Source organism: Carex rostrata, chromosome 14 (genome assembly GCF_964058835.1).
Source record: "Carex rostrata chromosome 14, lpCarRost1.2, whole genome shotgun sequence".
Taxonomy (NCBI): domain Eukaryota; kingdom Viridiplantae; phylum Streptophyta; class Magnoliopsida; order Poales; family Cyperaceae; genus Carex; species Carex rostrata.
The window spans coordinates 95,330-207,416 of record NC_135931.1 but is presented as its reverse complement, the minus strand read 5'-3'; the positions used below and the strand labels follow the sequence as shown (position 1 = coordinate 207,416).

The following is a 112,087-nucleotide window of genomic DNA, read 5'->3' as shown; positions in this document are numbered from 1 at the left end:
TGTTTATTTTTTGTAGTAATCTTCTTATTTTTGTTCAACTGAGGTGAGTTGTTCAGTTGGTATTATCGGAGGTTTTGGAGGTAGAAAGTGTTTTTTTTTACTTTTCAAAAGATTCCTTTTTGAGTTAATGCAGAGGATACGTTGTACCGCACAGGCGCACATCACACACAACCACAAGGCATACTATCTAATCACAAATAATAATAGAAGCGAAAGATCGTACAAATCTTTTCACCCAAAAAATATACATGAATGAGTTTTAAAAGTTTTCTTTTGGGAAAGGAAAATAATTACATGTAATTTAATGAACAAGTCAGAGATGGCCAGGTAGCAGCTACACGGGTTTCTTTACAAGTCTGAAGTCTGAACCATGCCATGCTGACAACACAGTCATGAGGCATTTAATGCACATGCGGTTAAGACTTAGAAATCGCACAAGTGGGGTCGTTGGGTCAATTCATCAATTGTATATGTAAGCTTTTTCAGTAAAAAAATAATAATGCTATGTTACTTATATATGTCTACTTAAATTAGCAAATGCTGTACAATTATAAGATTGATTCTGAGGGAGTAATTATATTAAATTAAGCACACTTAAATGCCAGTCATGAATTAATTCTTCATGGTTTACAGATTACAACAAAGCAAGGTAAAAGAGCCCTTGGATTAAGCAAATAAAGCTCCTCTATGTTAGCATACAATCCAACCTTTCCAGCCAAGGAATCAAATCCGGATTGTCCAGTAATTTCTTCTAAATTCTCCAGTGGTTTGTGTACCCTCCCAGCAATAACTCTACACACCAACAATGCCTTCTTTTCTGTTATATCATCGCTGTAAATTTCAATGGATTCAAAAGCTCTCCCGCTCGTCGAAGTAGTGAAAACCCCGATCCCGTCTTTAGTTTCATTCTTTGCAGAGAAACCGTGCCTTATTATGTGGCAAATGTTGCACTTATCTGAAGAACAAAGGTTTGAGGAATTGTTGGTACCGAGCAAGCATGATACCGTGGTACCATAGAAGCGCAAGAGTTCATTACCATCAGCCAGACAACGAGGATGCTTTTTTGGGAGCTTGCTTGCTCTTAGTTTTACTGTTTCTCGGTATTCTTCAAAACGAGCGAGAGTTCTTTGCGTGTTGTGAACTTTCAAGACTCTCTCAATTCGGCAGAAGTTATTTTCGGCTTTTAGCCAGCTTGTTCGACATATGAGCTCAACGATTTTCCTCGATGAGTCTCCTTCGGCAAGCTCAGTAACTACATATAAGAAAGAAAAGGTAAAGCAGAGTTGGTACAAGGAAACATTAGGCAAGAGAATATGATAATAATTTAAAAAAAATAATTTCAACAATAAGATTAAATTATCTATCTTTTATGTAAGAAAATATGTTTTACGATCTTATTAATGAGTGTACACACTTTAATTTTTGATTCTCTTTTCTTGAACCAAAACGGAAAATTATTGTATTTCTCAAATTTAATTTTTGAATATATGTTAAATATAGCGTACTGTAAAAATTAAATGTATGCTTGAATCACACATAATGCAAATTCATGAGCTGATCTTAAATGATTATATATGTAAGTTCAAACTGAAAAAAAGTGGCCTGTTTTGTAGTACAACAAGACTACAATTAAGTTCCATTTGCCGACACCGCGACCGCGACAGACAACTAATTTATAATTAAATTAACTGGACACGGAATCATATAAATATAATATAACACAGAATTGATGGGTAATTAAGCTTCCTCGTGTGAAATACCCATTTAATGTAATTAATTGTACCTAGAAGTTAGAACTAGAAGACCTAGCCAAAGTTAAGGATTTTAGATTAGAGACCAAAAGCAACAGTCCATTGAGAGCTTGAGATATAATTAAGAATTGACTTAACCCAGGCTCAGGCTCAGGCTCAGCTGCCTCGGCCTCCTATGAAAATTAAATACCATTTAATTTTATCACCTGTACCTAGAAGACCTAGCCTAGCTAGTTAGCCAAAATATTTTTAGATTTGTGGTGAGCTAGCTGTTCAGTCCATTAAGAGCTTGAAATGTAAGAATATATACTTCTTTAATGTATTTCTAAATTAATGTAATCTAGAAGTAGAATATATATATATATATATATATAACACCCAATCTTTACCTTAATTTTGTTATATGAAAATTAAACTTCAATATAACCGCACATTATATACATGTGGATGTGGCGTCATTAATTCTACATCATTTCTATTTCTATTTTATAACAATAGCGAACACGACCAAAAATCACAGATTTAGGATTTCAGGAATTATATTCATCTCAATAAAATTAAGTTTCAAACAAACAACATGCTATTACCATGCAAAGGATTAATTGAAAACAATCAGAAATATATATATATATATCTCTGTTATTTTTAATTAGTACCTGCATGCTTGGAGAGATGGTGCGATTCTAGAGCTTCCCACTTGCTGAACTGCTCGCCGCACCTATGGCAACTCATACCACCACCACCTCCTCTGATCTGTGCATCATGCGAAACCCTATGCCTCAACGAAGCATGGTTCAAAGAAGAAATCCCCGATACATTCTCTTCCCTCTCGCTCAGTACATTCGGTGATCTCGGTGGTGTCGACCTGACTCCTCTAAACGATGCATTATGTGCCAGCCCATGCTGCCAGGTGGGACCCGGTGTACCAGGCGCAACTGTACCGACATAGGACGAGTCATGATTCCCACCATATGCAGTGATCTTCAGCTCACACCTCGAGTTACTGCACAGAATCACCTCATGCGTAATCGGGTTCAAGAACTCGCTACTGCCGATGGATCTTGGACTACAGCTCGGCGGCTTCTCGAGATGTCTCTTGCTTCCATGGATGACATCTTTCAAATTGGCGATCGACCGGGAACAACCAGATCTGCCTCCGGTTTTCTTGGTCAGAATGCTGCTTAGTTGGCCTTTGGATTTCGGGTCATAGACATCGGACGGCTCAGATTTGCACTGGAGAGATCTCTTAAATGCAAACCACATTGTTGGTGGTTTTTCTTCTTTCTCTCTTTTGGTTGTTCCTTCTCCCTGCTTTCTCCCTCTCCTCTGTTTTGAATCCGCTTGGGATTTCACTTGTGCCATTATTTTTTTTCTAAATTTTTTGGAGGGAGAGGTCAGGAGTGCACAGTAGCAATAACACTTCAATGATAGTTATGCACAGAGTCGAAGCAGAGCTCAAGTCGCGTCAGAAATTAAATTCATCAACTGCAGCTAGCGATTAGATATATATATATATAGATTACGAATTAATTAAAGAGAAATATGACATTGATATTGATGACTGAACAAGCAATTAATGGGGCCTTCATGCATGTATGATGTATGTATATATGGGAATAAAACAAACTTAACAAACAAAAGACAACTTTTTTATATATAATTTATTCACAACTTGAAAATTTTAATACATGGCCACGGGCACTGCATGAATATATATAATTGGAGTAATTGAATCAAATTAAGACAAGACGAGAAATATTTATATATATATATGCACAGCACGTGTGAAAGTGAAACATATATATAGTAAACTTTGAACCTGACAATGAGCATTAATTAGCTTGGTATATGCATAATGCATGTAGATTGCGCTAGAATATATACTTTGCTAGATTCGTAGGTGGGTAGAAATGGCATTTGGAAAACACTTGTTGTGTTCGATAATTCCAAGTCAATATCATTATAAATATCACATACAATTACAAACACGGAATTCAGAAATCGCTTCCAATTCCAAGTCTTTGAATGGCATTAAATGCTCTTTAATTTGTTGTGGAAATTAAATGCACCAGTCCAGCCAGCGGTAGCTAGCTAGGTAATTTTATAAGATTTGTCTCCTCTGATCCTCTCCAACTCCATGACCACATCTTTTGTTCGTTCACTATAATATCTGATCAGTTCTCAGATCGAAAATCCAACGGTCTATGCCGCTAGAGATAGTATAAATATTTAATTTATGGGTCCCCCTCCCCCCAACTTTAATTAAAATCTTTCTTATGAGTACTGTACATATAACATATAACATATAACATATAACATATAACATTTCCATGTTAGTTTAATAACTTTAAATTTGGCCACCGCCGATGTAGTTTGCGCATTCAAGCTGCTTCACACTTTGCATTGTTAGATTTGAAATGGGACCACATGACAGTAACATATATATATAGCACCTTAATTCATATATATATGTTGATTCCATGTCTTTGCATAAAACCAAAATCATATGCTGACTGATGACTTGCAATATAAGTATATATACGACTCCTTACCGGAATTTTGATGAGCTTGCATAGCTTAATTAGAATATTAATTAATTCATTCATTCATTCATTCAACTTGTACAAAAACAAAACAAAGACCAATGGGCTAAATGCATGTAAACGGGCCTCAGGTCAGGTTTATTCAAAATGCAATTTGTAGCCTGTAAAGATATGCCACATTTATCAGAATCTATATCCATCACGACTCAGACTCACGACCGAAAGCTGCATAGTAAGACGCATAAAGCGTTTCGCGCAATTCAAAGGGAATCAGTTCTCTCCTCTGCTTTTTCCCAAAGCATGCCATGCCAATTAACCTCACTATAAAGAAGAAAGCGTAGCCACCTCTGTTTCCACTGCTTAGGCAGTAACAATGCCGCCCAAGAGGGCGCTTGAGATCCGGCCGGGTAACCTTAACTCGAGAAAATGGCACATGTCACTCACTGAAGACACCTTCATTTCTTTCCTTACTCACGGTGGAGATGCGGCTAAGGCAGTCTTCGGCGAGGGATCGCTCTTCAGCCCGTTTTTGTTCGGAAAGTTTTTCGACCCAGCTGATGCGTTCCCCTTGTGGGATTTTGATTCTGATGCACTTCTTTCCGGGCTACGGAATGCAAAGAAAACCACTGTGAATTGGGCTGAAACTGATTCAGAATATGCTCTTCGCGCTGATCTGCCAGGTACACCTTACGTTGCCTTGCAAATTAATTTAAAAAATCATGTGTTTTACTTGCAAATAGCAGTAGGAATGGAGGATATTCAAAATACTTGTTCTGAATTTTGTTGTCCATAGACAATCTTGTAAGTTGTAAGAGACAAGTATTGAACTGTTTTTGCTTTTAAGCTTTGCTGTTGGTTTAGGTGCTTTTCTGCTGTTTTCGTTTCTTGTTCCCGGTTATTCCTAGTTGTTACAATTTTTCAATGATTCCTTGTTTATTCTTTTATTGTTGACGCTTAAATTAAATTTTGCTGATTCCACCTCTTAATTTGTATATATAGTTATATACCCACACTCGAAGGCTCTAGGGGAAATTTTGTGACAAAGGGGTTGATTTAATTACTTTTGACACACACACACACAAAGACACATTCATTTCATCATGAATTAAAGTCTGATTCATTTAGGACATGTTAATGAAATCCAATGGTTGAATTTTTTGTTAAATTTTTTTCTTCGAACATGACTGAAATTTTATGGAGCATCTATTTCGAACAATAAACTCTTAATTCAAACAATAACTAACTGGATATATAATGTTTTAGTTTGACATATCGTAAATTTAACTTCTGATTTCACTTAAATATTTTATTTGCATATCTTTGTGTCTATTGCTAAGCAAAGAGTTCACAAATTGAAACTCCAAATATGATAGAGTGTAACCATTAATATCCCTTGTAGCTCTTTTTGTGCACAGTAACAACAAAAATTAATTAATTCTCATTTGGTACTGCAGGTGGAAAAAAATGTGAAGTTGAGATTAATGGAGACAAAGTTAAGGTGATAGAAATAAGTGGTCAATGGAGGGCCCTACCGGCATCAGGGCAGAGGGACTGGAGAGCTGAGCGGTGGTGGGAGCATGGTTTCGTCAGGCGGCTGGAGCTTCCGGAGGACGCAAATTGGAAGAAAGCAGAGGCATATTTCTACGATGATGGCTTTCTTGAGATAAAGATACCAAAGAATAATATATCTGCTGAGTGCAGCACCCACCACCTTCTAGAATCTGATACTGAATAATAAAATTGATTGAAGAAATTAAATATATACAATTTGTGCAATAATTGAATTGGATGTTCGGATGAGGATGAGGATGAGCGGTGGGGGAATGAGGTGTTGTGGCTTGATTTTTGGTCTAACACAAGGGATTGGATTCCTGTATAGAGAGATACATATCAGTAAATATAATATGGCAAACATTCTATGATATGAAATATCATTAATATATTAATTATATGGGATATATGTAGATCTTATCTAGATTCCTGCACCTAAAGATGGTAAAAACCAAAAGCAACATTTGAGGATGGGGTTGATTACAGAAATATATATATAAATTTAGGGATCAAACATTATATGTAGTTCCTAATTTCTCACCTCCTAAACAATCTTCAACTATTTTTGATCAAGTTTTTTTTTCCAGAAAGAAAAAAACACACTGAAAACGTACGTTAGTGTGCAATTAAGGACTTGGAGTTTCTTCATTTTTAGGAGAGAGCGTTTAGAAGTTGTTGCAAAAGCCTAATATCAAGGATTATCAATAACTAAGTTACTCATGCAGAAACATCTCTTTGTTGCTTCTTAATAATCTCATGGTATAATGCATTAATTATTGTTCAAAACATGGCCCAGATAGAACAAGTGCTTATAAGACTTATTTTTAAGTTTATGCGGGCCTAATTGCACCAAATCAGGCCCATTTTCTGGACTGTATAGCAGGCCATATGAAACGAAGCAGAGAAACAAAGGATGTTAACATATATAATAGAGCTTCTCCTGTTCTAAACTTTCTACAGGGGAACCTTGTGAGTTGTGACTTGTGAGTTTGAGAGATTAGAGTATCTTCACTAAGATATTTAATCTTGAGAGAGTGAACAGAGTGTTCTAAATCTTGTAATCAAATTAACTTTGTACCCAAATCATATTTATGATCGTGAATTTGTTTAATGGAGCCTCTGCCAAAATGGATGTACGTACAGAGAACCCGAACCACGCAAATCCATGTTGTCTATTGCTTATTTGTTTGTTTCTCTTTGTTGATTGCTGTTGTGCATTGTCCAGTTGTGCACCTAATTGACACATTACAGGTACTGATATTTTTCCGCACTCAACTTGTTTGATAATGTGGATCAAAGATTCCCTTGTGTTATGACAATTAACCTAGCTCTGGTACTAGTGCTTAATTGAACCTTCATCAACTACCCCAATTCGGGTGCCATACTAATTATATCCTTGAATAATAACAAAGGAGTAAACATCGATCATAATTGTTACCACAAAACATGTATAGAATTAGTTAAAATATTAAAGATTTTGTAAAGCCAATAAAATAATATTTATCTTTGCATGCACTGATCTAGTGATTGAGCATGTTTTTTCCAATATATCTTAAGATGGCTCTGTGCATAAGAATCCAACAACATGACCTGAATTTTAATATCAGACTTTGACATAATTAGAAAAGAAGTACTAGACAAAATAACAATGTCAAATAAGAGTACATGTTATAAAAAACCATTCAAACAAACAAACAAACGACACAAGTTCAAAACACAAAATAATAGCATGGCAAATTTGCAATAAAAAAAAATGTTGGTGTTATAAATAGAAATCTGCTAAAAACTAAACATTACACACCAGTGCAACTTTAACAGAGATACTTGAGTGAGCCATTCATGGTCTCAGAAAGAACAGATACAATCAATGTAGGCGAAAGCTTTTTGATAGAGCGAATGCCACTTCTAACCGCTCTTCTTATCGGTTGCTCCAGTTTGCAATATAAGTTGATATTCAGTCTTCTCAATTGGGGGCAACAACCTACAAGTCTCTCGACAAGCCTCATTTCAACTTCTGAGCCGGTGAATGAGTCCATCTCTATATGTTTTAAGTGAAGATGGACTTCACCATCTAAGAGTTCCATAGCATCAATGCGAGTTACCTATAAACATTAGAAACAATATGAAATTAGTATGAAAAACGAAAAAAAAATAGACTGCTTATATATACAAACAAAATAATAAGTGAAATAATTACCAAGCAAGTTTTTGTATGCAAGCTTTGTAGGTTTGGTGAGCATTTGATAATATGGAGCACCACATTTGCATGATACTCATTAGGCCAAAATTCTATTTCTAAGCTCGTCAGGTTTCCAAATGTTGGAAGATTGACCACCTTTGAGAGAATGTTTGAAAGATGCTGTGTGACCAAAAATTAAGAGCAAAACTTGTAAATATATAAACTATTAAAGACATGACCAACAAGTACAAACTCTAAACCCTAAAAAATTACAAGACGGGGGCCATATATATATTTAAATATTCTTAATGTAGGTGCAATGCCATGTACTTCCATCAACACATAAGCAATATATAGTAGTGTCATCTCATGCAAGGCAAACAAAACCACCATATAATCTGTAGATTTTTTGATCTGATATAATAAATGATTTTGCTATCTTTATATTCCGTTACTAGTGGTGGTTGGCAAATTATTTCACACCACTGAACTTATTGGTAATAGTAACAAACTCTTTAAGAAATTAGAGATGATAAAACTTACCTCAGTGCACCATTCCCCCAACAATATCTTTTCCGCCATCTTCAAGGAGGATACGGTCTTAAGCATCTTATTTGCGGTTTCCTTTGTTCGTTTCCGTTTATTAAATATCCGGTAGTTGTTCAACCACTGAAACTCATCAATCCTCACATCCTTCAAGAAAGAGAAATGAACAACTTCAGACATTGTCAGATTTCTCCCTCTGAATTGAAACTTCTTGAGGTTCATTGCAGCTACATGCACATGGATGTAATCACTGCCGCTATTGAAAATAAACTCTCTAAGCTCAAGCAAATTTATTCTTAACTCCATATCATATAATGGATTTCCGCTACAGTTTTGGAATTCCAACTTATTCAGAGTGCTGCAACTATCTAGTAATCTCTGGGCATCTTTTGACTCTGCAAAGTTGGCATTTTCTAAGCATAGTTCCTTGAGGCTTGTTAGTTTTATTTCTGCTGGAATCTTGACCCGTGCATCGTGCAGCGTAAGCCTCAATATAACCAAGGAAGTGCAAGAAAAGAGCAAGACTGGTGGAACAAATGGACCGATATTGAGATCCAATTCAGTGATAGGATGGTTTGATGCTAAGTAGTTGATCCACATCACTGCTGGCCAGTGAAAATCACCATGAGGTTCTAGGTTAATTGACATTTTTTCTATGTGAGGACGCCCCTTATGGAAGAAAATCACATCATTAATAAACTCTACAAATTTTTTTGTCGCTTCAGGTTTTCTCCGGGGATAGTCAGAGGATGTGAATCTCCAGTTCACATTGGATCGCCAGAAACACTTCCATTGCTTAGACAGAACAGAAGAACGCACAACATCACGTGCAGTAAGCAGCGATATAATGTGCTCAATGACTTCACTTGGTAAATTGCTTGTGTTTGATTCACTCATTTCAGCTGTAAGATAAAAATAATATCAGTGCATGTTAAATGTCTTACCTAGATCAAAAGACCAAAGTAGGATGTACATTTTATTTTGTTAATTTAATTATTTTATTGCCTCAGCTGAGATGCTTAATTTTCTTGCAAGATGAAAAGTCATATGCATACAGAATCGGGTTAAACTGGGCAAGAGAACAAAAAGTGTAATTTCCATATATATGTAACAACAAGCTGTTAGGAATCCAAAGAAAGAAAGAAAGTTTATAAGATATACGAACAGGACAGAGTCATTATATATCCAGACATCGATTGCCTTTGAAAACACATATAATTATTATTTGATTGTAGATAGAGTAGAAAAGAGGTTTGCCTAGAGGTTCTTCTCTGATAAGATAATACATATACTGTGTTTATTTAGCAAATAACTACCAAAGTTTATACTATCCAATTTTAGACAATAGATTTGATTTGTTGACAGATTGACTTAATTAAAATTATAAGTTAATATGCACTATTTTCGCTCTTGTTCTTTTTTCACACTTTTGCATTTACTTACCATAGGGCTTGAACAATTCCTCAAAGATCATTTAGATAGCCAATTAACAATATGTTAGCAAGTTAAATGAATTTAACAAAGACGCCTATAATATTTTCTATCATTTTTCGAAAACATTATTTACATCATATATATATATATATATATATATATATATATATATATATATAGTAATTGTCATGTTAAATACCGGTAGAACTACATAAAGAGAGTTATGAAACTTTTTTGATCCTCTATTTACCACAGTTTCATATTAGCCTTGATGAAACACACTGAAGATGTAATGTTCTTTGTTTACTCCAAAATTAAATTCAAAATAACTAATTAACATTCGCAGTTATTTCCAAGAAAGTATATCACTTATAAGTTCTAAGCTAGGTCCAAAACATAATTGCGCAAACACCTATTGCGGGACCCATTAGTAACATAATTGCGCAAACATATATATATTGCGGGAGTCTTTAGTAAGTTATCTTAAATATCTGACACAATACCCGCTTTATTTTTCAATAGATGTTAGTTGTAAAATAGGTTGAAAACATAATTGTGCAGGCATCTATTGCGGGAGTCGTAAGTAAGTTAATTTAAATATCTGACATATATAATACCCTCTTACATTCAATAGATGTCAGTGTAACTGTTCATACTCCAAAATGAATTTAGCAATATTATTCCCCTAATTGCTAAATTTTTTAAGAATGCAGAAAATTTACATACAACTAGATGAAGTAAAATTTTATCAGAGTATATCAAAATACTTAAAAGCTGGAACCAATGAACTGTGTTTAATAAAAATTATTAATTATCCTAAATTGGTAACTATTAAATTAGAAAACTCTACAAAAATAAAAATTATATAATGAATTGTTTCTCTTGCAATATATTTTTTAATTGTGCGTATCAGAGAATTACTTAGATGTTAGAACATACTGTCAAGGAAAAGGATTAATCTTAAATCAATTTTGCTATTTTCTTTTTGAACCAGTATTGGTACATTAATCTGGCAAAGCTGACCTATTCATTTGGCACAGACTGTACAGACTGATTGCTAAAACTGCAAACAAGGGCATGATTTACTTCCAAGAGAGCTGCAAACAAAGCCTCGATTTTTTTTTTAATATAAAATTTTCTGTTGGGAGGTACAACTGGAAAGACTTTTAGCCATTGAATTAGATTTTCTCATATGTGGTATATATTTGATCACAAAGTCGTTTCCAACTTAGTATTATGTTTTGACTACAACGATCTACACAAACAGGCTTGATTTTTTTTTTTTTTTGGTGTGTGAGAAGTAGTAAGAACCTTTGATCACAAAAAAAAAAAGGATTTCTAATCTTTGATACAACTGAAATAGATCTTTGCAGAATGATCTACACAACGATTCACAGAAACAGGCTTGATATATATATATATATATATTTGACAAGTATTATTAAGAACCTATGATCACAAAAAAAAAAAAAAGATTTTAATCTTTACAACTTGTTGGATTTAATTAATGGTACGCCCGTTATGGGAAACCCAAATTCAATATCCGACCCGTTATGAAAAGATGCCAACCCTTTATGAATAGGTGCATTGGTTTTATATAAACCATTCATATCTCTCTCTCTAATAATAATCAGAAAAACGTGTGAATAGTAACAGCCAAAATTAGAGAGAAAAGATAGAGAGCACCAAGAAGTATTCTGTTAAGGATTGAAGGTTTTAGGTCGTGGAAAACGCAGGGCTTCCGGCTTCGGCTTGTGATTCCTTGCAGAACCAGTGATACTGCTACGCTCGCAAGATCCGCTTCCGCACGAAGATTAACGGAGTTATTTGTAAGTTTTGTCCGTTGATTAACATTGGTATCAGAGCTTTTATAGCATGTATTCTGGTTTTAATATATAACACGGATTGTTCCGAAAATTCGCCTAATTTGAAATTATAAAATTTCGAAATTATTTTTCTGAAAATTTTGTATAGCAATTTTCAGATTTTTTTTTTCAAGAATTTCCAAAAATTAATTTCATGTTTCAGGAAAAACGAAATAATTTGAAATTATAATTTTGTTTAAAAATTATAACGAATTTTCAGATTTAATTTACAATTATTTTTTTTGTAAATTTGATCAATTTAAATACGAATTTTATTTTTTTAAAAAAACGTATTTAATTGTATTCACTGTTTTTGGAGATTTTTTAAATGTATCTTTTGGAGATGCATTGCAAAACAGTGATGTTGTATAGTGGAAATGGGAGATGCAAAGCAAAACCATGCATTTTTAGTTGTTTATGGATCTTATACAACTGGTTGGACAATTTTTTGGTCCAAATGAATCACAACCGTCCAAAGAACCATTTTTTCTCAAGAATTTTCGGATCTTGCCGAATTTTATTTTTTTCTGATTTGATGGTTCATGATCGGTGTGTACAATTTTTATACTTCTGGATTGTACAGTATCCATTTCTGGTTCAAGCAGCGCCAATGGATGAGTCCATTACTGTTTGAAATGGAGAGGTTGTATGCATCGGTTCAAACTAAATAGACTTGGTCCATTCCGGGATGGTGAACCGCGAAAAAATAAAAGTTTTTCTTGAAGCCGCTGGGGCTAGAACCCATGTCTATTGGGTGGGAGCCAAGTACCCTAACCACTATGCTAGAACAACTTTCTTGTTACCATCTTGATTCTATAAATTAAATATACTACAAAATAGTATAATTCACACTATGGTTTCATTTCCAATGATTATAATCTGAATTTTTTTTTAATTATGCATTATTCATTACAAATGATGTTTAATCCAATTATTTTTTTTAATCCAGTACGGATTTTTTGATAACTAACCCACTACGGTTTCCAAATGCATTATTTATTATGCATCTATTTTTTTTTTAATTTATGCATCTATTTTTTTTATGAAATTATGCATTATTCTGTATCAATTTTTTGTGAATATAATTTAAAATTATATAATTAAATGTATAATTTTCAGTGGGAGTTTTACACAGTGAATAATTAATAGTAATAAAATTTATAGAATTAAATGATGATTGTGAAACTTAGTGATCTTTCGATTTTAATCTATAAGTATTATTATTATTAAATTATTTCACAGTTGTTGTAAAACTAGAATTGTTATGCTAGGTATTAAATAATTTGTATTAAGCCATCAAAACTGTGATATGTCCTAACTTAGTTTAATTGTAAATTCTTAGTGAAATGGCATCTGCATCTAGGAATATTGTGGCAGAACTCAATAAGGGTGAAAAACTGAATGGCGATAATTATGAAATTTGGGCCATGAAAATTCAGTATGTCCTGGAAGAACAAGAGGTTCTTTCGGTCCTGGATCATATTCTAACCGAACCAGAAAAAGGTACAACTGCAAAGCACATTGCTGATAGTGCTGCATATGAGTCCTGGAAAAAGAAGAACTCCATTGCTCGTATTACGTTGCTGAGCAGTATGGATAATGATGTGATGCGTGAGTTTAGGCAACATGAGATTGCAAAAGAGATGTGGCTTGCTTTGAAGCAGAAGTTTGGTGGAACTTCTGTTACAAAACTGAGACAACTCACCATCAAGTTTGACACTTACAAGAAGCGTCCTAATCATAGCATGCGGCAACATCTGAGGGAGATGTCAAATATGATTAGTGAATTGAAGGACGCTGGCCATGTTTTGACTGAAGAGCAACAACTTCAAGCAGTGATTCGTTCACTTCCTCATACTTGGGAACACATGAAGGTGAATCTGACCCACAATGAGAGTATTAAAACTCTCAACGATGCAGCCAGGCATCTGGAACTTGAGGAAGATCGTATTGAGGCATCCAAGCCTCAAGAAACTGAATCTGCTGTGCATTTGGCTGGTTCAAGCTCTCATGGAGGGCAAGGCCAGAAGCGTAAGTCAAATTATGGTCAGAAGGGCAAACAAGAGAAAAAGCATAAGGGGCAAGATCGTGGCAAGGGAAAGGCTTCTCAGAATTTTAAGAAGCATAATAAGGCCAAGATCAAGTGTTTCAATTGTGGCAAGAAGGGTCACTATGCTCGTGAATGCAAAGAGCCCCGCAAGGTACAAATTATAGAAAAACTTTCATATTTTTCATATGTTTCCAGTTCTGTTTTTATTGCTGATTCTCATCCTTTGTGGACTGTAGACTCAGGGGCAACAGACCATGTAGCCAAAGACCGTGATTTGTTTGTGGATTTTCGTCGAATTCCGCAAGGTTCAAAATGGCTTTATGTAGGAAACAACTCTCGTGTACCAGTCAAGGGTATAGGCACATGCAAGTTGGATATGCGTGATGGTCGAACCCTCCTCTTACATGATGTTCTCTTTGCACCTGACATTCGACGAAATCTTGTATCTGTAGTAGTTCTTCTTAGATTTGGATTTACTTTGAACATGTGTGATACTAGTATTAAGTTGTATCTGGATGATGTGTGTTATGGTTATGGATATGTATCGAATGGTTTTATTATTCTGGATGTTATTAATGTGATGACTTCTTATAATACCCATTTTTCTTTATTTACATCATATGCTGATGAAAATGTTGATGTGAATGTATGGCACATGAGATTAGGCCATATTGGACAGCAACGAATGGATAGATTAGCCAAGGAAGGCATGTTAGGCCAAATTGAAAGGGTTAGTCTACCAACATGTGAAAATTGTTTAAAAGGAAAAATGGCAAGAAAACCATTTGGAACAGGAACCAGGTCTGAATTTCCATTGCAATTAATTAATTCTGACATTTGTGGACCAATGAATGTGAGGGCACGACATGGAGGTAGATACTTTATCACCTTCATTGATGATTATACGCGATATGGTCACGTCTATTTGATATCTCATAAATCTGACGCTCTTGCTTGTTTCACGAAATTTATAACTTTATGTGAAAATCAATTAGACAGAAAGGTTAAGGCCTTAAGAACGGATCGCGGTCGCGAATATTTGTCTGATGAGTTCAAACAAATGTGCGAAGAAAAAGGAATACTAAGGCAACTAACCATGCCATATACTCCACAGCAAAACGGAGTGGCTGAAAGGAGAAATCGGACTCTTTTGGAAATGGTTAGGTCAATGATGGCTCAAGCAAATCTGCCAATTAATTTTTGGGGTGATGCATTATTGACTGCTGCCTATATTCTAAATCGTGTACCTTCTAAATCTGTTTCTTCAACTCCTTACGAACTTTGGACTAATAGAAAACCAGATCTTAGTAATCTGAGACCTTGGGGATGCGCTGCCTTTGTTCATGATTCGTCTCATCAACATGGTAAATTGGGTCCAAGAGGTAAAAAGAGTATATTTATACGATACTCTGAACATTCCAAAGGTTATGTGTTCATTGGTGAACAATCCAGTGGGAGTGTAACCGAATTTGAGTCCCGAGATGTCATTTTCTTAGAAAATGAATTTCCAAGAAAGGGTGAGATAGGTCAGGAATTTTCTCTCTATGAAGTAGAGGAGGAGCAAGATGATTTGATTGTTGCAAATCGTTTGGTGCATATTCCTGAACCTCCAACAGTATCTCATCCAAGTGGGAGCAAGTCTGTAGATGATGCTGAGCCAAGTTCAGCACAATCAAAAATTAGGCATAGCAATCGTGCTAGAGTCCCTAAACGTCATTTTCCAATCGAAAATGAATCTTACATGATTGTCATGCAAGATGAAGAAGAGCCAAGAAATATTCGAGAGGCTCTCACTTGTCCTGCTAAAGAGAAATGGATGAAAGCAATGGAAGAAGAAATGGAGTCAATGAGATCAAATAGTGTTTGGGAATTAGTTGATCTCCCTGAAGGACGCAAGGCAATTGGGAACAAATGGGTTCTCAAGATTAAACGTCTAGCTGACGGCTCAATTGAGAGGTATAAGGCACGTCTTGTTGCTAAGGGGTATACACAGCAAGAAGGGATAGACTACGAAGAGACTTTCTCTCCTGTTGTAAGATTTACTTCCATACGGTTGATACTAGCTATCGTTGCCAGTTTAGATTTGGAATTGCATCAGATGGATGTTAAAACTGCATTTCTAAATGGCAATCTGGAAGAAGAAATATATATGGAACAACCTGTCGGTTTTGTTGCCGAAGGACAAGAGCACAAAGTGTGCAAATTGTTGAGATCCATTTATGGTCTCAAGCAATCTTCCAGACAATGGTACATTCGGTTTCATCAAGCAATCATATCATTTGATTTCGAAATGATTGATGAAGACCATTGTGTGTATGTCAAAAGATCCAAAGACAAATTTGTGATTCTATCACTTTATGTGGATGACATACTGTTGGCTAGTAACAATAAAGAGTATGTACAAATCATTAAAGAATGGTTATCCTCCAATTTTGATATGAAGGATATGGGTGAAGCAGCATACATTCTTGGAGTGAAGATTGAAAGAGATCGTTCCAAGAAGATGTTAGCTCTATCACAAGAGCATTACATCAAGAAAGTACTTGAAAAGTTTCATATGCAAGACTGTAAACCCATTGATACTCCTATAGCAAAAGGCGAAGGTCTTAGTTTAAGAATGTGTCCAAAGACTCCAGATGAAAAAGCACAAATGGAAAAAGTTCCTTACTCAAGTGCTGTTGGCAGCCTCATGTATGCTATGATGTGTACTAGGCCAGATATCAGTTTCGCCGTTGGGATGGTGAGTAGATATCAAGCCAATCCAGGACAGTCCCATTGGAAAGCAGTAAAAAGAATACTTAGATATCTGAAAGGTACTGCGGATTATTCATTGTGTTTTCAAGGAGAAAATCTGCAACTCATGGGTTACGCAGATGCTGATTGGGGAGGAGATTTAGATGAAAGAAAATCTACCTCAGGCTATGTTTTCTTACTTAGTAATGGAGCTATCTCTTGGAGTAGTAAGAAACAGAGTTGCATATCCTTATCCACAATGGAAGCTGAATTTGTAGCATTTTCAGCAGCAGTACAAGAAGCAGTTTGGCTTAAAAGATTTTTGAATCACTTGGGTTTTGGTGAGAATGAAACTAACTCAGTGTTGGTATACAGCGATAGCCAAGCAGCAATCGCTTATACAAAAGATCCCAAGTATCACTCAAAGACCAAACACATTGATACTAAGTATAACTTCGTTAGAGACATGGTGGCGAGAAAGCAAGTTTGCATGCAGTACATATCTACACACAAAATGGTGGCAGATCCTTTTACAAAGGCAATACCTAGAGATGTGTTTATTGGCCATGTGAAATCTCTAGGGTTACGTAGATTGTAGTTATATATATATTTTGATTGAACAGTATATATTATGTATATTTGTATTTGTGGGATAAATGCAATGAATGCTATTTACTTATACATTTATGTTATAATTGTTACAAATTATTTAATACCAATATATTTAGCATAACACATGAGATATAAAATGAAAGGTATGTCAGACAGTTGATTGGCCTTCTCACACAGGCAATCACTTCTATGTCTTGGTAGGACATAGAAATAAGATTGATTTTAAGCTAGACATGATACAAAATGTGAGAGCAAGTGCTTAAAATATACATCGCCTTGATAAAGAATCAAGATGAGGTCATATGAATATATTATTATGACCGAAGGTGAAATACCCACTATTCACCTTAACTGTCTTATGCCAAGTGGGAGTCCTGTTAGTGAATTTATATGATAAGTAGAGTTGTGGACTCAAGTTAGATATTATGTATATCTGAACTATCACTTGTACGGTATTGGATTTTAAATTAGACATACGCTCCATAAGAAATGGAGAATAATACCGTAACATATGTTTCATACCATATGTGCAATTGACCAAGAGGGTAACAGAAGATATGATCTCTTCTTCTTTGTTGTGTGAGACCCGCGAGATAAAAAAGATCTCATAGTACTCTTCGATTTTTTACTAAATACTTGAAGTTTCTTTTCAATTAGTTATTTTGGAATGTTACCAATGATCATGTATGATGCGATCTAGTGGAACATATCTGAATAGCAAATTGATTTGGAATTAAGAGATTCTAGATAAAAGAAAAAGATCATTTGAGTGTTACATTAGGTTATATTCACTGGTGCACCAATTATGTTTATGTAACATAATTGTGAATATATAAGTATGGTTGTATCAATAAATAAAAGAGATCCTGTAATACTTAAAAATGTAATTTAATGATCTGGGGTACTGCATATTTGCTCTACTTAGATGTTGTTATACATACCTAACAGTTGGATAACAACATAGACTCTCAAATTAAGATATGCTGGTCACGGCCTATTTCCTTGTATGAATTTTAACAGAGATTAGAGATTACGTTCTCTTAGTTTATAGCGGGTATCCCATTTTGTGCGAGTGGGAGATGTTGGATTTAATTAATGGTACGCCCGTTATGGGAAACCCAAATTCAATATCCGACCCGTTATGAAAAGATGCCAACCCTTTATGAATAGGTGCATTGGTTTTATATAAACCATTCATATCTCTCTCTCTAATAATAATCAGAAAAACGTGTGAATAGTAACAGCCAAAATTAGAGAGAAAAGATAGAGAGCACCAAGAAGTATTCTGTTAAGGATTGAAGGTTTTAGGTCGTGGAAAACGCAGGGCTTCCGGCTTCGGCTTGTGATTCCTTGCAGAACCAGTGATACTGCTACGCTCGCAAGATCCGCTTCCGCACGAAGATTAACGGAGTTATTTGTAAGTTTTGTCCGTTGATTAACACAACTGAATAAGAACTCTACAGACGATCTACACAAACAGGCTTGATTTTATATTTGTTAGAAGTAATAAGACCCTTTTGATCACAAAATATAAAAGATTTTTTAAATCTTTGATACAACTGAATAGATCTTTGCAGAACGATCTACACAACACAAACAGGCTTGATTATTTTTTTTGTGAGAAGTATAAAGAACCTTTGATCACAAAAAAAGAAAATAATTTTTAATCTTTGAACAACTGAAATAGATCTTTTCAGAGTAAACAAAGCATGCAAATCAATTGTAGTTTCCCTTTTGCACATGATCTTCAATTGTGAAAGTCAGAAAACAAAATTTAAAACAAGAGAATCATAGATCTGAAAGTTCCTCATGGAAATCAAAATAAAAAAAAAATCAATTATTCTGCGAGGAACAAGCTCATAAGTATATAAGCACGTAATAATCACCTAAAATCAACAAATAATAAAGACTTACCTATGAACTTTCCCTTCTGTGTGGTGGTGCTCAATGTCTATAGCAGTTTGCTTGTGTGGCTGGCGCAATAGTTTTCGAAGGATTAGGAAAGAGGAGATTGATCAGATGGAACTGGATTTGGGATTGGGGGGGGGGGGGGGGGGGGGGGGGGGGTGTGGAAGGGCAAGCAAATTGAGGAATAGTTTGTAGCACCCATCGAAACGTAACGTGTCCGTTTAAAAAGTTGTCTTATTCTCATACTGCGGTTGCTTTAAATGCAGGTGCACGAACCCCAAAATTGATTCATTGAAAAATATTTCCTCCAATATAACATAATAGTAAGGTAATTCTAGTGAATTTATTATATACATGCATCCAGTAATTTTGTAGATGCAAATATTGTAATTTATAAAGATTCATGTACTATATTAATTGAAGGCAATTGTTTGGAGGATAAATGTATACAGCCAACCTAAAAATGATCCACTCAATATTGATTTTGCACAGTGGATATGCAATGTTAGCTAGAAAAATAATTACTTCAAATTTTGAATTTGAGAAACATGCACGTGGGAACGCACAAATTTTGAATTTGAGATACATTTTCCTTGCTTTACCTTCTATCTTTGCCTGATTCTTACTTTCCACTTTTATGTTTTTGATGGTCATAGTTCTCACTATGTTGCAGCACCATCCGTAAGTTGCTGCTCTTAAATGATTTTTTTTTCAAAATGGACAATTTAAAGAATACTTTTTCTGAATATGGTCATGTCGTATGAACAAAAGCCCTCAAAGTAATACATGATGGAAAATTACGGAAATTACTTTTTTGTTCTATGTAAATAAGTAAATGATATGCTTTAAATTCACATTTTTTTTTCCATAGCAAGTAATATTTGATCTACAGTTAATTTATCAATGTCACGCACTTTGTTCATTATCACCACAGAATTACCTTCACTTTTTCTTTTAAAAAAATTATCAACATATTTTATGGTAGTTTTTAGTTATCTATCAATGAGAACAGGGTTCTAAACAAGTTTCATTGACTTAATCTTTGATTGATTTGTTGTATGAAAGCCTCAAGATGAAAAAAAAAACTCTGCACATGCTCCTTGATCCTATGACCAAAGTACATAATTTTTCCCCTGCAATTGAATGGCCGAATTAAGCTAGTTTCCTCTCACGTACAGATCTAATTAGCTCGACTGAGTTGGTCGTCGTTGGTGGTTGTACGCTTACATGAACTAAATCTTAAATAAGGATGATCAGCGCATAATGAAAACCACAACAACATTTGGTGCACATTCGTACAAGTAATTTGTGGGATGAGGAAGCTCGGTAGACATGCCATCTAGTTAGGTGACAAAGAAACTTCATGCAAGAACTTTCGAATAATAACAGATTGATATTTTTTTACGGCAATGTTCACAGGGATCAGACCATACAAACAAAAGTAAGTACAAATTAATGAGGACAATAATTAGATTGCAGACCAAAATATAGCTGCTGGATATTTCATATAGATGAACTTTGATTGCATGAAATACTTGACAAACAAATTGTAATCTGATACAACAATTGTCATGAACCTACCAACCTGTGAATTGGACTAAAAATGGTACAATTTACAACTCATATTTTCCACTAGATTTTCCTAAGAAGGTCACTAGACGCAACTTTGATGAAGGACAGGGTTGCTCTCTCTGCTCTAATTGAAATGGTTTCATTCCTTGGAATGATAATTGAGAAGGTGGATTAACACGTGGTACATGAAACACTGAAGTAATATGAAACATTCAACCAAACAAAACATCAAGGAGTATAGAACTCGGAGCAGTGGAAAGCCCATGTAGATAGAAATTAGTTGTGGTATGTCTGTCTTGTAAATGACCTCCAAACCTTAATTTATAGGAATTAATTTAGTCCTTGATTAGTGATACTTTTTGTGCTTGTGCTACTTGCTTTTAGTCTGTGTTATTGGCTGAAATTGATACTGTTTTAACCCAGTACCAGCACTTGGTAAAGTTAAAGTTTTTCTGCTGCATACAGGTGATTGGTTTGCTTAAGTGAGGTAATTTTCCGGTAAAGTGAAGTTTAACGGCTGGTATGGGTCTGATCTGAACTGGTACAGATCTAATCTGTTTCGATCATTTCAAAAGATTCTCATCAGTTGTGCATCTTGTTGTACTCCAAAATTTGTGTATAAGATTAATTAAGATTGACTAACGCACCCAACAAGTTGAGTAAGTAATGAATAAAATTAAACAACACTTGAACAAAAAGTAGCAAAACAAGCCAAATTAGAGATGAAATGACACTCCCAAGTCCCAACCAGCATGAGAAGCAATTAAAGTGGTAGAACATCTGGTTCTGTAATCCTTGCTCATAATTTACTCATTTAAATTTACTCTTTTAAATGGATCACAAGTCTAGCTAGCCGGCACTTATTATCCAGACATTAGATGCCGATGACAAAATCATGTGAAGTTGGACGGCATTGTAACTCTTGTTAATGTACTTTTGATGGCTTCTGAGTATCTGAGGCTCCTTTCTTTTCAAGAAATTATATCTTCTTTTGATCAGAATCCGACCTCATTGACCACCTGTGTTGATATTTTGAGGCTTTTGAGCAATATAAAGATAGAACATTTATGCAGAACTTTACTGCTAACAGTAACTGTTCACGGTCAATAACTCAATATATAGGAAATAATACAAAAAGCCTTGAATAAAAGAATTACAACAGATCACATCTTATTAAAGAAATCCTCTCCGAAGCATACCAATGAACGAACTGAGCATCTCAACAATAACTACCCCTCACTCTCAGATTGTCAAAACTAGAAACAACCCAAAACCAAGACCCAAAGCGATGTGAGCCCAGCTCGTGCTTTGTACAGCTCCTGACATTGGCACCGGGGAAGGAGCAGGTGTTGATACAATTGGCAAGTCAGACACAGTTGAATCAGCTGTAGGTCCTACCACCGGGGCAAGAGATGGCGCAGTGCTCTTCGGTGCTGGGGCAGCGGGAGAAGGAGCAGGAGCGGTTGTTGCGGTGGTGGAAGTGACATCAACTTCAAGTTTCATGCCTGCGGCACAGTGTCCTGGTGTGGTGCAGATGAAGTACCTCTTTCCTGCTGTGGTGAGCTTGATGGTGGTGCTTCCTCCTGTGTATGAGCCGAGTGGGTTGCTTCCAGAGCATGTGTCATAGTCAGCCTTTGTGACTTGGACCACATCGTGGGATGATGGATATTTGAACGCTGAAAACGGCACCAGATATTAATTAGCTAGCTAGGATATTTTTCTTTCAATTTCAATTTTATGTTTGTAAAGGCAATGTGTATATATATATATATATAGAACAAGAATGAATGAATGAATTAATTAAGTCGAGAGGCAATTGAAATTAATTAAGGTTGAAAAAGACTTACTCAAGCTGTCACCAGGCACAAACGTTTGGCCGGTGGCCCAATTGTAGTGAGATCAGTGTTTGTATCCCATCCTCCTCCTGTTCCTCCTACAGGGTAATCTACCCCCATTGCAATTTCAACAAGAAATGCCATTGATAAAATACACACAAATGTTTTCCTTGAAGCCATCCTTTAATTTTCAGGCAAGTTAAAAGTACAATGCAAATGTTGCAATTTCAGAGGTGTACGTGGATACTTTGTGTTGTGGTGAACTATATATATATGTTGATATGCATAGAGTGACAAGCTATATATATATATATATATATAAAACAATTAATTAGGTGCTTTCAGTCGAAGTGTTTGAAAGAATCGCCATGCCAGATGAGTGGAACAATTAAAAGAGTTGGTAAGAGACTAACAACGCGGGATAAGGTGTCATATAATATATATTTTTAATTTATTTAGTTCAAATTTGTTGGTTGGCTCCATGTGCCGTTTCGAAAAAATTACGAAGAAATAGCCCAGAATTATTCATTCCTCCAGGTATAGACATATGAAATAGCCTGGAAACATTTCGAAAGCCATTATTTATCATTAAAATATTATGATATACGGCTGGTTTTGATTTGTATAATCAACGCCGCATTTGGAGTGGTTATATATGTCCAGCAGTAGTAGTCTGACTTCTTTTTTTTTGAGTTTGTTAATTAGCATGTGAAGTAGTAGTTAGTTAACTGGCTACTAGTCATGCATACTAGCCTTGCGCTTGCACCTGTTTAAAATTTCACCTAATAAATTAATTAAGATACTAATAAACTATCCAATAAACGAAATTGACATCACCTGTTTAAATAGATCTGGACCATTGGATCTGCATTGGCCACCTAATATTATAGCAGAGCTGTACGAGGTTATAAATGTTTATTGGGCCTGAACGGGAGTGAGCCCAAACTCTTTCCCACCTCCAGTCTCCAGTTCTCCACTTGCTCAGTCTAGGATTGGGCATTGGGCATTGGCCAGAGCCCAGAGCCCAGAGGAGGATTATCAAATCTCCTAATCTCCTATTCTCCTCCTCTTTAGTCTTAGCGGCTTAGGCCTTAGGATCTGAGGAGTTAGGTCAAATGGGATTACTCTTCTGGAGGAAGGGGAAGAACGCCGTGCCTTCCGATAAGGGCCCCGCCGACGCTTCCTCTCCAGGCACGGCGGAAGGAAAGGAGGTGGCGGGGATGCACGGGGCGGTAGAGGTGCGGCGTCCGACCGAGGTGACGGTGTTCGAGTTCGGTTCGACCAAGGTTTCCGGCGAGAGAATCACCTTAGCTGGGTACTGTCCTGTTTCTGATGAGCTGGAGCCGTGTCGCTGGGAAATTGTGCCTGCTCTTCAGGATAACGCGCCTCAGTTCAGGATTGTGTTCTAATGATCATTGCTTTGTCTGTCTCATCTTGTTGTGTGCGTTCATGTCATGTCATGTCATGTCATGTCTTCACAAATAATAATTAGCATTTTGGATGAGAGATGGATTCAACAGAGAACTTAAATTCTGGTCTTAAATGGATTGAATATTGTTCTGAGAACTGAGTGCAAAGAGTTTGGGTCAATAAAATTAGGGACATGTAATAAGGTCTTAGTTAATACGAATTTCAAAAGTTGTCAAATTTTATTGCTTATTTTGTGCATGGATGTTGTTGGTTTTTGAATCCATGTTACTGCTTTCTAGCAATTCGATTTTTTCATTCTTCTTTGTAAAATTACAAAGGGAACACAACATAGGAGTAGGTTTCCTTCTTGCAGTTCAGTTCAGTTCAGTTCACCTTTATATTGAATATCCATATAAATCCTCACATGCTGTCCACCCTGATTACTGTGATTTGTTTTTTTATTGAAATTAATCACCTTCAAAACACATTAACCCTGATGAGTACAAGGTATGTATGTGTTCAGGATTTTAATCATTGTTCTTCAACCAGAATGTTTAGCAAATTAATTTTAGAACAATTTTCATATTCTTTAAATTGTCTACCCACAAAGTTTATGAAATCAAGTCCTACACTATCCACAGTTGTTTGGATTACTGCTGGTGCGGAATAGTCACTGATTCATATGTTACAAGTATAATGTAGGGTTTGAAACTTTGCAATCAAGCTCAAAATGGTTTGGATTGGCATCTTAAAATGATATGCACTATCGGACTTGTGGCAATAACCGGAAACCTTCGGAAATTACTATTCTATATTGGCATAAAATCTTAACATAGTGTGCCAATCATAGCATTTATTTTTTGCCAATCATGAATTATTTGCTATTGGGCTTGCTATGTCAGCTTAAGAAAAAGTAACGGGCCGGGCCCATTTGCCCCAGAAAAGAGAAGAAGATAGCAAAGCAAAGCATGTCTGGAGAACTCCACCACCACAAAACGAAACGCCAGTGTGACAGATAGCAAAGCATGGCGTTCCATCTCTTCCTGCCCCATTCCTCAAAACCACCACCACTTCCAATCCCTAAACTCACATCCGTCCTCGGATTAAGATCCTCTGCAGCGCTCCACAAGTTGCAGCACGGAACAAACGGCCTTACTTCCCTTGAGATTCGCGCTTTACCGCCATCAAAGAGCCGCTTACAAATCCTCAAGTCAGGCACGCGGCCTCCAAGGTACCGCGCAGTAGAGGATGTGGTAAACCCTCCTAAATTTGTTAAATCAAGCAAAGGTAGCAGCTATTCTTCCAAACCAGATTCTGATTCTGATTCTGTCTCTCTCTCCTCACCGCCTTCCTCAAGAGAAGAAGCCATATCCCAAGCCAAAACATGCCTTGCGGCCACCTTGCAAAAATCTCTCAAGACCACATTTCCTTTCTCCACTAAAAATAAAAAAATTAAAAAGCAGAAGCAACCACGGTACCGAGTCGAGATACCGGTCATTGACGATTCCCCAAATTCAGTAGTCCAGCTTGCTTTTGAGGTATTCTCAGACTTGAACATCAACATCAACATCAACAGGAAAGATTCAAAACCTAGAATGTTATTAGTATGGCCTTCTCCTACATTGGAGGAACTAGCTAACCAGACTTCTTCTGGTGAATCTCCTAATGCCATAACAAACTCGAAATTGGGTTCAATCACTCCTGATTTGCTGGAATCTTCTGATTTGGCTGTGGTTTTGGCGCCGGAAGAATCCCAATTGGAGGAAATTAGCACAGTAGCTGAAGAATTAAACCCGAAACCCATCATCCTGTTCAACCCGAGATGGGCATTTGAAGATGAAAAGGATTTAAATAGACGAGTAGTGAGTTTTGTGGAGTCTTTTCATGTAGTGTATTCTTTTACTGGGTTAGAGGTGCAAGGGATTTTGAGTAGTAGAAGAGGTGCAGTTATGAGGTGCGTGAGAGATGGTAAAGCTGGCGGTGAACCTTGGTTGGTAATGGTGCAAGAAGGGGATAGGGATAGGGATAGAGGGGAGATGAAGGTGGTAACGAGGTTTACAAAGAGGCCATCTATTGTGGAGGTTGAGACTGTTTTGTATAATCTCATGGCTGCTAATTCTCCTCTCACTAAATCAATCAAGTCGGTCTCCGATTTTGTTAGAAATGTTACTCAAAAATTTACTCCGATCAAGAAAGTAAGATGAGTTGTTAATTTTAATTCGTTTAGGCTCTATATTGTGAGCTGATCTGATGCTGATGGTGAATCTGTATTGTGTATTGAATTTACACAGATAACTTTAAACTTTATAGATATTAATTAAGGAGTTGGAGTTAGAACCAAATTTAATTTAACGCAAATGGAACAATTAATTATGATGAAATATAGGAGTTAGAACCAATTTAATCCGGTGCCAATCAGAATCAGAATCAGATTCCCCCCCCCCCCCCCCCCCCCCCCACTTCAATAAAATAGCTGTAGCCTGTAGGTAGGAATACAACGAAACCACCACACCCTCAGCCTCAGCGCCATTGCTTTGCCCATTCGATACTCTATGGCCACAAATCGCACACTCCCAATCCTCTATGGCCACAAATGTTGTTAACTTGGTAATTCATGCTTTGTGAAAATTTATGTTTCTCTGTCTCTTTAACAATTTTTTTGCTGATTCTATAATTAATAATATTTAACAATTTTTTGTTATAGATTGCAACCAATCTTGTTTTAGTTAACAACTACAAGAATAGAAGAGTATCCGCAAGGAATATTGTCGGTATACCGTCGCAGATACTATCATTGCTAATAAAAAAATATATATATATATATATATATTTATGTTGGTATACCCTTACAGATATAAGTACATACAATAAATACATATACAATTGCTTGTCACATTTTACCGTAAATTCTTCCGAGTAACCACTATGTTGTACGAAAGATTAAGTGGTTTTCGTAATATGCATGCATTTGCTGCAATTAATAATTATGCAGACTTGTTTATTACAAAATGTTGCACGACGGGATTTTGATTAAAGTCTTAGGGCCTGTTCGGCCGACAAATAGGAATGGGCGCGGGCACGGGATTTGAACTGAAAAACACTGTTCCCGTGGGAAAAAAAAAATTCAGTTGAACTGAATTTTTTTTTTCCCACGTGAATAGTGATTCGGCCGAAGAGGCCCTTATAGTTGTAGAGGGAATAATTAAGGATTGCTCCAATTGGACATTAAAGAGTGTTGAAATGTTTTGTTTCCGTACCCAGCCCTTCATTAATATTTCGGAACCAATCATTTTATACACTAATTTTTTTTACTTGTGTTTTTCCTGAATTTTTTTAAAAATAAATATGAAAATCAAGCAATCCTAATTTATTTTTTTACAAGATTTTTTTGTTCTAAGATATATGATTTAGACTCAATATATGATTTCGAATTATTCGTAAATTATACCCGAATTATTTCCAAAATCACTAATTTTTTACTGAACCGAACCTTTCCCAAGAATCAATAAACTGTTCGGTACACCCTCATGTTACAATTTTTCATGATATTTTGTGACACAAAAGTATGAAATTGGAACGTACCGAATAGGCTTTGGGTTCAAAGAAAGACACAAAAAAAAAAAAAAAAAAAATTGTAAAGTAGCAAGCTAGACTGAGGTGGGAGTTCCCTAGTCTGGATCCTATAAGGTAACTCCAATTTTGAGTTTTGATCCAGACCATTTGATCTAAATTCTGACTAATTTGATTTGAAGTGAAATGTACGGATACTCTTAATGTTCACGCCAAAAAGATTCGATGGCTTGGATTTAAATTCAAAATTTAAGTTACCTTAGATAATATGAATTCGGAGTTCCTCAATTTTTTTTTTGAAACCATAATTAAAAAAAATTGAATTTTATTCGGAATTATATATTGAGTTTGGACCAGAGATCTTAATCTCACAAAATAGTCAATATATATAGAGATGGGCTATGGTGCATTGCAATGCATAGGCTCCTTGTACATTGGACCATAAATCATCGATTTAAAGTCCAAATAACCGATCCAAGCTGTTCATCTTGTTCTCCATATTAATATGTGCTTGGAGACCAAATTTTACATTTTTTGGAATTTTTTTACTATTTTTTTTAGATTTATTGAAAATCTGAAAATCCGGGTGAACAGTAAAAATTTCTGAACCACCGGATCAGTGATTTTCAAAGTGGCTTAATAAATAGTAAAAAAATTTCAAAAAATATAAAATTTGGTCTCCAAACACATATTAATATGGAGAACAAGATGAATGGTTCGAATCGACAGTTAGGATTTTGAAAACTTAAATATTGAGTCGTAGCACCGTAGCCCTCTATGCAACCCACAGCATCCTAGCCAAATTCATATGTGTATATATATATATATAGAGAGAGAGAGAGAGAGGGGCTAATGTGTTTTCAGTAGCATATGGTCCGAAATACACACGGTCCAAATTTGAAATTTCAAAATTCAAAAAGTCGATCTGAACCGTTCATCTTGTTCTCCATATTAATATGTGCTTGGAGACCAAATTTTACATTTTTCTGAATTTTTTACTATTTATTAAGCCACTTTGAAAATTGCTAATCCAACGGTTTTACTGTTTTGTTAAGCCACCGTTGGATCAGCAATTTTCAAATTGGCTTAATAAATAGTAAAAAAATTCAGAAAAAATGTAAAATTTGGTCTCCAAGCACATATTAATATGGAGAACAAGATGAACGGTTCAGATCGACTTTTTGAATTTTGAAATTTCAAATTTGGACCGTGTGTATTTCGGCCCATATGCTACCAAAAGCACATTAGCCTATCTCTCTCTCTCTCTATATATATATATAGAGAGAGCTCTCTATATATATAGAGAGAGAGAGAGAGATGGGCTCTGGTGCATTGCAATGCATGTGCACCCTTGTGCATTGTACCATAAATCACCGATTCAAAGTTCAAATGACCGATCCAAACCGTTCATCTTGTTCTCCATATTAATATGTGCTTGGAGACCAAATTTTATATTTTTTGGAATTTTTTTTACTATTTATTAAGCCACTTTGAAAATCTGGATGAAAAGTAAAAAAGTAAAAATTTCTGGACTGCCGGATCAGCGATTTTCAAAGTGGCTTAATAAATAGTAAAAGAATTCCAAAAAAATGTAAAATTTGGTCTCCAAGCACATATTAATATGGAGAACAATATGAATGGTTTGGATCGGTCATTTGGACTTTGAATCGGTGGTTTATGGTCCAATGCACATGGGTGCCCATGCATTACAATGCACCATAACTCATCTCTCTCTCTATATATATTATGAAGTTTTTTGTCTAGGAAATAATTTGCGTATAATTCGTAAAATTCATGAATAATTCATAAAATTCACTAATCTTGTTACTATGCTCGTACTAATGGTTTTTGTAAAAAGCCAACCAATCATATTGGTTTAACAAATTTAATTTTTTTTTATAATTATGGTTATTAAAACAAATTCTTCCTTTTTCCAAGATTTGAGATCCCAAAAATATGCGGGGCGGATGCGGATTGTGCAGAGATTTAGGAATTTGTACTCGCCCAGTGTTTGCGTTCAAGCAGTTTTAGCTAGGGGTGAAAACAGATCGAATACGGATCGGATAGTGATAAAACCATATTCGTATCCGTTTTTATTTTCCGGATACAGATACGAATCAGATATTAATCGGATATGAATATGGATCAGATATTAATCGGATACGAATACGAATCGAATATTAGTCGAATACAAATACGAATACAGATATAAATTGAATTTTTAATTCGGATTATATATATTACAACAAGATTGTATAACATCAATGGAGTGAATTAAAATTTTTAATTGTAAAACAACAAGTATCCACATTTGAAATCAGAACAAAACTAATTAACTAATGTGTTATTTAATAAAAATAAAATGACCCATCATAAACAATAAATTACATCAAAACTCAATTAATTAAATGAGAAAATAATTAAAAAAATGATTATTAGTATTTTTGAAAATTTATTATGGATTTTTAAACCTAAGATTTAACTTAATGAGAGAAATAAAAATTCAATATGTTGTTTGAATGACGATGGGGTCTCATGGCAGGACTTCTCACTCACGGATGGCCACACAAATCCCACCTCTTAATTCTCATCTCTCTATTTCTATTACAGGCGGACCCCACCTGTATCAGAATATCCGAAAAATTATCCGATTATCCGAAAATTGAAAAATTCGGATATCCGAAAAATCAACGTATCCGGATTCTGATAATTATCCGAATCCGTATCTGTATTCGCTTCTAAAATTAAAACCGAATTCGTATCCGTATCCGGATAAATCATATCCATATCCGTATTCGTATCCACAAATTATCCGTATCCGACTATCCGAATCCGAAAAATTCGAATACGAATCCGAATTCGGTCGGATAATATTCGACCCGTTTTCACCCCTAGTTTTAGCATACTTATAATTTTGTTTACACTTGGGCAGCGGTTTTTGTGCAACTAGTTGTTGCAATTGGCAATTGCCATGGGATTTGTCATCTATATATTTTGTCTCTTTTTGTCAAACTTGTACTTAATTATTCAATGAATGTTTGTGGGTTGGATCGAAATAAAGATTTAAAAGGGATTCAAAATCAATTAAAATTTGAGATAAAATAATGCATTAAGTTTCGATATCCTGCTTTCCAATTAATCCCACAATATAAACATTTTTTTATCTCTATATTTAAAGTACAAGTTGTACCTTTTTAATTATTTTCATACCAAATATCCGCTTAGCCCGGCATATAATTTTATGCAAATTTTTTTATTACCATATATAGTCATAGCCTGCTTGCTCATATACAATATATATATATAGGGTCTGTCTAAATTGCTGCTGGCAGCATTTCAGCAGAGGTGCTGCCGGGGCTATATTTAGCCATGTGATGTCCAAACAACAAATCCAAACCGTTAGATGTTTAATCTATATTATAATCTACTTGGAGACCAAATTTTACATTTTTTGGAATTTTTTTACTATATATTAAGCTGGTTTGAAAACCGCTGATTTCAGTAAATTTCTGCAGCATTGAAATCAGCGGTTTTCAAACAAGCTTAATATATAGTAAAAAAATTCCAAAAAATGTAAAATTTGATCTCCAAGTAGATTATAATATAGATTAAACATCTAACGGTTTGGATTTGTTGTTTGGACATCACAAAATAAAAAAAACAGCGGCAGCACTGCCGGCAGAAATGCTGCCGGCAGCAAATTAGCCACAGCCATATATATATATATATATATATATATATATATATATATATATATTTTGTATATAAAGTATATTATTGTTCTATTTTTCTATCTGGGAAACAAAGTGTAGAAGAAAAAGCGTCTGGTTCTCGGCCAATAAATAAATTCCATGTGGAAAGAAAATAAATTTATAAATCACAAATAGTAAATAGTGGCCCCGGCCATTATCCTTTAATTAACAGTAAGAACTAAGAAGAGGTAAAGTTAAAAATTAATAATATATGAAACAACTTTGAAACGAATGGAAGGAAGGTAGAAGGCTCCAACACCAACACCAACACCAACACCAACTGGGTCAGGTCAACAATGAAATGCAACGTGTTATATTATATACCGTGAGTAAGAACCTTCTGACCCATTGATTGATTGCTCAACATAAATAATTATATTTATTTTATTAAAATAATACGGAGGAGTTAGAGTTAGTCGCTCGACTGCTCCAGTTCCAGCCTGTCCTGTCCCGTGTATTAGAATTAGATAGATAAGACCTCTTCAAATCTTCCTCAAAAAAGCATTATATACTGCCACTGGTATGGTATCTACCATTGGACATGTTCAATGCTATAACATCTGTTATTAACCCATATGCAATTCACTAATGCTAAATGTCAAATAGAAGACATCAAAAAGGATATAAAAAACAAAACGCTAAATGTCAAATAAAACTAAATTATATATGAGGGGGTTCAAATGCTCTTTTTTTTTTTTTATAACTTCAAGTTATTGTCGTTCTTGAAAAACTCAAAGTAAGAAAGTCAATTTTGTACTGCATTTTCCAAATAATTAGTAATAGCGCAGGGAATTGCAGACGCATACAATAATACCATTGCAGCAGGGGGGTGGACTGAATGGTTCTTTACACTATGTAATCACTGGCCAGTCTCAACCTTCATAAAAGAAAAGGAAAAAAAAAAAAAAAAAAAAGTCAAAATCTTCTCCCTCCCAAGTCCCACCGTCCGAAAGGCCGTCTAATTAGTAATTACTCTCCAAATCAATTCTTCCCCTCTTCTCCACATTCTTCATCTTCACACTATATATAATCACTACATATACATAATCTCAATCTTTATTTCCAACAATAGAGAGAAAAACAAAAAACAAAAAACAAAAAAGGTCAATCCTTTCCCTCCCAAAATGCTGTCTATATTACTCTCTATTCTCCTATTCTTCCCTCTTCTCCACAGTGCCACCTCCAAGCCCCTGGCCGCCAAATGTGATACTGTCGAAAAATTCAATTTTGGTGACCGATTTGATGACAATCTGATACAATTGATGTTTCTTCTCGCAGTCAAAGCCCCAAAAATTGGCTTTGAAATAGCTTCAGTGGGCTCTGACTCTGATCATGGTAGAGTACACGGGCTTGCGATGTGCCGAGGTGACATCGGGAGTAAATGGTGCTTCAGATGCCTTAACAAAGCAATCTTTCATGTCCAAACCGTCTGCCAGCGTAAGAAAGATGCCGTAATTTGGCTTGACAATTGCATGTTGCGATACTCCGACAAGGAGTTCTTTGGCGAAATTGATCACAATCACACCGTGCTTTTGCGGGAAACTCATAATGTGACCAACCCCAACGAGTTTGACAGTAAAGTGATGGAGCTGATGAACAAGCTGATGAGTAAAGCTTATATCTCGCCGCTGCTGTTCGCCACTGGACAAATGAAAATTGAAAGAGTTGGAAGATTGTATGGATTGGTTCAGTGCACAAAAGATTTGTCAGGCGGGGATTGCAAGACTTGCTTGAAATCGGCAATTAGTCAGATTTCGACATCTGGTGGTGGGAAAACAGGGGAAAGAATACTAGGAGGGAGTTGTCAGGTTAGATATGAGCTGTACCAGTTCTTTGATTATTAGAATAGTATTAATTACCAATGCCTTATGCCTATGATCGCCACTTGTAGACCTAATTGCAAAATGTTAACTTAATTTGTGCTTTTTTTTAGAAGAATGTTTAATTTATTTATTTATTGGTCCACGGAATTCTTCAGGACTCATGTAAAGAGGTTGAGTTCCTTGTAGCTGAAGCAAAAGTGATTTTCCTTTTATTTGCCAAAAAGGAAATTATTCAAACTTTTTTTTTTTTTTTTCTTTCTATACATCCTCCATAGCTAGGGTGAAAACGTTTTGAATAATATCCGATCTGAATTTGATCCGCATTCGAAAAATTAGATGTGGATATCCGATATTCAAATATTCTTGTGAATTTGAATACATATATGGTTTCAATTATTTCTATTCGAATCGTAGATATATACCATGTTATTTAATATATATTATGAACAAATTATATTATTCACCATTATGATTAGATAAATATTATGAACTTTAATTTTTTTTAATATATTTTTTATATATCTATTATGATATTAAGCATATATATGCCCTGATCCACTAATGACTGTGATTAAAAGATGAAATTTTAGATTTAATATCAGCCCTCTAATCAAATGCTTCTGCTTCTTTTGATTCTATAAATATTTTTAATGTTTATTTACGTGTAGAAGTCTAAATTTATTTAGATATGTACTAGTCACATATAGTTGTCATGAGTTTATTTAGCTTGTATTTTCTTGATTCTAATTTCTTTCCATTTCTTAAATGTCAATATTTAAATTGATTGATCATGTCTTTATTATTATTTTTTTATATCATATAAAAATGTCATTTGTGGAAAAGAAATAGTTTTTCATGATAAAAGGGTGCAGATGGTTTCAGATTGTAAAATGACATAATGTCGGTGAAATTATACGATTAATTAAAGAAATATGTTGATCTATTTTTTAATTGTTGAATAATTATTATTTTTATTGATCTAATTTTTATGAAAATATATCATTATGTATGATAATTTTTTTATCTTATAATATGTCACTGTTACAACATACATGTACGATATTAGTTTTTTTTTAATAAATATCAAATCCGATCCTTATCTGTATCCGGAAATTAAAAAGAACTATGAATATACTATAAATATTCTCATACTATCAGCTCCATATCCGTTCCGTTATCACTCCTAGACCATATTCTACTTCCACTTAGCAAGAAAATATATATAATTTTTGAACGATTTATTCTCACTCAATATATGGCAGCAATTATAAATGTCTTATACACTGCTCATAGAGCAATTTTATTAGCACATTCAGATATTCTTCTGTAAAATCCTCTGTAATTCACTGGTACCTTTCAGAGTTTCAGGTGATTAGGCATGCGCAAAAAAAAACCTATGCAACTAGCAGACACAAAAAGCTTTGTTAGAAGCCCAATAGCCCACTAAATTACTCCTCTTTCATTCCAACACAGCGTTGGACAAAATTGGGCCGCTTTGAGCGTAATCACATGTAACATGTTGGGAAGAAAAAAAAAGAAAAAGAAAAAGAAATATCGTTCCCATTTTTATTTATTGCCTAAAACAAAAGAAGAAGAAAAAACATTGATTCAAATAACGATTCAGAACTGGTTTTTTTTAAATGTATCAAAATAACACATTTATTGCCTAAAACCCTAAACCCTAAACCCGAGCTTGTTCCTGAACTGGTTTAACTGGGTTTAACCGTCTGCTAATAACAGAAATGTGTTAATTTGTCATTAATTAACGAATTGCTGTTTTAATGCATCACTGTTTTACGTTGATTGTTTTAAATGTTATCTTTACACGGTTTTGTCCTACGTTTTAATTTCGTGGACAGTCTGTTAGGAGGAGTTGTAATCACTAATCCCCGAGCTAGTCCCCCAGCTTGTTAACATTCCTGTAATCATTAATTAACTACTTAAGTACTTTAACTAGTTAAACTAGTTATAAGTACTCGAATGTACTTTAAAGTACAATTTAAACTCAGTTAGCTCGGGAAAGCGGTGGGGGATTTGTTCTAATTTTAATTATGCAAATTAACAGCTTTTGATATTTAATAACTAAAAAAATAGTCTTCATTTTGAACAATTAATCTATTAAATGAAGATTTTTCAATGTTTGTAAACACATGTTTATATGTTTTAAAATGTGTTTGTAAACATATGTTTATATGCACAAATTTTCAATGCTTTGTTTATGTTGTTTGCTTGCTAGTACATATTGGTTTACATGTTTTACTTGTTCACATGTACTATTCCCAACACATTCGCTACCAGACAATAGCCTTTCTACCTCTGTTACTGAGTGCAGATGTTACCGTTGCGATCCTGGATTTATAAAGCTGTTGTTTGAATGGCACATGAAAGCTTGTCATCAAGTCTGTTCTTCCCAATAGCTTCATGAATGTATAAAGTTGGTACATATTTAAACTCTATTTATGTTCTTTTGCAGTGTCCAGATTCAAATTTCATGTGTTTGTTCGACTTATATTCTCTTTGCTTAGTATAATTCTTAAAATTTTAATGCACTCTTAAAATCAGAAATATATTTGTTGATCGATAATAACTTATGATGATGAAGCTGCAGGAGCCTAATGTCTTGTTCAATTAAATTATAGGAAGCGCACAGGGATATACAAGTCTGCATTTCTTTTTTGCTTACAGAACTGACTCCATCCTCTTCGTGCCTTCGACATTTCTTATATTGAATCCATTATTTGGAGGTACATTATTTCCTTTTTCCTTTGTATTCCAATTTTCTTTCTTTTTTGTTCATATTTTCAGAAATTTCTATATATATATATATATATATATATATATATATATAGTTAGGCTGGGGTGCTATGGATAGCATAGTGGCCTCTATGCTACGGCTCAATATTCGAGTTTTCAAAATCTAAACGGTCGATCCGAAGCGTTCATCTTATTCTCCATATTAATATCTGCTTGGAGACCAAATTTTATAATTTTCTGAATTTTTTTACTATTTATTAAGCCACTTTGAAAATCGCTAATCCAACGGTTTTACTGTTTTGTGCAGCCACCGTTGGATCAACAATTTTGTAAAATACTTAATAAATAGTAAAAAAATTCAGAAAAATGTAAAATTTGGTCTCCAAGCAGATATTAATATGGAGAATAAGATGAACGGTTCGGATCGACCGTTTGGATTTTGAAAACTCGAATATTGAGCCGTAGCATAGAGGCCACTATGCTATCCATAGCACCCCAGCCTAACTCTATATATATATATGGGCTATGGTGCATTGCAATGCATGGAGGGGTTTGTGCATTGGACCATAAATCTAAAATTTAAAATTCAAATGACCGATCTAAACAATTCATCTTGTTCTCCATATTAATATGTGCTTGGAGACCAAATTTTACATTTTTCTGAATTTTTTTACTATTTATTAAGTATTTTATAAAATTGTTGATCCAACGGTGACTTAACAAAACAGTAAAATCAGCAGCCACCGTTGGATCAAATTTATGTTGTTTGCTTGACTGTACATATTGGTTTATATGCTTTACTTGTTCACATGTACTGTTCCTGGCACATTCTGCACAAATGAAAAAAAAAATATGCTGGGGGACGCCCTCGGGGATTAGTACAAATTTAGAGTTGTAAATTTCGTACTTGGGGACGCGCTTGGGGATTGGTTCAAATTTAGAGCTGTAAATTTTTGCTCGGGGACAAATTCGGGAATTCGTTTTTGTTGTAAAAAAATAAAAATTTAACTCATTTACAATAAAAGTTAAACACTTGAATGCAGTTAATTAAACTCTTTCCTTTATATGTTTAAATTATACGATTGTTTCGCTGTATTTGGCTGTGCTTTTGTTAATTTTTTTTAACAGAACGTTTTTATCTTTATGCAGCGAAATTCTATACAATAAAAAAAGATTGATACTGTTATTGTGCTGTATGAAGTAAAACCTGATATTTTTGTCGCCGACATTCTAGAAGGTTGGGGGACGCGGACGGATACTTTACCTGGAGTACAATTATCAGCTTCCTTTAAAAAATTCAACACAAGTTTTTAAATAATTCTAATGAAAATTTACACAAACTCATATTATTTCAGCTGATCAATATTAAATGGAGATAGCTTCTTCCTATTCTAGAATTCCTAAAGTAAAATTATATACACCTAAATTTCCCAACAATATATAATTTATTAAAATAAGATAGAATTAGATTTTAGTGTCAGATATGAAAAGTATCATATATATACCCTAATTTTTCGTAATGGTAAGATGGATATGAAAGAAAAGAATTAACTCTTTTTTTTTTTTTTCTTTTTTTTTTTTTTTTTCTATTTCAACATCAACGAACTTAGATTTTTGTCTATTATACACATATATTTTTGTTTATTAAAACCAACAGGAATTGGACTAGAATCCTTGTTGTTTTCTCAAAAAAAGAAAGAAAAGAAAGAAATTAAAGAAAGAAAAGGAAAACACAGGACTTGGACTAGTCTTTTTTTTTTTTTTGATTGAAAACCCGTAGAACTTGGACTAGTCAACATGCATGAAAGTGAAGTGTTAAATTAACACGTACGTAGGTGGAAGTAGTCTTGGTCAATGGTCAATGGTCATGGTGGACTTAATTTCATCACCTGCCTCATTCAAACAAGGTAATAATTAATTGTACCAGCTGAGTCTAAAGATAAACTAATCTCATGTCGACAAATTAAGCTAGCATTTAATTAATTAATAATTAATTCGCCGTTCCATGGCTTCCTCTTCATCAAGTCGATCGAAACATGCAGCTACTTGTCTATACACTAGTGGAGAACCAGACATTAGTATCGGTCAAAAACATATATTAAGAACGAATCTAGGACAACACTAACTCAAACGTTACTAATATTTACTTTAATTAAGAATGGTCTTTTAACCGATACTAAAAGTCACTATTAATATCAGTTAATAAGTTTTAACCGATACTAAAAGAACTAATAGTATTGGCTCTTAAATAAAAGGCGGATCTTATTTCTATTAATAAAAATAATAGGCGATTCTAATACTATTAAGAACGGCTCCTAAATGTCAGCCGATTCTAATTCTTTTATCAACAGATCTTGATAAGTATTAAGAACAACTATTTAATAAATAGTCGATACTAATTCCTTTATTATCCTATCCTTCAATTATTAGGAACGGTTCTTTGAAGAGACCCATACTAGATATTTTTTATTTAAAAAAAATAAATTGTAATATTTGGCCAGCTACCATATATTTTTGCTAGTCTATATATAAAACAAGCAGTATGAAATAAAGATATAAAATAACACAGCCTAAATTATACATCTGAGTTAAGCATGTTTAAATTCCAAAATTGTTCAAAGATCACAATTAAAATTAAACATGTTCAAAGTTCATCAAATAATACAAAATAACGCATCGTAAATTAATTTACTTTTCTCCACTAATAATTCCTTCAAGAAAAATCTACCCCACAATGATCGCATGTATTCAATGTTTGTTTCTTGGCAACTTTTGGGAAACTCCTGCATTTTTAAAATGATAAAAGAGCATAATTACAATTTTAATTTCATATTTTTAGAGCAAGATGGGATATGCATACCTTTGGAAAAAATATGCATATGTACCTTTAGGTTCAGAAAAAAATCAAGCGAGTTATTATGTCATGAACGAAGAACAATTAATTTGAACCATTCAACATGATCTCCATATGAAAATGTACTTGTAGATCAAAATTTACATTTTTTTTTTATATTTTCTTGTTGTTCTTTTTTAAATTAGTAGAAAATCACTTGATTTAAATATTCTAGATCATTCAAAAGTATAAAATTCTACCTATTTAGAAAAATAATAAAAAGTTTCAAAAAAAGAATGTAAAATTGAGTCTGCAAGTATATTTTTATATAGAAAATATATAAAACTATTCAGATTGACTATTTGTATTTATGAAAACAAAAATATAAATTCGTAGTACAGATCAATCCGTGTTATGCATAGTAACTCACTCTATAAAATAAGTTGGAATAATTTATCTTTTAAGAAGTAATAGCTGCACTTTCTTACGAGTATTCCTTGGTTGCACCTAAACTGTGTTAATATTTTTTAAGAAATATATATACTTGGTTATAAAAATAATTATACCGAATAAAGTTACGAAAATTGTGTTTTTATTTAGGAAGCTGATATGAGTATCCGCGCTACAGTACCCGCACCTAAACTGTCATAACTGTTTGTGGGGACCAAACTGCCATAACTGCACTTCAGATCTGTAACTTTTTTTTTTAATATTAATAGTCAAATCTTGAAGTATGTAGTCCAAAGAACACAAGTATTTATATATATATAGTAAACAATGTAAATGATAAATTAATTATTTTTAAATAATTGTACCCGCATTTTTTTAAAATTTTTGATGTCGTACCCGCACCTAAACTGTCATAATTGTTTGTGGGGACTGCAACTGTTCCAGATCTGTAAATTTATTTTAAAATATTAATAGTCAAATCTTGAAGTATATAGTTCAAAGAACACAAGTATTTATATCTATATAGTAAACAATGTAAATGATAAATTAATTATTTTTAAATAATCGTACCCGCACCTTTTTTTTTTTGAAATTTCTGATGTCGTACCCGCACCTAAACTACCATAATTGCTTGTGGGGACCGCAACCGTTCCAGATCTATAACTTTTTTTTAATATTAATAGTCAAATCTTGAAGTATATAGTTCAAAGAACACAAGTATTTATATCTATATAGTAAACAATGTTGTAATTTTTACATAAATGCTTGTGGGGACCTAAATTGCCATAATGTTGTAATTGGATCTCTCATCTTTTTATATATGACATTGAAAGTATTAATATCTAAGTATTGAAAGTATTTATATCTATGCACTGAAATATTTATTTTTATGAGATAAACTATTTTTGTTAGATAAATGTTGACGCAGAATTAGTGCCGAAGTTTTGAAAGGGTGCTGCTGGGATTTTAAAATAATAATTAGTTGAGACTATATAATATCTTTTTAGAATAATAATTAGTGGACACAATATAATTAGTGAGAACTATAATACATTATTTCTCTAAATGCAGTTACTGTAGCGCGAGTACTGTGCGGGTACTATAGCATAGGTACAGGAATAATTATTCTTTTATTTATTGAACTCAATATTTGACTTGAACTTCCTAATGAAATTTTCATAAAGAAAGCGATGAATAATATTATTTATGCTAAATATGAAATCTTGTGAATTTACATATGTGAGTACAAACATTTTTTTTAATATATACAGAACGTACATATATAAGATAAAAAATAAGTTCTTTTAAATATGTTCCTCTCTCCAATGACGGTCGGTTAGAGTATATAATATAAAGTTGGGGGAATTTCACGTATACCCCTCAAAAACTTCAAAATTACATATTTCCCCCTCTAAAGTTTAAAATTACATATTCTCCCTCTAAACTTCAAATACTTACAAATTTACCAATTTTATTGTCTTTTATATTAAAACTCATTCTAAATTTATAAAATATCCATTTTACCCTTTTATTAAAAGCATATAAAGCCCATTAAACTCAAAATTGAATCTGAACAATTTTTCTACCGTCCAAACTGCTTTTAAATATGCTTGCGCAAGATCAGCACGAATCTTGATGCGAACACGCACGTATATTGATGTGACATGCACAGATCTTAATGCGATGCGCACCAATCAATATTGCTTTAAGATCCGTGCATACTAGATCAACACAAAATTGAAGCACTATGCATAGATCTTAATGCGATGCACACGGATCAAACGGTAGAGGAACCCTTTAGATTTAAATTTGAGTTTGATGGGCTTTATATGCTTTTAATAAAGGGTAAAATGAGTATTTTAAGATTTTAGAATGAGTTTTAATATAAAATACAATAAAATGGGTAAATTTGTGAGTTTTTGAAATTTAGAGAGGGAAATACGTAATTTCAAACTTTAGAGGGGGGGATACGTAATTTTGAAGTTTTTGAGGGGTATACGTGAAATTCCCCCTATAAAGTTGAGCTTGTGTACGTACTAATAGATAGAGTTAGGCTGGGGTGATATGGATAGCATAGTGGCCTCTATGCTACGGCTCAATATTCGAGTTTTCAAAATCCAAACGGTCGATCCGAACCGTTCATCTTATTCTCCATATTAATATCTGCTTGGAGACCAAATTTTATAATTTTCTGAATTTTTTTACTATTTATTAAGCCACTTTGAAAATCGCTAATCCAACGGTTTTACTGTTTTGTGCAGCCACCGTTGGATCAACAATTTTGTAAAATACTTAATAAATAGTAAAAAAAATTCAGAAAAATGTAAAATTTGGTCTCCAAGCAGATATTAATATGGAGAATAAGATGAATTTGAATTTTGAAAACTCGAATATTGAGCCGTAGCATAGAGGCCACTATGCTATCCATAGCACCCCAGCCTAACTCCTAATATATATATATATATATATATATATATATATATATGAGTGAGTCTATGGTACTATGGATATTACGATTTAGCACCATGCTACGGCTCTATATTCGAGTTTTCAAATCCTAACGGTCGATCCAAACCGTTCATTTTGTTCTCCATATTAATATGTGTTTGGAGACCAAATTTTAGATTTTTTGAAATTTTTTTACTATTTTTTTAGATTTATTGAAAATCACTGTTTTTGGATGGTCCAGAATTTTCAGATCAAGTGATTTTCTAAATATCTAAAAAAATAGTAAAAAAATTTCAAAAAATTTAAAATTTGGTCTCCAAACACATATTAATATGGAGAACAAGATGAACGGTTCGGATCGACCGTTAGGATTTGAAAACTCGAATATAGAGCCGTAGCACGGTAACAACCCGTGATATGCATAGTACCATAGACTCACTCTATATATATATATATATAATACCAAAATTCAATTCTTTTCAATACAATTGTTTTCGTATCCCGAGTTGGATATATTAATTGTTTTGATGGTAAGACGGACACAGAATATTATACAAGTCGTATCCCGATTCTTAACTTCATCGGGTGGGGTTAATTTGGTAAGAGACTAATTAAAGTTAATTAATTAGTTGGGCTTAAGTTAGTTGATATAAATTAATTATTGATATTTGATTAATGCAGCATCTTAGTACGTAGATTTGTAAATTCAAATTCAAATTTATAGTTGGTATTTTCAAAATTTTTGTTAACATTTTCAATTTTATTTTTATGTATACAGTGTAATTGTAAAATTTTAAAGGTTAATTTCACTAATGAAAGATTTTATCTCCGCTTTCACCTTTCAAATTAAGCTAATCAAATTTATTGCAGTGAAATTAATTAAAAGCAATTGCTAATTAATTGCTAATCAATTGCATGGATGTAGAAGTTATGAAATTAAGTTTAAAATTAATTTGTCTTTATTTTTTGAAGTTGTTTGAAATGGCTAGCTAATCATATATATCATGAATTAATAAAGATGCTTATTCTTTGTTTGGTAGGAACTTGATGACTTAATTATTAAGGCATGACTTAATTTGTTTTCATAATAGAATTGCAAATATTAATTAAGCCCCTTATTTTTTTAAACCATTACAAATTTGTCCCTGTCATTTTCAAAACCCATAATATATTAGTATGGGAGTCATTTGGCAATGATACAATTAATGAATTAATACATTTCCCGCTAGGTACAATTAAGCATCAAATTAAAAGGGTAAATATATATATATAAGAAGTATAAGTTGTAATCGGGTTTGAAACTGACAAGGACTTAATTTGTGCGCAATATTATCTTGTCTTACAAAATTTGTAATATTAATAGTAAAATTATTTTTTGTATTTTTTTTTCATTTTGATTGAAAATAATTATACAAGAAAATAAGTTTTATACAAATTAATTCTTCAACTTAGACAAAAAAATGTAGAATTGTTGAACAAAAAATTTATTATTGTAGTACATTTTCTTAAAATATTTTATTTAATTATTTTTAAGGTTGCATATTTTGTTAATTTATAAAGTTATGTTTTTTTGAATTTATTTGTTGATTCTATTATTATAAGTTACAAGTTTCTTTCAAAATAAAAATAAAAATAATTACTTATATTACATCTTAGTATGGTTCAATCAAAGCATATTTGGTGGAATAACTAAGGTCTGCAGCTCTTATTCCATTATTTAGTTCACAACCAAATAGAAACAAGTTTATGGAAGGAATTTAACGAATATTCTTATTTTTTTAATTTACATATTTTTCTCTCTAAAATGTATAACATTATTTATCATTTTAAATTGCAAAACTCACATATATATACTCAATTAATTGTTTTTTTTTATTAAAACTTATTTTAAATTTATAACGTACCTATATTATTCTTTATTTTAAAATAATAATACGGTAGATGGGTAAATAGTTTACCTAGCTAGTAATTATTGGATTAGTATTAACTGAAATAGGTAAACAGGCTATTTTTTTTAGTAAATATTATAAAAGAATCTATCCGGATTTTGAAACAATAATCTCTTACACAAAGAGCAATAAGTCAAAAATTGATTCTTGTTTATTATTATTAACTTTTACATTATCTTGAAAAATATTATTCAGATTAAAAAATAATATTTTAGATATAGTTTTAGCATTTAGATATTTCATATATTAAATTTAAGTTAATTTAAAATTTCACTAATCATCTATAAAAAATACAATTAAAATTCACCAATTATTATATTATCGGAAGACCAAAAATTTGAAAAGTATTAAATAATAACATATAGCGCGTTGGATTGTGACAGCTCCAGAAAATGAGAAAAGTCATCAAAGCTCAAATTCGACGAACCGTCCGTCCGAGCTAGACTGCGACTGCGACTGCGTCTGCATATATGCGTGTTATAATTAATACTTATACGTACCCTCCAGGTCCATTAATTATTAATTAATTATATATGTTCATTCAGAACACATGCTAATGCTAGCTAGTATGCTACAATGATAGCTGCTGATCCGCCAATCCAACTATTCCTCTTCCTCTTCTCCCTTCGTCTCATATTCCATGTCGCTGCTCCGGCCACTGTCAACACCTTTTGTCCATCTTCCGACTCAAACTTCACAACCAACAGCACATACCAATCCAACCTCAACCATCTCCTTTCAACTCTCCCGCAAGCCGGTTCTACCACCGGCTTCTCTCTTGCAACCAAAGGCCAGGCCCCTGACCAAGTCTTTGGACGGGTGCTATGCCGGGGTGACAAGTTGGCCAATTATTGTCTTTCATGCTTCAGAAATGCATCTGAAGAAATATTAACTGATTGTGCACCCCGCGAAAGGGCTCTTATATATTATGACGACTGCATCTTAGGCTACTCAGACACCAACTCCACCAACTCTCGATCTGATGAAATAATAGTGGTCTTTTACAATGTAAACACTGTGTCAGATGTGCAGACATTTGAAGATGTGTATGACAATTTGATGGGAAGCCTAACAGCAAAGGCAGCGAATTCCAGCCGAATGTTTTCGGTTGGGGAGGCAAATTATACAAACAACATTACCTTGTATGGATTGGTGCAGTGTATGCGGGACATGTCAGCAGATGAATGCTACACTTGCCTGCAAAACTGTATCCAATACTACAAATCCAACTTTGCGGGGAAGCAGGGCGGCCGAGTCTATGCTTATCAATGTTTCTTCCAAATGGAGATCTACTTATTCTTTGACAGCAGTTTCATTGCGGCCCCACCTCCTCATCAGTTCAGTCCTCTTCCTGCTGACAAAAATGCCACATCATCAAAATCAAATAAGGGTGAGATTAATTGCATGCTCAAATTACACATAATTGATAGGTTTGTAAATTGTAATTACAACATTGGAGGTTTCATCATGTGTATATATATATATATATATATGTTATCAAATTTGCAGGAAATAAAGATAGAAAGAAGTTGCTTGCTCTGGTTCTTGTGCCGTCATTCTGTGGTGTGCTTATGATCCTTGCAGTTTACTTATTTTGTGTTTTTAGGGCCAGAATTACACCAGAAAATGCAGGTTTAATTTGTTGCTTGAGCATTTATATATATATAATGTTTTTGAATTTATCATTTTTGTTATAATAGTTAATTAACATCAGAACTTTTTCCTTGGCATGGTGGAAGAGGATGAGAATTCTAGATCCTTCTTATTTAAAATACAAGCCCTCAAAGTAGCAACCAATGATTTCTCCCAGTCAAATAAGATTGGAGAAGGTGGATTTGGGTCAGTTTACAAGGTAAGCTAATTTTCATTTAGGGACATGAATTTGTATACTAAACTTCTTATTCTCTGTAGGAAATTTACAGGAATTATATATTAATTGTTCTTATATATGCTAGGGAATTCTTCCAAATGGAGAAGTGATAGCTGTAAAACGACTCTCCATTGGTTCCGGACAAGGAATTTCTGAGCTAAAGAATGAAGTGAGTATACTTGCAAAGCTTCGGCACAAAAATCTAGTGAAGCTGTTCGGTTTTTGCCTAGAAGAGAATGAGAAGATGTTGGTTTATGAGTTACTTCCAAATAATAGTCTGGACAAGTTTTTATCTGGTATGCATGCTAATTTTTTTATTTTTTATTTTCTTGTCATAAATTAACATATATTTTCTTAGCTAAGTTCTTAATTAATTTGATGTCCTGTCCTGTCCTGTCCCGCACGCCATGTCAATTTAATCCTTAATCCAATAATATACAAAATTAAAGATCTGCCCTTTCACCTGAGCTGAGATTTATTTTCCTATGAAATAGATCCACAGAAAAGTGAACAGTTAGATTGGCGGAAGAGATACCAGATTATTGAAGGAATTGCTAGAGGATTGCTTTACCTCCATGAAGAATCTCGAATAAAGATTATCCACCGTGATCTTAAAACAAGTAATATTTTGCTAGATGAAAACATGCTTCCCAAAATTTCAGATTTTGGTCTTGCCAAATTATTTCTCCTGGATAAATCACACACAACTTCTAGCCGAATAGTTGGGACAACGTAAGTAGCACAACAATTCCTTCTATAAAATCAATAGTTCATTGGTCATCAAATTAGCTTATGTGGTTCCTTTTGTGTGTAACTGTTACTTGCATCATAGCAGAAGTAAGAGTATTGTGTCTTAACTAATATATTGTATTCATTAATTTGTGATGTAGTGGATACATTGCACCAGAATGTCTTATGAGTGGATCTGTTTCAGCAAAATCAGATATCTTCAGCTATGGAATAATTGTACTTGAAATATTGACTGGTCGAAGTGTAACCGATTTTCATGGATCTGGAAGTGCCCCAAATTTGATTAGCTTTGTAAGAAGTATATTCAAATTTGATTAGTAATCTAGTAACCCGTACATATTATTCTATGTGATTGTAATTTCATTCTAAATTTTGAGCAACAGGTATGGAAGAAATGGAGCAATGGGAGAGCAGTACGTGTAATTGATCGAAGGCTAGGAGACACATACCCAATTAATGAAGTTTTGAGATGTATGCATATTGCATTGCTGTGTGTCCAAACCGATCCTTCGAAAAGGCCAGACGTGGCTTCTGTTTTACTTATGATGAGCAGTTACTCGATGGATTTACCAAGACCTTCAAATCCAGCATTTTTCATTGAAGGCAGTACTACTACCATTCCCAATGGGGGAGCACCAACAAACACCAGTGCTGATGCACTAAGGGAACAGTACCATAAACGAAATAACACGAGATGCAAGGAACTATCTATAAATAATGTGACAATTACTGAGATGGACCCAAGATAATTCAATTTTTTTTTTTGTATTTTAGTTCAATTTTCAATGAAGTGAAACATGTATGGCTTCCCCTACAGACTTGGACAGCAATACTTGTGTTGCAAATATATTAACTGATTTGTTTTCAATAAATGATTTGTGGTTCATTTATACTCCCCATATCAAACAATTGTCCAACACATCAAGAGGTATTGGATAATTTTAAAAAGTAAAATACTTGTGTTAAGAGTAATTAGCAACAGCAATCTCAAAAGGTAAGAACCAAGCTAAGGCCTCTCAAGTGAAAAGTATGAAGGTTCAGATGAACAGCTTCCAGGCCTATTACAGGTCAAAGATACAAGGGTTGAAGGTGTTGGGTTTTCGTGAACGGTTCAAACCCATTTAATTAGCTTAAGCTGCGAAAAGAGTAAAACAAAAATTTTTACATCTAACTTAAGCTACGGATTAAATGAATCAAGAAGATTCGTTTAATCCTATTTACAGATCTACTCCATAATTGATTTCCTAAAACATTAAATCTATTTACAAATTAAATAGATTAATATAACAATTTATACCTTGATTCCAAATCTCAGTTGGAATGCAGACCGAGCGAGTAGAGCCTCACCAGGGATGGAATCGACTCGCAGTATCACACGTGTGATACCTCTATTGGTTATCCACCAGGACTAACCGGAGAGCGATTTACTTCTTCTGCCAGAAATACCGTAAACCGCGGAATTCTGCAGAAACACTATTCACCAAAAAAGAGACAGATTAAATATATTTAAGAATGCAAGTTATTCCGTTTTACTAATAAAGCAAAACATGAAATACCGCAGAATCTAAAAATATATTTTTCCGAATCTCGTAATAACCGAAATCAGGGAAGAGAGGGAAAACCGATCAACGAAGTAATCAGATTAACACGTGAATTAGTGAGTCTTTCTCTCTACCCCTACCCCTCTATTTATAGACTTTTTAGGAGGTTGGCAAAAGACCAAAATACCCCTCAAAACAAATCTATTTACCAAAAGCCCTTGACACCTCATCCTTTTATCATGTGAAATGACCAAAATACCCTTGCCACCTCACATGACACATGTCAACACAAGGGAAGTCGGCATAGGGTGAAAATGACCAAAATACCCTTGGCCCATTAAGGCATGAATAGTGTTGGGCTTTGATTTTGGGCTTTGACTTTGGGCCTTTAATTTTAATTAAGGCTTTGATTATTTTGGGCTTTTAAATCCATAATTCAAGCCCATAATTAACAATTAAAATTCCAAATCATATATATATAATTGTCATGTACAATTATATTTCTTTTCGGTTATTGTTCGGTAACTTTTATACAACGTAACGTGTACGTTTATAAATTAACCGTTGTTTCTGCTTGTCATTCTAAATGACATTTATAATTTAATTATATCACGTATAATTAATTATAACCATCTTAATATTAATTATAATCAATTTATAATTAATCAGTAAGATTCTCCGAGTAGCTCCTATATGGTGTGACCCAATAGGATCTGTGTTATGTTGGTAAACAGAGTTAAAACTGTTTTAACTTCTGTTAGTCATGGGTGGCATCTGGCAACACATCATGACCATCCAATTACACAGATGATGCTGTACTGTACAATATCACGATCCAGTAAACAATTTACTTGTGTCAGTTCTTCTGCCTCATAGCTATCAGATCAGTTTCAAGGTAGCTGTGTGTCATCCTTGGTAACTGTATCTTTTCTTGATCTTGAGTAGATTATCAAATATAATTACTCTTGTAATTATACCGCATGCAGATAATCTAACTCTATCAAGGGGCCCAGTGATGCTATAGCTCGTATAGAGATACGAGGGACAAGTAGTATTCTTGGTAGACTATCACTTCCTCAGCTAAGTTATACATATGGGAATGCTATCGTTATGGCTGCTTTTTACGGACAGCGTTAGATAACACTCACTCATATATATTTCTTAGTGGGAACGATAAATACCTCATACTGTAGAACTTTGACACTGAATGAAAACATAAATGACACGAACACAATTCTATTTAATGTTTCATTCGGGGTCTGTCAAATACCATGTTCCTAGAACATGTATCTATGTGATTAAAATGACATTCGTGTCAGGTGGTTTGTAAAACTTAACCATCTTTTAATCCACATACTAACCTTATAGCGGTAATTAGTGTTCCTGCTAATTACCTTGGTCAGTGACCTTTTAAGAGTATATATTATCTATATTATGGAGTTTCACAATTTCAGTCATGAACTCGAAATGATCCACAAATGCAATAATACTCAAGGCAACAAAATGATATATAAATAAACATTCAATTCATGAACAAAGCTTTATGATTAATTTATCGTATTATTGACTTCTAAATTATTACAAACTAACAGAAGGTACATACCAGTTAAATAAAGAAATGAGATGCATGGCTCAGTTTCCAAGAAGTTTATTTGCAAAGGTCAAATACGGGAAAAATGAGAAAGCATTGCTTACATGTACAAGTCAAAATAAATGAGGCAAGAGGTTCCCAAGACAGTTATACCATCCAACACTTGACCTGGCACGTTTAATTTTGTGGACCTATGGTTTCTGAGCCTTGACTGAGCTTCATTCTGAGAATAAATTCAAGTTCCGGAATTTCATTTTGTATTGTAAGTAATCATAAAAATTATGGTGCTGCTAAGAATTATTGCTGGCAAGTTCAATTAAAAATTTCAAATCATTTAAATAACATAATATCTTTGACTCGCTACATTGAAAATTGGAAAGTTCATGCACTTGAGCAAATGAAGATGGTTTAACAGTAGGCATGTTATTTGTAAATAACTTTTTATCAATCGAATTGTCAGCTTTGCTGACTTTCACAAAAACAGTAGGCGTGTTACTACTCTCTATATAAGACCCAGCTCTCTGTAAATGTAAACACAATTGAATAGAATGAAATTGCCTCTTTCTTCAATACTTTTTCTTGAATGTTTAGAGTGAAAGATGCATAAATGTATGGTCTTATTTCCATATATCTCTTCGACTGTTTCACTATATTGTTTTAAGTACTGAGTTGATTTTATTTTTCTGAATTTTCTAAAGAATATGAGATCTGCTCCGAGTTGACTAAGTGCTACCAAAAGTCGGATCACTGTAAACAAGAGACTAAAGTCAGAATAAGGTATTTCAGGACCATGGTAAGGACCGCTATTTGGATATACTTCCAGCATCTCTCATGTATTGTGCTTTTCAGGGCAAAACAGGGACGGTAGGACCAAAATTTAAATTGAACATGTATAACTTTTGTAAGCTACAAAAATCTCTGAAGCAAATTTATTCAAGTACTTTATATCGAAGTAGTGGCGCAGTTCCTGATAACTTCTTACAATTTCTTAAGAGAAAAACCTATTTAGGAAAAAGAAAATGTGCTCTAGACCGTCCTTATTTTACAAAACCTTAATGCTAAGAATTATAATATACTATCTCTTCTACTCATTAATAAGACCTTGTTGACTTTTACTGTCCTCAAATCCACCAGACCATTTCTAACCTTAATTTCTAATTTACCGAGGTTCAATATCAGTAATTGAAACCTCATTTGGTGACATCGGGATTGACTTGGTTGATGACCTGTCAGTGTTGCCTCCAATGTTAATAAATCCACTTGAGAATGAGCCAGCACGTATGCTGGTCTTTGTAATGCAAAATGCGGGCCTAGATGGAGTCTCAAGAGACACTGTTTCACTACTAAGCATCACGGCCACAGTTGACATAGTAGGTCTGTCTGCTGGGTTGTCCTGGACACACAACAGCGCAATTTGTGTGCATCTCAACAATTCACTCCTTGGATAGTGCTGATCTAAAGATGGATCTGCTACTTCTGTAATGGTACCATTGGTCCAGTGCTGCCATACCTATGTTATGGTAATTTCAGCTTTGTTAGTATACAGTTCCTTTGCTTATTATAAAAATAATAAATATAGAGGATCAGTGTTGCTACTTACAAAGCTCAAGAGATCTTCGGTCTGATCATTCTCAAAGGTAGCACTGTTTTTCTTTCCAGTTATAATCTCTAAAACTAAAACACCATAACTGAAAACATCTGATTTGACCGAGAAGTGGCCCCGCATTGCATACTCCGGAGCCATATATCCACTACAAGAAAGTATGTCTATCAATGTCAGTTTATATATTATGGTAATTCTGGGGATCATAATGAAGTATTTGGTAAAACTTAACAATTACTGCAATATATACATGTACATTCAGTACTTATAATATAATTGAGTGACATATACTTACAATGTTCCTACAACTCGACTTGTGATATCTTGAGTTTGGTCTCCTCCAAAGAGTCTAGCCAGGCCAAAATCCGATATCTTTGGGTTCATGTCTGCATCGAGCAAGATATTGCTTGCCTTCAGATCTCGGTGAATAATTCTAAGCTGAGAATCTTCATGTAGATATAACAGCCCTCTTGTAATTCCAGAAATGATCTTGTACCTTATTCCCCAGTCTAGTAGGTGCCGTTTCTCGGTATCTACAGAAGCAGATAATGAGGATCTTATTTAGGACTAGAAATGTGTTTTTCCCAATATTTGAACTACTATACATGGTTATCTACAATTTATAAGGTATCAAGTATATATGCTCAGAACTCTGCATGTCCATCTGGGAAGCCAAATCACCATGAAAGCATAGTATCTACACAATTGGTTGGTAAGGGACTATATATGGCTATGTTTAACTATTTTTGTCTGGGCTAATACATTACTCATTTGTTATGGTCAAACCTATGCAAAACTGAAATTCACCGAACAATACTTGGGATAATTAACGTTATGGTGGTTACTCTAGAATTGGGAATCAACAAAATTAAAATATAGTGAAAGAAAACATTACCAAAAAGGATTTGGTCAAGGCTTTTGTTAGGTACATATTCATAAACAAGCAACTTCTCTTGGTCCTCCAAGCAAACACCTAGAAGTCTAACAAGATTTTTGTGTTGAAGCTTTGCTACCAAAAGTAGCTCATTTTTCAATTCGCCCATTCCCTGGCCTGAACTTCGAGAGAGCCTCTTTACTGCTATTTCTCGCCCATCAGGCAATACACCCTAATAGAAGAATAAAAATGTAATTACATACCATAAATGTCTTGATAATTAGTAATGAAGTCAATTTGAGTATATTCCTACCTTATATACAACTCCAAATCCACCTTCACCAAGTTTGTTTTCCTCTGCAAAATCAGTTGTCGCAACTCTTAATACAGAGAGATCGAGAAGTAGTGACTCGACACTTTTGATCTCCTCAGGATTACTCACATCTGTACATTGACACCAAAACTAATCAGCATGTGACAAGCTTACTTGAGTACAAAGTTGATCAAATAAAGTGATCTTTCTTACTCAGCAATGGTTTTGTCAACCTTGATTTTCTCCTCTTTAAGAAGCAGACATAAAGACCAACGATTACAACAAAAACAAGGACCAGTGGTACGGTGATTGCCAGAATTGTAGCAGTTGAAGTTTTCTTCTTGCCTACATAAAACACTTGAGAGCTTACAAACATATGTAAAGTAAAACACCTTTTGATTTGAATAATTTTTTACAACAATAATGTAATATATATGAAATGGTTGTATTGCAATTACGAAATGAATATATACTTCAGAACGTACTATCTTAAACAAGTAATATTATTCATTCAAGACGGGCATAAAATACAGTCAATCAACTCACACTATATATATGACATGCTATCCAACGTGCCAATTTGAATTTTGAACAAGGTTTAAAGAATGATTTTAAATAGTATTATGCAAGAAATGGTAATTTGGTAGAAATTAAGCACGTACATATATTGAAAGCTATAAATTAAAATACTGCAGCCCATGCCATCCACAGCCCACTGATGCAATTATCGATTCAAAGCTAGATAGATGGACATCAGGCGTTTGAGGGACCAAAATTAATAACTTAGCAAATTAAATTTAATAACTTAATTTCTTTTATTTTTCTATTATAATTTGGTTGTAGAAAACTTGTGGGTGCGATCGATCGATCCAGCTAGGCCTAGCTAGCTAAATTGGTGACTGGTTCAAAAGATATTGTAGATGGGCAAGACCGGGACTTTTAAGTTTTAAGTATCTGGGTATCCATATTTGTTGTTAGTTAAGTTCCAACTTGGGCCTTACCTGAAAGTCCGTCTTCCAGTCAACTCATATCCATGAATAGTGAGTGTATTGTATTTGTTTCACGCGCCTTCATCTTTCACAATTAAGTAATTGATTGATTGATGGGGCCATTGTTGACTACTAACAGTAATTAGACCGATTTTAATTGGAAGGCTGTCTCTCATTCCACATGGCTACATCAACCAACTAAATATCTAATTACCTTCAATTGGAGTTGGGAATTGCTGTCACTAAACAACTAGTTTAATTTCTTCTTTTCAACAAATAGGGATCATGTCCCTATTTGTATATTGATAACAAACAACAATCCATTTTATTAATTCTCTCTATATATAATTATATTCAAGTTAGTTATATACGAAACAATAATTTATGATTAATTTAAACAAAACTTATCAGGAAGAACAGAACAGAGGTTCAGTCAGCAAACATAGGACAGGTGGCATGTTATAACTAAGTAAAGTAATTGACTAACGAATTGAATGAATGAGCAAGTGACGACTATTCAAACTGCCACGTCATCAGTAATAACGTTTTCTAGCTTCCAGCAATAAAGAATAAAGAATAAAGAATAAAGAATAAAGACAAATTAAAGACAGTTGCCTGCCTGTGCTAGACGGCAAGTGTACGTGCAATTAATGTTTAGAGGACCAAAATGGGTTTGAAATCAATCATCTATCTACCTCTGCCTCTGCCTCTGCCTCTGCCTCTGAATTTTGTTTTGGGGGAAAATTAATTTTCCACGGAAAAAAATTGACGGGCTAATAATAATATACCCTATACGTCAATACGTACGTGTACTTAGAAATTAGTATCCGATTCACACTATTAATTCGTTTCTTTCAATAAAATAATTTTACTTTTCAACCAAAACTAAAACTAAAAGAGCAAATTAAGATCAAAGAATCACAAGTGCTTAGAGAAGTTAATTATTTTGATACCTTCCGAAGGAGGGTTTGTTACTCGAGGTGGTAGACTTGGAGCCGGAGCCGGAGCCGAAGCTGCTGGAGCTGTAACTGTTAGCAGCGCCGCCCCACTATAGAATGAATAAAGCTCGTACCGAATGTTACACCTCACACCGAGAATTCTTCCTCCTTGCTTTCCACTGAAATATTTGGGCATGAGATCGATCTGACTTTGCAAGCAGGAGTTGCAGTCTGTGCCTGACATGTCCGGTGTACACTGAACTAGTCCCATTATCACTGGAACAGAATCAGTGGAATTCATCTGTGACGTCCCAAACTTCTTTGAATTATTGAATGCCGCATAGTTGGCTGTGGAGTTCATGAGATAATTAACGCGATTATCAAAGAGGGTAAAGGACACGCTCACGTTTTGGGTATTGTACATAATGATCTCATTGGAATTGTCAGTGGATGAAAGGAAGTTTTGGTTTGAATACCGTAGGAGGCAGTAATCGTAGTAAATAGTTGCCTCTTTGTTATAGGGGCAGAGATTTTGGATATCCTGAGTGGCTTGATTGAGGCAAGAGGAGCAAACCGAGGAGTTGTCATCACCACGACAGAGGACTAACCCATAAACCAGGTTAGGAGTACTGCCGACGGAGGTCTTGGCAAAACCAAAATTTGTGGTAGAATTGGTGGAACTTTTTGTGAGGTCAGTCAAGAGGGTTTGGAGATTTGATTGGTATGTGCTGTTGCTCGTGTAATTGCCGGTTGTACCGCAGTATTGATACAAAACATCGGCAGCCTCAGCTGCGGGAGATGCAAAGAGAAGGAATAAGAAGAAGAAGAAGAGTGGAATGATAAGATGAGGTAATTTCATGGTGGGAATATAATTGATAAGATGTGGATTTTGGGGTGAGAAGGAAGGAAGGCCTTTAATTTATGGAGTTTGGTTTGGTTTGGCCTGGCAAATACGAAGACAAAGCATTGACTAATGGTAATGGCCAATGGCCAATGTCCAATGTCCAATGTCCAATGGGAATCTGCTCTTCACTCGCTGAAAAATCAGTCCACAACTCCATTATCTCCAGCACTGCCCTTTTATATTATTTAATTATTTATAATTCTTTAATTCAATTTAAATGCACAACAATTACCAAACCTAAATAAAATCAGTGTTTTTCATTAAATAAAAGTAATGAAAAATTCAAAAAAACACTAATTTTGAAAAATTATAAAAAAATAAATAAATAATTTGGAAAAAATATAAAATTTGATCTCTTAATAACATTTCAATACAAAGAACATGTTAAAAAAATTTAAATTAATTATTTAAACTTTGAAATTAAAAATATGAGGGTAAATTAACTAATTTAGAGAGCATGGCAGCCCCTCTCTATATACATATAATCATATATACACCGACGCTCCGTTATTTCCTTTTTCTTTTCTCCCGTCTCCGCCCGCCTCTTTCTTTTCCTCACGTCTCTCTCTCTCTCTCGCCTCCTCCGCCCAGAGACGAGAAAGCCTTCACCCCGACCCTACGCCTCTCTCTCTATCTCTCTTCTCCTCCGCACAGTCAATCTAGCCTCAGCTCCACGCAGCTCCAACGACTCAGCTTCCCCAGCCGCACGAGATCCTCCGGTATAGTCACTCTCTCAGTTGCCTTTAATAATTTTGGTTTTGTTTTTAGGATATTTAGGTTTAATTAATTAATTAGTTGATTTAGAGTATGAGGGTTTAATCAAAAGTTCAGATGTGAAATTTATAGCAATTTTTGGTTCAGATAGTAAAAGAAAGAACGGTGATATAACTTTAATTGAATCCCTCGACCATGAGTGCATTGGATTCACATACGCCTCCTTCTCATTATTTTACAATTCTTATTTCCTGTTACAAATTATTTCGAAATTGAGAGATTTAATTGAAGTCAATTGGGTTTAGTAGAGCTTTTGCATTACTGAGGTTTAATTGTTGGATACCAATGTATCAGCATATGACCTAAAATTTCTGTACACTCTGTCCCAAATTCTCAGTTGGCTAAACATCAATTTGAATTTATTCAAAAGGATTTGTTATTCGGATTTCATACTAGATTATCCTAATTTGAAGCAATGTGGCAAGGGTATCAATGTTATATATAGTGATACGAATAGCATCATCGATCGCTTGCTTATTTCAACTGAATAAGTGAAATGTTTGAATATGCAACATCACCGTATATTGTGGGATGCAACATCACCGTATATTGTGGGATGCAACATCACCGTATATTGTGGGATGCAACATCAAGACCTGGTCGAGCAGACGGTTGTCTATTTGGCAAGGGTACCTTGCCTTTCCTTGCTTTATTTGTACTGTAGAGAGTGCCAAATGAAATATCCATCTTTCTTATGCCTTTAGAGATCAATGGGGTATGCTAATTTTTCCATGTGTAAGGGGTTTTTTGTTGATTCTGCTAGGTCCTACGGGAAGTCATTTTATTCCTGAAGTTACAATTGCTTGCTTCAGTTTAAATTCTGCTCTTAAAATTTATAATTTGTAATTTGCAAATTGTAGAGCTGTGTATAAGGGATTTGGAGATTGTATACATCTTCTTTTATTTCTAGATGCTCATAGGACTTGTCAAGACAGGTATACACCATGTATCAAGGCCTTGTTCGAGGTGTACCAGTTTTAACTATATGACTTTCCTTATTTTGGTTAGCTTTTGCTTGTTTTTTTTTTTTTTAATCATATTTGCAAAATCAAGGGTCCATGGTAAATAAGCAGTATCGAGGCTGTTTGAGAAACTAAAGCTGAGGGTAATAGAAAAATAAAGAGTTAATTAGGCTTAACCAGGACTGACTTAGGCAAAGTGTCAAATATCTGATAATCCTTTTAGGGGTAACTCTCTTTAATATTAATTATATCTAAATGGTGATAAAATAAACTTAATACTAGCTTGAATAGAAGGGTTTAACTTGAATGTCTATGGTACTGACCAGGTAAGTTGGAGTGGTTCATACCAACTACATCCGGATCTTTGTGCTTTCCACCGACTGCTTAATACTACTTGAATAGCCAATAGGGTTACTGATAACTCATTTTGCGGAATTCTGATTTCTGAGATTTGCACTTCTGTTTTATCAGGTACAAGGTGTTTATAAACCCAAGCGTAAGCGACGTGCTATGCATTGCTACGACCGAGGCACTCGCCATGGGCAAATTTGTAATATGTGCAGATCACCCCTCAAATTATTTCTTTCGCACATTTCCTAATTGCCTCACATGCCGAACGTCTGAAGAGTTTGTTACCTGCATCAAAAGGAATATTGCTATTTTTTGTATGTGAAATGTAAATTAGACAAATTAAAACATTACTATGAAGAAGCGCTATTTTAATTTTCCGTTCCCTTTTTTTTTTCATCAGCGATCTGATCTGATAAAATGTAAATTTAAAAGCTTATCTGACGGTTCTAAACTTAGTTGGATAAATGCTTCAATCCAAACATTTTGACGCGAGCCGGACTCCTATGTATAGGGCTGTCAAAAAAGCTCGTGGCTCATGGCTCGCTCGCTAACAACTCGCTCGGTAGTGGACCGAGCTGTTAACAAGCCAGCTCGGCTCAGGCTCGGACCAAAATAAACGAGCTGAGCCAGGGGTCAGCTCGGCTCGTTAAGCTACAGTGGATTTAGGATTTAGCCCCGTATAATTTTAAGTCCAGTTTCATTTTCAAAGACGCAATTATGCAAAATTGATGTATTTTTGGTCTGAGAAGAAAGAATACGGGCTTCAATTGCTTGAAGATGTGCCTGCTGAACGATTTCTTAAATTTTTTGAATGAGCTTTCTTATTTTTATATTTTTGAATTTGTATAATAGCAGCCCAATAAAGCCTAGCGAGCTAGCTCGTCAGCTCGCGAGCTAGCTCGGGCTGGCTTGCCACGAGTGAGCCAGGGGTTTTTGGCTCGGATGACCTAGGTCCAGCTCGCTCGGTCCAGGCTCGGGCCAAAATAAACGAGCTGAGCTAAGGCCCAGCTCGGCCCAAGCCAGCTCGTTTACACCCCTACCTATGTACATATATGATACTTATATATATATGCACACATATTTTTTTATAATTACCTGATTGGGTAACGGGTACGGAATGTGCTTTATTTGTATCCTTACCAGTATCTGATAAATTTACGAAAAATAAATCTTATTCATGCCTGTCTTATCGAATACGGTAGATTTTTTTTATAATTATTTGATTGGGTAACGGGTACGGAATAGGCTTTCTTCGTATCCTTACCTGTTTAGATAATTAAAAAAAATCTTTATCCGTATCCGATAAGTTTATGAAAAATAAATCTTATCCATATCCGTCTTATTGAATACGGTGCGGTTCCAGTAAATAAATAAAAGGGTACCATTGACACCTCTAGTAATGAATTAGATTCAAATAACTTATCATTTTTTTATTATTAAAAAACAGACTAAAAATCTCTTCCATTATATAAAAAACGACGTACACTTAGTGGCGGAGCCACCTGTAACCAGGGGTAGGCAGCCGCCTACCCCTGGATTTTGAAATACGGTACCAAGTTTATATATAGTTGGTTTGGATTTAGGTTTTGTCTATCTCTGGATTTGAGTTTTGTCTACTCCTGACTGAGTCAAAACTCTTGATTAGTGAAATTGGCCGAGTCGTTACAATTTTGATAGTCTTTCATCAATCTATTTTGAAATATTCCGACAAGAAGAAGGTTAATAAGAATGGTATGATCGTGGGACCACAAATTTGTTATTTTTTGTGAAAGTAATAGACTAAAATATTTTATAAAGTAATATACTGAAATTTAATGTAATGCATTAAAATATTTTTATTATGTTTAACTATTCAAAATGAGCTGAATTTTAATAAAAGAGTCTTGTGAACTATGCTTCAAAGTAAACTTTCAAAAAAATCGAGTTTTCGATCTAATTCGATGGATTTCTACCAATTTTCTCGATTTTAATTCATGGTTAATTACCGATTCCGCTTCCAATGAAAATTATTTAATAATATTTTATAATTTAATTATTTAAATAAAATAATAATAATTATTAATATAATAATAATTTATTTTGCCTACCCCTAATGAAAATCCTGGCTACGCCACTGCGTACACTGTTAACGAGGAGTCTGACAAAGAGGAAAGTAAAATTACAATTTTACCCGAAATAAACCCAAAATATCATTTTTGGTCTCAGAAGCACACTCAACTCAATAAATCAGATACTGAACACTCTAACAGGTATCAAAGTACAGTATCAAAGTTTCATCTTTATTTTATTCATCATAGACCTGGCATAAACGCAAGGACCCTTAACCCTGCTAGAGAACAATAATAACTCGTTTTTTAAGTTTATCGAATTTAAACTTATTAACTAATCATGTTGAATTAACTTATCAGATTTATATCTATTAACTAATCATGTATAATAAAAATAGTCTCTTACATGAAAAAAGAAAATTACATAACAAAAAAATAACAAAATAGTATTATTTTACATATTAAAAGTATTTCTTGAGTTTGGTCGTCTTGAAAGCTGGTTTAATTATTAGATTGTTATAGTATTTGAAAGGGATAAAGTGGAAGATTGCAATCAGATTTTTTATTATTTTTTTTTGACAATGTTGGTAGAAGCTACCAAACCAAAAAAAAAATAATAATAATAAAAATTACATCCATTGTCTCTCTTTACAACCTCTCATATCTTTCTCAATTTTCCCTTGCAAAATTGCATCCACAAAATTCTCTTTTCATGAATTCGATCAACTAAATTCATTGAAGGCATCACCTTATCTCTAAAGACCTCATTCCTTTGCTTCCACACAAACCACATGGTTATGCTAAAGCATACAATCCAGCCTCTTTCATTTTGAATTCCAGCTGCCATAGCTGAACGCTTAGACCTGGACCAATTCTGCTCAATAGAATCTCCTAACACCATTAGTCTATATCCCAAGCGATTAGACAATCGGTTCCAAACAGAATTTGCATAAGCACATTGAAAATGTAAGTGGTTAGCAGTTTCACAAGCACATGCAGTGCAGAGAACACATGGCAACTCACAGTGAAATCCCCTTTTAGCCATTTGATCATGCGTGAGAATTTTTTTGTTTCAATGTCAAGTAAACAAATATTCGCACCTTCAGCAGGATCCTACACGTCGAAACCTTTGTGTAACTCCACCCGGCCTATCTTACCGCCAGCCATCAAGGCTTGATAGGCCGAGGCAGCAGTGTAGGATCCATGAGAAGTCCACCTCCAAAGAAGTTCATCTTCAGTCCCTAGCTATGAGCTGCACTCTGGTGTGTATTGTAAGTAGTGGTGCAATGTGCGGCAGTAAAGGGAATGCATCTCGGATGGAAGAGAACTGATGTATAGGTTTAGGTTTTGCAATCATATTTCTATTATATCAGGTTTGACTGTTTCCCTATTGTTTTTTAAGTACTAAATTGTTTTTTTTTTTAAATTGTCTGAAGAATATATGAGTAATCAAGACAAAAAAAAATGGACAAAACAAAGAACCAACTAGAGCAAAATTTAAATTGAATATGTATAAGTCTTTTAATTAAGTTACTAAATTCCATGAAACAAATTTATTCAAGTACTTGATCGAAGTATTGACTCAGTTCCATATGACTTCTTACAATTGCACAAGAGAAAAAATGTGAAAGAAAAGGAAAATGTGCCCTGGTAGCGACCTTATAATTTTACAAAGCTTAGTAGTAAGAATTAACATATACTAAATTGTTGCTGCTCATTGAGTACACCTTGTTGACTTTCACTGTCCTCAAAATAACCACAGCATTTCTAACCTTAATTTACAATCTACCTGGGTTCAATATCAGTAATTGAAACCTCATTTAGTGACATTGGGACAGACATGCCTGATGACCTGTCATTGTTTCCTCCATTGTTGTTAAACACACTTGAGAAGGGGCCAGCACGTATACTGCTCTTTGCAATGCAAAATGCGGGGTTAGACGGAGTCTCGAGAGACACTGTTTCGCTACTAAGCATCACGGCCACAGTTGACATAGATGGTCTATCTGCCGGGTTGTCCTGGACACACAACAGCGCAATCTGTGTGCATCTCAACAATTCACTCCTCGGATAGTACTGACCTAAAGATGGATCTGCTACTACTGTAATGGTACCATTAGTCCAGTGCTGCCATACCTATATATGTTATGGTAATTTCAATGTTGTTAGTATACAGTTCCATTGTTGATTATAAAATAATAGATACAGAGGGTCAGTTGTACTACTTACAAAGCTCAAGAGATCTTCTGTCTCATCATTTTCAAATGTACCACTGTTCTTCTTTCCAGTTATAATCTCTAAAACTAAAACACCATAACTGAAAACGTCTGACTTGATCGAGAAGTGGCCCCTCATTGCATACTCTGGAGCCATATATCCACTAGTACAACAAATTATGTATATCAACGTCAGTTTTATTATGGTAATTCAACAATTATGTATATTACTGCAATATATACCTGTACAGTACTTGTAATATAATTGAGTTCTTACAATGTTCCTACAACTCGATTTGTGATCTCTTGAGTTTGGTCTCCTCCAAAGAGTCTAGCTAGACCAAAGTCGGATATCTTTGGGTTCATCTCTGCATTGAGCAAGATATTGCTTGCCTTCAGATCTCGGTGAATAATTCTTAGTTGAGAATCCTCATGTAGATATAACAGCCCTCTTGCAATTCCACAAATGATCTTGTACCTTTTTCCCCAGTCTAGTAGGTACCGCTTCTCAGAATCTACAAAAGCAGACAATGAGGACCTTATTTAGGATTAGCAATGTAATTTTTCCAACATTTTCAACTACTATACATAGATAGCTATCTACAATTTATAGAGTATATGATGTATATATGGCCGAAACTCTGCATTTTCAAATAATTAAAGCCAACAATTACAATCTGGGAAACAAAATTAACAAAAAAACATAGTATCTACAGATAGAGTTTGTGGGTATGGGACTAATTAAGGACTATGTTTAACTATTTTTGTCAGGGCTAATACCATACTCATTGGTTTGGGCAATTGGGTCAAACCTCAGCAAAACTGAAAATTCACCAAACAGTACTTCAGATTATTAACGTTATGGCTGTTACTTTAGAATTAGAAATCAACAATTTATTTGAAACACAATTTTTTCTTATAGAGAGAGAAACAAGTATTACCAAAAAGAATTTGATCAAGGCTTTTGTTAGGTACATATTCATAAACAAGCAATTTCTCTTGGCCCTCCAAGCAAACACCAAGAAGTCTAACAAGATTTTTGTGTTGAAGCTTTGCTACTAAAAGTAGCTCATTTTTCAATTCGCCCATTCCTTGGCTGGAACTTTGAGAGAGCCTCTTTACTGCTATTTCTCGGCCATCAGGCAGTACACCCTAATGGAAAAATTAAAAGTAATTAGATACAATAAATGTTCAGATAATTAATTAGCAATGAAGTTAATTTGAGTATATATATTCCCACCTTATATACAGCTCCAAATCCACCTTCACCAAGTTTGTTTTCCTCTGCAAAATCAATTGTCGCTACTCTTAATACAGAGAGATCGAGAAGTAGTGACTCAACACTTTTGATCTCCTCGGGATTACTTACATCTGTACATTGACACGAAAGCTAATCAGCATGTGACAAGCTTACTTGAGTACAAAGTCGATCAAATAAAATGATCTTTCTTACTCAGCAATGGTTTTGTAAGTCCTGATTTTCTCCTCTTTATAAGGGAGGCACAGAGACCAGCGATTACAACAAAAGCGAGGACCAGTGGTAAAGTGATTGCCAGAATTGTAGCAGTTGAAGTTTTCTTCTTGCCTGCATAAAACACTTGAGAGCTTACAAACACGTGTAAAGTAAAACACCTTTTGATTTGATTTGAACAATTTTTGTTTTTGACGACAATGTATAATTGAGTATATAAAATGGATGTAAGTATTAGAATTAATTATGAAATGAATATAGATGTGCATCGATCAACTATATATATATCTGGAACGTTCATTCAAGACTTGTGGGTGAACTAATAGTCTAGTATTAATTGCTTTGAATTTGAAATAGACAGATGGTGAAGTAATTAAGTGGTCCATTGGAATGACGCGTTCATTATCTAGAGGGGGCTAGCTATAGGCCAATGGCACGACCAGATGTCTGTCCCACATGGCCACATCAACCAAATAGATATATATATCTAACTTGTTTTCTTCCTTGAACAGTCGAACGATGTGCAGAGCAGGTGATCGAGTAGGCGACTATTCTGTTCAAACTTCCAAGTCAGCACTCAGCAGCCATAACTTTTTCTTCCACAAATAAAGACGGCAACTTAATGATAAGGGACCAAATCAAATCAAATCATCTACCTCTAATTAAGTTGTAACCTGCCTGAATTCGGATCACCTCCCCTACCGTATCTATAATTAATCTTTCTGCACGAATCTCAAAAACGGACTCTTATGTTTAAATAGTACCTGACTGAATTCCAATCGGTCCCTCTGCTCAGCAGTTGTCCTGTTTCTTTTCTGAGCATAAGCACCAGAACAGAACAGAACAGACCCATCTCATGATATTGCACGCACAACCTGCAATTTGCATCTGATGTGTCTGGTGCAAATTCGTATCCTCTCCGATATCTCAGGACAACTAGAAGACTTTAACCAAAATCCCGTCGTGTGACATTTTGTAATAAACAAGTCCACGTAATTATTAAATTACTTATTCGGCCTGAGGACAATACCCCTGTTAACTGTTTTCCGATAAGCTTAGACCATTAATTAAATTATAATACTTGTATACGCTTGGCGTTGGCTCCGTGTTCATCGCGGTGAGTTCTACTCTACATACACTGACATTAATTAATTTCACCGTCAATGCAGTTGACCATTACGTACTAAATAAATTAAATAAATTGGACCAATCGACCTATTCCTATTCACGAAAATTAATTTGTATCATCAAGTCGGATCGACCGAGTTAACTAATTAACAAATTACCCAAATCTTTTTTGTTAGGTAGGCTAATTAATTAACTGCAAAGGCTAATTAATTAACTGCAAATATTAATATATACTTGCATAAGTAAAATATATCTACATACAGTAGTTGTTTAATTAATTCCATACCTTGAGGTTGAGGAGGAGGATTGATGAGCGGAGGTGTGATAGCTGGTGCTGGAGCCGGTGCATTATTCTCAATCGGAGGCGTAAGCGACAACAATGATACACCGCTGTAAAATGAGTAAATTTCATAGCGTATGTTACACCTCACACCAAGAATTCTCGCTCCTTGCCTTCCACTAAACTGCTTCAGTATCACATCAATTAGATTATTCAAGCATGATGCACAGTCTGAAGTAGACATGTCGGGTGTACACTGTACCAATCCATTTGTCTCAGCAGGAAAGGACTGATGAGAGAGATTCAATTGTCCTGTTGCAAACCTTTTTGATGTATTGAAAGCAGCATAGTCTGCCGTGGTGTTCATAAGGTAGCGTACATAATTATCATATTGGGTTTTGGATCCTGTGACATTCTGAGTGTTCCACATATAGACTTGATTGGTATTGTCGGTTGAAGAGAGGAAATTTTGGTTTGAGAAGCGGAGGAGGCAGAAATCATAATAAATAGTTGCCTCTTTATAATAAGGGCAGAGGTTTTGGATTTCCTGAGTGGCTTGAGAAAGGCAGGAAGAGCAGGTAGAGGAGTTGACATCCCCACGGCAGAGTACTAACCCCAAGACTTGATTGGGAACGCTGCCTACTGTATTCTTTGCAAAGCCAAAATTTAAACTAAAACTGGAGGAAGAAGAAATATTAGTGGCGCTGGTTGTCAGGTTGGTGAGGAGGGTTTGGAGATTCAAGTCGTATGTGCTGTTGGCTGTGTAATTGCCGGTTGTTCCACAGAATTGATACAGCACATCGGCCGCGTCGGCAGCAGGTGCAGGTGAGCCCACAAAAATTAAGAGGAAGGCGGAAAGGAGGAGTACTGCAAGGTTAAGGTCGGGGAATTTCATTGCTCAGCTTGGGAAATGGGAAATGGGAAATGGGAAGGAAGGGGGTGAACCGTGAACGTGGGGTCTTAAATCTTAATTTTATGGGTTAATTTGCCCTGGAAATCAAATTGGTCAGGAAGGAGACATATATGAAGACTAATTCAAGCGTTGACTTGTATATTTCTATTTCTTCTTTTGTCATCTCAAACTATGTACGTACATTGCCTTGTGTGATTAATTAAAACATGCATCCATTAACTACTCTTTCATTTCTTAATTTTGTAACTTGTTTTTCTAATTGTGTGTCAAATAATATTTGTTTTCTAACGTCTATTTATTTTAATAAAGGGCAGGGCTTGATATATAATAATGTATAGGCAAAACTTTGCGTACGTATTTCATTATCTGAACTGTTGTGAATGTTTTTCTACAAATTAAATGGTCATAGCCACTATCAGTTTTTTCAAAAAAAACAAATTAAATGGTCACACAATCTTGAAAGTAGAAGATCCGTTTGGTGGGAATCATTACAGAGACTATTCTAAATTTTTCCCTCACACACTAATTAACCTTGATATTATATTATATTATATTACATTACATTATATTATATTATAGCTTCTGAGAAACAGGGCCACAGAACCGAAGGCCCCATGGTGAGGGAAATAAATCTGCTCTGATTCTGGAGAATCACGCTGACCCTGCAATTCCCAATTTCTCCATTCATCTATTTTGATATTTTTACATCTAAATTATCTGCTTTTGAGATTCGTGCATAAATATAATTAATGGGTCGATTGAAAATGGCAGCTAACAGTGATTCTCCAGAATCACAGCAGATTAATTTCACCATGACATTTTGTCATAAGCACATACCAACGTGTGTGAAAATATTGCAATAATTTAATGAGGATATCTGTGTTCATCCTTTTCATTAAAAAGTGAGAGCCGACTATTCGGAACCCTTTTTTCTATTATTTTAATATCTTAATGAGCCTATTTTCTCTGCTGAAAAAGGCAGTAGTTAAATTCTTTACCATACATACATATATATCAATGTTCTAAATAGTTCTATATAGCATTTTCGGACCTTAAACACTACGCTACACTACAGCAGAAATTACTTTATGCGACCGGAAATCCGGTCGCAGAAAGTTCCCACGCCGGTCGCAGAAACAAAACCCGGTCGCTAATAGCTTATTCCGGTCGCTGATAGGCCGGTCGCAGAAAGCACTGTCACAGATGCTCTTCTGCTGATGTAAACGGTCGCTGAATGACGTCAGCCGGTCGCTGATATTTTTTCTGCGACCAAATTTTTTTGGTCGCTATTTGTTTTTGCTGACGTCAGGAGATAGTTTCAGCGACCAAGTAACGGTCGCAGAAAATTAAAACTGGTCGCAGAAAGTGTTCTGTCAGTTTTTTAGTATTTTATTATTATTTAAATTTGCACCTTTTAATAATTGGTACGACACGTACCAACATACAACATAAACATCGATATATACAATACATAAATACAAAACATCGATACATAAAAAATATATATAAACATAAATATCGAAAAACTGATAATATATAGATCAAACATAAACATCGAAATGTCAAGTAATATATCGATCTAAATGTCTCGCATAACATAAATAGATAATCTAATCAAGTACCATAAATAGATAATCTAAATGTCAAGACAACATCTGAACAAGATATAAATAATTAAACTAAACAGTACCATCGTCGCCGTCATCCTCGTCGTCATCATCCTCGTCATCCTGAGGAGCGGGAATCGAGGCCGACTGCGACCGTGGTATTTAAACTGATATTGCAAGAACATATCAGCTAACTCTCTTCCAGATGTCTCGATCCGAAGTGGAATGAAGTGTGCAATTTTCGTCAGTCTATCCACTATAACCTAGATGGCATCGTATCGTCCGATAGTTTTCGGAAGTCTAGTCACGAAATCCATAGTGATCAACTCAAATTTTCGTGTGGATATCTTAAGAGGTATTAGTAATCACGTCTTTTTTCGTCTATCTGTTTTGACTTGTTGACAGACCTGGTACTCTCGACATAGTTTTGCATGTCCCTTTTCATCTTTGGCCACCAGAAATGTCGTTTTAGATCCTGATACATCTTGACTTCTCCAGGGTGAATGGTGTACCCTGAGTCATGTGTTTCTGATAGAATCAAATTCCTCAGCTCTGAGTCATTCGGAACACATATGAGATCGTGGAATTGTAGAATACCGTCTTCATGGAGTTGGAATGGCGAGTCTGTATTTGATTCATAATGTTGTCGAAACTGATAGCATATTGAGTCCTCTTGTTGTGCTGCTTGAATCTGCTCGTGTAATTCTGGTCGAACCTCGACCGCAGCCAAAATAATTGAGGTAACTGCAGGTGTACTTGCCCTAGCGCTATTTCCAATCAAGCGGGATGATGTTTCCAATGCGAACTCACTGGATGCACCAACGTACAAATTCATCCTTTGCATTTCCTTGAGAAGATGTGTTTCACTTGTAATAATCGATGCCAGATTTATCTGATTCTTTCTGCTTGGTGCATCTGCTACTACATTCGTCTTTCCTGCTTGATACTGAATATCCAGATCATAATCCTTCATCAACTCCAACCATCTCCTCTATCTCAACCTTTCCTGCGTGCTGGAGCTGGAGCTGGTGCATTTTCGGCTGGAGGCGTAAGCGACAAAAATGACGCCCCACGTCTGTAAAACAAATAGACCTCGTACCGTTTGTTACACCTCACATCAAGAATTCTCCCTCCTACCTTTCCACTAAACTGCTTCGGCATCTCACCAATTAGATTATTCAAGCAAGATGCACAATCCGAACTAGACATGTCAGGTGTACACTGTACCAACCCATATGTCTCAGGAAAGGCCTTAGTCGACAGATATTTCAATTTTGCTGCTCCAAACCTTTTTTGAACTATTGAAAGCAGCATGGTCTGCCTTGATGTTCAGAAGGTAGTTTAGATAACTATCGTACAGGGTTTGTGATCCTGTTATATTACGATCATTCCACTTAATATATTGATGCGAGCTGTCGGTTGAGGAGATAAAATCTTGGTTTGAGAAGTGTAAGAGGGAGACCTCATAATAAATATAGGGTTGCCTCTTTATAATAAGGGCAGAGGGTTTGGATTTGCTGAGTGGCTTGTGAAAGGCAGAAAGAGTAGTAATGCTACCGAAAGTGCTCTTTGCAAATCCAAAATTGGAGTAGGAATTAGTGGCGCTGGTTGTAAGTTAATTTGGTGAAGAGTGTTTGGAGGTTCAAGTCGTATGTGCTATTGGCTGTGTAAGTGCCGGCCGTTGAACCGCATAATTTATGCAGCAGCACATTGCCCGCATTGGCAGTAGGTGGGAAGAGGGTGGAGACAAGTACTAGTGCAAGGGTAAGGTCAGGGAATTTCATGGAAGCTTAATTAATTAATTAATTGATGTTTGTGGATGTTTTGAGGAATATAATATTAATTATTGAATGAATGAATGGTCAGCCGGGGTAGGATATATAGGAAGGATCGAGCTAGGCTCTTAATTAATTTTATGGTCTTTTAATGTAAATTGCCAGGAAGAAGACATGATCGAAGACTCAAGCATTAATATAATTGACTCCAGTAAGGCCAGTCACATGCATACATGTATCTAATAGCTCGTTAATGTTCCAAGCTAGTTCAGAACGAGCTAGGCCTAGCTAGCTCAAACTCACTAATATTTTTGGTCTGAGTCTGTGCAAGTTGGCTCGTTTTAACTCGGTCTGATAACGAATAAGTTGTTATTGATGGAGCCACAAGCTGATTCCAAATGAGACACGAGCCACGGTTATTTTTTTTTTAACTAGCACAAACATGTGTTCATCCTTTTCATTAAAAGTGGGAAACGACATTTTGAACCCTTTTCAATTTTCATAGATGAATGAGCCTATTTTCTGTACTGAAAAGGCTCAACTATTTGCCTACGGGCTTGTATTGAAAAAAGGCCCAACTATTCAATTCATTTAAAAAATAGATATTGGGCCATTTAACGATGCCAATGTAGGCTATAGATCGACTTACCTTATATTTATATTGGGTCTTGTCTTGTCTTTTCTTGTCTTTTCTTGTGTGTCGTGATCTGATAAATGATAATGATATGCAACTCTTAACAAATTGGGACCTTCAGTTGAGTTCTCTCATTATCTCATCTCATCTCATCTCCAATGGCCACTTCACTTCGTTTCCTCACTCTGACTCTCACCGGATTTCCTATCAAAATTCCCATTACTACCACCGCAAATTGCTCTCCCTCCGCAAATCCCATCACCGACAAACACAAAGACAAAGACAAAGAGAAAGACAGAAACAAAGCCTCCAACTCCGACTCCGACGCTTCCTTCGACACACCCGGTGACAGCCTCTCCGCCACTGACCCTTCTTTTGCCATATCAAAGCGTGCCCCCTCAGCCATTAGCGTCCGTTCTGGTCCAGTACTTTGTCCGCTTGAGCCACCCAACTTTGAGATTGGATGGAAACGAACCAAGGAGATCAAGAATGAGATGCCAAAGGGATGGCAGATTGCAGATTTCTTGGAGAAGTTAGAAGGGTTGATGGAGAGGGGGAGGTTTGGTTCAACTAAGCTTCTTGCAAAGACAGTGGAGATTGTGGCTGAGAGAGCCAGAGAAGAGATGGAGGTGTTGAGAGCTGGCGGAGAGGTGGATGAGCGAGTGGTCACTGAGCTGCTCAGAGTGTTGAGGCTTGTCGAGTTAGATGGTGAGATGGTGAAGGCAGCGGTTAAGGAGGAAACACTAAAGGAGAGGATTCAGACGGCACGGGCTCGCTGCCGCCAAGCTATTCTTGTTGCACTGTCTTTGTAAAGCAAGTCAAATGTATTTGTGATTAGTACGTACAGAGCTTCATAAGAAATTCACATAACATATATAGAGCGAGGGAGGGTTACCAACTAATTAACGTATTCAATTCTCAATTAATCCATACTCACTTTCTGTTTAGGATAATTAATTAAGTTCGTTCATGTGTCATTCATTGAATCATTGCTGAGATATGAAAAGTCAGACTCCCTTGTCCCTCAAACTAGGGGAAAGAGGTTTTAAGAGAAAATCATTTTGTTGGTATCCCTTTCCATTGTGATTTTCCTCAAAATCATATGGAAACTATTGTGTTACCATTAATTGTCGCTCTTCCCCAAAATGCAATTAAGGGAACTATTGTGTACAGAGAAGAAATATGGCAGCCAAAATGCAATTAAGGGAACTCTATCAATTTCCATCTCTTCTGCCAATTCCTCCAATGGGTATATATATTTGAGTCCATTTAATGGACTAGAATAGAAGAAGAAAGATGAGTAGATTTACTTACAATCAAGTGACGTCAAAAGATTATTCAATTAGAGACCACAAAAAATTGAGTTTAACATTAGCTTGTTACCATCATTGCTATAATTTCTGAACAGAGACAATCCCTGGCCAAGCTTCCTTTGCTTTGGCCTTCATCCTATCAATTATATCATATATAGCTAGCTTCTCACGTGTTCATTCAAAGATGCATCTTTCTCTGCTGTATTTGTTAGCAATCAAAGTCAACAATTAATAATAATATAGATTCCTCACAAGTCACAGCCCTTTAAGAAAGCAATTGGATGCTAGCTAGGATATATAATATATATTCAGTCAGAATATCAGGCATGAGTTCATGCCAGTAAATGTGCTGGCTGGAACACAGGTATAATTATATTTGATAATAAATATACTAAAATTCTGAAACTTGATAAACTGAAACCATAATGATATATAGACAGAAAGATCAGACAATAAGAAAGATGAAAGAAAGGAATAGAAACAGAACTGGTACAGGTGATGTTGCCATTATATTTGTCATCTCTAGATAAACTACACGCTAACAATGAGGACAAAGTTTGATTGTATTCACACTCAACAGCAGAACAGGAATAAAATTCAGAAGTGCTGTTATTAGAATTTGAGCATCCATTTTCTTTTTCTGGATGATAGATTGAAAAGGAAGATCTTGAGTTCAATCTATCATCCAGAAAAAGAAAATGGATGATTATAGAGAATGGACTCATGATCTTCCTTTTCAATCAAAACACATCCTATTGTTATTTTCATTTTTTTTGTTCTTCACTATATTTTCCCCGGACTATAGAGTGTATGGACGGATAATTTTCCGGCCGGACTGTTAAAATGTTGCAATTCTTTAACCATCTAAACCAACAAATGGTAAAATGATCATCTCTATTCATCAGCTTAATCCATAAGATTAAACTTTCTTTTAATCATATTAATGAACTTTTTTTTATTTCCCAGGAAAGTAAATGCAACATTATTTCTATTTCTACCTTTACGAACATGATACATGGTTGATTGTATTTCTAGCTGGAATCGGACGCCCACAGCAAATAGTATCTTTTTTTTTTTTTTTCCTTTTTGTTCAGATATAATATATATTTTTATTAATGGAATATTCTTTAAAAAAAATATTATCCTCTACATCAGGAATTTTTTATCGAACATGAATGCTTCTTAAGAAGTGTTGTGGAGTGAAGAATAAAATTGATTCCATCGAAGTGCTAATTTCGTTTCTCTTATATAAAATATGTTTAGAAAAGAGAGAGAGAGAGAGAGAGCTAAACTAGCTAGGAGTATATCGAAACAAGGCCCAACTGTTGAATCAATTGGTATTAAATTAACATCCTGTTTTCTTTCTATAATGAACTTCCTAAGGCACTAATAAATTTGGGACTTATTTTGAAAACCAGAGTCGTAGCGACAAAAAAATAAAATACTTTGCTTGAAAATCAAGTTTAATTAGGAGTTCTTTCCGACTTAGTTCCTCCCTCAACTACTGTACTGCGCCAGGCCTAACCCTTGCTTGCCTCCAATTATCAATCTAATGATATGACGAGTTCGCAAGCAACCGTTGTCTTTCATACTAGTTGTTGAACTCCAATGATTGCAAAGAATTTAACTTGTAGCGATTTGCATATAATTAAATAGACAAATAGAAAATATATACATTTAATTGTTGTTAATTTAAAAGTAGACGTGGGACATGGATTGCCCCATTAGCCACCTACCATTGTACTAATAATTTGCCTCATTTTGTTTTACTAATTCATTAAGAGTATATATATTATTAAGTTCTTCAATAAATATATATATATGCAGTATATTGCTAGCTATTAATTGCTTCCCAAATTCTTGGCACAATATAGTAGTTCTTTTACTGTTGTCATTATTGTGATGGCATTTTTCATCTATGTGTCGTTTATCATCTTAAAGCCATCACTGGAATTAAAAATTTTACATAATTTTTTAAGAGTAAATTTGTAGATTTGTTCTGAATCGATCATGCAATTATGATGATATGAACCCATTTGCTACTATCATATTCCTTGGGAGAGCTTGTGGGTTCGAAACACGGATGAGGGATCCTTTATGAACAATTAAATGGTAGTTGGTAGGTTACAAATATATAAGTCACGGAAATAACTTTAAACATTTGAAATTAAAAAAAAAAAAAAAAAAAAAAAAAACTAGAAGAGAATGTTCTATGCATATCATGAAAACATTATTACAATAATTAATACACAAAAGAATAAGAACTCTGAAACAAATTAAAAATAAAAAAGTTATATATTATTTTCACACTCAATCTCGAAAAAAATAAAAAATAAATAAAAAACTTTAACGAAAACTAATTAATTAAATAGCACTTCTTCCTGATCTCGCCCTGGTTACCTGTGAGCACTCCAATGTTCCCCATGCTGATCATCGAGTCAGCAAAATCTTGATAGAACTCTGATTCAAACCCATTGGCATGCTTGAAAACATAATCCTTGGTGAAAGTATTGGCAAGAAGAGAAGCATCGGAGTGGAACAGACCTCTTCCCTTGGCTACAAGCTTGTAATAGCTTGTGTCAAATGTCTTAAAGCTCCCGGGATCCATCTCCACAAGTGTTGTATTGTCTGTTAAGCTACATCTTGTTCTCAACCTTGAAATGTATTGTGTGTCCATGAGAGGGTCAATATCATTCACGTTAACCTTTCCGGTGAAGTTGTAGAGGCGGTCCGAGAATGCTGAACAGTGCGAGGTTCCAATTGTATGGCCAGCTGAATCAAAATTAATTATAAGGAAGTATGATTAGATAATTTTTTTTAATTAGGCTTTGCATGATCAGATATGTCATTATTAGGAGCTCCTAACTATTTCCAAAGTTTAAATTAATTATTGATACATTATAGCCAGGGACACGGTGCTATTACTTGATTTACTGATACTTTTACCCCAGGGGATCTAGTGACAACAGCTGTTATTTTTGTTAGTGGACCTAGCTTTCCCTTATATAGTTAACCAAATTTTAAAGCTCGCTACTTTCCAAGGGGAAAATAGGTGGCATCTGTTGCCTGATACTGATACATGCTCAGGCCAAACATATAATTTATAAATGAAAGACGATAATAGTTTGTTGCTTGGAAAAACAAATATACAAGTACAGTGGGCACTATTTGGGACAAAAGTGAACACAAGCCATGGAGAATTTAATATTTCGTCAATTAGTTAATTAATTCATATTTTATATCTTTCTTTCCTAACATGTTTGGTCAAATTGAGCTGAAATGCAACATGCAAATATAGGCTAACAAGTTGGCCTAGGGAAATTAATATATATCCTCCAATAGAATTAAGATAAACAACTAAACTAAGTAGATTTAATTAAATTATAAAATGGGAGACTACTAAGTTATTAATTTACATACAAATATAAAAGTGCTATAGAAAATAGCATAGGCAATTTTCTAAAAAAATGAAAATAAGTAATTAAATTAAATATACTTTTGAGCTAGGTGAAAGAAAACAACCTGATAGTACAACCAAGTCTTTAATGCTTAGTCCCTTTGCTCCAAACATTTGTGTCAATCGGGTAAAGTTTGCTGTAGGAGGTGGCAGTTGCTTAGTTTCATTAGCAATTGTGACTCTCCCATCTCTTCTACCAAGCCACACTGGCCAATTTGGCCCCTTGCTCTGCAACAATTAATCATAATTATTCAAAGTTATCAACAATAAAAAAATATATCAGCTTGAACTAATTAACTCTTCTGAACTTAGGAACATTAGACCAAAAAACAAACACTTTGGTATATATACTCACCATCACAACAGAATCTCTTGCAGCTATTGCAAGAACGTCGGCACAAGAGACAGTGTTTGGACAAGCGTGCTCAATTGTCCTCTTGATCCTTTCGATTGCACCAAACCCTCTTAGAGTTTGATTTGGAGGTGCATCCTTCTCAGCTGTATTGTTCTTTGTCGAATCAATTAGTATCGATCCATCGCATCCCTGTGATATAGGTATACATAATAAATAATGTTATATATATAGTTCCAAGTCGTTGACAAATTAAGAAATTAATGAAGAATCATGTTGAATTAACTTGTTGTTTCTATATATGCATACCCTTACGAAACAATCATGGAAATGCATTCTTAGAATGGGTCCTGCGAGGCTTGGTGCTAACGAGAGAATCTCTGACATCTCTTTTCGGACTATATCCTCCACATTTGGACATGTTTTACTATAGAAACCAAGCTGCAACTGTGCTTCCGTTAAACCGGAAAGGAGTACAAGAGCTATAGCTAGTTGGAGAGAGCAGAGAAGGAGAACCCTTGAGGCCATATTAATTAAATTAGCAATGATAGCTAGTTAATTAAACCTCTCTAGCTAGCTAGCTCTTGGAGATATATATATTACGACAGGGGTCACAAGGGTTTATATAATAAGGCAGTGGCCAAGCCAAGCTGGTAGCGCAGCTATTGGAATTGGGCTCATGGCGTACATCAGTAGGTTTCTTTTGCAAAGTTGCGTTGCTTCTTAATCTTAATTAATATATTACTGATCGATACAGCTAGTGAGGTATAATTAATTAAATAAATAAAGTAATATATTAATGGGATTGATTGATATATAATAATTAGTTGGAGAAGAGCTTTTTTGGAAGGTTAAAAGGAGACTAAGTAGTTGACTACTGTCGAGCATGGTTGTCATTGCGTGCTTTACAGAAACTGATACATCTCCTAGCTAGCTAGCTAGGTTTAATTATACTAAACAATTATATATCTTAAACTTTATTATAAGAAAGAAGAAATCCACGTCAGACGAATCCGTATCCTCCCAGGAACAGGCGGCCCAAATTTACTCTCAGTTCAGGTTTTTAAATTGATACGAATCTCAAAGCACAAATTAATAATACTATCCCTGCGCCATCCCAAATTTACTCTCAGTTCAGTCTAATACCTGGGAGGATATGGATCCCACGCCAGACCTGCTCGATGTCGATCGGAACCCGAATTAATTAATTGAGCGTTAATTCTCGATTAACACGAATTTTAAAGCAGTGTGCATAGCATATGATTATATGATATGAGTCCAATACCTAGCAAACGGCAACGCCCCCTTCTTCCGTCATTTAGCGCTTGGAAGTTGGAACTTGGTTTCGTTTCGTTTCGTTTCGTTTCGTTTCGTTTGTTTGCAAATTGCAAGGAGAAAATCTTTTCCAATCCAACGACAAATATCAACGCGCGTGCCCCCGTCCCGTGGACCAGGATTAGCTTCACTACTTACTTTATATATGGACGCGGTTCATTTATAATGTATACGCCACGACTGAATTTTATGCTATATATTTTAACTATTATTGTAAATAATGGTATGAAACTATGAGCGATTAATCAGAATAATTAATTTGTACTTTTTATATATATGAATATGCTCCGACATTTTTATTTTTATTCATTTTTAAAAATATTTTAATAAAAATAACCAAGATCTGATCAAAATTTTAAAAATACTCAAATCGTGAAAAAAATCCACAGTTCTAATTTTTTATTCGAAACCGTTGAATAAATAAACGGTTCTGATTACAATTCAGAACCGCAGATTTATTCCACGGTTTTGAATTAAAAATCAGAACTGTGTATTTATTCCACAGTTTTGAATTGTAAATCAGAATCGTGGATTTATTCCACGGTTTTAAATTTTAAATCAGATCCGCAGGTGACATTAAATCATATAATTATAGCATTGATGTCCCAAGGCACCTCAAATCTGTTGTTAGTGAAGCCAAAATAAATGAGCACTTAAAAACGATTATTTATTTTTTGAAATGGATTCAATTTCCTTGAATAACCTCAAAATATTTCATAATTTTCATACCTCTGTATTTCTAAGTTTCTACAATGAAACAAAATATCTGCCAAAATATTAATGTACAATAACAAGATGGCTTGATCTATCTACATACATGTATATTATTTTTCAAATTACAAATGGGTTTGCTAACCGAAAAAGACTATTATATTAATATAAAAAATGCCAAGGGCCTATGTAGATACTAAAATATGCTCATTGATTTCTGGTAGATTTCATTTTCTATACAAATGATGACATTAATTGAACATTCTAAACAGCAATAATTTCTTACCAATCCAAATGAAATAATAGTTGAACTAATAGTTGTGTAAATACTACCATAGAATGATAAACTATACTAAAACAAAAACTATAAAACTAAACTCAAACATAATAAAACATAACATAGATAAACTGAACTAAAATTATAAAAAAATTCTCTATCCATGGAAATCCTAAGGCGAATATCGGTCAGGTGTTCTACCTCTATTTTTCCTACTAAAATTCCGGACATGTCAGTCATTCCACTGTGGTTCTCCTTCCTGCACTCTACGAGCTGGTGTAATCTCCTCCTCGGGCTGGGCCTCTATGCTCATCGTGAGTGCTGTACTCCATGGATCCTCGGCTTCGTGGGTAGCTGGCGGTGGCGGGGGGGGGGGGGGGGGGGGGTATGGAATACGGAATCCACAAACTGGGACGCATAGTCAGGCTGAGTCCCGCTACTAGAGGCCTCCTAATCGTGAGCCCTCGCCGGATACAGCTAACGCGGGGATGCGTCTATGGGCTCAAATGGATACACCGATGGATCAACGCTGATCTGGAAATTCGGAGACTCATGCATAGGCTGGGGGTCCGGAAACTCATGCTGCTCATGCGGCTCAGGCGGCAGCGGCATGAAGGCAGGACCCTGCAAGAATACCAATAATTCAATCTTAATTTACCGAATGAGAAAATTTTAACTAACTTAATTTAACTAATTTGACATAAAATAAAAAATGAGAAACCTGGAGAAGAACTGGACGTCCATGCTCATCACCGTAGGCGTGCCAACCGGATATGCCCAGTACCCAACGATGGTAGTCCCACTCAGGCTGCTCTGAGGGCTCTGGTGGCATCTCACTAGCCCTAACAAATGGCTCGTTGGGCTTGACGGCTTGTACTCTACGCCAAACAATTTCCTCTCCGGCATCTCGCAGGATGGTGACTAGCTTTGCCTCGTGGTCATGGCTCTCAATGCAGGGGGCAACCAAGTTCAACATCGCATGCCCAAAAGCTCGGTAGCCATGTTTTCCAAGACAGACGACTGATCGCGCGGCACCTTTAATCGCTAGGGCACTAACGTCCTGGAGAGTCACTGTCATCTCTCCGAACGGCAAGTGAAACGTGTGTGTCTCTGGGCGCCATCGCTCCACTAGTCCTGCAATGAGAGACCCATTAATGGCCTTACTCTGCGTCTCCATAATATTGACCAAATGGTACAACCCCCAATTTTTCAGATACTGGTCCATCAACGGGTAGTTCTTCATAGCATAATGCCGACTCCTGACATCTAAAATGTCCTCATTCTGCGTTGAAAAAAATAAACAACATAAATACATGAAAATACGAGAACTAGACAAAATTTAATCTTAAAAAAAATAAAAGAAAAAAGTAATCAAGTACCTCAACAGATGCCAGTGAAACTCGGTGCTCATCGTGAGGCATCCATAATAAAGGACTGAAATGGTCATTGCTGTTCTCGGGAATGGGCTCATCAACAGGGTCGGGTGGTGGTGGTCTCCTAGGCCGTCCCCTAACCATCCTACGTTGAAACAAAAAAATTTAGACATGCAACAATTGGCTACAAAATTTAGACATACATATATTATGTTATATATAACATATACATATATTATGTTATATATAACATATACATATATTATATTATATTAGATAGAGGTTGGCTACTCTACTCTACTTTTAGACAGTGGTTATTTATAATAAAATATTTATTTTTTGGGATAAAAATAAAAATCACGGAATATTCATCTAGTATCCTTAATGACCAAATTTTTGTGTAAGACATATATACCAATTATTATGAAGTTCATAAAAATATTTTAATAAAAATAACCAAATTCAGAGCATAATTTTAAAAATACCCAAAACATAAAAAAAATTCATGGTCCCTAATTTTAAATTGAAAACGCGGAAAATCAAAAAGGGGTTGAGCAATTCGATTGAATCGGAAAAATCAACAACCCGCACTCGATAATTAATCATTCTATATTCTACGGTTTTCTTGAAATAAATCGATCGATATAAGTCGCATAAGCAATCATCAATTTGATCGAGTCGGAAAAATCAACAACCCAACTCGATAACTAATCAATTCGATCAAATACAAAAAATTCTAGAGAGGGGTTTACCTTTACTCGAGATAGCTTGAACACTGCGGTTCAGCCGGTGGCTCGTCGCCTCAACAATAGTAGAGATGAGAGGGGCGGGGGTGGGGTGGTGTGGGGCGGAAAAGAGAGAGGGGGAGGAGGTGGGTGGTGTGGGGCAGAAAAGAGAGAGAGGGTCGGAGTGGGGCGGTGTGGGGCTTCACCGAGAGAGAGAGAGAGGGGACAGAGAGGGGGTTGGGGTGGGATTTCACGGAGACAGAGAAGCGTAAAAGAGGAAGAGAGACAGATTTTGTTCCGCCAAAAAAAAAAAAGACAGAACCGTGGATTTTTTTCCACGGTCCTGAAATTTTGTTCGGGGCCGTGGATATTTGTCACGGTTCTGAATAAAAAATCAGGACCGTGAAAAAAATCCACGGTTTGGGCATTTTTATAAATTTTGCTGAACTATGGTTATTATTATTAAATTTTTTATTAATTGGGTATTAATAAAAATGTCGGGAATATGCTTGTAATTATTAAAAATAATTAATTTAACTCATCAAACTTATCAAATAAATTTATTTTAACTTTTAATTTCATTGTTAATTAATATAATTTTATGAAATTGTCATTTATAAAAACTCAAATAAGACAAGACAAAGTATAATGAATAAATGCTAAAAAAAAATGACCAATTAATTGGCAGTATAAACAGAAAACAGATGATTCATAACGGTTTAGTTACTGTCAACGAATAATTAACTGATTAATCAGATTAAACGGCTACTTTTACTTCACTGATTTGAACGGACCCCTTATTAACAGCTTAATCATGGGATGAATAGACCGAGTTCTGAAAGGATCTCTGGAGAGCCGGAGGCACAACAAACGGGGTTGCTGTCGCTGGAGTGCAAATTATTTGAAAAGAATGAATATTTTTAAATATTAATAATTATTTTCTAGGTAATATTTTTGAAAAAAAAAAAGAAAAAAGAAATTATGGATAGTAATTTTATAAATTTTGATAGCCGTTGGCATTTGCAATAATATATATGCTAATTGTCCAAAACCACCGCCACACCAAGGTTTATGGAATTCACATCCTGTGAGATACCTCAAACTTTGAGTGTTTTCTTAAAAGAATCTCAACCGTTCAAAACGTTATGCACGATCTCAAAGCACAAATAATACTGCCTCTGCGCTATCCCTGAATAGGCACCATGGTCATGCAAAAGTTGAGATCAGTGTTGTAAAAAACGGGCTTAACGGTCGATTAAACGACCATTTAATCGTTAACGGTGGTCAAGCCTTTACGAATACAATTAACAGAGACCTATTTGCGGATGACGACGATTAATCGACTGTTTTTTCCGATTAATTGGTTGTTTTACCGTTTAATTGTTCATTTATTTCCGTTTCTCCCGTTTTTCTTGTTTATTCTAGTAAATATTTATTTTCACATTGTATTTTTTTCCTGTGATAGTGTGTGATAAGTAAGTTTTATAAATCATGTATTGTAGTTTTATTTGTACTTGGATATATAACCTATATTTTTTTAATTTTTTATTTTACTTCCTTTTAAATTGATTAATTTTTCTATTATTTATGTACTATATATTTTTCTTACTTACTGATGTAATTTTTTCAATTAGTATATAACATGTTAATCTATGAAATTAGGTTGTTATCATAAACTAAATTTAGTGATTTTATATTAGAATATTTCATTTCTTTCAAATAATATGTTATAATATTTGAAAAGGCTTAATTCTTAAAAAAAAAAATCATTAAATAAATGCATTACTTATTCATATAAAGTGCTTATGTGTTGTTATTAACAAGAAACAAGTGTAGTGTCATGTAATAATAACATAACCAAGTTAAATTAAGTTATTTGATAAGTTTGATGAGTTAAATAAATTATTTTTAAAAAATTATGAATATATACATATAATTTTAATAAAAATAATTAATCGTTCACATAGTTCCGATTAATTAATTGTTTGACGATACCATGTCAGTCTGACAAGCGCATATTGTGCTTTACAACACTGGTTGTGAGATATCTCAGAGGATACGCATTCGGTTTATGTGTAAATATATCTAACCTCGAAATCATCCAATAAGTAGAGCATATATAACAAAATATTCCTTGTAATGTTTCCCTTGATTATCATCAAACAACCTAGCCACGTGTTATATGGTTGCCTCCAGCAATAAAAAGTTAGCGTGGATGTGTATATTTGTTGAAGGTTGGCACAATATTATATGGGTTGTTAGAACCATCCAAAAGAGGTTCTTTAATTATCACATGGCCGGCCAGCCTAGCTAGCTAGTACAAAGTACATGCATGCTCATGAGCACCGGAAGAGGAATATATATATATATATATATAGGAACTCAACTCACTCAATCACATATATTATATTATATTTTGTTTAAAAATCTCTAGCTTAATTTCAAGCATATACAAACATGGGGTTTGTTGACCTGTTCAAAATCCAATAATGTAATAAATGGTCCCTCAAAAGAGAACGAAACATTAACCTCTCCTCTGCCATTATTAAATTATATTATATATAGGTAACCAAAACCAAGCCTAACTAATTTACCTATACACCGGCCGGCAGGAAAGGAAAACAGCAAAAGAAACAATGCACCAACTTGCTTGTCTGCTTCTGCTTGGGAATATATATATATAAATATTATTTATCATGCATGCTCTAGCTCTAGCTAGACGTCTCTATATTGGGTCCCAAATTAAAAACGGTTACAAAAAGCTCTCTTTCTATTTTGCTTATTTAGTACGACAACTATAAGTCTATAACTAATTTAGAAATAATGTGTGCCTTGTATTCATCCGCCATAAATCATGCATACTTATGCAAAGGCAGTCAAATTTGGTGCTGAAAAACCCGGTTTCTGCTTTTCTTCATCCCAACTATATATATATATATATATATTTGATTATATTCACATACTTTCCACAGTACAAATTTGGTGCTGCTGCTCACACCTCAAATCTCAACTGTTAAAAACATTTGAACGGTTAATTTGGAAGAAGAAGAACACAATTCTCATCCTTTTCGATGAATAAACAGCATATATATTCTCATCCTTTTTAACTCTGCTTTTGTGGTACCGTACAACTGGGTCAGATTCTGAGTCTAATTTTATCAACCCATATTAAACCTCAATATAAAGCCCAGAGTAGATGGTGAGAAAAAAAAAAAAAAAAAAAAAATCTAATTACAGGCTTTTGTATGAAAAGAATTTAGCCCAACCAAAATTTGGGCTGCAATTTAAGAGAATTTCTGTAAGGCCTGATGCCCTGATAAGTATCTATTACAAGTTACCACCACCACCAAACCCAGCTGTTAATTCCCACTATCTCTCAATTCAATTATACAATTCCAAATTCAGTTCTCTTCTCTTCTCTACGTGGAAACCAACCTTCTCATATGCTCTCCTCGTTTAACAGCTCAGCACTACCTCCACCGACTCTTATTACCTATATATATATATATATATATATATATATATAAGTCTCAAACTCGATCTCCACACAAACACAACCAAACAAAACTGAACTCATTACCTCAGTAGCATTAAATCAACAATGGCATCAGCCTCTCTTAACAAGCTAATCGCCATCGCTGTTATTTCCCTTATAGTTGCAGCAGCGACTGCTCAATTTGATAATTCCAGAGAAAGGTGCCGCCATGAGATGCAGGAGAGTCAGCTTCGTTCATGCAAGCAGTTCATGATGCAAAGGGGTCGTGACACTGACATGCTGATGAGCTTTACGAATTACGAGATGCGTGAAAGGTGCTGCAGGGAGCTGCGAGATATCAGCCCACAATGCCGGTGCGATGCAATAGAAGAGATGATGAGCGACATGCGTGAAGAGATGGAGGAGCAACGGTACCGTCATGGCGGTCATATGAGCTGCAGGAAAATGATGGAGATGGCCGAGAGGCTGCCGTCGATGTGCCACGTGAGTCCCGGGTATTGCCACATGCGTGAGAGGTTAATGTATTGAAAACTGCTTTGAGGGAAACATCAAACATGCATGTTTTATGTGGTGTGGTGAATAATGTCACACACTATCGTGTTTGACTAATGAAGGGCATGCATGCACTTTGTAATAAATGAGTTGATTAATAAATCAAGCTGCTTTTTTTTCTTTTTTTTTTATCGATCGTAAAAATCATTTTTTTTTAATTAAAATTGCCTTTACTTAATGTTTGATGTTTCCCTGTTACGTGAAAATTGACAACGAGATCATATTGCCTGTCCAGTTTATATAATCAGGTCATCAGGATATGGAGACCCATGCATTAATTAACTCCCTATAAAAAAAAAAGAAAAAAAGATTAAACAAAGAAACATGTATAAAACTTTATATAACTCCATTATTCCAAGCTTCCATAATATGTACATTTCCGAATATATTAATTGTGAGATTGTAAAGAAATACAGGAGAACGTTTACATAATATCAAATATTGTACAGTATTTTTGTTGTCTCCGGTCAAGGGCATATGTATTGAATAAAGAGGAGGGTTCAAATGCCTCCATTTTTTGTGTCTCCATCATGCCTTCATTTTTAAAAACTTAAATAACTCAAAGTTTAAAACTTAAACGTCAAAATAAAACCGTTAGATGTGATCTATGTTATTTTCTCTCTGTGCCCATAAAAAATTATCACATTTTGATTTTTCTTTTATGTGAATCAATAATTTAAAAAATCAATATCTATAAATTATCCACATTAGTATATATTTTTACAAGCTCAAGATGACAATCAAAACAAAATTGAAATGCTGTAATTTTTTACATGTGCATAGATAAAATGATGTAATTCATATCCAACGGTTTTATTTTGAATTTTAAGATTTAAATTTTGAGTTATCAAAGTTTTTAAAAATGGAGGCATGATGGAGGCACAAAAAATGGAGGCATTTGAACCCTCCTCTTGAATGAATTACAACATTAATATAGAGCTTACGAAAACTTAATTAATAAATCAAAAGCGTACTAGATATATGAGTAAGGCTACGCTATTTCGCGAATTAAACGGGTTGTTTTAATTCGCGCTCATATCTCTAGTTTCAAACTTCAAATAGATCCAAATCATTAGATATTTAATCTACATTAAAATGTGTTTGGACACCAAATTTTATATTTTTTGGAATTTTTTTACTATTTATTAAGATGATTTGAAAATCACTGTTTTTATTAAAATTCTGAACCATTAAAAAATAACGATTTTCAAATTATCTTAATAAACAGTAAAAACATTCCAAAAAATGTAAAATTTGGTCGACAAACACATTTTAATATAGATTAAACATCTAACAGTTTCGATCGGTTATTTGAACTTCGAAATTAATTTGCGAAGTAGCGTAACTTTACTCTATAAATATATATAAAGAGAGAGAGAGAGAGAGAGAGAGAGATAGGCTAATGTGCTTTCGGTAGCATATGGATCGAAATACACACGATCAAAATTTAAAATTTCAAAATTCAAAAAGTTGATCTGAACCGTTCATCTTGTTCTCCATATTAATATATGCTTGGAGACCAAATTTTATATTTTTCTGAATTTTTTTACTATTTATTAAGTCACTTTGAAAATCGTTGATCCAACGGTTTTACTGTTTTGTTAAGCCATCGTTGGATCAGCAATTTTCAAAGTGACTTAATAAATAGCAAAAAAAATTCAGAAAAATGTAAAATTTGGTTTCCAAGCACATATTAATATGGAGAACAAGATGAACAGTTCAGATCGACTTTTTGAATTTTGAAATTTCAAATTTGGACCGTGTGTATTTTGGCTCATATGCTACCGAAAGCATATTAGACTATCTCTCTCTATCTCTCTCTCTCTCTCTCTATATATATATATATATATGGGTAAGGCTAAGATGCTATGGGTTACATAGAGACCTACGGTGCTACAGCTCAATATTTGAGTTTTCAAAATCCAGATGATCGATCCAAACAGTTCATCTTGTTCTCCATATTAATGTGTTTGGAGACCAAATTTTACATTTTTTGGAAATTTTTTATTAGTTTTTTAGATAGGTAGAAAATCAAATATCTGAATGGTGTAGAATTTTTTAGATCAACTGATTTTCTACCTATCTAAAAAAATAGTAAAAAATTTTCAAAAAATGTAAAATTTGGTCTCCAAACACATATTAATATGGAGAACAAGATGAATGGTTCGGATCGACCGTTTGAATTTTGAAAACTCGAATATTAAGCCGTAGCACCGTAGGTCTCTATGCAACTCATAGCACCGTAGGTCTCTATGCAACTCATAGCACCGTAGGTCTCTATGCAACCCATAGCATCGTAGGTCTCTATGCAACCCATAGCACCTAAACCTTACCCTATATATATATATATATATATAAGGAGGGATCAAGTTACAACAATTTTTAAGTTACAATAAGTTACCACAACCATTTTCAAAGTCCAAATCGTCGATCCAAACCGTTAAATGTGATCTCTACAATAAAATGTGCTTGGAGACCAAATTTTACATTTTTTGGAATTTTTTTACTATTTATTAAGATGGGTACAAAATTCAATGGTCTGAATTTGACTAGTTTTTATACCCATCTTAATAAATAATAAAAAAATTCCAAAAAAATTAAAATTTGGTCTCCAAGCACATTTTATTGTAGAGATCACATCTAACGATTTGGATCGATGATTTGGACTTTGAAAATAAAGAAAATGGTTGTTGTAACTTGTTGTAACTTGATCCCTCCTCTCTCTCTCTCTCTCTCTCTCTATCTATATATATATATATATATATAGAGTTAGGCTGGGGTGCTATGGATAGCATAGTGGCCTCTATGCTACGGCTCAATATTCGAGTTTTCAAAATCCAAACGGTCGATCCGAACCGTTCATCTTATTCTCCATATTAATATCTACTTGGAGACCAAATTTTACATTTTTCTGAATTTTTTTACTATTTATTAAGTATTTTACAAAATTGTTGATCCAACGGTGGCTGCACAAAACAGTAAAACCGTTGGATTAGCGATTTTCAAAGTGGCTTAATAAATAGTAAAAAAATTCAGAAAATTATAAAATTTGGTCTCCAAGCAGATATTAATATGGAGAATAAGATGAACGGTTCGGATCGACCGTTTGGATTTTGAAAACTCGAATATTGAGCCGTAGCATAGAGGCCACTATGCTATCCATAGCACCCCAGCCTAACTCTATATATATATATATATATATATATATATACTAGTATCGTACCCGCGTTGCAACGGGGACATTGTATTTTATAAGATAACAAAAAAAATATTCTCATACAAAATGACATATTTTTATTAAAAAAAAACCAATAAAAAGAATACTTATCCAATGATAAAGTTAAATTAGCTCAATCCAGGCACCTTGTTTTATTGGACTTTTAATTTAACTTGTTTCATTGAAAATTTTCTTCTTTTATAACTTTTGTGTGTGCATGTATGTCTAAAGTATTTTTTTTTTTAGAGGAATGTTTGCAAAGAAGTTCATACTCAACTTTATGATGATTATTAATTTTGTGGAGGAAATATCATAGAAATAATATTCTAAACATATTTTTGTGAACGCACACCTTATCAACACATTTTTGTGAATGCATCTTATCAATATATTTTTGTGAATCAATATAATCAGGTTCAGAGTTCTAAACATTTCAAAGGAAGAGTTTCTAATAAACACAAGTGAATGGAAAAATATGAGATTGTCAAATTATTCATATAAAGGTTTTGGATCTTCTCATTAAATTAACCTAATTGCTCATACAATTTGATCCAAAAAATGAAAAGAAATATGTATGTATGTCGGTTCCAAAAATAGGGTTATAGTAAAAATTAACAACAACAAATGACTGCTTTAAATATTGTTGAACTAATTATATTCCCAGTATAGCACACAAAACACCCGATTATAGATCCTAATTAGTCTGATAATGAACCAAAGAATGTTTAGTTACAAATGAATGAAGAGTTAATTATAGGAATCATAGATAATAGATCCTAATTAGTCTGATGATGAACCAAAGAATGTTTAGTTACAAATGAATGAAGAATTTATTATAAGAATCATAGATAATTTTAGACAAAATAAATCAAAGAATCAGTAAACACCTATATCCTCAATCTAATCAGCAATAAACTTGACGCTTCAATTTATCATCAAAGACTAAGCATCGCAAGCATGCTAAAAAGACCATTTGCAAAACCACATCAGCATCTCAAGTCAGTGATCATGTCAGTAGCCAGTTGCTCCAAAATCAGGACTCAGGTAATTAATTATAATCAGGTCAGAAAATAAAATGCTGGAGCTGAATTATCAAAATCCTGATGTCATCCGCCGATACCCTTGAGAATAGACAGTTCAACCAGCATTTTACAGGAAGACGCAATGCTTCCGGTCTTGTGATTCTCTGTGAAAAAGGGATGCACTGTGCTGACTGCTTCTTGATTGGTAACTTTGTCCCATAACCCATATGAGGCCAAAATTACAAATTCAGATTTGGAGCCGATTTGGATTGTTTGGGTTTCGGGTTCTGGTATTACCCACTGTTTAAAATGTGAGTCTCCAATTCCTCTTGAGACCGCGAGAGAACCTTGCACTCTCCATGTTCCATGGCAGGAAAAAATTTAAAAGAAAAACATAAGCTGTTGTTTGTAAAAATTATGATTTATAAAACAGCAAGTTACAAAATATTATGGTTTGTAAAACTTACAAGGTTCTCAATTTTGTCTCTTTCATCCTCTCTACTTGGCCGATGGTCTGACGTGATTGCCTCAGCCTTGCCATCTCTGCTCAAAACTGCACGGCAATCACCGACATACCATTTCATATTACCGCAGTGACACAACATTCCATTTCGTATCACCTTACTACCAGACACAGTGTTGGCTGTCTGTGCATTTGCAAGAAGCTTAGCACCAAAACTACTGAAAAATTATTTTTTGATAAAATTAAAGAAATCTGAATAATAAAAATCATTCACATGCTCAGCAGTCAGCACTGGTACAACAATTATATCAATAAACACATACGTTGTTTATGGGTTTTCTGTTCAAGAGAAAGAAAGCAGTATTTTTAAATCATATCGAGAATTGAATCCTATTAAGACAATGGACTGATCCGACTGATCTGATTAAGTCAGATCAGATCATACAGTCCAGATAAGAGTAATGAAACAATAGTGCCATCATAACACCAAAGACCAAATGCAAATTCACATAACCATTTTTGTTATCTTGTGGATGGTAGAGGTGGAGGTGGTGCTTTAGCCACATTGCTTTTCCTTGCAATGGGTCTCTACTCAACACGCTTCTGTACATCCTGATTATTAATCTGCAAATCCTGATTATTAATCTGCAAACGCACGCAAAATTTAATTTCAATAAGCAACTTAATCTCAACTGGTGTCAACTTTTACTGACAACTGATGAGCTTTCAGTTCTTTACCAAAATACATCAACCTTTGGTACTTTTAAATTTGATTACTGAATTTTAATTTTAATTGTGAAGGAAGGGGACCTGTTTTTGCTTGAGTGTTGGTTTGGTGACACATGTGGCCTTTTGGTGTGGCAGGTTCCACATTTACCGGTTTCCTGACTTCTTTTGCCACCTCAGTGCCTGATTCCTGTAAAATACAGGTGAAAAGATTAGGTAGAATAAATTTTACAAATTAAACAGATACGTGTACAGCACTGAGGGGTTGAGGGGTTGAGGTGGAAGATGGTCTTCTCGTCAAGGTACTGCTCCGGGATGACAGGCTTGATGACATGCTCCTTCAGGTCAGCCGCAATCTCATCATTAGTCACTGTCTCATCATGCTGAGTCGAGATCAGAACTGTGTGCACATGTACTGGCACCATCGCTCCCTGCTCGTTGCGGTACACCACAGTCACCTGTCAATCCCAGCACTTAATAATTTCATAATACAATTATGTTTTTTTTGGTTCAAGACAATGAAGAGCTGTACGATGAATATATCACAACCGAAAAAAAAAATTATCAAATATTATTGTCCCAAATTATATGTCAATTGACCATTGTTTTCAAAATTGCAAGTATTGCATGAATTGCACATGCCAAATAAATATCATGTATTAAATAATTTCGACACAATTATACATGTTCCCAGATAATTTACCAAGCTAAATACAGAAGCTACAGAGACATGCCTGATGGGCACATATAATTTATAATATAATCACACGTACATGATACCTCCTTGGTTCATAAATATTATCAAAATCTTTGGATAGAGTTACTTATACAAGTATAATATAATCCCTTCTTGAGTGTAGCAACAGTACAGTACATAATAAAGTAAGGTATGTATACTTTACAGTAACATATTTTTCTTTGAAATTTGCACAAACAGAAAGAAAGAAAGGAGGGGAGAGGAAAGTACCTGGGTCTTGCCATCAGGCCTGAGCCAGGGACAGGTGTCGTTCTTCCTGACCTCAGTCAGACGGGCGCCAAGCTTGGTAGCAAGCACATGGCTGAGCAGCATCAGCTCAGGTGTCTCATCAGTGGCATAGCCAAACATGTGGCCCTGGTCTCCCGCACCAATCTCCTCAGGGTGCTTGGTGAAGTGGCCGTGCACTCCCTGAGCAATGTCGGGGGACTGTTGCTCAATGTTGACCAGCACTTTGCAGTGATCTGCATCCAGGCCCACGTCGTCAGACACAAACCCTATCCCACAGCAGGTGTCACGCACTATCTTCTCATAGTCAGCCTCGGCCTTGGTTGTGATCTCACCAAACACCATCACCATGTTTGTCTTTGTGCAAGTTTCACATGCCACCTGTACGTACATTTTGTTTGCATGTTTAACCTTTTTTATTCCCTTACAAAGGATTTATTCACAGCAGCATGCACCAGAATGGATATTACCATTTTATAATTATTTAAGGCCTTTTTTTTGTAATAACTCGGTATTGATATGGTTGTTCTGGCATCGAGTGTTAGCTTAATCTGTGAGTTAACTTAAATCTATGAGAAAGTTGCTCAGTAAACATATGCAATTAGCAATCACTGAACAAGCTCAAATAATGCACAAAGGAAAGCAAAATGAAAGACAAACAAAAAATTAGACTGGCATGGTGCAGGTACAGTAACTGTGATTGGAGTCGGTAGTAGCAAAATAGGGAACAAAGAGAACGGTACCTTGCTGTCAGGATCGCCAGCTAGGCAAGCATCAAGAACTGCATCAGAGATCTGGTCGCCCGTTTTTCCTTCGCGTCCCCGTCATCGTCCCAGGCCCCGCCATGCTTCCTTCGCCAAGGAAGCTCTCTCTGGTTGTGGTCGTACCACCGACAGTTGTTCTATGACAGATCGATTGCAGATCGGCGGAGCCCTGTCTCCTCCTCTCTCAGTTTTTTTTCTTTTTTTTTGGAATAAGGGAGCGGGGAAGGGATCGGGGAGGGAGACGATCGTTCGCTGTCTCCTTCTCTCTCGCACGCTCTAGGGTTTTTTTTTGTTCTTTTTTTTTTTGGAAAAAGGGAGCGGGGAAGGAATCGGGGAGGGAGACGCGAAAAAAATATTGCTGGGGAAAGAGGCGAGCGGCTCCAGCGAAAAACATTACAATCGTTGGATTTAATCTGCACGATTTTTGATTCAAATCCAATGGTGCATAACGAAAATGTGTTTGGTAATACGTGTGGCTATACATGTGGCGGGTCCAATTTGAACTAAATTTAGACTTTTACACAGAAAAAGAGTGTATTTAATCAAAAGAAGGCAGATTATTTGTTTAGATGGCTCAGATTCAATCTGAATTTAAATAAATAAATCTCAGCCACACGACTTTCTGTCATTCATTTCAATTTAAGGTGCATAATATAGAGGAGAGATATATGCACATTCCCCATGCCATCATGCCATTTATATATATGTCGTTCCAGGATATTTATAAAAGAAAGTTGTACCGGAAAAAAAAAAATACGGTGAAATAGTGACGAGAAAGTACTATTCTGAACAATACTTGGTAAATTTGATTACAAAAAAAATAAATTAATAATAAATTTGTAATGAACCCCTATTTCAATAATACATTTGTATTTGCCAACAACTTGCGTGCCAAAATCATGGATTTTGCATTTGTGCTAGCAACTTATTAATTCTGTCCCCTCCTGCCAATTTTTTTTTTTCACAAGGATGCCATGTTTATGAGAAAAATTACAAAAACGTGCTAACGATTCGAATAATAAAAACATTCTTATTTTAAAATTTTGAACCACTCAATAATATTTTCTAGCTCTTCTATTATTATTTTCTTGTGTGTAAATGCAAGAAATCATCAGTCTCCTACAACTGATAACACAACTTTAATTTTATTTAAATGGATAAAAAGTGCTTTAATTTCCGAATGATTCACTCATAGGATTTAAAATATACACAATGACTAGGACTACAAAACAAAATTTTAAATCCATTCGACCCATCTAGCTGAAGAGTATGTATGCTCTTCGGTACCAAACTTAAAATATAACTAGTAATCGTGTCCGTGCACAGTAACGGGAGCAAATTATGTAGTTGAAAACAGTAAGCTCCTTAATAAGGAGGAGAGATAATTTAAATGAAATTTTATAGAAAAATAGTTAAATACTATATTTATCTACAATATAACACATGTGAACTCTAGTGTAGTGGTAAGAATTTTGGCACCAACAGAACCCAACTGGGTTCGAATCCCGGTGCACGGTGCACAAGCTCGGTCCGCAGGTGCCGTGCGTGGTTCAGAGGCGCGGTCCACAGGTGCAGTGCACGGTCTATGGGCACTGGGATCATATGCGGCGCATCACTGGAATCATATGCGGCGCGACTAATGCATACTTAAGTGTTGAAGCTCATAATTTGAAAAATTCATCTATGTACGATCTAAAAATTCAACGGCTGAGCATCATTTCAAAAGAATCTAGAGATTAAACTCCTTAATAAGAAGGAGAGATACTGTGCCTATATCTAGATATAGGAGAATGGTTTTAAGATTTGTGTCATATTAAAACTAACAATTCAATCTCGTTCTACTTAGTGAGGTATTGCACTGGACGGCAATCACAATCAAGCGCGCGTTTCTAATTTTGTTCTCCGATTCCTGCTGCTCCGATTATTTCTGTGAAGCCTCTCCTCTCTACTTCGTCTCCAACTCTCCTCTCCTCTCCGTTGCAATGTCTCCTCTCCACTCTCTTCTCAGATTACAGTTTGTTCTCTCTCAATCTCTTCTTACTCTCTTCTCGCTGTTTCAATTTTGTTCTTACTACTTGCTATTACCTTCCATTGTTACGTTACTTGCTATTACCTTCCATTGTTACGTTGTTGTTGGGTTAATGGTTTTCTATTTTCTATATTTCATATGCTCATTTTTTTTTCAAAATTACTGGCCAATAATGAAATTTATTTCACAAGAGTATCTCAAATCCCTTTTCGTCAATTTTAACATGAGGTTTTGTCACTGTTGGTTGTTTTACCCTTTTCTGAACAACCATACTTTAGAAATTCATTGTGTACAAATGGCTAAAACATCATCATAAATAGAAATCAAGTGTAATGGTTGTTTGTCGCGATATATTCAAGGAAAAATTGGTTATCTGCCACTCCAAAACTTTCAAATTGTCAAAATGCCACTCTAAACTTTGAAATTGTCAAAATACCACTCTAAATTTCATTAATTCCTAATTTTACCATTTATACTCAATTCTTATACTGTTTTAATTAAAAATTAACTGAAAAATACTGTTTTGAAATACGTATTTCATAATTGCACAACCCAATACAGAAATATGTATTTCAAAATAGTATTTTTCAGTTAATTTTTTTAAATAATTTTTACTAAACTTTTACTTCCACCGAACAGGCCCTCAGGAAGTTGAGTCACAGGAATTCCAATCACTCAGATTGCGACCAAATATTATTATGAAAGGGATTAAGAAGTCATTTTGCTCCTTCCATGTAATTCTTGTTTTTAGATTACCTAACAAAGACCTGATGCTGTAATTATGCATTCTAGGAGGGTTTGAATGTTGAATGTCTCGATCAACTTGCATCTTTTGTTTCAATAATCAGTAATGAAATTTGCCAAATGCCAATGGACTTTGCTAAAAGAACAACTTATAAATGTCCAACTCTTTTACTGAAAGGGTGCACTCAACAAACGGCAAATAGGTAAATAAGGATGTGTTTACTTTAACCCAGCAGATATGACTTCACATTTCCGAATCTCAAAAAAGAAAAAAGAAAATGGCATCAGTAACATTTCAAAAGCATTAAGAAAATGTCCAACATACATGTTTATAAATTCAAATCTTCTGTCAAACACTTCACTATGGATGAATAAGATATCCAACAAAATAAAGGTGAAACTAAAATTTAAGCTACAAAATTCAGAGTTCCTTATCAAAAGACCCAGTAATGAAAGACAGAAATTATAGTAAAATTACCTCAATAAAGTTATTCACCTCCAACTGTTTGGCCAGAAGGTATGGATTGCATACCCAGTCTTCCAATTATCCAAATAAATCACCTTCTTCACAGCCCAAAACCCAATCACCATGGCTATCAACATAAAAATCCTCTGAGTTGCCACATTTCGAACTTTTACCAATCCATGTGTTACAAAGGCAATCATCAGTCCAACAATGATGTACAAAAACCCAACTGCAAACCCTTCTGCACCAAGTTGCATTCCTGACCCTTCGTAGAAAAACACAAGTTTGTCTGGATCATTTCTATCCCTCATAAACAAAGGCGACCCACGGATAATACCATGCATTGTACCAGATACACTAAAGTAATACACAAATACAGCTGATCCCATCCAAACTTTTGGGTCATGTAACAAGGTTTCCCCTTTAATCACCTTCTTTACCATGAATGGCATGGCAATCAGAGCTATAACTCCAAGTGCAATCACTTGGGATCGGGACAGAGGAGGGGGACGTATAATTGGGCCAACCTCCAACCCGGTTCGTGACTCCACAAACTCAGACATGGATTCAGCAAGCCGGGAAAAGTACGACTGGTCCATCTGATCAGAGTCCTTCAAAGCACGATGGTTGGGTCCCACTAACCTGACATGGGGGAGAGAGTTGACCCCGAATTGCGCAAAGGAGGCCTGAGATTCCGTGAATTCTATCTCAGCGAAGAAAAGGCGGGAAGAAGTGGGGTTGTGCTTGAAGAAGGAGTCAGAGAGGATGCCAAATTCAGATCTGAGCTCGGGTAAATGCAGTTCAGGTTTGGATCTGAGCTGAGACGCGTCGAAGAAGATGAGGATTGAATAAGGGCGAGGAGTTGGAGCCGTGGAGAGGAAGCGCGAGACGGAGGCATCGTTTAAGTGGATGACGCCAGAGGGAGAGGTGGCTCGGAGCGATTCGAGCTCGGCCGCAAGATCTTCAGACGATGGCGATGAGAAAGTGATGGTGGATGTGGTGAGGAGGAGGAGAACAAGGAGAAGAAATGGCTCGGTCGCCATTGCTGGATCACAAAAAAAAAAGAGTGATTGGTGGTTTAGGGTTCAGACTTGAGAGAAAATGGAGATTATTAGATCGGAACGGAGAGCCGGAGTAAACGGAGCGGGTCAACGGGTCTCGCAGATTGGGCCTATAATAACATCATAATGGCCCGGCCCAAATGAGAATCAGAAAAAGATCAGATAAGATAAGAAAAGCGCTTGGCGTGCGTCATGACTTACGTCTGAATCGAAGTCCACAGGCATACGTCGTCCACAAATTGTTCGACAAATTGTCCCTACCACTACCAATGAGATTGTTGAGCAGCCGGAACTCGGAACTCTAAACTTTGGTCAATTGATGCTGCTTGACAAAGATATATAATTAATTAAGGTTCATTCATTCATCCGTTTACAGTACACCAAAAACAGCCTACACTTTTTTAATATATATCCCTTTGCGCGCGTGGTAATTTTATCTCTCATTAAGGAAATTAAGAAAACAAAGAAATACAATACAATACAATACAAGTGAGCAGAATGGAAGCTGAAAAAAAACACATAATACTTGTCCATGGTGCTGGTACAAGGTGTCAACTGCATTGCGATCTGCTGGTCACCATGTCACAGTTCCTGACCTGACCGCGTCTGGTATAGACGAACGAAAACTTACCGATGTATCGACCTTTAGAGAATACTCTAAACCTCTACTGGAGATTATGGCCTCACTTCCCGTGGGAGACAAGGTTGTGTTAGTTGGTCACAGTTTGGGAGGTATTAACATAGCTTTGGCTATGGAGGAGTTCCCTGAGAAGGTATCAGCTGCAGTATTTGTCACGGCACAGATGCCAGACTTTACCTCGAGGCCATCTTATGTGATCGAGAAGGTATTAATCACTCTCTCCAAATGATTTGATCATTTTGGAGTGAATTGGTAGTCTAATTAAAGATAGTGTATGCATGGTTGGTTCTTCACTAAACATTAATTTTAAATAACATGTGCAGTTTCATCAAGAAGGTTGGTTATCATCATGGATGGATAACGAGATTAAATCATACAAAGCTGGAGATAAGCTCATCACATCCCTGTCATATGGGCCTCAATTTGTGCAATCCTTGTTATGCCAACTCTCCTCATCTGAGGTATTAATTACAATATACTAATTGATTTAGTAGTACTACATAATTGTTCACATGCTAGTCTGTCTTGGTATTTGGTTCTGCATGAGAATAACTTGTCACTTGTTGCAGTATATTTCTTAGTTTATTTTTTTTATTTTGTTTTTAATTGATTGGCAGGGGCTGCCAAGTGACAGTATATTTCTTAGACAATGGTGAAAACCTCATCTAAGCTTGAATTCACTGTTGAGGTCGTAATACTAAAAAAATTATAAAAAATAAATTAATAAATAAAGAGCTACATTGCTGATGGTGCAAAAGAAGAATATTATGACTAGTAACATTAGCCTGATTTATGTACTGGTGTGTATTGAACCTGAACCAACCAGCAAATTTGTATGATTCAGTATATACAGTTTTCACTAATTCAGTATAGTTGGCCTGAATACAAATTTTTTATTCACACCCTTAGTAAGTAATTATTTTAACTATAATGCTCTACAGGATTTTACACTAATAACAAGTCTAGCCAGGTCAGCATCATTATTCATTGAGGATTTGCAGAACCAACCACCATTTTCTGAAAGCAGATACGGATCGGTGGATATGTTCTATGTTGTTTGCAGTCAAGATTTGGCAATTCCGGCTCCGTTCCAGCATTGGATGATAGAGAACAAGCCTGTCAAAGAGGTCAGAACTATTGAAGGAGCCGATCATATGGCCATGTTATCAACACCAAAGGAGCTCTCTGACTGTCTACTTCATTTTGCTTCCTTGTCTTAATTTAATAAGTGTACACTGTACAATATATAAAGGAAAAGACTCGCTCTATGTTAGTCACTGTCCATGGATTGCTACAATAATTAAACATTCAAATTTGGCAATGAAAGACAATGATGAAGCAAAAGATAAAATAAAACTTGTATTCAATTGAGAAGTACAACCACTGTGTGTGTTTGTGGAGTGGGAGGTATATTATTATTATATAACTCTTAGCTAGCCTTTTCATTTTCAATTAACATCTTTTATTTATTTCTATTATGTATGTTTGCTAACCTCATATATAATAGTTAATTCAGGCCTTAGATACTGGTTCAAGCTTATCTGATCGAGTTTAAATAAACCAACCCATTTTTATTCTTATGTCTTTCTTGGTTTATTTTTGTGTTGTATTTCACAACCTAACAGCCATTGGTGTTGCATCAGTCAGGGTACAGTAATGTCCTGTCACTAACATACATCTTAGCAGTGAATGAGATTACAATCTGACAGATTAACCCTATTCCAAATCCAATAGGAGCTTGGGGGTTTCATAGGCAGTAAGAGTTGATTGCTGAGCTTAAGAATCCTTTGCATATTCCAATTCCTATTTCCGAGATCTCTCTTATTTGTGAGCTCTCTGGAAACTCTGATGCTTCAAGGTATGTTACTGGCATTTCTGTAAATATTAATGATCAAATTATTTTACCAATCTATGTCCTTTGTCGAGTATGTTATGGTCATAAAGTGGATGGATTACATTAATTGAATAACTGGGATGGGCGATATCATCTTGTTGGGAATTATGAAGGACAAACAATTATGCCTTATTTAGAGATCAAACAATTATATCTCATCTAAGAGTCAAACACTTATACTCCGGGAAAAAAGAAACTATCCTCACCTTAACTTAAGGACCGTCATATGCCAAAGAGACCCAAAACATAAACTTTAGTGCAGAATACAATACTTGATTTTATGTCGTTTGCCATGGAATATCAAATTCAAAGTTGGAGCAGCAACTGTCTCTGTGAGCGCGAGACAAGACTCTAGTACCTTAGCTATTCCTTTCTCACCCTTTTGGTTAGATCTTAGATTAGGTCTTTCAAAGCAACAAGATTGTCCTTGAGAAATCATTTCTAAATTTCTAATGGATTTCTCCTCTCAATTCTTTGATGGTGAAAGAAGGGAGAAGACTCTCAAAATTTTGTTTAAGAATAACCTCTTTTAGAATTCTGAGATAAGTTAGCTATCTTGTGCCTTGGGGACCCATCTTTATATAGGTTTACACATTTGGCAACGCGAGTGCTGGTGCACTGGGCCGCACTGGATCGAGACATGTCCAAATAACTGCTTTTTTTTAGCCTTGAATTTTGCCTAAGTCCTGAGTGCGGGTGCCTGACTCGCACTGGAGCTCAGTGCGTTCGCACTGGGCTCGGACTTTTCTGCTTTTAACCTCAGAAAAATTGCATAAGTCCTGAGTGCGGGTGGCTGACCCGCACTGGAGCTCAGTGCGTCAGCATTAGGCTCAGACTTTTTCTATGTTATTCTGAAGTTCTCAGAATTTGGCTAAGTACTGAGTGCGTCCGCACTCAGATCCAGTGCGGGTGAGCCACCCGCACTGGGCTCCCAAAAGGCAGTTTTCTCAATTGTAAATTTCAGAATCAATCCATCAATTATTTGATCTTTACCCAATTTGTTCTACACACTTATGGACCACATCCTATTGAATACATAGATTGTCTAATATCTTAATTTCATGTTAGATCACTTTAATTGTGACAATCATATATGACAATAAATAATTCATAATTATATCACATATATGCTCAACGTTGGATTAAGATCCAACAATCTCCCACTTGAGCAATATGTTATATTCTTTTAATTATGTATTGTCAACCTTATGTGCGCATATACTTTTCTGTCATCTTTATGTATTCCTAGGCCAATTCCGTCCATCAATTACATTAGACAAGGACTAAAGCAGCTTTCGTCACATTTATTTTAATCATGACTAAATCATCAATAATCAAAGTACTAACATAACCAAATGACATGAATCATGATGTGGATGTGTAGCATAGAAATTACACGCAATTGTGATCTTACGTGCCAATTTCTAACTAGATCTCCCACTAAAATCTTGAAACCAAATTTCATAAACTTGTTGTAAAATGTAAAATTCAAATAAACAATTTGCAAATCACATACTCAAATTAAGGTCAAAAAACTAAATTAGAAACATAATGTATACAACAATCCTTTTGCAATGATATGCATATAACAAAAATAATTTGTTTTCTAATACAAGTTTCATTATCCAAAATTACAAAATAGAACATCAAAATATACAACAAATGGACTCCCACTAAAACTAAATTTCTTCAATAGTAATTATCCCCCATATGAGCAACATGCTCTTCATACTTATTGGGTGGTAATCATTTCGTAAGTGGATCTGCTAACATGGAGTCTGTCCCTATATATTCTATTGTCAACTAACCATTTTGTACTCTTTCTTTTACAATCAAGAACTTAATGTCAATGTACTTTGACTTTGACGAACTTTGGTTGTTGTTTGCGTATAGCACAGCCGAATTATTATCACAATACAATTTCAGTGGTCTCTCTATAGACTCTACTATACGCAGCCTAGTGACAAAATTGCGTAGCTATATACCATGATTCGATGCCTCATGACATGCTACAAATTATGCGGCCATTGTGGAAGATGCTACAAGTGACTGTTTAGCACTCTTCCATGAAATAACCCCTCCAGCTAACATGTAAATGTAGCCGAATGTAGATTTCATGCTATTTTGACATCCTCCAAAATACGAGTCGGTATATCCAATGACCTCTAACTCGTCCGATCTCCAATAGGTGAGCATGTGGTTTTTTGTTCGCTTCAGGTACCTCAAGACCTGTTTGGCTGCTTTCCAATGATCTAGACCTGGATTAGATAAGTATCGGCCCAACATGCCAGTGATGAACGCAATATCCGAACGCGTACACACTTTTGCATACATGATGCTCCCAATAATTGAGGCATATGGATACTTTTGCATTACTCTCTTTTCTAAATGATTCTTTGGGCATTGGCTGAGACTGAATTTGTCTCATTTTGCCATAGGGGTATTTCCTGGTTTACTGTCTTGCATGCCATACCTTTTCAAGACTTTTTCGATATAATTCATTTAGGATAATCGTAATATACCTTGTGTTCTATTTCTCAATACTTCATTCCTTAGGAAAAATTATGCATCACCAAGATCTTTCATCTCAAAATTCTTCATCAGAAATTTCTTAGTTTCATGCAACATATTTATATCATTGCTAGCAAGCAATATGTTATCCACATATAAAATCAGAAACACAAACTTATTCCCACAGAACTTGAGGTATATACACTCATCCACAAGATTTATCTCAAAACCAAATGAGATAATCACATTGTGGAATTTGTCGTACCATTGCCGAAACGCTTGCTTTAGCCCATAAATGGATTTCTTGAGTTTGCATATCATAGACTTTGCATCTCCCGATACATAGTTTTCTAGTTGCACCATATAGATTGTTTCCTCAATGTCACCATTGAGAAACACAGTCTTAACATCCATCTGATGAAGCTCCAAATCGAAATGTGCCACTAATGCCAATATAATCCTTAAAGAGTCTTTCAATGAAACTGGAGAGAAAGTCTCTTTATAATCGATGCCTTCTTTTTGTGTAAAACCCTTAGCGACAAGACGGGTCCTATATTTCTCCACATTACCTTTCGAATTCCTTTTGGTTTTAAATATCCATTTACAACCAATGGGTCTCGCTCCTTTAGGTAATGGGACAATTTTCGAAACTCATTGTCAGCCATAGATTTTATTTTCTCATTCATGGCATCGATCCACTTTTGAGAGTTAGAGTCTTTCATAACTTGTTGAAAATTTATGGGGTCATTTTCTAACATACCAAACTCATGCTCTTGAAGATAAACTACATAATCCGAAGGTAAACTAACAGTTATTTCATCCCAAGCGATCGGCCTATAAGACTTTGCTTCAGCTGGACATCCCTACACACGCAAATGTTTTAAATTAGGCTTTCGCCCATTCCACATCTCGTATGGGGTTTTGTTAGTTGCTTTAGTGGGCACTTTATTTAGGATATATGCTATTGTTTTTAAGGCTTCACCCCCATAGACTCTTTGGTAAATTAGTGCGACTATTCATACTTCTTACCATGTCCTTAAGTGTTCGATTACGCCTCTCAGAAACACCATTCATTATCGATGAACCATGCAATGTATACTGAGGCACAATCCCGCATTCATCTATGAAATGTGCAAAAGGTCATTTACATTATTCTCCTGATCCATCATATCTGCTGTAATATTCACCACCACAGTCAGATCTAATGGCCTTAATGTGTTTGTTAAGTTGTAACTCAACTTCTGCTTTGAACCTTTTGAACATGTCAAGGGCTTCAGCCTTTTCCTTAATTAAATATATGTAGTCATATCTTGAATAGTCATCTAGAAAACTAATAAAATACCGGTGACCATTTATTGTAGCCATTGGAAATGGACCACAGATATCGGTATGAATTAATTCCAAGACTTTTGAACACCTATTGACTTTATATTTTCTGAAATTGGTTTGTTTTCCTTTTATGCAATTAATACAATCACCAAAATCTAAAAAATTTAAGGGTTGTAGAATGTCATTTGACATAAGTCTCTCAATTCTATTCTTAGAAATGTGACATAATTGCTTATGTCATAATGTAGCCGAATTCTCATTAGTTAATTTTCTTTTCTTACTATTTGTATCCACATGCAAGGTTTCAATATATATGCTATTGACATCCAAAAAATATAGATTATCATAAACAGAAAGAAAACCATAACCAACTTGTTTTGAATCATGAAACAAACTAAAGTTTCCACTTCCAAAAGTACAAGTAAATCCATACTTATCCAATGCAGAAATAGAAATTAAGTTACGTCTAAAAAATGGCACAACAAAAGTCTCATACAAATTCAAATAAAATACTGATTTTAATAATAATCTATAAGTCCCAATAGCCTCCACCTCAACTTTATTGCCATCGTCCACAAAGATGAATCTCTTATCATCACTTGGCTTCCGGCAATTTAGGCAACCCTACAAAGATACACTTATGTGACTATGTGAGTAGTTACACCTGAATCTATCCACCAAATATATTTAGATACAGAAGATAAATTAATTTTCGTACAAACCGTGACAAGAGATTTACCTTTCTTAGCACACCATGCGTGATAATTCTGGTTATTGTCACACCCCAAACCAGGGATTCTGGATTAAGGTGTGATCAACATCGCCTCGTGCTTAATTAATCATTAAGCACACAAGGCTAATCATGACTAATAAATCAAACAGCAGCGGAAGCAAAATAATATAAATATCAAGCATCAGTCACATAGCAAATAAATAAACATACACATACATAACATATAATTCGATCCATCTCGGATCCAAATAACACCATCTATAGAAGGGGATACATGATCTATCGAGCCCGTATATATAACACAGGAAATACGAGACTCGTAAACCTAATCAAAAGCCTAACCCTAACTAGGTCAAGTGGTGTGGCCCTCAGAGACAGCTCCTGACATCTCCTGCTACGGACCGCCAGAACCTGTACCTAAAACCCACGAAACAACTTGTGGGTGAGCGACGAATCGCCCAGTATGTGACCCAGAATTATCCCCTCAGGGATCCTCTACGGTCAAAGCACTTTTATTTATAAAATGAATACAATTTAAAAATATGCACATGTGTGAACCTATATTAATATCCAATAGAATTTATAATACTTTGAATGATGCCATGATGCGATTATCATATTATGCCAACATGCGGAATAAACCCAAAATAAAATCAAGGTGTAATATCGGATATAAATCAAGTCGGAATCCAGTACTCCTTGCACTGTGTGTGTCAAATACAATAATAATAATAATAATAATAATAATAATAATAATAATATGGATAAAGTATATCACCCCGTGCTGTGCCAATAGGACTAAAGATCCAACCAATATAATCCAAGGACTGTGTTCATAGGTACAATGATACACGTTGCCTAATGACATCGAGCATTGCCCACAAGTTATACAACACACTAGCCGATGGTTATATCAAATCCAGTGTGTCATCTCGCCTAACGATTCATCACCCAAACATATCCAATAGGAGAAATCATACAATGCAAGTCGTAAAAAGTTAATCTCTTCCCTCATGAGCAGGAGAGAACTCTACCGTCCGGCCAGACCAATAGGAATCAGGGGCTCGACTCGAGCTCGACCCCGCGCATCAAGGCTCGCCGACCTTATGCACTTGCACTTCATTCCTCAAGACCCGCATTGGACCTTGGGAACTTCCGTTATAGGCAAAGTAGCTCCTAATGTAGGGAAGGAATAAATTCCCGAATCGTATCGTGCCACAGAACTCGAGATCGGAACTGCTCACGTCAAATAGTAAAATGATCGAAAATGATATATAATCAAGTTTATACATATAATATAAATCCTAAAACCATCCAAGGATCAAGTGACCCTCAGCTCAGTGGCTGTCGGGCCGTCCCATGCCAAGTGACACTAAGACGGAACGAAGTCACTCGGCTCTGCTCAGCTCTCACCAATGCATGCGTATGCACGTATTATAATAATAATATATTGTCTTCCACGAGAAGGAGACAACTAATAACCTAATATTCTAATAATATATTTATAATATTATTTAATTATTCTACTCCTAAAATACAGTAAATTCAGGTTTTTCATGGTTTATGCAAATCTAACTACAGTGCAGAAAGGATAAACATGCTCTACAGTTTAAATGCAACTACTTAAAAATAAAGTGCGGATGTCAGGTCAGATGGATCGACTGGTAAGAGTACGCCCACGAAAAGAATAATTCAGATATCCCACACTTGTAGGGCTGAAGACTCTATGACTAACCCTCAGCGAAATCAGCGTGCTCCGCATATGCTCCAAATTGCGGGTCAGCTGGATCAGTCCACGGATCAGACTCGTCCGGAATCGACCGATCTGAAATTACGAATTTACACTAATTAGAGTCTACTCTAAAATACTCTAACCCTCGTCCCAATTATCGTGTAGGTTAGGTTATCGATTATTTCGGTCTTATAAAGTTTTCGATTCAGTTAGTCTGACTGAACCGATTTATCAGATCTTAATCATTTGTTTCATTTTAACTAATCTAATTTTAATCTAATTTAATTTATAGTAAAGTTTCTAATGTAAAAATATTCGTAAAATTATTCGTGAGTTACAAAATTTTTATACGTGCTCTTACCTACTTAATGTATATCCTAATTACTCAGCTACTTGATTTATTCTAACTTAACTATCGTTATTTTAATCGGTCAAATTGCAGTTTAGAAGTTAATTTATTATTACAATTTCCTAATATTACTATTCTTACAGAAATGTATAAATTATGTAATTATTACTAAACTAATAAGTATTATAATTATGCTTTTAGTTATATTATAATTTAGACACGTAAATTGGTTTATAAAATTTTAGAAGAGAAATGTTTACCTATTTTACGTGTTTTTCTAATTATTTCTAAGTCGAGCAGTTTGTTATTTTATAACTAATCTAATTCTACGCATAATTAGTCGTTTCAAATGTAAGTCAAAATAAATATTTTCCATTGCTAATTAATTGTTCTTTATTAATTAGTAACGAGTTTTTCGTACAAGTTTAAAAATATTTTAAAAGAAATATTTTCATTTAAAACTTATTATGAAACTTTTATTTTATTTTAAATGTGTTGGGAGTTTTAGTTTGATTTGTTTCGGGATCATACAGGTGTCCAATCGGGTTATTATAGTATCTGCTCAAATTATGTTATGAGCTATCATCGAGGCGTCAAGACCCTGGACGATATAATCATTTCCCGAGCTAGTTCAAGTTTACGTAAGCATCCGATTTTTAATTTGATTCCTTATAAAACTTAACTTTAAGAGCCACGTTTTTATCCGATAATTACGCCATTTGGGAAAAACCCAAGTACCATAATTAATTAATCCTTTTAAAATCTGCCAAGCCCATTTATACTAAGGCCCAAGCCTTGTTCTAATTTATTAATAAATTATATATAGGCCCAACAAATCAAAGCCCAATTCCAATTCATTTGTTTCTGTTTTTATACAAGGGCCTAAGCCCAACTTTAATGTAAAATTGCACCTTGGCCCCCTTAGATTTTAAATACTTCCAAGGGTTTGTATTTTGCACAAACAACCCCCAATTTAATTTATTTACATTTTGGTCCCTGTCAAGTCAAGGTCTGGTGCACAACAATTCAGCACAGTACCAGCAGTTCACTGGGCTGGTACCACTGGTACCAGCATCACATACAAGCACAATCAGTACAAACAACAACATGGATGCACCAGTCGAACAATACCAGTACAGCTTCAACACAGAACCAGCAGAACAGGTCAAGGCAACTGGTCAGAACAAGGCACAAGCCAGACCAGTAACAACAGAACAGAGCAGAGAGCAAGGCAACAAGAGATCAAACACCACAGAACAGACCAGAACAAGTACTGGTACGGTACCAGTCAAGCATCAACCAAGCCGTAACAAACACAAGCACATACACATACTGGTCTGAGCGAACCAGAACAGAAAAAGGAAGGGGGAAAAGGGGAGGGGGGGCGGCCAGGAGAATAAGGCACACAACCCAAGTCAGATATTTGCCGAGAAAATCAACAACTCGTGCAAAGACAAAATCCGATCAATTTAACGAGCACTACAGAAATTTACCCGATTGAGCTAGCACGAGATGGATTGGGAAAAGAACGGTCGGCTCCAACTAAGCACCAGACAGCACCAAGCCGACACCAGCACGGCACTAGGATAGCACCAGCCAGCCTCAACCCTAATTTCTAGGGTTTCTGAATTTTCACTCATAACAGAACTCAAAGGCAACGAGAGAGAGACAGAGAAGATTTTCTCAACACATGAGCGGGGTAAAGAGAACAAACCAGAGCCAAAACGAGGGAGAGAGAGACCTTATATACCCGGAATCAAACAAGGCAGCATGGCGGGGAGGGGAGCAACTCCCTGACAGCCGTACTGTCAGTGGCTTCACCCTCGCAGGCAAAACGACGGGACAGGTGGAACTGAGGCGACTGTGTCGCTCGCGTGATCGAAAGAGAGAGAGGCAATCGCCTCTCTTAGGGTTTTCCGAAGAGGCACGGCGAAAGACAGAAAGAGGGGCATCGGGACCCAGAAGCAGGGGAGAGAAAGAGAGAAGAGAGAGTTGAGGGTTTTGAATGGGAGGGGGTCTGCTTTAAGATTAGTGCGGAACGTATTAAACGGTTTGAGATTTTCCAAAAAGGTCACGCAGAATATGAGATATACCGAAGGGAAGTCAACTCCTTGAGTGGACCCGAAAATTAAGTTAAATGGGGTTTATTCTTCATTTCAATTACATTCAGAAATCAAATGATAGAATGGTTTCAGGATTCGTGCAGATTCAAGATCAAAGGGTTCAGAAAAATTCAGAAATTTATATAACTTGAATGTTTGATCTAAAAATAAATTCTCTTTATAAATTCGAATCAAGGTTTCGTAATATTTTATAATGTCATATGAATATCCTTAAGTGTTTATAATTTGATTTTAGGATCCGAACTATTTGATATTAATTAGTATATACATATATATAATTATCCAAATCAAATTCTATAGCTTATAAATGAACGTAACTTTTATATAATGTTATTTGTACAAACATTTGTATATTTATTTTCTTAATTAGAACTTGATAGATTTATTTATTTACAAGAGTCGATAACATTTGGTTTATTTTCTTTCTTAATATACATAATTTCGCAATTAGTTTATATTTCAAAATTTTAGATTCGTTTTTAAATTAGTCAGATAAAATCTGAAAGGTCATCTAATTAACTAAAATTTAAATTTGAGCATAATATTTAATTTAGCAAATTAAATATGTTTTAAAATTTAGGGATATAACAGTAATAAATCTTCTTGTGTCCAACCGCACCACAGAAGTAACAGGCATTTTCCAAAGTGACAACTTTCTCACCCTTATCATGTTTCTTGTTGGTGGTTACTGCAACATCCTTATTATCCTTATTCTGATAATATTTCTTATGCTTAGCTGAAGCTTAAATTTGAAAGTAGTAGCAACATGTGCACTTTCTGTCTTATGTTGTTTCAGTCTTTCCTCTTCTTCCACACAATGGGAGATGAGTTCATTGAGTGGCCATTTGTCATTTTGACAATTGTAGTTCATCCTAAACTGTCCAAAGTGTGGAGGAAGGGATATCAATACTAAGTGCATCAAGAGATCATCAGAGATCTCCAACTTGAGTGCCCCTTAGTCTTGAAACAACGTTAGACATCTCAATGATGTACTCCCTAATACTTCCCTTATCTTTATATTTCAATGAGACAAGTTTAGTCAAGAGTATACTGTCACACCCCGACAGCAGGGCAGACAACTCGCCGCGCTCATCAGCACAAGGCGATTTCTAAAATCTTATAAAATCATATACACACACACACACACACACATTACCAATGACATAACTTACTCTTTTTTTTTTTTTTGAAAGTCCCACAGTCTTCATGTTCGACATCGCATTTTCTTATCTTGAGTTTTGTACCTGGAACCCACAAAGTGGAACGGTGAGAGATTGAAAATCTCCCAGTGCGGTATTCAGTTCCAGTCGAGTTATCCTCAGATCCGACCAACTGAAACCAAATCAACAGCGAGCAAAACAATACATAGTACAATAATCTAAGAGTCCAAGAATACAAATTACCAACTATATTCAATCAAGAAACATAACTATAAGTTAAGTTTAAGAAGTTTCTCAAATACCACAAAAGAAATGAGCAACCTAGAGAAATAATTTATAATACTATAACAATTTATAATCAGTAAGTGATGGAAATAATTTGTAGCAAATCAATCAAGCAAATAAATATTATGACATGCAATGCTCATGTGCAATAGATTTAAAAAGTTCAATCCAATTTAGTTGTGCAACAATATCATATAATCATGCTTTGTTCAAGACTATTCATGATAGAATAAAATATAACTATATTAGATAACCATTTTGGTATTAACAATACTGGGTCATGCGCTACAAGTTCAGCGCCTACATGACCGTCAAGACTCATACAGGACTCCAATCATGCGCTACCATGAATATGGCGCCTACACAATTTCTGTTATGGCCATAACCTGAAATTATGCGCTTACCCCGAATAGGGCGCCTACATGACTAAAGTTATGCGCTACAAGTACAGAGCCTACATAACCGAGTCATGCGCTACCACGAATATGGCGCCTATGCAATTTATGTTATGCGCTACAAGTACAGCGCCTACATAAGAAAAATTACACGCTTACCCCGAATATGGCGCCTATGCAATTTCTGTTATTTGCTACAAGTTTAGCGCCTACATAACAGAAATTACACGCTTACCCCGAATAGGGCGCATACATGATCGTCAGGTTTCAGACATCTGGTTCTTTAACACAGTTCATAGTATCATATTTCAAATCATTCTTTTCCAAATCATGTCAAGCTTTCATTTCAAAATAAAAATATAATCACGCATGTCCTAAAGCATTTCAAGCAATCATAGCATGCAATTTGAAAACTATAATAATTATCTCACTATCCAATTTGAAAATCATAATAATTATGCATGCTTTGCAAACATCAACCATTACCCGATAATTGATCAATACTTAGTCTATAACAATCAAGCAACCCAATTCAACCATTATAAGCAAGCAATAAAAATTCAAGCAACCCAAATCAACAATTATAATCTAGAAATCAGCAATCAATAAAATTAGTTCGAGGAATCTGAGAATAACTCGAAATCCGCACCTATTATGGACGACACGTGGCTTGAAATCGAGTCCGCTGTTCAGATCGAGTCGCTCAAAATCATCCACAAGAACGCAAGCCATGATCGTGCAAGCCAGCAAGTTTCTTTCTCCGTCGTCTTCCTCCTCGCCGGCCACGCAAAGCTATCAACTCCTATTTTCTCATTCTCTCCTTCTTTCTTCCGTTTTTACTCCTCTTTCTCCTCTATTTTCCTAATTTTTGTATCTCCGTTATTTTCAATGCCCGTCGGCGGTCAGTGGACTCCCTCCCCAAAGAAAAGAGGTCCCCATCAATTAGTTGTAATATTTTATAATTTTTCCAAAAGCTTGGAGAGAAAATTCATTGAATAATAATAAGAATAATTATAACAAACCCCCCACTCCCATCCCCCCATTTTTCCCGCACTCTCTCTCTTCCTTAACTGCCATATATCCCCCCACAAATTTCTCTAAAAGTTTCCTTTTATCCCCCCACTAATTATAAGAAACCCCCCACTCCCATCCCCGCATTAATTATGCATTCCTCTAATAACAATTCCCGCGTTAATTATTGCTTTAAAAACAATCTGCGCATTAATTATACTGTTATCTAATAACAATCACCGTTAATAAATGCTTATCTGTTAATTGATGTTCAAAAAAGTATTTATCATTATTTCTGAGAAGTATTTACTCTTGTAACATAGAGTATTTATCCATGTAATATAGAGTATTTATCATTATGTCTGAAAGTATTTATCATTGATGTTTTACTGTAAGTTGCAATTATGTCTGAGAAGTATTTATCTATGTAATACAAAGTATTTATCCATGTAACATAAAGTATTTATCATTATGCATGAGAGTATTTATCATTGATGTTTTACTGAAAGTTGCAAGTATGCCTGAGAAGTATTTGAAGTATTTATCTATGTAACATAAAGTATTTATCCATATAATGTAAAGTATTTATTCATGTAACATAAAATATTTATCATTATGTCTCAAAGTATTTATCATTGGGTGAGATGATTGTTTATTTAATGGTCTCCAGTTGTGCGGGGACGATTCAAAAAAAAAAAAAATTTTGTGCGGGAACAATTAATGGATTGATTTATTCTTTCATAAATAGAGATCATTGCATAGGGTTTAATACCTGATAAATTCAAGTTAAATACTTTGATGCTTCAAGTTAAATACTAACAGTTTTTAAACGCTCATTAATGATTGAGCGGTTCCCCCATGTTTTTTTTGGCAGTTTTTGCGGGGATAAATGCGGGGATAAATGCGGGGATAAATGCGGAGATAAACCTGCGGGGATTGTTATCACTGTCCTAATAATAAATGGTGTTAGGTAAGAAAAGTGAGTTGTTAAGGTAGCTACATGTGTCCGTTTCATGCAAGTTATTTTATAAAAACGAATCACTAGTTTTTATTCTTATTTAATAATTAGTAAGTTTGCAATAAGCCCCTTATATCTTTGATAATAAAACTTGGCTTCTAAAATATTTCACTAATAACATAAAATCTATATATTCACTTAAGTGGCCTCAAAGTCAAATAACAACTAAATAAGATTCATTTTTATTTACATAAATTCAAAGTGACTCAAAACATGTTACAATTTTATAAAATTTTCTTCAATTAAGTGTTTCTCTTCGTATCAAATAAAATTTTCAAATATTCAAAATTTGGGATGTTACATATACCAATTTCAGACTTTTCATTCTTGACAAACCTTGTCTCAACTTTAGCCAAAAATTCCTTAGCATTAGTAATCGTATCAGAAATCGAGCCTCTAAATGCCTCTGGAATGGACCTTTTCATAATCATTAGACTCAGTCTATTAGATCTATCCCACTTTTTCTCAATCCTTATTTATTTCTCGATTGAGGTATTAGTAATTTTGGGACGCTCTGTTATGAATGCTAAGTCTAAATCCATGACACCGAGAGTTATCATAACACTCTCCTGCCAATACTTGAAATTGGTACCATTTAACATCAAAATGTCTTTTAGGCTAGTAGTAATGCTAGCTGCCAAATTTAGAACAAAAAACACACAAAACAACCACGATTTAGCAATATAAATTTTGAATTTTATAAATTATGTTCAAACAAAGGCTAAACCCAACCATCTTAACAAAGTATCGATTTTGATTAATTGATCACCAGATGGCAAACTAATTAATTTCTTATGACACTTCGGCGCAATAATAAAGTATTGATGATTCAATAATATATCGACAACATGCCTTCCGGAGGGTCGACATTATTGACATATTTATAAAACATAACAATCATCACTATACTTTAATATCACTAAATTATACATAAAATTTTAACAATCATTATCTTCCGGAGGACTAATTAATGATTGGCTCCATTAAATGTACACTTAATTTCCTTTTATACAATGAACTTAATTAACCGTCAAAAGAGGCACCGGAGGTTACATTAATGACTCAATTAATTAATTCAAGATACATACAACTTCAATGCCTTTATAAGAATCATAATCTATACCTTTATCATAAAATAAAATTTCAATTAAATAAATATAATTGCATCATAACAATTGCATTCATTTTTCTGAATTTTCTCGAGCCTAGTGCGGACGCACTGAGAATGGGTGCGTCCGCACTGCCCCTAATTTTTTTTTTAATATCCGAATTTTGGAAAACCTAAAAAACAATTGCAGTTGTTATGCTGAATTATGACACGGTCTAGAGAGAAACCTTAAAAATTGGAAGCACCTTAAATAGCCTTTCAAATTTAGAAATTTTTTTCTAATTCTGTAAATCTCATTTTAAAAAATTTATTAAAAATAAACTATCGAAAACCCTAATTCCAAAATTGCCTAGAAAATTGCCAAATGAATGGCTTGCGGAATTTCATGCGTGCTATGGTAGGTCACATAATGATTCCAAGAACGAATCTTGATTAGGATTTTGCGATTTCAAATGAAAATCTTCAAGCATATCCTAACCAAACTTATAACTTAAAATCTGAGCAATTAGGATCTTAATCAAAAAACAAGTTTTGTGCTTCCAAAACATAAATTTTTAGATCAAGAAAATCAAGAAAAAATCTAATAAAATTGAAGAAAAATTAATCAATTCCTAATTCTCTCTAGATCCTTAAATACCTAATCCTTCGGCATAGCAAGGCTCTGATACCACTTGTTGGGAATCATAAAGGTCAAACAATTACGCCTTATCTAGAGATCAAACAATTACATCTCATATAGGAGTCAAACACTTACACCTCGGGAACGAAGAAATAATTCTCACCTTAACCTAAGATCGTCCTATGCCAAAGAAACCCAAAACATAAATTTTAGTGTGGAATACATTACCTGATTCCATATCGTTTGCCATGGAAAATATCAAATCCAAAGTTGGAGCAGCAACCGTCTCCATGAGAGTGAGACAAGACTCTAGTACCCTAACTATTTCTTTCTCGCCCTTTTGGTTGGATCTTAGATTAGGTCTTCCAAAGCAACAAGATCGCCATTGAGAAATCATTTCCAAATTTCTAATGGATTTCTCCTCTCAATTCTTTGATAGTGAAAGAATGGAGAATGCTCTCAAAATTTTGTCTAAGAATAGCCTCTTTTATAATTCTAAGATGAGTTAGTTATCTTGTGTCTTGGGGACCCATCTTATACATCTGGCAGTGCGAGTGCAGGTGCACTGGGCCGTACTGGATCCAACGCATCCGCACTGGATCGAGACATATCCAAATAACTGCTTTTGTTTTAGCCTTGAATTTTGCCGAAGTCCTGAGTGCGGGTGCCTAACCTGCACTGGGCTTGGACTTTTCTGCATTTAACCTCAAAAAAATTGCCTAAGTCCTGAGTGCGGGTGGCTGACCAGCACTGGAGGTCAGTGCGTCCGCACTAGGGTCGGACTTTTTCTGTGTTGTTCTGAAGTTCTCAGAATTTGGCCAAGTACTGAGTGTGTCCGCACTCAGATCCAGTGCGGGTGAGCCACCCGCACTGGACTTTCAAAATATAGTTTTCTCACCCGCACTGGACTTTCAAAATATAGTTTTCTTAATTGCAAATTTCAAAATCAATCCATTAATAATTTGATCTTTGCTCAAATTTCATAATTATATCACATATATGCTCAACGTTAGAT

The 112,087-nt window shown here is 35.0% G+C and overlaps 13 protein-coding genes, 2 long non-coding RNA genes and 1 pseudogene across 23 annotated transcripts; 8 read left to right on the top strand and 8 right to left on the bottom strand.

The window, feature by feature from the left end:
- Nucleotides 1-592: 592 nt before the first annotated feature.
- On the bottom strand, nucleotides 593-3,228 carry LOC144565563 (uncharacterized). Its single transcript, XM_078315354.1, has 2 exons — nucleotides 2,408-3,228; nucleotides 593-1,252 (listed from the first exon to the last, which is right to left on the bottom strand). Exons 1-2 carry the CDS (start codon nucleotides 3,111-3,113, stop codon nucleotides 621-623), a joined length of 1,338 nt encoding a protein of 445 aa, XP_078171480.1. The 5' UTR covers nucleotides 3,114-3,228; the 3' UTR covers nucleotides 593-620.
- A 1,343-nt stretch (nucleotides 3,229-4,571) lies between these two features.
- On the top strand, nucleotides 4,572-6,252 carry LOC144565609 (HSP20-like chaperones superfamily protein). The gene is made up of 2 exons (XM_078315405.1): nucleotides 4,572-4,974; nucleotides 5,749-6,252. The coding sequence occupies exons 1-2, from the start codon at nucleotides 4,668-4,670 to the stop codon at nucleotides 6,027-6,029; spliced, it is 588 nt and encodes a 195-aa protein (XP_078171531.1). The 5' UTR covers nucleotides 4,572-4,667; the 3' UTR covers nucleotides 6,030-6,252.
- Nucleotides 6,253-7,656: 1,404 nt separating this feature from the next.
- Nucleotides 7,657-9,467, bottom strand: LOC144565114 (F-box/LRR-repeat protein At3g26922-like). Its single transcript, XM_078314767.1, has 3 exons — nucleotides 8,568-9,467; nucleotides 8,043-8,204; nucleotides 7,657-7,947 (listed from the first exon to the last, which is right to left on the bottom strand). The coding sequence occupies exons 1-3, from the start codon at nucleotides 9,465-9,467 to the stop codon at nucleotides 7,657-7,659; spliced, it is 1,353 nt and encodes a 450-aa protein (XP_078170893.1).
- A 12,361-nt stretch (nucleotides 9,468-21,828) lies between these two features.
- On the bottom strand, nucleotides 21,829-22,613 carry LOC144565354 (early nodulin-like protein 14; the record flags this gene model as incomplete). The annotated part of the gene is made up of 2 exons (XM_078315085.1): nucleotides 21,829-22,420; nucleotides 22,592-22,613. Coding segments are annotated over 2 exons (456 nt in total), but the record flags the coding sequence as incomplete, so codon positions are not given.
- Nucleotides 22,614-23,665: 1,052 nt separating this feature from the next.
- LOC144565456 (allyl alcohol dehydrogenase-like protein) lies at nucleotides 23,666-24,236 on the top strand. The gene has a single exon (XM_078315218.1). The coding sequence runs from the start codon at nucleotides 23,695-23,697 to the stop codon at nucleotides 23,986-23,988; it is 294 nt and encodes a 97-aa protein (XP_078171344.1). The 5' UTR covers nucleotides 23,666-23,694; the 3' UTR covers nucleotides 23,989-24,236.
- Nucleotides 24,237-24,975: 739 nt separating this feature from the next.
- Nucleotides 24,976-26,302, top strand: LOC144565843 (plant/protein (DUF1995)). The gene has a single exon (XM_078315690.1). The coding sequence runs from the start codon at nucleotides 25,015-25,017 to the stop codon at nucleotides 26,191-26,193; it is 1,179 nt and encodes a 392-aa protein (XP_078171816.1). The 5' UTR covers nucleotides 24,976-25,014; the 3' UTR covers nucleotides 26,194-26,302.
- A 17,823-nt stretch (nucleotides 26,303-44,125) lies between these two features.
- LOC144565353 (cysteine-rich receptor-like protein kinase 15) lies at nucleotides 44,126-47,084 on the top strand. The gene is made up of 7 exons (XM_078315084.1): nucleotides 44,126-44,958; nucleotides 45,078-45,200; nucleotides 45,308-45,420; nucleotides 45,524-45,734; nucleotides 45,933-46,170; nucleotides 46,329-46,479; nucleotides 46,572-47,084. Exons 1-7 carry the CDS (start codon nucleotides 44,145-44,147, stop codon nucleotides 46,935-46,937), a joined length of 2,016 nt encoding a protein of 671 aa, XP_078171210.1. The 5' UTR covers nucleotides 44,126-44,144; the 3' UTR covers nucleotides 46,938-47,084.
- A 3,133-nt stretch (nucleotides 47,085-50,217) lies between these two features.
- On the bottom strand, nucleotides 50,218-65,105 carry LOC144565483 (uncharacterized). Its single transcript, XM_078315250.1, has 15 exons — nucleotides 64,178-65,105; nucleotides 62,746-62,877; nucleotides 62,533-62,663; nucleotides 62,234-62,444; nucleotides 61,570-61,807; nucleotides 61,306-61,456; nucleotides 60,866-61,212; nucleotides 60,234-60,292; nucleotides 54,053-54,949; nucleotides 52,324-52,455; nucleotides 52,111-52,241; nucleotides 51,819-52,029; nucleotides 51,219-51,456; nucleotides 50,921-51,071; nucleotides 50,218-50,830 (listed from the first exon to the last, which is right to left on the bottom strand). The coding sequence occupies exons 1-15, from the start codon at nucleotides 65,064-65,066 to the stop codon at nucleotides 50,480-50,482; spliced, it is 4,269 nt and encodes a 1,422-aa protein (XP_078171376.1). The 5' UTR covers nucleotides 65,067-65,105; the 3' UTR covers nucleotides 50,218-50,479.
- On the top strand, nucleotides 55,454-57,520 carry LOC144565056 (uncharacterized). The gene is made up of 2 exons (XR_013514829.1): nucleotides 55,454-55,660; nucleotides 57,149-57,520. It is a non-coding gene; the product is annotated as an uncharacterized LOC144565056 (long non-coding RNA).
- Nucleotides 65,106-69,251: 4,146 nt separating the features above from the next.
- Nucleotides 69,252-70,121, top strand: CRR41 (potassium/sodium hyperpolarization-activated cyclic nucleotide-gated channel protein). The gene has a single exon (XM_078315018.1). The coding sequence runs from the start codon at nucleotides 69,259-69,261 to the stop codon at nucleotides 69,910-69,912; it is 654 nt and encodes a 217-aa protein (XP_078171144.1). The 5' UTR covers nucleotides 69,252-69,258; the 3' UTR covers nucleotides 69,913-70,121.
- A 1,146-nt stretch (nucleotides 70,122-71,267) lies between these two features.
- Nucleotides 71,268-74,814, bottom strand: LOC144565055 (peroxidase 1-like). Of its 2 annotated transcripts, XM_078314683.1 has the most exons (5): nucleotides 74,532-74,793; nucleotides 74,226-74,414; nucleotides 73,936-74,098; nucleotides 72,765-73,185; nucleotides 71,268-71,277 (listed from the first exon to the last, which is right to left on the bottom strand). In XM_078314683.1, the coding sequence occupies exons 1-4, from the start codon at nucleotides 74,748-74,750 to the stop codon at nucleotides 72,770-72,772; spliced, it is 987 nt and encodes a 328-aa protein (XP_078170809.1). In that variant the 5' UTR covers nucleotides 74,751-74,793; the 3' UTR covers nucleotides 71,268-71,277; nucleotides 72,765-72,769. The 2 variants fall into 2 exon arrangements, with proteins under 2 accessions (XP_078170809.1, XP_078170808.1); XM_078314682.1 differs by lacking the exon at nucleotides 71,268-71,277 and having other exon boundaries at nucleotides 72,627-73,185; nucleotides 74,532-74,814.
- Nucleotides 74,815-82,224: 7,410 nt separating this feature from the next.
- Nucleotides 82,225-83,151, top strand: LOC144565742 (2S seed storage albumin protein-like). The gene has a single exon (XM_078315563.1). It carries the CDS (start codon nucleotides 82,245-82,247, stop codon nucleotides 82,665-82,667), a length of 423 nt encoding a protein of 140 aa, XP_078171689.1. The 5' UTR covers nucleotides 82,225-82,244; the 3' UTR covers nucleotides 82,668-83,151.
- A 3,442-nt stretch (nucleotides 83,152-86,593) lies between these two features.
- On the bottom strand, nucleotides 86,594-90,179 carry LOC144565617 (S-adenosylmethionine synthase-like). Of its 7 annotated transcripts, none has more exons than XM_078315415.1 (5): nucleotides 89,845-90,179; nucleotides 89,087-89,482; nucleotides 88,204-88,577; nucleotides 87,398-88,038; nucleotides 86,594-87,285 (listed from the first exon to the last, which is right to left on the bottom strand). In XM_078315415.1, the coding sequence occupies exons 2-3, from the start codon at nucleotides 89,450-89,452 to the stop codon at nucleotides 88,332-88,334; spliced, it is 612 nt and encodes a 203-aa protein (XP_078171541.1). In that variant the 5' UTR covers nucleotides 89,453-89,482; nucleotides 89,845-90,179; the 3' UTR covers nucleotides 86,594-87,285; nucleotides 87,398-88,038; nucleotides 88,204-88,331. The 7 variants fall into 7 exon arrangements, with proteins under 7 accessions (XP_078171541.1, XP_078171542.1, XP_078171543.1 ...); XM_078315416.1 differs by having other exon boundaries at nucleotides 86,594-87,611; nucleotides 87,908-88,038; XM_078315417.1 differs by having other exon boundaries at nucleotides 86,594-87,608; nucleotides 87,908-88,038.
- Nucleotides 90,180-92,931: 2,752 nt separating this feature from the next.
- On the bottom strand, nucleotides 92,932-94,188 carry LOC144565346 (Oligosaccharyltransferase complex/magnesium transporter family protein). Its single transcript, XM_078315077.1, has one exon. It carries the CDS (start codon nucleotides 94,145-94,147, stop codon nucleotides 93,131-93,133), a length of 1,017 nt encoding a protein of 338 aa, XP_078171203.1. The 5' UTR covers nucleotides 94,148-94,188; the 3' UTR covers nucleotides 92,932-93,130.
- Nucleotides 94,189-94,648: 460 nt separating this feature from the next.
- On the top strand, nucleotides 94,649-96,038 carry LOC144565622 (salicylic acid-binding protein 2-like; annotated as a pseudogene). The gene is made up of 3 exons (XR_013514920.1): nucleotides 94,649-95,010; nucleotides 95,129-95,266; nucleotides 95,747-96,038. The product of XR_013514920.1 is annotated as a salicylic acid-binding protein 2-like (transcript).
- A 5,223-nt stretch (nucleotides 96,039-101,261) lies between these two features.
- Nucleotides 101,262-105,330, bottom strand: LOC144565630 (uncharacterized). Its single transcript, XR_013514921.1, has 3 exons — nucleotides 105,104-105,330; nucleotides 102,980-103,097; nucleotides 101,262-101,689 (listed from the first exon to the last, which is right to left on the bottom strand). It is a non-coding gene; the product is annotated as an uncharacterized LOC144565630 (long non-coding RNA).
- Nucleotides 105,331-112,087: the final 6,757 nt, after the last annotated feature.

Excerpts from the sequence above, each read along its gene's own strand:
- LOC144565346 (XM_078315077.1), bottom strand. The coding sequence starts at position 94,147 with ATGGCGACCGAGCCATTTCTTCTCCTTGTTCTCCTCCTCCTCACCACA.
- LOC144565563 (XM_078315354.1), bottom strand. The coding sequence starts at position 3,113 with ATGGCACAAGTGAAATCCCAAGCGGATTCAAAACAGAGGAGAGGGAGA. Across the intron at positions 1,253-2,407 it reads CCATCTCTCCAAGCATGCAG|TTACTGAGCTTGCCGAAGGA; the intron begins GTACTAATTAAA and ends TCTTATATGTAG.
- CRR41 (XM_078315018.1), top strand. The coding sequence starts at position 69,259 with ATGGCCACTTCACTTCGTTTCCTCACTCTGACTCTCACCGGATTTCCT.
- LOC144565456 (XM_078315218.1), top strand. The coding sequence starts at position 23,695 with ATGGGATTACTCTTCTGGAGGAAGGGGAAGAACGCCGTGCCTTCCGAT.
- LOC144565483 (XM_078315250.1), bottom strand. The coding sequence starts at position 65,066 with ATGAAATTCCCCGACCTTAACCTTGCAGTACTCCTCCTTTCCGCCTTC. Across the intron at positions 54,950-60,233 it reads TCAAGCCTTGATGGCTGGCG|GCCTTCCTTCCTTCTCACCC; the intron begins GTAAGATAGGCC and ends CATAAATTAAAG. Across the intron at positions 50,831-50,920 it reads CCGAAGATCTCTTGAGCTTT|GTATGGCAGCACTGGACCAA; the intron begins GTAAGTAGCAAC and ends ACCATAACATAG.
- LOC144565055 (XM_078314682.1), bottom strand. The coding sequence starts at position 74,750 with ATGGCCTCAAGGGTTCTCCTTCTCTGCTCTCTCCAACTAGCTATAGCT. Across the intron at positions 74,415-74,531 it reads TCCATGATTGTTTCGTAAGG|GGATGCGATGGATCGATACT; the intron begins GTATGCATATAT and ends CCTATATCACAG. Across the intron at positions 74,099-74,225 it reads CAAGAGATTCTGTTGTGATG|AGCAAGGGGCCAAATTGGCC; the intron begins GTGAGTATATAT and ends TAATTGTTGCAG.
- LOC144565114 (XM_078314767.1), bottom strand. The coding sequence starts at position 9,467 with ATGAGTGAATCAAACACAAGCAATTTACCAAGTGAAGTCATTGAGCAC. Across the intron at positions 8,205-8,567 it reads TGGGGGAATGGTGCACTGAG|CATCTTTCAAACATTCTCTC; the intron begins GTAAGTTTTATC and ends TTGGTCACACAG. Across the intron at positions 7,948-8,042 it reads TGCATACAAAAACTTGCTTG|GTAACTCGCATTGATGCTAT; the intron begins GTAATTATTTCA and ends TAATGTTTATAG.
- LOC144565609 (XM_078315405.1), top strand. The coding sequence starts at position 4,668 with ATGCCGCCCAAGAGGGCGCTTGAGATCCGGCCGGGTAACCTTAACTCG. Across the intron at positions 4,975-5,748 it reads TCTTCGCGCTGATCTGCCAG|GTGGAAAAAAATGTGAAGTT; the intron begins GTACACCTTACG and ends TTGGTACTGCAG.
- LOC144565617 (XM_078315414.1), bottom strand. The coding sequence starts at position 89,452 with ATGGTGATGGTGTTTGGTGAGATCACAACCAAGGCCGAGGCTGACTAT. Across the intron at positions 88,578-89,086 it reads GGCCTGATGGCAAGACCCAG|GTGACTGTGGTGTACCGCAA; the intron begins GTACTTTCCTCT and ends TGGGATTGACAG.
- LOC144565742 (XM_078315563.1), top strand. The coding sequence starts at position 82,245 with ATGGCATCAGCCTCTCTTAACAAGCTAATCGCCATCGCTGTTATTTCC.
- LOC144565353 (XM_078315084.1), top strand. The coding sequence starts at position 44,145 with ATGATAGCTGCTGATCCGCCAATCCAACTATTCCTCTTCCTCTTCTCC. Across the intron at positions 44,959-45,077 it reads ATCATCAAAATCAAATAAGG|GAAATAAAGATAGAAAGAAG; the intron begins GTGAGATTAATT and ends TCAAATTTGCAG. Across the intron at positions 45,735-45,932 it reads TCTGGACAAGTTTTTATCTG|ATCCACAGAAAAGTGAACAG; the intron begins GTATGCATGCTA and ends CCTATGAAATAG.
- LOC144565843 (XM_078315690.1), top strand. The coding sequence starts at position 25,015 with ATGGCGTTCCATCTCTTCCTGCCCCATTCCTCAAAACCACCACCACTT.